We start from the raw sequence: 144,179 nt of genomic DNA on the forward strand, positions 1-144,179 counted from the left end.
GTCCTGGTCATTAGCAGGAGAAAAGGAAACCTGGAGACACAATGGACTTTGGGAGGAACATGAGGCAACCTATTCTGACATGGGCAGGGAATGACTAAGAACTACCTTCCTTCTCTCATTAACATGCTGCAGCCTCTAGTCTGGGAACGCTCTGCAGCGGAGCACCACCCAGCTGTATGCTGTTACACTAATTTGTGCTGACCAGACACTTAATCTGCAGTGTTGTTATGAGCCTAACATAGCCTGACTCTGATGCAGTGACTGTAAAACACACATTGGCACAGCTCCCAGGCTCGAGCTCTATCCTCTGCTTGACAGGGTCAGACTCTGTGTAGAGAGGTGGGAGAGGGAATTAATAGGTGTGAACAGTTATTTTCTCAGCCTGCCTCTTTCAGGAATAATTGACTTGACTGAGGTCCTCACAAACCCTCCCTGCTTCTCAGTACCTCTGGCACCACTTAACACAGAGTCCTAAGAACGAATGAAGCCGCCTGACCCTCCTGCCCAAGGGGATTGGGTGGCTAGTCTTTGCCCTGAAGAAGCTGTAGAATGGGGAGATGTAGGCATGCACAGGATTCCCATGGAAACATCACCAGCCCACACTTATACACAACCTTGTTACTTGCTTCTCATAGACAACCCCGAAGTTGGTCAATAACTTGGGTGTTTTCATTTGTTAATTTTTAAAAATTCCACTAGTATTCATTGGTATCATTTAAATTTGCAAACTGTTCTACAGTCTTTATCATGTCCCTCATCACAAGAAAATCTGAGAGGTTGACCACTATCACCCCCTCCCCTTTTTTTACAAATGAGGTGAAGAGACAGGTGGCTTGCCCAAGACCACACAATGAGTATATTGCAGAGATAAATTTTGCAGCCAAGTATCCAAAGTCTAAGTGGAATGTTCTGCCCTTGAAACACAGTGATTAGTCCTTGTGGTTATCCCTAAAAGAACTATAACACAGCCTGAGGGCTACAAGAGGAAAAGAAATGGAGAACAGAACGGTTATTATCTAGCAAACATTATGATCCTTAAAATTCTCAGACTGTGCTGCAGGTACCACCCTGCAAGTGGACAAAATCAACAACTGTCCACAGTCAGGCATTCTCTGTTGTGGCCCCCACCTTGCCCAAAAACGTCAGGAAGGCCTTCCAGTCTCCTAGTGTTCTGCAAACTAGGCAAAACTGAATTATTTAGGTCTTGGTTGTTGGGGGTTTTCCGGGCTGTATTGCCGTGGTCTTGGCATTGTAGTTCCTGACGTTTCACCAGCAGCTGTGGCTGGCATCTTCAGAGGTGTAGCACCAAAAGACAGAGATCTCTCAGTGTCACAGTGTGGAAAAGATGTAGGTCATTTGTATCTACTCAGGAGGGGTGGGGTTGAGCTGAGTCATTCTGTAAGAGTTTCCCAGGGTGTGGAATGCTAATGGCGGGAGGCTTCACTGTATCCTGAGGAGGTTCTTTTGCATATGGATTGGTGCTTGATGTGCTAATCTTCTCTGCAGGGCTATTGTCGGGTGTGGAGTGTTTTGTTGGCCTGGTGTTTTTCAGAACTGGAGCCCATGCTCTGTTCATTCTTAAGGTTTCTTCTTTCCTGTTGAAGTTTTGCTTATGCTTGTGAATTTCAATGGCTTCCCTGTGCAGTCTGACAAAGTAGTTGGAAGTGTTGTCCAGTATTTTGGTGTCCTGGAATAAGATACTGTGCCCTGTTTGAGTTAGGCTATGTTCAGCCACTGCTGATTTTTCAGGCTGTCCAAGTCTGCAGTGTCTTTCATGTTCTTTTATTTTTTGCCATATATCAAAGGAATTACTGATCAGATGGGAAAGCTTATGAAAAAGCATAACCTTCAAGCAGTATTCAGACCCACCCGAAAAATACAACAGATGCTACGATCAGCAAAAGACAGCAGAGACCCCCTCACCTCTGCAGGAGTATACCGTATACCCTGCAGCTGTGGACAAGTTTACATCGGGACCACAAAGCGTAGCATCCAGACAAGAATAAAAGAACATAACTCAGGATTTTCTTCCATATGATTAACGGGTACTGATGAAGAATTTAAGTTTAGAAAAATGAAGTTCCCAGTCTTTGGCAGGAATACAGAAGGGAGTTGTTATTTTAGTGCTAAAGGCAGGTGTTACCAATGAACAAAATTCCTTAGGGTCATTACTCCTAGAGGCAGAGATCACTCTTCTAACACTGCCTTATGTTTTTTTTATCCTAATCGTGGTGCTAAAATCATGCTTTAAAGGAAGTAATGCATCAAGGGCCTGTGGGTCATAACACTTTCTAAACTTCCTATGTTGATACTGAATAAGCTTTTTCAAATGTCTACATCCATAGATTTCTTCAAAGGCACACAGAAGTAAAATCCAGAGCTCACTCCCATAAGAAACCTCAGAGGCTACCTACATGTTACAAAGATTTCTGGGAGAGCCGTGATGCTGTTTTTAAATTTAAAAGCTGCTTAGCAAAGAAGAATCCAGAGCAAAGAGGAGCAGGAGCTTGGGCTTAACTCCATGTGCTGTCTTTGGTCTGAGTCATTTCCTCAATGGTTTTCTGCAGGTCCTGTTGCAAATTCTAGCTTAGCCTTTTCACTGACATGCTGGTTTTCTGTGTGTAAGGATATTTTTTATTTTGTGGGGAACATTCCATCTTGTGGAACCCCATCTGCAATCTGAAGTTGCGTGATCACAGATAGTTGACATAATTGTTGGAATCACTAGTCAACCAGAGACTTGTCACCATATGGAACTTTGTTCAAGAGTTCCTGTATGAAATCTACATTTATAAAAATATATGTTCACATGAAGCTTCCTTATATCAAGTTAGACCCTATTACGGTTAGTACTATCTACTCTGACTGGCAGAAGCACTCCAGGGTCTCAGGCAGAGGTCTTTCACACCACCTGTTATCTGATTCTTTTAACTGGAGATGAACCCGGCCGGGACATTCTGCATACAAAACAGATACTTTCCTACTGAGCCATGATGACCCCTCTCTGAATTGTATTATGTTGTATTATGAAACAAAGCCGTAACAGTGTGGTTTGAACCTCTGGCTTCTTTGGAAGAAATGCTAAAATCGAATACACTGAAGACAGCTTTTATTTCACAATACTTGGGGGGTGGGGGTTGAGAGATTGCCGGCTCATATGTGTTGAGTCATGAGCTAGAGACACATATACAGGTATGCTACAGTAATTACATCACTCCTACTGCAAAAAATCCATTCAATTCTGTGTAGATCCATTCAACTTGCACGCTCCATTTCCCAGTTAGCTAATGTGGATCAGTCTTCCAGTTTGTTCACAAAACTGACACAAGGACCTAAGAAGGGATTTTTAGGGGAAGGTCCCTGTCATTTTCTGCATATCCTGTAGGAACAATAGAGGGAAATGAGGCTCTGCATAGACATGCTTTATACAAGTCTTCTATGTACCTCACAACTCTGAAGTGGAAACAATCCATTGGGAGAAGTTGCCAAAACTGAAACTAATGCCATTTTCTTTGTAATATGCAACCTCTTTAAATTTCTTTCCTTCTAATTTCTAATTACCTTTGCTTTTTATTTTCTCACATACTTAACACAATTTGGACTGCATTGTATTTTTGGGGTTTATAAAATCCTACCCAAACATTTCTCTCTCAATATTTGAAACTCTGTATTTGCATAAATCACCTTTTCCTTATATGTTTCTCATCCAAATGTCCAAGGAATACAGTGACAGACACATCACCAGTGATGCCAAGGAAAATTCTAGTTGTTATTGGTGAATCTCAGTATGATTTGGAAGAAGTAATAAAAAGGAACAAACCCCTGGCGTGTGAGTGTGTGTGTGAAATCAGAATTGATCAGAATTAGTGCCAAAGTGCCTCCCCCCCTCCCCTCAGTCAACAAGTAAAGTTGCATGCTTTGGAAGAGTAGCTGTAATGTGGAACAAAGTGCTGGTTGGAGTAAAGGAATCATAGTCAAGTAAAGCAGTTAGTGGGAACACAGATGAAAGCAAATTGACTGAGGAAAGATATGGGGTGAAATGGGCTGAAAATGTCCCAGTACAGTCAAAAGCATCTTCAAGATTTGCCTTTAGCAGTAAGGAAGTTCTAGTTTGCCTGAGCAAATAGAGCATGCTGTATGTGAGCATGGCAAAGTAGCTAGCCTTTGGAACCCAAAACACTCCAAGGATTCATCCAGGTGTAAACAAAGGAAGCCCACCAGAGCCACCAGAACAGACAATTGCAATCAGGACTGCAGAAAAGCCACCATTTCAGAGTGGTCTGATTTCTTCAGTGGGGGTATTAATTAGATAATTCCAGAGTGAAGCAGACCATTAGCAATCAATTACAACAAAGCACTGGCAATAAATGTAGATGATTAGGCTCCCAAAAAGTAATTACGTTTGTTCCACTCCACTGAACTTTTTATTTTAATAGTAATTAACTTAGGGTGAAGAGAGAAAGTTTGAGTGACCTGCTGTGCTCAGCCCAGTCTGCATGAAAAATGGAAGGATGCCCCATTTTAGCTGTTAGCTCCTTTAAAAAAAAAATTATCTTGTGGATGAAAGTGAGGCATTCAAAATGGATCTTATTTCTAAAAAGGGCTAAACTAGACGGAATTGCTTGGAAGTAAAAACAGGGTTTCTCACCTGTAACTGTTGATCGTCGAGTCTCTTCTGTGCAGGCACACATTGGGACTGCGCAGGCGCAGGCCAGCTGCAGAAAAGATTTTTGTAGCTTTTAGAGATGTGAAGGGGACGTTCGGATCCACCACGCATGCACGCCGGTGTTCCCGCCAATTTTGAATGTATATATATCCGAACGTCCCTGCCATTCCCTCAGTTCACCTGTGTCAGGATCAGAATGCTCTTTTGTATACCTATGCTTAACCGACTCCATATTTAATCCTTTCAGTGTTCAGTGCTTTCTTCCCCAGGTGCAGAGGTTCCCAGGCAGCTATCTCACAGACCAGTATTGTTTTGGCTACCGACGTTCCACCAAGAACCGGCCTTGGGGAAGCTTTCGCTTTTGCAGCTTCAAAGGGAATATTTTGAGAACTGTGGGGGGAGGATGGGTCAGCTATGATATTTAATATGTATCTCTTGCTTTGCCTGGCATTGGTAACAATGCATATGTACCAACCTGGATATTGCATTCAGGCCAGTGGACTATAATAATCTTTTTCTTCATTAAATGCTTTTTGGAAACAATGGACTTTTGTCTAATTGCAGAAGGCAGACTGGAGTAAGGATTTTATCTAGCCACAGTTCTGACAACCTGAGCCGCCGGAGAACCAACTTAGATAACCAAGCACTCACAGCGGGATAGGTGGGAGGAAATGTGTGTCTGCACAGAAGAGACTCGACAATCAACAGTTACAGGTGAGAAACCCTGTTTATCGTCGTCGTCCTTCTGTGCAGCCCCATATTGGGAGAATAACTAGCATCTCACCAATGGGGGCGGGTGTGAGTGTCTACTTGAACAAAGAATGCAGGACAGCCGTGCCAACAGCTGATTCACGCCGTGCATTCACGTCCACAGAATAATGTTTGATGAAAGTGTCTGCAGTGGACCACGTTGCAGCTTGACAGACGTCCCGGAGTGGCACTCCTCGCAGGAAGGCAGCAGAAGCAGCTTGCGCTCGAGTAGAGTGAGCGGTAACCAACAAAGGACACTGGACTCCAGCTTGTTGATAACAAAGTTTAACTGTAGACACAATCCAACGAGAGATGGATTGGGCAGAAGCAGGCAAGCCCTTGCGAGGGCCAGAGTAACACAAAAACAGGGCAGATTTCCTAAAACACTTTGTGCGATGTAAATAAAACAATAAAGCATGTTTCACATCCAATGTGTGTAGCGCCTGTTCCCCTGGGGACAAGGGTGTCGGGAAAAGGGAGGACCACCTTTTGCTGTAGGTGAAATTTGGAGACCACCTTGGGCAGAAATTCCATGCTAGTGTGGAGCATAACCGTACCAGGGAAAAACTGCAGGAAGGGAGGGTCACACCTCAGAGCAGACAGCTCCCCTACCCGTCTAGATGACATGACTGCCACCAGAAAAGCTACCTTTTGCGTGAGTAAAGGCAAGGGACAGGTGGACAGGGGCTCAAAGGGCCGGAGCATCAGTTGGCTAAGTACCAGGGACAGACTCCACTGAGGAATTGGAGGGGTCCTAGGAGGGAAGGTCTTGAACAGGCCCTTCAGGAATTGCTTGGAAGGCCAGTGTGTAAAAACGGTGTTCCCATCAATCTGCTCATGGAAAGCAGAGATCGCAGCCATGTGTACCTTAATGCTTGAGAAGGCAAGACCCTGCGAGCACAAGTCCAGGAGGTAGTCCAGAATGATAGGTAAGGGACAATCAAAGGGAGAAGTCCCCTTGGGGGCCAACCACCCGGAAAAACATGACCACTTCCTCTGGTAGGACAGCCTGGTGGATAGTTTCCAGGCATTCAGAATAACCTTAAGAACCTTTGAGGAGAGGCCTACTCCGGGGCGCACAGGAGCCAGGCAGCCAGGCTCAAAACAGCCACATTGTGGTGCCTGACCCCGTCCCTGATCAATAGGTCCGGGGCAGGTGGTAGCGCTAGGCATCGTCCCTGTGAAAGGGAGAGTAAGAGAGGGAACCAATCTTGGCGAGGCCACCGAGGGGCAATCAGGATACTGTGGGCGTTGAAGGCCCTGACCCTGGAGAGGACCTTGTGCATGAGCAGGAAGGGCGGGGAGGCATAAAAGAGCCCTGGGGACCAGGGTATCTGAAAGGCATCCCCTAGCGAGCGACGGCCAATCCTGGCCCGGGAGCAGAACAGTGGAGTCTGCTTGTTGTGGGCCATGGCGAAGAGGTCGATGAGTGGAGTACCCCATGTGTGGAAGACTTGGTGGAGGTAAGCCCTGTTGAGCGACCACTCGTGCTGAGGCAAAAACACCCTGCTCAGCGTGTCTGCTGCGGTGTTGAGCTCCCCGGCAATGTGAACGGCCCTGGGAAGGACGTTGTTGACAATGGCCCATTTCCAGAGAGTCGCAGCTTCCCTGCAAAGCTTGAGCAAGACTGTTCCTCCCTGCTTGTTGAGGTAATAGCACGCCGTGGTATTGTCCGACAGGACCTGAACCCTCTTGTTCCGAATGACATCTGCAAAAGAAGCAAGGGAGTAACGGATCGCTCTAAGAGGTTAATGTGCATGTTTGCTTCAGTCGGGGACCAGATGCCCTGGGCTGACAGCTGCCCACAGCGCCCTCCCCATCCCAAGTTGGAGGCGTCAGTAAAAACGGTGACCTCTGCCAGGAAGGGGCCAAAAGGACAACCTTTGGACAAGTTCTCAGGGACAGTCCACCAGGCCAAGGACCGCTGTATCACCCTGGGGATGGAGAACTTCTGATGCTGGCCCATAGTGAGGGGGTTGAACCTCCGGATGAACCAGTTTTGCAGAGGCCTCATGCGCAGGCGTGCGAAAAAAAACACCCCTGTGGAGGAGGCCATAAGGCCTAGCAATGTTTGAATTAAGAGGGCAGTTTGGAACCGGTTGTGCATGAAATGATGGGCTAGGGAAGAAAGCCTGTTCAACCGATCCGGGGGTAAGTAGGCCCTTCCCCGTGGCGAGTCAAAATGGACCCCTATATATCTAATGGCTGAGCCTGGAGATAAGACAGACTTGTCCCAGTTAACCACCAACCCCAACCTAGCTAGTACGGACAAGGTGAGGGCAATATGGTCCCGGAGAGAGTCAGCTGAGGGTCCCACCAGGAGCCAGTCATCCAAGTAGGGGTAGATAAAGCATCCCCTGGATCAAAGATACGCCACCACAGTGGCCATGCACTTTGTGAAAACCCTGGGTGCCGAGGCCAGCCCAAAAGGCAACACTGTATATTCATATACAGAATCCCCATAGACAAACCGCAGATACCTTCTGTGGCCCTCAAAGATGGAGATGTGGAAGTAAGTGTCTTTCAAGTCTAAAACAGCCAGCCAGACGCCCGCTTCCAAGAGCTCTATGACCCTTGTTAGGGTCAGCATCCGAAATTTCTCAACCTTTAAATAACTGTTAAGGCCCCTAAGGTCTAAAATGGGCCGAGACCCTCCATCTTTCTTATCTACTAGAAAGTATCTCAAATAGAATCCCCAAGGGGAAGTAGTGACATTGACCACCCGGACAGCACCTTTGTTCACCAACTCCATAACATTATTGTGTAAAACAACATTCCAACATGAAGAACTACGGGGAGGGGCAAAAGAGGAGGTGCATCAGAAAACGACAATTTGTAACCATAGGCCACAATAGACAGGACCCAAGCGTCAGAGGTAACAAGTTGCCAACAGGGCAAAAAAGGCCGAAGCCTGTCCAAGAAATGGACAGTAACAACAGTGTCCTTGGAGGCCAACTGGGGAGCGTCTAGGCCTAGTCAGAAGACAGAAGGCTTCTGCACGGATGTCGAGGGTTTAGGCGAGGGGGGCTGCTGCCTCCCCTTGGACCGGCCGGAGCGCCTGGAAGAATGACGCTGCTGGTTCGGGTAGGATCGGTGGCCATAGGACTGGCTTGAGTGTCAGACCTGTGGCTAAATAACAACTGTAATCCAGACTACCTTCTGCAATCAGACAAGAGACCATTGTTTCCAAAAGGGATTTACTGAAAAAACAATCATTATAGTCCAGTAGCCCAGATGCAATATCTGGGTTGGTACACATGTATTGTTACGAATGACAGGCAAAGCATGAGGTACAAAGTATCAGATCCCAGCAGACCCAACCTCCCCCCATAGTTCTCAAAACAATCTCTTTGAAGCTGAGAAAGCGAAAGTTTCCCAAGGCTGGAAAAGCGATAGCCAAAACAATCCTCTTCTGTGAGATAGCTGCTTGGAATGTCTTGGCACCTGTGAACAAAGCACTTAGAATACTGAAAGATTTAATATGGAGTCTATTTGGTTACATACTCAGGAATAACATTCTAACCCTGACCTGCCCCCTCTAAGATGCCCCTCCCCCAGGTTTATGCGGATAACGATTATGAAATGCCTTGATTAACCTAGGAGCATGAACATGTACAGAGTGCACCCATTCATCAAACCCAGAGTCAAAGTCTTTCCATCTGATAAGATAAAACAGATTATTTCTTTTAAGCTTAGAGTCCAAGATTTGTTGTACTTCATAATGGGTTTGATCATTGATCAAGGTTGGTATAGGAGGGGCTCGAGTGTGCCATTGGTCTGCTGGTGGAGCCTTCTTTAAAAGGCTGACATGGAAAGTATCATGAACATGGCGCAAGTTCTTTGGCAAATCTAAGGCAACAGTCACTTTGTTGATTACTTTACGAACAGGAAAGGGTCCTAGAAATTTCAAAGCTAGTTTGCGGCTGGTTTGAGTTACTTTCAAGTTTTTTGTCGAGAGATAAACAAGATCTCCTGGTTGTAATTCCCAATCGGCCACACTATGGCGGTCGGCGCATTTCTTGTAATCCTGTTCGGCTTTGTCTAGATGCTTTTTAATTAGAGTCCATTGTTGAGCAGCTTCCCCCCACCAGTCTGAAATGTCTTTGGTCGCTGAAGTAGGAGGGGGGAGCGCTTCAAACGGGAAGGGTTTGAAGTGGAAGCCATAAACGACTTTAAAGGGAGTTTCTCCAGTGGAGGCATGTACACTGTTATTATACGAGAATTCTGCTAGGGGAAGCAAATCAACCCAATTGTCCTGTTGAAAATTAATATAACAGCGGAGGAATTGTTCCAATATTTGATTAGTTTTTTCGGACTGTCCATCAGTTTGAGGATGATGGCTTGAACTTAAACCTTGCTCAATTCCCATAATTTGTAGAAGCTCCCGCCAGAAGTTGGCAACGAATTGCCCGCCGCGATCCGATATCACCTTTGATGGAAAAGAATACAGTTTTACTATGTGTTTTAGAAAGATATCCGCTAGTTTTCGAGCCGAAGGTGCAAGGTATAAAATGAGCTTGTTTGGAGAATAAATCCACTACGACCAAAATACAATTGTGACCCTTGGAGGGGGGTAGGTCGGTAATAAAATCCATGGATATTGTTTCCCATGGCCTGTTTGGCGTTTCTAAAGATTGTAACAGTCCTGGCGGTTTGCCCTTGCGGGATTTGGCACTAAGACAAATGGGGCATGACGCTACATACTGAGAAATGTCTTTGCGCATGCCCGGCCACCAAAATTGCCGTTGCACTAAATGGAGTGTTTTTAGGTACCCATAGTGTCCAGCCGTAGGGGCGTCGTGACAGCGTTGTAATACTTCTTTCCTTAAACTGCTGGGTACATAGAAGCAGTCTTCCCAAAGCCATTCTCCTTGTTCTGATTGTTGCAATTTTTCTTTGGGTACGTTCCCCCCCTCCTTTTCCACTTCAGCTTTCAGTTTTAGTCTCCACCCTTGATCGGGTTGGGGAGGTTGGGTTGCGCGGCTGCGCGTTGTCACCACTCCCCCCAATTGCATAGGCGAAAAGACGGTGTCTATCGTCTCCTCTCTCTTGCTCTTGTGTTGGGGCATGCGCGATAGAGCATCGGCAAGAAAGTTAGTTTTGCCAGGCAAAAAATTTAAAGTTAAATTGAATTTAGAGAAATATTCCGCCCAACGCAGTTGTTTAGCATTAATCTTCTGGGACTGCGTAAGGCTTCTAAATTTTTGTGGTCTGTCCGCACTTCAAAAGGATGACAGGCTCCTTCCAGCCAGTGCCGCCAGGCAGCGAGTGCTGCTTTTACAGCGAAAGCCTCCTTCTCCCAAACATTCCAATTTCTTTCGGCTTCAGAAAATTTCCGAGATAGGAAGGCACAGGGCTTAAGTTTACCGTCCTCCCCCCTCTGCAAGAGGACGTCTCCAATCGCAGTGTCGCTGGCATCAACCTGTACTACGAAGGGGCGATTTTCATCGGGGTGTTGTAGGACGGGTTCAGAAATGAACTGAGTTTTAAGGTGATTGAACGTCGCTTGGCACTCCAGCGTCCAGGACAATTTGGCACTTGGTTTTTTGGCTTGGTCCCTCTTGTCTTTGGTTTTTAACAGTTCGGTTAGGGGGAGTGCTATTTGAGCAAAGTTCGCTATAAATTCTCTATAGAAGTTGGCAAAACCCAAGAAGGATTGTAATTCTTTGCGGGTAGTGGGTGTTTGCCAATTTTGTACGGCTTGTACTTTGCCCGGGTCCATTTTCAGACCATCTTTAGAGATACAATATCCCAGATAAGTGAGTTCTGTTTTGTGAAATTCACATTTAGACAGTTTAATGGGTAATTTGTTACACATTAGAGTAGTCAGAACTCTCTTCATGAGCTCTACATGTTCTTCTTCCGATTCTGAATAAATTAAGACATCATCTAGGTACACTACTACTCCTTTGTATAAGAATTCATGCAATACTTCATTGATCATGGACATGAAAACCGAAGGGGCCCCGGCCAGGCCAAATGGCATAACCAAATACTCATACTGGCCGAGGGGCGTATTAAAAGCGGTTTTCCATTCATCGCCTGCTCTGATACGAACGTGGAAGTAAGCATCTTTTAAATCCAATTTTGTAAAGATCTTACCTTGCGCCACGACGTTGAGTAAATCTCGGATGAGCGGGATGGGGTAGGCGTTGCTGGAGGATACTGCATTTAGTCCTCTGAAGTCTGTGCAAAGTCTTAGTCCCCCATCTTTCTTCTTAACGAAAAATACTGGGGTAGCATGCGGGCTATTAGCGGGTCGGATGAATCCTCTTTGAAGACTGGTGTCAATGAATTTATGGAGTTCTTCACATTCGTTAGGGCTCATGGGATACAGTCTGCCTTTGGGCAAAGATGCACCCGGTAATATCTCCACGGCACAATCCGTCCTCCTGTGGGGAGGTAAAGAGTTGGCTTCTTCTTCAGTGAAAGCTTGGGTGTAAGCCCTGTACTGTTTGGGTATTCGGTTGATTTCTTCTTGAGTTAGAAGGGCTTGCTCAATGAGGGTAGGGTTGTTACCCCAATTCTGGTTCCAACGGTGATTTTTACAAGTATCATGGGAAAAAGTGATACTCCCAACTGCCCAGTCTATGTAGGGGTTGTGATCCCACAACCATCTACTTCCCAGAATCAACGGATATTTGGCAGTGGCACTAATTACGAACGATCTTGTCTCCCAATGCTGTCCCATGCCTGTGATGACTGGCACGGTTTCAGTAGTGACAGGATTCATATTAGTGCCATCCATTTGTTCAAAAATAACTGGAGTTTCCAGCTCTTTAATGGGGAGTACTAATCCATTTACTAGGGCCAGAGCAATAATGTCTCTAGAGCAGCCCGAGTCTATGAGAGCTTGAACGCGGACATGCGTTTTTCTTTCTGGATTAACCAATGTTACTGGTATGAAGAGTATGGACCCATGAGGTCTGTTCAGAGTAGGAACTGACTGATCTTTGATCTGCCGTTTGGGTCCTTTTACGACAGATCCATTTCGTTTCCCGAGGCAGGACTCTCTGGGTTTTCCTCCCCGATTAGAGCTGTTGAATCAGAGTCCATAATTTCTTCTAACTCTAACCCTCTCTTGGGAGGATTTCTACGAGATGTCCCTCTGCCTCTTGTTGCTCTTGGAGCTGGTGTCGGGCGAGTTGGCGCAGGTAGAGCGGCAGGGGCGGGACGCCTTAGTTGGAACGGAGTTCTTTGCACAGGCCGGTACGGATATTGCGCCGCAAAGTGACCGCTTTGGCCACACTGCAGGCACAGTCCTTGTTGCCATCTAGCATCTCTCACTCCTCTGGTAGCATACCCAGCACCCCTACTCCCTCTCACCAGTACTGAAGTGCGCCTTTGTCCAGTGTTTTGCTGTTGCTCGACTAAGCGCACTTTGTGCATGTGATTTTCTACTTCACAAGTTAACTGAATCCACCCCAAGAGGGTGGGGGGATTATCTTGCATGAGGGCTCGGTCTAACAATTTGGGATTCATGCCTTGTTTGAACAGAATTATTTTGGTGGACTCCTCACACCTTGGGCATTTGGCGGCCAGCTGTTGGAATTTTGTAACATAGTCTCTAGCCGACATGTTGCCTTGCCTAATGGACTGCAATTCAGTCCTAGCTCTCATTTCCTCTAAAGGATCTTCGTATTGGGCTCGTAGTGCATCTACTAGCCCTTGAAGAGTATTTAACTCGGGGGCCCCTACATCATAGAGGGCTACATACCAATCTGCAGCCTTTCCTTGAAGACGGGATCCCAAGTGTTCGATTTTGCTGGCTTCATCTCCAAACAAATGTCCCCATCGATTAAAGAATTGTAAGGCTTGCACAAGGAAAAATCCTAACTTGGAAGGATCTCCATCAAACATAGCTTCCAGTTTTACCCAACCCATCGGTAACTCCTGCGGTCTAGTACCCGGCGCTGGCACCGGATAGTAATTGAATGGTACTGGTTGTGGCGGTGGTTGAAACGGAGGTTGTTGGGGTCTCGGTTGTGGAAGCCTCGGAGGACGGCCCCCCGGAATTGGTTGTGTTGGCGGTCCTCTCAGAATAGGCTGGAGAGGTGGAGGGGGTCCTCTTGGTATGAGTAGCACTGGGGGGGTACCTCTCGGCACTGGCTGTAGCGGTGGAGGGGGCCCCGGAGTTAGATGTGGTCGTGGTGTAGTTCCCCAAGGCACAAGTCCTGGCAACGGAGTCTGTCTGGGCGTGGTGCCTCTTGGTATCGGTGCCACGAGCCTCGGCAAAAACGGTTGACCTCCCGTTTGAGTTATGGTTATCGGCACTATTTGTAGCGGAACTGTTGTCGGCGTGACAAGAGGTGGCCCCTGAGGTTGACTCGTGGTTGGTATGACTGTCGGAGTCCCCCCTGGCGGAAGCTGAGGAGTGCCCCCCAATTGAGTAGTCGGGGTGGCTGGAGGCTCCGTTGGTTGTCCCCCTCCTCTATCCTCCTCGGAATCTTCCTCCTCAGAATCGGACGACTCCTCATCTTCTTGTTGCGGAACCGGGTTAGACGGTTGCTCAACCGGGTCGTCAGAAATTGGGGGGGGGGGGTTGGCTCAGGCCCGCCGTCTGTCTGAGGAACGATTTTCTGTAGATGTGCCAGGCTTTGACTGATAGTCTGCAAACCTGCGGGGGCTGTTTGATTTCCTTCTGTTCCCCCAACCACTAGCACAGAGAGTAGATGAACTGCATGGGCCAAACTTTCTTCCATGCTAGTCAGTCTCTATTCTAAAACCTGAACTCGACTCGAGTCCGCTGCGGTGGCTTCGGTCCCCGCACCCTGATAGGGGGGTTCACCGGGTCCCTGCAGGGCCTCTCCGTATTCGGTATAGGATTCCGCACAGGTTGCTCCGGGCCAAGGTCTTATTTCTCCCATGCCTTGGGTTCCCATACCTTGCTCATCTTGCGATCTCCCCGCCAGGATTCCTTTCGCTAATCCTGTGACCGCAGAAATTCCAGCATCTACAGCTATGGTTTGACTTTGTAATTGTATCCACGAGTGTTCATTCGGATCTTGGTGTCCCGCCCACGGAACGACCTCCGCATAGTCCCAACTCATCACATCGCGGTGTGACGTTTCCCAGGTGTGGATGCTTTCCGAGGCCCTGCGATCCCACTCCAACTGGTCAGCCTCTTGATTCCAGTAATACCAGGGTTGACTACTGGAATGCTCTGCAATCACCTCCAGGCTCCGACGGCCTTCCATCGGAGCTTGCATGAACACCGTACTTGCTCTCCTCTCCCTCGCGTCCCGTGGCCTTGACCCCCACTGTGTTGGCGTCGGCAAGGAAATCAGCGGGTCAGCGGCTGCTGTAGGCCGGGTATCTGTCCTACTGGGCGCGAGGGTGTAGATTGTAGTAAAAGAGGACCCTGTTCCTCTTTGAACGGGTCCTTGAGATTCCAGTCCTTGAGAGCCGGGGGAGGCATATGGATCGAACAAAGGGTCCCTGTCAGGTACAACTTTGGAATCCGTCTTCTCCAGCTTAGGCATTGGAAAAATGGGATTCGTAACAAAATGTCAGACCTGTGGCTAAATAACAACTGTAATTCAGACTACCTTCTGCAATCAGACAAGAGTCCGTTGTTTCCAAAAGGGATTTACTGAAAAAACAATCATTATAGTCCACTGGCCCAGATGCGATATCTGGGTTGTTACACGTGTATTGTTACGAATGACAGGCAAAGCATGAGGTACAAAGTATCAGATCCCAGCAGACCCAACCTCCCCCCATAGTTCTCAAAACAATCTCTTTGAAGCTGAGAAAGCGAAAGTTTCCCAAGGCTGGAAAAGCGATAGCCAAAACAATCCTCTTCTGTGAGATAGCTGCTTGGAACGTCTTGGCACCTGTGAACAAAGCACTTAGAATACTGAAAGATTTAATATGGAGTCTATTTGGTTACATACTCAGGAATAACATTCTAACCCTGACGCCCTTGACGCTGTTGGTATGGCTGGTATGGGGTCTGGTAGGATCGGAACCGACCGTAATGATACCTCGGGCCGACGGCTGTGCTGAAGGAGCAATTCCCAGGGACTTGGCCGTTTGCTGATTCTTCTTCATCAGTGAGAGGGACTCATCCGTCTTTTCTGAGAAGAGCTGGGGCCCCTCAAACGGGAAATCCTCCACCTTCGCCTTTTTCTCTGGTGGCAGGGCCGTGGACCGGAGCCAGGCGTGCCGACGCAAGACCACCGAAGTCGCCATTGCTCGCGCTGCAGTCGGCGGCGTCCTTGCCCGCTGTCATCTGCTGCTTCGACAGCTTCATAGCCTCAGCCTGGAGGGCCTTGGCCAGGTGGCAACGATCCTCCGGGAGGTCGGAAAGATAAGAGGACAGCCTTTTCCACAAGAACAAATTGTAGGACCCCATTATAGCTTTAAAATTTGCTATGCGGAATCCCAAGGAAGCAGATGAGTAAAGCTTCCTGCCCATGCCATCCAGTTTCCTGCCCTCCCGGTCTGCCGGAGCCAAAGAGGAACCGTATTGAAACCGAGCCTGACCTTCCTCCGCCACGATGGAAGAGGGCTTAGGGTGAGTGTAAAGGTACGGACAGCCCTCCTGTTTCAGGCGATAGTACCTTTCGACCTTCTTTGCCGTTGGTGGCAGGGATGCTGGGGTCTGCCAGAGCGCAAGAGCATTATCTACAAAGTCCTCCACAGGAGGGAATGCCACTGAGGCGGGGGATCCCGAATACAACGCCTCCAGCAGCTTGCTTTTAGGCTTGGAGGTCGTGGAGGCAACATCTATCTCCAGCGCCATGGCCATCCAGACCATCTGCTCTGCAAACATTCTGTAGTCGTCATTTGGGGACGACGAACGGAGCTCCCCTACGGTGTCATCTGGGGAAGGATCAGAAGCCACATCCGAGGAGTAATCGGAAGGGGATGCTAGGCCTTCTTCATCCTTGGAGTCTGAAAATTCCGCCGGGGTCTGCGTCGGAACCGAAGCCGGGTGTCCGGCTGGAGCCAATGGGCAAGGCCCGGGAACCGAGGGATGCAGTTGCACTCTAGCCGCAGGAGGAGCAGGTACAGGTTGCATGGCTGACTGAGCCAGGGCGGAAGATAGTGGAGCCGATGGATGTTGCAGGAAGGGAACTGATTGCTGAAACCAAGCCACAAAATCCTGCCAGGAGGTCATGTTTCCTAGTCCAGGGACAGGCTGCGAAGGAGGTAGAGGAGTGGGTATCTGAGCAGGCCAGTGGAACGGCGCCGGAACCGATGGGGTAGGCTGCATTGGAACGGAGACCTCAGACGGCTCTGGAGCGGATGGCAGGGAACGCTCAAACGACTGATACGGCTCCGAGAGTGGTGGGAACGGAACGTAGTCCTCCGATAGTGCCGGAGGAGGCGTACAAGGAGGTGACGGGGTATGGAGACTCACCACGTCGTCGTCAATCAGAACCGGCCTGGATGGTGAACCGGGTCGCACAGTCAGGGTCGGAGATGGGACACGACCCTTGGTCTTCGACTTGGACTTGGCCTTTTTAGATGGGGGCTCCGAAGAAGCCTCAGCGGCCAAAGTCTTTGACGATGGCTTCGAAGACAATTTCGACAAGGAGCACTTCTTAGCCTTCTGGCTAGGTCGGTCCACGGAACCAGAGTCAGATCGGCCTTCTGGAACGGGTTGCCCTGTCGGTTCCGAGGGGAGCAGCTCCGGCGATTTCCGAGACAGTGCCGGCGAAGGAGCGGCGGAGCGGGGCTTGTCTCCCGATGAACCCAATGGCTTGGGGGGGGGGGAAAGGTTGGCATCCCACAGGAAAGCCCGTAGCCTGGCCTTCCGATCACTCCTCGCTTTTGGGGTAAAGACCATACACACCGCACAACACTCCACAATATGCCCCTCGCCCAGGCAGATGAGACAGAGCTCATGGCCATCTGAATGGGTCATCTTCGTGCTGCACTTCAGACATTTCTTAAATAAAGCTGTCTGAGACATCCCGAATAATATTTTCCACAAGATGGAACACAGGAAAACACCGTACAGCACAACCCACGATGAACAAACTCCGAAGAGACACTGAGAGAAACAAGTAACGCTGGAATAAGAACCTTTTCGAACAGCGGCGAAAAAGGAACTGAGGGAATGGCGGGGACGTTCGGATATATATACATTCAAAATTGGCGGGAACACCAACGTGCATGCGCGGTGGATCCGAACGTCCCCTTCACATCTCTAAAAGCTAGAAAAATCTTTTCCGCAGCTGGCCTGCGCCTGCGCAGTCCCAATGTGGGGCTGCACAGGACGACGATGATCAATCTGTTTTAGGTGTCTTAGTCAGTTACATCATATATTATGTCATCTCTGTCTGTGAATGAGAACAATTAGAGCAGCCCGCCTCAGCCATGAAACCCCCCATCAAACAAACATATCAAGCAAGAGCTGCAAGTGCCAATTTTTTTAATGTCATATTCATTTCTCATGCCTGCCTGAGGAGCCACTTGGCCTTTTGCTGTTGCACATTACTGAAACAACTAGGCTTGGGTCCAGAGAGTTTGACAAGACCAAGCAGCCCCAGGCAGTAAGAACTGATATTCAAATGGCCATCTTGTTGCCGCTGTCTGTTCTGACCAATGAAAAGATATAAACTAGTTCTCTAAGGAAATCATCATCCTTTCCCAAATCATTCTGATGATGCAGCAGAGAATTTGCATTTTTACCTTTTTCTTCTTCTCTAGTCACCAGATGACAGAACTTTAACTTCCTTGAAGTTACTGGAACCTCTATCTAGACCCTGCTTTTAGCATATCCCAAGCACAGATTTTAGCCCCAAAAGAACATGACCCTCTGAGAATGGTCCTTGTCATCTGTGGTTGAAAGGAGTCCTGCAGAATGAGTTAATCTTCCCACTTAGGCAGCTCTATGCAAAGTACTTTGCTAGTTATTCCTTTATGTGAGAGAAAGCCCCAACCAGTACCCGGACATAGGCCAGGAAAAACTTTCTGGAAAGTTATGTTAATTTCAACAATATATGAAGAAAATGGCCTTGAATAGCTGAATAGGCACGTGTGCATGTGCACGCACACACACAGTTTGTGCCTTGGTCACATACATACACTTGACAAGGCAGCAGACAAATCACAGCCCAAGACCTCTTGTATAGTGAGCCAGTTCAGGTGAGTCAGGTCAACTTCAAACCACCAATGAGAGGGATCAGTTACACTAGGTCCAACGCTCTTTTCTCCATCTGTGGCAGAAGCTATCCTGTGGAATGGAATGTTCAAAAGCAGTGACTGTATCTCAGGTGGGAAAATCTCACTGTAGCAAGAAAGCCTGAAGTGGAAGAACAGGCTGCCAAGCCTTGTTGGTCCTCTGCCAAGTTGCTGCCTTAGTGCCTAAGGAAGTTGGCTTTGCTAAAGCTGTTGATGCAATGGTAAGCACTGCACCTATGCTATTCCTCGCTCATCTGAGTCTGAGTGGAAATAATGAAAGGGTTTAAAAAAAAAAAAACAGAAAACAGGCACGGTGCTTATGGAGGCTGAACATACACAGATAAGAGAAAAAAAGTTTGAAGTAAAGCTGAAAAGACTCAACAAAGAATTAGAGTTGGAACAGGCAGGAACTGAGAGGGGCCTCCTCCCACAGCAAGGGACAGCTGTTAATTTGCTTAGCTCTAGAGCAAGTTGGAAGGTTAACCCCTTCTTCAGGACATCCTCTGCCACTGAAGAAGTGATTATTCTGAAGGATGGTATTTCTGATTATTGGTATAGAACACGCCGGAGGATTCTTGCTTGAAATTCTAGGACTGGACTGGTACTTCTGAAAAAGAAAGTGCTGTGGAAGTAAAGCTACCTAGGATTGGAGTCTGCTATGCTTTAAATTTGGGAAAAAGAGGAAGGTTCTCAACAATTTCGGTGCTTGAGAAAAAACCCAAGGCACACACCAATAATAAAAGATGAGCAACACAGATGTTTTTCTCTTTTAATTAGTCATGTTAAACTAATGACCACCAAGTCGCTGTCTCAGAGGAAACAACAAAAGGCACACACACAAAAGAAAATCAAGTCAGAATGCCTGAGAAAACAACTCAAGGTTAGGAAAGCAACGTGAGACACTGCTTGGTCTTTGATTGGCAACAAGGCTCCCACCTCCTGGTGCATCCAGTCTCCCCTGGTACCATAACTGAAGGGAAAGCTACTCAGTTGCTTTTCTTTTGTGGCCCAAAGAGGGAAAAACAAAACAAGCTGGGTGCAGTTTGAAGCCTGATGAAATGCGCGGAGGTCAGCCCAGTGCAAACTGAGGAGCTCAGCTGCATGGGAACAAATCTGCCCCGAGAGGTCAAGACTTGGCACTAATGAGACTACACCTGATAGCTGCAGTAAAATATTAAATTAAAAACATGCTCCTGTGTTTGTTGAAATTCACACGGAGGCAACTGGGGGAGGGGAAGGGAAGAGGGGCTATAACAGATGATGGAAGCCCCCTCCTCCTCTTTCCCCAGATAGTTCAGAGTCTTGTACCGACTCAATCCACACTCCCCATTACCTGGAGAGAGGACTGGGGGAGTTCAATGAAGGGGTTCTGAGGCGATAGAAAAGCAAGGAGATGCAGACTGGGACTCATTACTCTTCAAAAGAAACTGCTACAGCAATGTACATGAATGGTCGAAGCCACCACTGCAATGCTTGAGGGGAAAAGAGTGCTGAGGTGTTTTCCAAAGAGTATGTGCCATGCAGATGAGGAGAGCAGGCATTCTTCAGGTCAGATCCCAGTGAGTTCAATGTGCCCCATTCCAGCAGCAAGTTTTATAAACTTACAACATCCTTGGTGCTGCAGGTCATACAATTTTGCTCTGGATTCAAGTTTCCCTGATAGAAAAGAAATGCTTGTATCTGAAAAATGAGCTAGTGCAGATGCGCCAACAGCTCTGGAACCCCAACGACCAGGGGAGGCAGGAGGCCCACTGTTATTTGTAACCTAGGCAGCCTTTACACGCTAGAGACGCACATTATAAATATAAAATCATATCTGCTACAAACAGAAGACTTGTAATGTACATCTTTTACCCATATACACAAGAACACAATATACACATAATGCATTGGAGGAGTGTCACTGTCAAGGAAAGGAAATTCTTAGAAACACAGCTCCCCACACCCTCCAGTTCAATGCACACAGGTCAGCCAGCCAGCCAGCCAGTCAGTCAGTCACAGGAGGAGTCCTGTCTTGTTTAGTTGTGTCATTTTGAACTGTGTGTGGACAATACAGCGTTTTCAGCATGTGTGTGCACCATCCTATGCAGAGACATGCTGCAGGATAGTATGTGTAGATAAGAGAGGAGAGTATGTCTCTTGTTAACCACTGAAATGTTGCACTTCAGACACATGGAGCAAAGCTAAGCCCTGAGAGCTTCTTGTGTCCAACGGCACTGCCATCCCCAGGGCAGGACTCTTTATAAGGCATCTTCATTAGGGAGTTTGATTGAACAGCATCTGGAGGAAAAGAAAATATAGACCCAGCTGGGAGTACACAAGAGTGCCTGTGCTTAGACAGGTTAACAAGAGGCTGCAAGGCTTAGATGACCCAGGCTGGGCATTCAGAGGCTCAGTTTATGCTTACAGGCCCCAGCCAAGCTCAGGCCACCATCACAGTATGGAACACTAATGGTACTTTGAGTGGCACATCCACACACAGAGTGGCAAGCGGGCACACCAAAAGTTAAGACAGAAGTCTGATGTGAGCTTTTTACAGCAAATCATGGATCCTGTTTGGAGTGTCCAAGGACATGGGTGATGAAATGCCACAGTGATTGAGATTGGGCCAGCATGGTGGGATGTAGAGGCAGATCCCTGGCACCTATCGGCGGTAGTGATTGGGGGCATCTGCAAACATGTACTTGAGTCTGTAAGCTTCGGCAAGGAGGAGTCCAATTTCTTCATTGCCCCAGTGTATCGTCGGTAAGTTTTGTAGCAACATTAGAAGGCCCTGAGGTAAAGAAAAGGGTGTGTCATTGAGGAAGCAGTGAGAGGTAGTTCTAATATTACATAAACAAAAATCCCTTCTCATCTTTTATGGCCTCAGGAGTCCAGATGACCACAGCTATGCAGAAGCTGTGCAATGGGGATGGTGGTCTTGCTTCAGTTAACTGAAAACTGTAGCCACTCTCTCATCATAACAGATTACATAACAACAGAAATAAAATATTTTGGAGCCCTAGCTTTGATAGAAAGATATGATAATAATATTTTAAATAAATAAACAAATAAAATTAGCTAACTGATTTTTACCATTTATGGGGAAATGGAATGGTAGAGACCCTGACTGACAGGTGGGGAAACTGGGCATGGATGCCTACTAAAATCATACATGAAAAGCTGGAATCAGAACCAAAGCTCTGGAATATAGGGTCTGGTCTGAGGGCACATGATATGGCAACCTTGCTGAAACTAAAGAGGTTGGACTTGGTCAGTGCCCAAAAGGGAGAGCTCGTGGGAACCCTACACATGCCACCATGAAAAGAAAGACAGACATGCAATAAATAAAATATATTTGATTTTTGGCTTAACAGGCAACATGTGCCTGGATCACTGGATATAGTCACTGCAGTGCCTAATCACATGCCAAAGGTATTGCTGCTCCTGCTGCCATCTGCTGTTTTACCCTAGGCAGAAAAATGCCTCAAGCAGGATAATTATGCTGCATTCTTTGGTAAAGGTAGCTGTTTTCTGAAGATTTACCTGGAAGTCCTCTTCATCCAAGATCTCTTTCCGCCACTTAATCAAGAATGCAGCACAGACATATAAATGGAAATGAGAGAATCCCTCTGGCTCAGACTGGGAAAAAACACAAAACTTCAGGTTAGAAAAAAAACAATCAGCAGACTTATTTCCTACTGTTTTTCCTCTATGGGGTTTGTATGAGAATATCCTTCTCATAGAGTTCTTTTACATCTTTACATGGACATGACAGGCACATGAATACTGACTGTACTGCTTCCTCCCTTGTAAGATGTCTGTTGGGAGAATGCAGATTTTTTAAATTCATACCCGCTTTTCTTTCCAATGGGGACCCAAAACAGTCCATAACATCAATTCCCTTCCATGTTATCCTCACAACAATCCTTTGAGGGAGATTAGGATGAGAAAGAGTGTTTGGCCCCAAGTCACCCAGTGAGCTTTCAAGATAGAGTGGGGATTCAGATCTGGATCTCCCAGCTCCTAGTCTGACACTCTAATCACTGCACCACATTATAAGATCCTAGATCTAGAAAAGCTGATAAATTGCAGCAATATGCATAAGATGAACAGCTATATCCAGACAGACCCCCAAGAGCAGCAAACTAGCCCCCCCATACCTGGTATGTATCCCAAAGGCGAATAGTACAGCGAAGAGGAAGCTCCCTCATCAGTAAATTGTTCATCCAGCGAAAGGCAAACTGCAGGTATTCCACTTCATACTTCCTAAAGTGATTGTGTACCTGCTCTGAAACAGCACATTCCATTTACACAGCTGAAGATGGACTCTCTCCCACTGTTGTATCTTATAAGCTACCTCCATGCACACCTACTCCTACCAACCACTGCTTTTGTTCCATATAGCCAAGCCCTTCCCACCCAAACCTGCATATCAAATGCCTCCAACAAGCACAATTTGGACAATGTAGTTCTTTCTCCGCTAAATCACACACTCTTTTGCCTGCCTATCAGTTAATCCTCTTCCCGCATTCCCTTCTCCCAGCAGTTTCCAATATTGCTTAATGGTATCAACTAGGTTAACAGCTTTAGCATCTTGCTCTGTCTTTTTGCCCAGACAACTGGCTAAGGAAGCCTTTAGAAGCTTGTATCCTACCTTTTGGAAGCTTTGTAAAATCCACACCCACTGTCTTTCTCTCCACATGAACCCACAGCTGCTGCAATTCAGCTGGGGATGTGAACAATAAGAACTCAGCAAGCTCTTCTTCCTCTGCAGTTTGAATCTCCTCTCACCTACCATCGATTCGGCTGACGAGTTCCTCCAGTGCTTTGACTTTCTTTTGGATCCCTGGCTGTGCAAATGTGTAGTTATCCTGTAGAACAATCACATTGTGGGTGTGAGAAGAAGCAAGTCCACTGAACATTTCTACACTGTTTCAGTTAGACTAATGGTTCATCTAGCTAGTACTGTCTATTCTGGTGGCACTTCCCCAAAGACTGAAGTAGATCTTTTCCATAAATGTAGCATGCAACATGCTCCAGCACTGAGCTATGATCCAGGATGGCCGGAGGATATTTAGATAAATTTACTTTTACAGCTTGCCCTATTATTGGCTGTCTCTGAATGCTGGGGGTGCAGTTTTTCCATTTGTCCTAACAGGCCCTATTATTCTCCTTACCGTAACAATCCTATTTTTGTGAGAACTCACAAAAAGTGATGAAGAATGCACACAGCAGTATTTCATTTTAATAAAACCATACGTAGACAGAAGAAGCTAGAGTATTTAAGGCTGTAACCAGAAGCACACTGTGGAAGTGTACTGATTTGCTCTTGCAGCATATGTACCATCTGGACTTAGCTTAGGGGGCAACTAGTTTTCCAGTCCAAGAGCAAACTGGATTGACACAATACCAACTCAACAGCCTTTGGCACTCTGAAGCTACCTTATCCCTTTTCAGAGCTGGGTTGTGCACAGCACTGATCTTTGCCCTCTATGTTAGTTAGGAAGACATCTTCCCTTTCCTACATTCTAGAAGTGATTTTCAAAGTGCAAAAAAAGAAGAGAGCAAATCCCTTAAAAATGAAAAAGCTTAAGTAGACAACTATGTAGATATGCAAAACAAAAGAGAGCAAAAAACAAAGCACAGAGTTTGCCTGAAGCATTGTGGGGGGATGGGGACAGGAGTCAGAGATGATAGTTTTCCAATCTCAAGATTGAACATATGGCAGTACAGGAGAGAAGGGAGGAGAGAAACAGGCCTCCTTCCACAGCAAACCCTCCTCACTTGTTCCTGTTTCAAGGTTTGTCTGAATGCAGCCCTATGTGCAGTGCACTAGGAAGGTTGATACTGAAAGGATAGAAAGGTCAGAAACATCTGGGACACTAAGAGTGATATCTTGTGCTTCTGGAGAGCCACAAAAGATCAGGTTCAGAGGCTGCAAAAGTACAGGGGAAAATTAAAGCATGGCTCTTCACCATCAAGACAGCCCAAACAGGACAAAGAAATGGTTGGATGTCACTTTAGCCCAGCCCTTTCTGTTATTCTTGTATCTTATCCATGGTGGTTTCTGACCCCTACAAATACAGGGCCTCTCCTACTTTTTTGGTTGGATGCAATTCATAGGGTCACCTACATTTGCATGCCATGGTGTTTCTTCCTAATTTGCACAGCCACAGATTTCAAATTTGGTGACAGCTCTCTCTGATGACATTCCAAGATTATAAGCATGAGAGAAATCAACCATGTGAACAAGACAAACAAGGCTCTCTGTCTGAAAGCCAAAACTGGGGCATGTACATTTGTCATTGCCAAAAATGGTAGGATGCCATCCACATCCTTCTGTATGGGCCAGAAACACAGGGTTGTATGGAAAGAAAAAACTACATAACCAGAGCAGTATGTACGCTGGATTCTGTAAAACACAGAAAAAATGTAGCATGTAGTAATGGGTGCAAAATCCAACTTTCTAAGGAGTCCAGCTGTCATTTAAGAAAACAACACAAGTTTCTAGTCCTTTTGGCTATAGAAATATGCTTGAAAGTAGGAAGAATGCCCGAAGAAGTGCCAGAAGCCAGAGGGCTGTATGAATGAATAGTAGGGGGTTAGGGAAGAGGGGTTTCAGTAGCCTTCAAAGCATCATGCTTCTCCTCAAGGGTAAAAAAAATTATGAAAATATGCTGAATTTGCATAATCCATATAAATTGCAGAACTTTGTACTGTATTTCAATTGGCTAAGTACAGAATTGTTATTTTTTCTTTTGTATGGAGCACGCACAACACTCCACATAACTTGAGACAGCAAGAATCAAAGGGAATGCAGTAACCATTAAAAACAACCTTTTTTTGTGTTCTGGAAGTGTCCAAGATATGAATAGGAATGCAATCTGACTTGTGGGACTGGCAAGTGTTAAGTTGTCAAAAAGAAAAAGGAGTTGCAAAGGACTGAGGGATGGCCATCACAGGAAAATGAACATAGTAAAACAGCTTCTTACCTGTATCCCATCCAGTAGTTTGCTCATACACCAAAAGCTGTCAGCTTCAATGCTCCGTAGCACATCCTGAGAGAGGTTTGTAACATCAAAGTTCTCCACATCTTCTTCTAAAAAATAAAGCACAACAGAAATCCAGGAGGAGATGGATATAAATTGATGCCAAATTGTCCAACTGCCTCGCTATGGGTCTGTTTTTCTTCTCTAGGGTCAATTACATTGCCTGTTATCATAGCTATGCGCAGGTCCACAACAGCCAGAGGTAATCTTTTCCTGGGGCAGGATGTTTGATGAATGCACTATTTCAGTACTACTGGGAGCTGAGAAATATGGGGGTGGGGTTCTCCAAAGCTGGCCAGTATTTGGCAAGGATGCCCACTACCCATCTAATCTCCATAGCATCCTGATGCAAGGACTCCCCTTTTCCTTGATAACTGTGCAATGCCATATCAGTGAGACATGAAACTGGTTGCCTCTCCAGGATGTTACAGCCACAGCCGCAGTACTTTTCTTGCTGTTTGCAAATGGCAAGAAAAGTGCTGCTTTGATCTTCAGTGTGCTCTGAATAGCTACGGAGCATACCGAAGTGGTTCAAATACTCAAATCCAAAGTGGCTTGCTGCTTCGGGATTCAGGTTATTCCGGATTGTTTTCTCACTTCTGGTAAACCTGAAGTGGGAAATCCAAATCTTTTTCGGGTGCATACTCCTACTGACAACCTTTGGGTCTCTCTCAAATAGTGGCAGGCCCTATGCATGAAAGAGGTCTCAGCTTGGACTTAATATTTTGCACTGAGTCTTTAAGGGAAAGTCTTGTTTCAGCATTAGAGATTCAGCCTGAATCACGGTCAGACCATCATCTGCTGAAGGCAAAAGTGAATATAGCCCCAACACCCTGCAAAAATAAGTTTAAATGATTCACCCACAAAGGCTCACGATACTTCTAGATTCCAAAATGCCTTGGGGGGTTTTAGAATTCCAGACACATGTTTTACTGAGGCTGCTGTAGGAGTTTGGAACATGAAGCTCCTTAAAGCCATTGACAACACTGCTCCTTGCCAGCTCCTCCAGCCCTTGGGACGGTAGCCAACCCTGAGGTTTACCACAGAGCTGAGAGAATTAAAGGGGGTTGAAAGATGCCTAGAAAGATGCTGGTGGAAGACTCGTACTGAAACTGATAGAGCAGGCTACAGGACCCACTGGAGGGCCTACGAAGCAGAAATGAAAGCGGCAAAGAAACGTTACTTCTCAATAACCATTGTGTCAACTAGTTCATGACCATCCCAATTGTTCAAAGTATCTCAACATCTCCTAACCCCTCAAGAAGAGACAATTAGCTGTGAGGCCTTTGCTGTTTTTTGCCAATAAAATAGTACAAATACACTCTGATCTGGATACTAGCTGTAATACATATAAGATGCTTAATACACTGTCTGGCTCACTTTGAACCAGTTAAAGATCTTAACAGAATCTTGGTAACTGAGAAACCCACTACTTGTGCACTGTATCCTTGCCCATCTTGGCTGTTAAAATCAAGTAAGGACCACATGAATGAACCACTGAAGTCTATTGTAAATCAATCACTAACTCAGGTACCTTCCCCCAGCTGCTCAAACAGGCGGTATCTGTCTGCTAATTAAAGAATCACTCCTAGACAAAAATGACATGGCCAATTATCACCCAGTCTCTAATCTGTCCTTTCTGGGCAAAGTGATTGAGAGCAGTAGCTGACGAACTCCAGGTCTTCTTGGATAACTCTAGTGCTCTAGTCTCTTTTGAGTCCGGATTCAGACCGGGTTATGGGACAGAGACAGCTCTAGTAGCTTTAGTGGATGATTTCCATCTGAATACAGACAAAAGCCATGTCTCATTATTGCTCCTCCTGGATCTATCTGCAGACTTTGACACAGTAGACCATGCTATCCTGTTAAGGCAGTTGGAGACAGAAGTGGGCATCAAAGGATGTGCCTTGGACTGGTTTAAATTGTTTCTCAAGGAACAGACTCAAAGGTTTGCCATCAGAGATCGGCTATCTCCAGAATGGGAATTACCTTGTGAGCTTCCAGAGGATGCAATCTTATCGCCCATGTTATTCAACCTCTATGTAAAGCCTTTAGGAGAACTCATTTGCAGCTACGGAGTGGGATGTCATCAATATGCAGATAATACCCAACTCTATATCTCACTATCCAAATCACCACAGGATGCAGTAGAAATCTTGGGACGCTGCCTGACAGCTGTGGACAAATAGCTGAAAATGAACAAATGGAAATTGAACCCAGACAAGATGGAAGTGTTGGACGTTGGGCAGGAAGAGCTCTTCATGGACATTGTACTTCCCACTTTCAGTGGAGTTTCTTTGACCCTTGCAAACTCAGTTAAGAGCCTAGGAGTTATACTGGATTCAACACTACTGCCAGAAAAGCAAGTTAAAGCAGCTGTAAAAAATGCTTTCTACAGTATCACTCTAGCCCGGAAGATGGCTTTCTACCTTGACATGTCCGATCTGGCCACCTTGATCCACGCTATAGTAACATAAAGACTTGACTATTATAATACATAGGTCTCCCCTCTAAGTTAACTCTGTGATTCCAGTTGGTGCAGAACTCTGCAGCTTGGTTATTATTGGGAGCAAGCAGGAGCATGAATGTTACTCCCATTCTGCAGTCACTCCACTAGCTACCTATCAGTTACCAGGTTCAATTCAAAGTATTGGCTATCACATACAAAGCTCTTCATGGCCTTGGTACAGCATAACTATGAGACTGCCTCTCTCTCTATGTTCCTCCATGATAGCTTCACTCATCTGAACAGGTTCTCCTGCAGGTGCCACCCTGTATATGGAGGAAATCAACTGCTGCCCACACGTGTTGCAGTGGCCCCCACCCTATGGAACAACCTACCTGAGGAGACCAGGAAAGCCCCCACTCTCTTGGCTTTCTGCAAATGCTGCAAAACTGAATTATTCAAGAGAGCTTTACTCATATAGGAGGGCTGTACTGTAAAGAGGTGGTCTCAAAGAAATGCTTCAGTAAAGAGATAGGGACTATAGACTTCACTACTACGTGCTATCTGTTGCCTTATATCCTATCTGTTGCTTTAAGTATGATCCTACTGGGTAGTTCTATGTTGTTTAATGTCAGTCTTAGAATTGCTTATGCTCTGTTTCACCACTTTTTCAACTCTGTATTGGATTTGTGCTGATGTTATGTGCTTGCAAAGTGCACTTATATACCCTAGGGCATTGCTTATTGTAATGTCCTTGATACTGACAGTATTAATCTCACACTATGCAATCCACCTTGAGTCTTAAATGAGAGAGGTGGACTATAAATGGCTTAAAGATATATAAACAAACAAGTCCAGAGTAGGATGACAAGGCTGGGGAGAGGGGTGTCAATATATTTTAATAATTAACTAAATATGTTTGGACAAGATTCTATTATTAATTCTTGAATACATTGTGCATATGTTCAGAAGTCTTCTATTTTTGAAAGTTAGTACTATACATATTCTAGGATCATACTATGGTTTTGGGGTTCTATAGTTACATAGAAAACTTGACATTTTTTCAATGTCACTGAAGAACCAACTGAAGATACTATCTAAGTTGTGCAAGTGCCTGGGAATATGGAAAAATAATGTGTGATAAGAGTAAAGAAATTGTGTATTTAACCCAAGTACATAATTCAAAAGTTTATTCCCAAGGTTACAAAATTGGGATTGTTTTCAAAATACAGATTATCAGGTGCCTCCTTATTAAAAGGCAAGATTCAAGCAGAAATTGATACCTCCTTTCAAAAGCTCATCACTCCCCCCCCCACTCCAGGCTTTCATCTCTACAAGTGTTCCTTAGTTTCTCTGAAGCTAGGATGAAACTGACAAATCCATTAAAAGCAGGCAAAGGAATACAAATTTGGCCACTCTCTCTGCCCTAATGGATATCACAGAGTGTCCCTACTAAAGGATGCTTTGGCTGAGAGTATTGAACAGGAGGCTATGCTTCTCCCATGCTTCTTTTACAGAGCCAAGAACAGGCTATTCAAACCACCCACAGAGCTGAGAGCTACTGCTGAGCAACTGGCCTAGTTCTCTGGTTCAAGGGATTGAGGGCTCCACGCCCAGAAATGGCAGCTGCTCTGTGATACAGACAAGCAGGCACCACACTACAACTAAACAGGCAGGCACCAAACTAAATTCAGAAAACAGGACTGAAGAAATCTCCTCTGCCCGAGCCTAGATCACAGAGAGGCATTCCTAGCTGCAAAGTGCTGGCCATCACATGAGGAAAGCCAATCTGAAATGTGTGTGTGTGTTTGGTTGATTTTTGTTTTGTTTTTTTGCAGGAACACTTGGTATGACATGGCAATCAAGTTTAGCAGATGTCAAGGAAAATATGCAAATCAATGTTAACACTCCAAGCCACTAGAGTTGATAGTTATTCTGAAGAAGTGAGGTACTCAGGGGTAGAGCTGCTAAATCAGCTGCAAACGTAGGATGTTTTCCCCTGAGCTGAAGGTTACATAATAAAGCCAAAGCTGCCTGTAGTGTGAGCAGAGCACACTCATCTCGTTACAATCTCTGTTCACAGGTTTTTCAGTTTCTGCAGTGCTGCAAAAGTCTGCAAAACTTATCTGACCAGAAACAACACAAAAGATCTGAGTATGTAAAAACCTCAAACTGCCTCAAACTGCATTATCTCCATTTCAAAACAAAGAGCCTAACAAATTCACTGATATCTTTAGATAAGCTGATCTCCCTAAAGACTACCACTTCAACTTAAAAGATACATTTGGATGAAACATTTTGAGAAAACCTATTTCAATGTCTTAAGAATTTTCTTTGTTTTATTGCATGAATTGCACTTTTCTTGCATAAAATTCAAAACAGCATACATTGGGTTTTCTGGACACTCTCCCACCAGACACTGATCAGTCAACCTTGCTTAGTATCAGTAAGGTTAACATCACTCAAAGAAAGGGGCTCCCCGGGAACCCAAACAGTTACTGGAAAAAGACGAACCACCCGGGGAACAACACAATAAAGCAACCAATCAATATGATAAAGCTAATAAATATAATCAAAGTGCAACAGTGCTTAAACTGCCTAATATATAGTTCAATACATACAATTGATGGTACAAGTTACAAAATCACATCAATAAATGTACATATAAATATAAATATGAATTTCTTCCAGACCAACCAGTAAGTATGTAACTGCTCTTGTTCGATATAATAGTCCATTTCACTATTACTTTAAGAGATTCTGGATGCAGAGCAAATCAACATGAAGGTAAGTGTGTAAGAATACACTGTCCAAAATGATTCACCACTTCTCCTTTCTATTTTGACAGGTACTTGGCTTCTAAAGAAGTGGACATATATCCGAATTGGAATCCAGGACAAACTAAAAGCCCAACGGGTTTGCCATTGTGTTTGTAATCCTGTTTCAATACACACTTCATCAAGGGCAGAAAATACATTTCAACAGTAGTCCAGTTCTGCAGTCACACTCTATTACCTAAACAAGTTGGCTGAACAGCTGATGGTCATGGATTACTGTTGAAAAGTATTTTCTGCCCTTGGCGAAGTGTGTATCGAAATGGGATTACAAACACAATGACAAACCCATGGTTTGAGAGAGCAGCAGCTGACCAACTCCAGGCCTTATTGGAAAAGACTTGTACTCTGGATCCTTTTCAGTCTGGTTTTAGACTAGGCTGTGGAATGGAAACAGCTCTAGCAGTTCTAGTGGATGATCTCTGCCTGAACGTAGATGAAAGCTATGATTCATTGTTGCTCCTCCTGGATTTATCTGAAGCCTTTGATACAATAAGCCATGCCACCCTGTTGAGGTGTTTGAGGGCAGGAGTAAGTATTGGGATGTACTTTGGACTGCTTTAAATTGTTCCTTATAGGATGAACTCAAAGGATTGCTGTTGAAGATCAGCTATCCACAGTACAAGAATGATCTTGTGGGGTTTCACAAGGCACAATCTTCTCCCCCATGTTATTCAACCTCTACATAAAGCCTTTAGTAGAAATAATTTGTAGCTATAGAATTGTATGCCATCAATATGCAGATGATACCCAATTCTATAACCCACTATCCAAATCCCCTGATGATGCTGTAGAGGTACTGAGGCATTGTTTGAGTGCTGTTGTCAATTAGCTGAAAGCAAGCAAACTGAAACTGAACCCAGACAAGATGGAAGTGACGCTGAGTGGAAAAGCAGAGCTCTTGAAGGGCATTGTGCTTCCAATCTTTGATGGGGTCCAGTTCACACTGGCTGACTCAGTGAAATTCCTAGGTGTTATATTGGATCCAGTGCTGCTGTGAGAGAAACAAGTAAATGTAGCAGCAAAAAAGGCGTTCTTCCAACTTAGACTAGCCTGGAAGATGGCCCCCTACCTCAACATGGCTGCTCTGGCCACCTGGATTCATGTCATAGTAACATCAAGACTACTCATATTCACTCTACGTAGATCTCCCCACAAAGTCAACTCAGAGACTCCAGTTGGTGCAAAACACTGCATCTTGTTTACTCTCAGGAGCTAGAATGAGCACGCATATCACTCCCATTCTGCAGTCATTCCACTGGCTACCCATCAGTTACCAGGCTCAATTCAAGGCCATGACTATGGCATTCAAAGCCCTTCATGGCCTACACCACTCATATCTGCAAAATCGCCACTCTCCCTATTTTTCACCAAGGCAGCTTTGCTCATTTGAACAGGGCCTTCTGCAGTTACCACCCTGCAGCTGGACTAAAACAACAACTGCCCATACATGCGCATTCTCTGTGGTATCCCTCACCTGCCTGAGGTCAAAAAAGCTCCCACTCTCCTAGCTTTTCACAAACAATGCAAGAATGAATTATTCTGGATGGTTTTCTACTCAAGATTATAGGGCTGCGTCATAAGTAACAGCTCAGAGAAATACCTTGGTAAGGGACAGGGACTATAGACCAGGCTATTGGGTACTGTCTGCTGATGAAGATACTTTCCTACTGGATAGCTCAACATTGATAAAGATGTCATGTTAATTATTTATGCTTAAATTCAGAAAGATTTCATCTGCGTGTTCAGTTTTCTACTAGTTTTTCATATTTGTGGCTACCATATCCTATTGTATCTGTTTTTGTTGAATGTCCTAACTTTTGATCATGTTGTATTTTGCTCTGCGAATGCCCTAGTTATTGATTATACTGTGTTCACTTGCAGTATTGTAATCCACTTTGGATGTCAGTGAAAAAGGCGGACTATAAACAAACAACAACAATAAACATCTGTTTTGCATGCACAAGATCTCAGGTTCACATCCTAAGAGGATCAGGTAGTAAGTGATAGGATCTCTACCTGAGACCAATGATCTGACTCATGTTCAAATAGCAGGTCCAGAACCTGCATTCCTATTTTAACAGTCTCAAAGAGTAATCGTGGCACACAACTCTCCAAGATGCTTGCAGCAGTCAAGATGTTAAAGGATTTTTAATATATCTATAGCTGAGTTAAACTTTTAGACTAGCAATATTCAAACAGACTTTGGTTTCTCCAGTGCATGCTGGGGTGAATCTTAGCTGCCTCTCTTGCCCTTCTCTTCACCTATACGTAATGGACTTGCTGAATTTGCAATTCACTGTAATAGTGAGAGATGGGGATGTTCTGGAGAGTCATGATTTACAAGAGCAGATGGCCTCAAGACTGTGCAGATGTTGAGACTCTGATTCCCCAGCAATCCCCGTATTGTCTCTTGAATCAAGATGGGTAGCAAATGATAATGAAGCACAAGATAATGCATCCACCTGGATTGTATCGAGACCTAGGCCTCCTGTCTTGTTACCAATGCTGATTTCTCCACACCCACTACCCCTCTGCATACCCCACCCTATCCAATCACACCTGCTATTGTCATTCACCAGCAACTGTCATTCATCAACTGAAATCACTCCACTCTCCAAGTTATGACAGATAGACTCACATTCTAGCTGTATCTGAAGAAGTGAGCTGTGGCTTAGGAAAGCTCATACCCTATCACAAATTTTGTTGGTCTTATAGGTGCTTCTGGACTCTTGCTCGTTTCTACTGTCTCTTGAATGTACCCCTGTTGGTATGCAAGATAATGAGAGGTGCCATAACAGTGTCAAATGTAACAAATAGCAGATCCTTGCTGTCTGTCAATCTTTGGATTGTTCTGAATATAGATGTTTTGCATTCCTGTAGAAGTAACTCGATAGTTTTATTTTCTGATTGTTTATTTGTAAGAAGGTATTTAAGTTAGTGAACTTGACCTGTGTGAAATGCCTCTGTGGTGCATCTGTTTATTTGGGTCCTCTACTGTAATAAACTTATTGTTTGTCAACATTACTTGCTTTGGTCAATTCTGGGGTGCCACTTTCTGCTGCGGAGGCATCCCAGTATCAGGGACACAGATGAGTCCCCTTTCACAAGGATTTAAGCTGCCTCATTGGGTGCTGTCTGGTTTTTAAAGCAGGTCCTTAATAGCTGAAACACTTTAGGTCAACAAGCCACACTTGGCAGCACTATGGTGATTCAGTGAATGTGAGTAGAGTTGCCAGCTGGCTGCATGGTGAAGCAATCACACAACTGCTCCTTCATAACATCAAACTCAGTTCTGTTTCATTCATGCCAATCTGGTTGTGAAAAGCAGCTTTAAACAGCTACCTCAGATGCCAATTCATAATCCTGGTGATTCAGAGATCGCAACGTGAACCTTCTTGAGTATTATTTATAACTGAAGGATAGGGTATAAGTCTTTAAAATAATCCATGTTTTACTTTTGTAAACTCAGGCACAAAGAGTACTCCATTTCAAATACTTGCGCAGTGCCATCAATTGTGAATGGTGCATGGCTGCTCATATGGCCAGATTGCTGGAGTTCACTTCTTCCATGTTTATCACTGCAAAACTTGACTGTGTGAATGCAGAAGCATCACTCCTCGTTGATAGCACTGCACCTTTATTGGTCAAGTGAAATCTGGATATTTTCGAAACCAAGATTTTAAAAAATGTGAACTGGGTCTCAGCGATGGTACTAATGGCTAGTTCCCCCAACCACATTAGCAAATTGGGAGAAACTGACTTGAGTTTGGTATGCCATAAAGCAGCATTTTTGTTACTGCTTAAAAAGAAAAAAGAGTGGCCACTCTTGCATTTTGTTAATTGGACTCCGAAGTATTTGCTTGCTGTAGGTGGAAGTCCACAAATGTTGTCTTTATCATAAAACTGATCCCTCTCCCAACCACCAACACTCAGAAGGCAAGAGATCACAGCACAGCAGGAAGGCACCAATGCTATGGCAGCACGGCAGCCAAGAAGAGACGAGGAGTATTAGGGTAATAGAGCTGGCAGCAGGGGACTAAAAGGCAACAGCAGCCAGGGAGGGGAGATGTAAGTTGCTCCCAGGCAGCCCCCCTGAATCTTTGAAACACACAGTCATCAACACTAATTGCGGTCCATGAAAAGACTCCACACAGTCACAAAAGTATAACAGCTCTTAAACAGTTTCTTCCCCTGCCAAGGTCTAAAAGTTAAATCTAGCTCAAAGCAATTAGTGTCTGCAGTAATGATGAACTGAAGGCAGAGTGTTCACATGGAGAGACCTCTTAGCTTAGCAAGCACCCCCTCACCCCCACCATGAAACCTGAAAGAGAAACATTTACTGTCATCAGCCTAGGGCATTAGAGGAATCTAAGGAAAACAACCTCTTTGAGAGAGATTCCAGTTCACTTCCCAGGTTTTCCAAATCTAGTTAATTTGGATTACAGCAGGACGGGAAGGCCCTCTTCTCAAATTCCAAGGATGTGCTGCAAGCTCAAAAGACAAGTGGTTGTTAGTAGGGAAAGTTCACCATTTTGGTTATCCACTAATTCAACTGATCAACCGGCTGCATTTTAAACCTTAACATACAGTGCTTTCTGAGATTTAAAGGATGTGTAAGATAACTTGTTATCTAATAACAGAAGCTAAGTGTGGTATTGCTCAAGGTGTATTGGCCAAATAAGCAGTATCATTAAAGAAAAGTAACAAAAGCCACCACTCCTTGATAGAAAGGGCCATCTTTAATAATTTTCTTCACCTATTGCAGTCACACATCAGAATCAAAGAAGCTTCAATACACAAGGAGTGCCCTTCCCTCTAAACTCTTACCAACTAAAATCTGTCCTGATTAAAATTGGCTCTCTCCAAATCAAATAATCATCTAAACCCTTTGTTGATCAATTTGCTGATTAAAAATAGCTGCTTTATTTAAATTAAAATTATATAGCAGGACAAGGTGTCAACTAACATATGGGCCTCTAATTTTGTTTGTGCCCCATGAGCACTATTGGAATTTTGAGAACTGGTGTCACCAGAAAATGTCTCCTACGGGACAGGTTCCAAGCCAAGCATCCTCCTATGTTGGAAGCATCTATTTCTGAATGGGTGCTCCCCACAGTCATAAAAGGCTGGACTCTTCTGAAGCACTTCCTGCTCTAATGGGATGGAGGAAAGCCCGTACTAGCTCTTCGCTTTGGGGAAAGATGAAGTGGGCTCCAGGAAACACAACAGCAGGCTTTATGATGCCATGGGCACCATGTTAGGTAGAAATACAAGGACTAACATGGTTTCCCACCTGGAACCAGAATCGAAAGCTCACTTGTATTAGGAGGGATGATCCAGGTGTTCAGATTGCAAAGCTCTTTTTAAAGGCAGCAAACAACAAATAAAATTGGGTGATATGTTCAGCACCCAAACAACCCATGCAACTTTTAAAAGTCTCAGTTCCCTTTCATAATGCTGTAACATAAACACTTTGAAAATTTTATTTATTTATTTAATTCGATTTATACCCTGCCCTCCCCACAAATGGGCTCAGGGTGGCTAGAGAAAAGCCTAGAGAAGGGGACTACACACCTCCCTAAGAATTTTTAAGTGCTGAAACTGTTTTTTATAGTTATAATGCAGTCCTAAGCATTCCATCCCTTTTACTTTAAATTTAAACTCGCTTCTTGGCAAGTTGGCAGTATATACTTTCTCTCTTGTATTTCATTGCTCTTTGTAAGCATATTGCTAATATATCTTTCAAAACATTTATCATATGATGCTATCAGTCTGTCTAGGCCAGACGCTTTGCTTATCTTTAGTTTTTTGATGGCATAGTTAATCTCTTGTATTGTTATCGCTTGATTCCGAATTCTTCTAGTTTCAGATGTAAATTCTTAAGGAGAATCTCTGGGTTTTTTAACTTTTGTTATTAGGGTTTTTGATGCCTAATACATGTCTATTCTGGAATATGATTGGTGTCTGAGAAATACTTTGTCTCTTTCATTTGTGTGCAATAGTCTCCCAGTATCTTCGAGCTCTAAGATATGCATAAAACAAAATACACATTTTGGGAGTTTCCCTCTATGATTTTTTGATCTATCTTTTTTAGAATCGGACACTCCATATCTCCAAAAATTAAGATTTCTCCTTCTTGAAAGTCTAATAATACTTGATAGAAATTTTCAAAAAAATCATTTTTAATATTATTTGGGGCATATATTGACACCAATGTTCATAATCTTTAAAATCAAATATCTTCCATCGTGATATTTAAATTTTTCAAGGACTTCCAAACTTTGTTATTTATACCGCTATACCTATTTTCTTCATTTGTGCTGATGCTGTGTAAAACCTTGCTCAATCTTTTACAATTGAATAAATATTCTTGATCTTTTAAAATATGAGTCTCTTGAATATATAATATACCTGCTTTTAATTTCTCCAATTAATTAAAGATTCTTGATCATTTTAGCAGGTGAATTTAAACTATTCAAATTCACTGAAATTATTTTAAGTCCATTCATTTCTCCCCTTCTATTTTTCTCCTTTTTTTTGCTGGTTCCTCTTTCCTCTTCACTGGTTGAAAGGCCCACATCTTCTGAGCTCAAGCTTTCATCACTGTCCTTTGCTTTCAAGCTCTTGTAAAAGTGCTTCTGCTTGTTCATCTGCTATTATTATTTTCCAGCCCTTTGTCAGAAATATTTCTAGGGCGAAGGGAATTTTCCAACGGTACCTTATTTGCTTCTACTGCAGCACTTGCTTCAAATTTCTGAATTCTTTTTGTTTCTTTATTGTATTTGGTGGTAGGTCTTGAAATATTTGTATTTCTTTTCCTTTAACAGTTCTTTTCTATGTTGTAATAAGATTATATCCTTCAATTTTTTATGGGTAAAAGTAACTAATCTGTCTCGAGGTACCTTTTTCTGACTTGTGTACTTTGAATTGATTCTAAAAATTTGTTCAATTTCCAGAAAATCACCTTGCACTCGTTCTCTAAATCCAAACCACCCAAAGTTCCTGGAATTCCACAGAACCTTGTTGCTCCTAAGTTTTGTTTCTAATATTTCTATTCTTTGGTCTGCTTCTGTTAAGGAGCTTCCTTGCTGTTCTTGTATTTATTTACTTTTTCTAGTAGCCCTCTGAATTCCTTTTCTGGTTCTTAATTTCTTGGCTGTCTTGTTGATTTTCTTGGATTTTTGACTTATTTCTTGTAATCCAGAAGATAACTCAGTCCTTAATTTTTGTATATCTTCCCTTATTCCAGTGAAAGTCTCTTGCGTAGTCTAGTCTGTTTGCTGTTGTTGGATTAAGAGTTCCTTGTTTTGTCTTATTTCCTTAGCAACTTTCTGGGTCTTCTTATCAATTTGCTGCTGTTGAGTTGAAATATTTTTATTTTCTTGCCTCGATTCTGTTGAGAGGGTTTTAATTTGTTGCAAAAGAGATGACATCTTCTCAGTTATTATGTCTATGTCCTCTTCTGAGTTTAGCTTTGCTTTTGCTTTTCTGGTACTTGTCACCATTTTCTTCAAATTTAGCTAATTTCCTTCTTAAACACCCCATAAAGCTAATCCATATGACAACATAATCACATATGATCACAGAGGAATACAATCTTAGTCCTAATCTTAAACAATCTTAATCTTAAACAATATCACCATATAGTTGGTACTATATAGAGATTAGCTAATATTTTATAACAATTTTTTGTTAATTTTCTATAACCAATCACAACAGTTAGTAAGCACTAATATTTGATATAGGTATCAATATGAACTATTTTGTAATTAAGAAACAAGGAAAGAAAATTAAAAATTAATTCCACCTTGAAACAAAAAAAGGAGGCAAAGAATTAAAACAAAGAAAGATAAATATCCAGTTTGGGCAGTCTTCTAGGATTTATTTGGACAGTATTTATAAAATATGTTTATATTCTGTTAATAGTCAGTTAGGCTGCCGGAATAAAATGGCATCTTATCTCCATGTTATAGGCTGTGTCCATTAAACTCTTGTAAACACAAAGTTTGCAAATTAAAACACAGTTCAGATGATTTTGAAGCCAGGTATCAAAATAAAAAGTAAGTAATTGCATTTAATGGAGATCTGAAAATCCTGTTCGCTCTCTCCATTCATACGGAAAGAAGCCAGAAAAGACACCACTTGTAGCTTATAGTTATTGATTGAAGTTTTTTAAAGTGAGAAAAAAGAGAAAGAATAGTCTAAAAACAGTTTAAGCAAATTCCATTTAGTATATAAACACGTGCTTAAATTGGCAGACTTACACAGCCCTTTGTCTCACCTCACTCTGCAACTGCATTGATCATAACTGTATTATCAGGAGACAGAAGATCTTGAAGTCCTCTAATTAAAAACAGCCCCAAATCCTCTGATTGTCCCCTCACACGGCAGCTAGAGCACCTCTTGGTTGTAAAGAGGTGGGCTAAGGTTGTTTTCCCAACCCTGCCTGGCAGTTAAACCCAAAAATGCAGAGGAGGCAGAAGCCATCTTCTTGCCTGGGAGGAAAGTAATTGTACCATCATATTAAGGGTCACCATCCTATATCCACAGACCCCAATACATTTGTTTAAGTTTCTTAAATCTAATATGGAACTGAAGCCCCAATCCTTTTCCTTGACCAGGAAAAACCCCATTGGAAAATCCCCATTGGAATTCTTTAATAATGCTCTTTGTTCTACAGCTAGAGCAGATGAAGAGTACTGTGTAGACTTTGGAGGAAAACTCAGACATAGTAAACAGTCAAACTCAACTTTATAACCATTTTCAATAATCTCCAGCACCCATAAATCTGAGATGGTAAGACCCCATGCTGAATGAAAAAAGATGAGTCTGTTACCAAATACTACACACAGTTTCCATTCTAGTCAGAACTGCTTTGGGTTTTGAGTCTGATCTTTGTAAGAGGACAGGTGGGTACCCTGCCTCAGTTTGTGTTGGCCACCGTCTATGATATTGCCCCTGGTTAACGGGTTGAGCAGCCCCGAGGATGCTGATACAGTTGGTATCTGTAACAACGCCCTCTGTATGATTGATGTTGCTTGTGGAAAAACCTTGAACACGACTGCTGATTTTGTAAAAGGATCCCATAAGACCTTGCAATCTGTCGAGCCTTTCACTTCTGCGAGTGGTAGTCATCAGTTTTTGCAGAGAAAAGCATTTAGCCCTTGAACGGTAAGTCCTCCACTCTTCTCCGTGTTTCTACTGATAAAGATGTTGAACAAAGCTACACATGTATCCTAAGCACTAAAGCTGATGCCAACACTCTAGTGGATGAATTGGCCATGTTCCTGCCTGCATTGATCTACCATTAGGACAGTTTCAATGCCTCTTCCTGGATCACTTTTACCAGCATTCTCTGGTCCTCTGATCATTGTATGATGACATCTTGCTCCAGAGGAAAATTTGATAACCCTCCATGATTACGTAATTTGTGATTTTTACGTTAAGGGCTGCTGAGGTATAAATTTTCTTTCCAAGTTCGTCAAGTTTCTTCCCCTCTCTATCGGCAGGTGTGGAATGTGAGGTCTGTTATATCATGGCAAGTTGTGAATTTGGTGATGTTCCCTTATTGAACTGTTTTCCCTTATTGAACTGTTTAGTATTTTCCCCCTGATCCCTTTAGGCCAAAAAGCCTATGTAGTAGTTTAGTTTCATTTTCCCTTCATGTTGTGGGCTGTTTGTTCTCTATCAAACAGAGGCCAGGGAAGGCCCTGCTTTTGTTAAATAAAACTTTCAAACCTTTAGACATGGTGTGCTGATGGAATTATTACACTGACGACGAGGATAAACCTACAGTGACCATGGCGATGTATGGTGTGATGCTGGAGTTTGATGGAGTCAGTGACTGGTCTGAGTATGTTGAGAGGCTAGAACACTATTTTCTGGCAAACAAGATTGAAGATGCAGTCCAGCAGCGATCTATCTTTTTGACTGTTTTGGATAAAAGACCTATTTCCTGCTGAGGAAGTTGCTGGCCCCTCAAAAGCCAGGTGAGAAAACTTTAAAAGAATTATGCAGTTTGGTACAGCAGCATGTAAGCCCACAGCCTTCACCAGTGGTACAGTCCCTTCGGTTCCATAGTCGCCAACAGAGTCCTGGTGAAACAATTGCTGACTTTGTGGCAGAACTGTCTTCTGGCAGAATTCTGTGAGTTTGGAGATGCCCTTGATCGCATGCTACATGATCGTCTTGTGGCAGGAGTACGTGATCCAGCCATACAACTACGCCTCTTAGAGAAAAAAGATCTTGATTTTAAGACAGCAGTGGACATTGCTTTGGCCATGGAAATGGCAGCCCACCGAGCCCAGGAGTTACAGAAGGATGGAAAGGAGGATACAGCCGGCCTGCATAGAGTAATGCAATCAACGAATGGCTGCTTCCTTAGAAATTGGCAAGAATGTTGGGACTAACCCACGGGAAGCATTCAACAATATCAATCATCCACTTAAATAAATTTTTATAAATTTTCAGTTTTTAAAGTGCAAGTGCTATAAACAAGGTTAGTGCAATACATTAAGTGTAATAAATATAATAAGTAGCTAACTCTTCATAAAAGCAATATAGCAGCAACGATTCATGTACAGTTTAAATACATTCTACTGGACTAGATGAACTTTCATATGATCAGATAATACTTGCAGGAGACATCAATGGAGTTACGAATTTGGAACAGGACAAGAAATCAGCCACTACACAAAAGAAAAGAGGACTATTACCAAAGACTTTTTTTGGATTAATGCAACAGGAAGCGTTGGAAGATGTGTGGAGAACGCAGAATCCCACAAGCAGACAGTATACCTTTTTCTCTGCAAGACATTCTACCTTATCGCGTATTGATATGATCTGGGCCTCAAAGGACTTAGTACTTTGGACTAAGGAAGTAGAAATAATGCCTATGGTAGGCTCAGATCATAACCCAATTATGTGGAAATTTGGAAAAAGAACTAAGAGAAAAGGATGGAGAATAAATGAGGATTTGTTGCAAGAGGGAGAAAATATGGAAATGTTGAGAAGGGAGACTAAATTCTTCATACAGTACAACATGAATCAAGAAGTACCAACCAACAAGGTATGGGACACGTACAAAGCAGTAATCAGAGGTGTATTAATGGACTTAAATGGAAGACTTCGAAGGAAAAAAGAGGAGAAGAGACAGGAGATTATGGAAAAAATAAAAGCCAAAGAAATCCAGTTGAAGAAAAGACCAGGGAAAAAGAAAATATATCAGGACATTAAAATCCTTCAGGAGCAGTTGACGGCCATGAATAATAAAGAACTGGAATGGAATCTTAAAAGACTGAATCAAAAGTCGTTTGAAGGGGCGAACAAACCTGGGAAATTTTTGGCATGGCAATTGAAGAAAAGAAAGGAGAAAAAGATAATAAATAAAATATGGGATGACAATAAAGTACACCTGGAACAGGTCGCTATTAGCAGAGCCTTTTATAAATTTTACGCTAAATTGTATGATAAGAAAGAAGTGAATAAAGATGCGATAGCCGCATATTTGGAGAAAATGAAGCTGCCAGTAATGTCCGAGGAGTGGAGAGTTAAACTAAACAGTGAAGTAACAGAAGAAGAGATAAGGAAGGCAATACAGTCAACAAACTTGGGAAAAGCGCCAGGGCCTGATGGACTCACAGCTAAGTTTTACAAGGCAATGGCCAATGAACTGGTACCGTTTTTAAAAGAGGTGATCAATGGTGTTATGAGGGACCAAAGGATCCCAGATACCTGGAGTGAAGCAAATATATCATTGATCCCCAAAGAAGGACAGGACTTGACCAATGTTAAAAACTACAGACCTATCTCTTTACTTAATAATGACTACAAGATTTTTGCAAAGATCTTGGCGGAGAGAATAAAGGGGTGGCTAGCCGAAGTTATCGGAGAAGAACAAGCAGGCTTTTTACCAAATAGACAAATTAGAGACAACCTAAGGACAGTCATAAACGCTACAGAATACTATGACAGGCGATGTGATAAGGAGGTTGGTTTCTTCTTTGTAGACGCTGAAAAAGCATTTGACAATTTGAACTGGGACTTTATGTTTGCCACCATGGAACAGCTACAAATGGGGGAAAGGTTCATAAGAGCAGTGAGAGAAATTTATAGAGACCAGAGTGCAGCAATTGTGGTGAATGACGAGCTGACTAAAAAACTGATTATTGGAAAGGGTACAAGACAAGGTTGCCCGCTATCCCCATTGTTGTTTATTTTGGTTCTTGAAATTTTGATGATGCAGATTAGAGAAGATAATGCAATCCGTGGTATAAAGATAAAAGACTTTTCCTATAAGGTCAGAGCGTTTGCAGATGATATAATGTTAATTGTGGAAGATCCAATTGAAAACATGCCTAAGGTAATAGAAAAAATAAAAGAGTTTGGAGACTTGGCAGGTTTCTATGTAAACAAAAAGAAATCAAAGATTTTATGTAAGAATATGATTAAACAAAAACAACAGTTATTAACGGAAATAACAGATTGTGAGGTAACAAGTAAGGTGAAGTACTTGGGAATTGAATTGACTGCAAAAAATATAGATCTATTTAAGAATAATTATGAGAAATTATGGACTCAAATAGAGCATGATTTGATCAAATGGAATAGGCTGAACTTGTCATGGTTGGGAAGAATTGCAGTAATCAAGATGAACGTGTTACCAAGAGTTATGTTTCTGTTACAGACGATACCAATCATTAGGGACTCCAAGCAATTTGATAAATGGCAGAGGAAAATATCAGAGTTTGTGTGGGCAGGCAGGAAGCCTCGAGTGAAAATGAAAGTGTTACAGGATGCAAAAGAAAGAGGGGGAATGCAACTGCCCAACTTGAGACTTTATTATGATGCAATCTGTCTGGTATGGTTGAAGGATTGGATCATGTTGAAAAATCGCAAACTGCTGGCCTTAGAGGGATACAAAAAATTATTTGGATGGCATGCATACCTATGGTATGATAAAGTAAAAGCAGATTCTATGTTTCTGCATCACTATATTCGGAGAAGCCTCTTCACAATTTGGAAGAAGTACAAAGAATACCTACAAGAAGGAATTCCCTCCTGGGTGGTTCCATATGAAGTAATAGATCCAAGAACGGTCAATAATGAACAACAGTGTTTAACGTATAAGGAGATAACTCAAATAGAATCCTTTAAAATAAGAATAAGAACGCAACAAGAGATGTCTCCAAACTACGACTGGTTTCAATATAGACAAGTTAGAGATCTTTATTACTCAGACTGTGCGAAGGGAGGGATAAGGATGGAAGACTCAGAATTAGAGAAAGTAATTTTACAAGAAGACCAAAAGGAAATTTCTAAGGTTTACAAAGTGTTGTTAAAATGGTATACTGAAGATGAGACAGTCAAAGTGCAAATGGTGAAGTGAGCTATAAACTTTAACAAAGAAATAACAATGGAGGCGTGGGAATACTTGTGGAAACATACATTGAAAATCACGACATGTACCAATATTAAAGAGAATATTTATAAAATGATTTACCGTTGGTATCTGACGCCAAAGAAGATTGCGCTAGGGAACTCGAATGTGTCTAATAAATGCTGGAAATGTAAAAAACATGAGGGATCAATGTATCACATGTGGTGGACTTGTGAGGTAGCTAGGCAGTACTGGGGGGAAATAATAAGAGTAATGAGTGAGATTTTACAATTTCAAGTTAATAAGAACCCAGAACTCCTGCTACTGAACTTGGGAATGGAAGACATCCCAGCACAACATAGGACATTGATATTCTATATGACGGCAGCAGCCAGACTTTTGTATGCGCAGAAGTGGAAAGTACAAGAAGTGCCAACTACTGAGGACTGGATTTACAAATTGCTGTACATGGCGGAGATGGACAAAATGACAAGAAAACTGAGAGACCTTGATCAAGGGCAGTTTAACACGGACTGGGGAAAGCTGAAACAATATCTGGTGAAAAAATGGGAGGTGGGAGGAGAACTGTGGCAGTTTGAAAATTATTGAGGTACACAGGAGGAGAGAAGTGACTATACCGAGGGGGTGGAGAGTTAATGGAAAAATTCTAAGCAACTTTATATGATTTTTAAGTATTATATTAAGTAGCAATAGCGTTGATACTATGAGAATTATTGGGATAGAAATTAACTAATCTATATTTTTTGGAAAGATAACCGTATAATATAGAGTGAATATATACATACATACGTAAATTCAAAGATAGGTCTAATTGTTAGACTTATGGTATATGTATAAATAAAGAACAATATATAGAACAGAAGCCTAAGTAAATGACAATAAGTGTGTATAATAAGTATGTGTATAGAAGTATTGGAATTGATGTATAAAGGGGGGCAAATTGTTTGTCCCATATTGAAGAGAATAGAAGGAGTAAGATAAAACACAGGTTATCAAAATGAATATTATTAGTAGTTTTAATGAAGAAGATAGATTAAGAGGATTTTATTTATATGACAATTTATATGACAATCTATATGTGAAAGGAAGTGGAAATAGTGCTTAGAAGAATCTGAAAGTATATTATAATAAACAAATAAAATAAATATGAAGGAGTAGAGGGAAAGTGGATAGGGGGTTGGAAAACTGTTGGAAGTCAACAAAAAGGGGGGGGAAAGGGAGGGGGTTAGAATTAGAAAAAATTAAAGAATGTGATTATAATTGTTATTATATGTTTCTAATCCAATAAAAATTCTTTTAAGGGTAAATACATTCTACTGGAACAACCGGGAACTATAAGGTTAATGTCCATGTCCTGTCTCCGTTGTCGTTTCTTCCAACAGTTATCTTAAGGTGTCTCCTCCAGATGGTAGAAAAGCCGCAAGGTTGAGACTAGCAAGGCGAACCTTTTCACCCTATCTGAGGCCGGCTGAAGCACAGATTTCACAAAAGCTTCCTCAGGAGTAACTGCTCTATTAAAACACATGCATACACTCTAAAACCATCTCAAAATACAATAGGTTTACCCCAAAAATCCTTCCTCCCATTGCAAGCATACTCATACGGCAAAACCACGGGGAAAACATTGATTCGGAGACCCGGTCTGGGCGGCAGTAAATTCTAACGCGCGTTTATTGTTTATTAAAATTTATTTAAGTGGATGATTGATATTGTTGAATGCTTCCCGTGGGCCTGCATAGAGTGGCTGCACACGGCTCCAAACTTTCGCCAAAATCACGGCTTCACTTCCCAGCTAGGGGCCAGCACCAGGAAGTTTCTACACCAAACACTACAGAGCGCTGTTTCCGTTGTGGTGCCCTGCATAATCCTGACCATTGTACGTTTCGGGACACAATTTGCTGGCACTGCCATCGCAGAGAGCATTTGGCACATTGCTGCACCACTCAGCTGTGGCCCCATAGCCTACCAAGGCGACAGAATTTTCAACAGAGGACTGCCAACCTTTTGGAACTATGCCAAGAGGAAGGTGAGGAAGACAATGATGGAATTTATGCTGTGTATACCTTGGGGGCTGGTCGCTCACCACCAATACGGGTCCAAATAACCACTGCAGGTCGTACTCTGGACATGGAAGTGGACAATGGGGCAGCATTCTCCATAATTGGGCAGGATGCCTTTGCTAGCTTGCCAGCCACTCCACCACCTTTACAACCAGCAGGAGTGAGGCTCTAAACATATACAGGAGAGGCTATTCCACTGGCTGGCAAGGTGCTTCTGCCAGTGACGTACAAGGGACAGCATAAGGATTTGTTTTTGTGGGTGGTGCAAGGTAGAGGCCCAACTTTGATGGGATGGAATTGGCTTCAGGAACTGAAACTGGATTGGCAGAATATTTTGTTGCTTCGGTCATGTTCACTGGAGGATGTGTTGGAGCAGGCTAAAGACATTTTTACTCCAGAGCTGGGAACCCTGACTGGGATGGCAGCAAAGATTCATGTGGAACCAAATGCACAGCCTCTTTTTTTCAGGCCCCGCTCTGTGCCATATGCTTTGCGTAGTAAGGTGGACATAGAACTCCAACGTCTACAGAAGGAAGGTATCCTGGAACCTGTCCAGTTTTCTCACTGGGCCACCCCAATTGTGCCAGTGGTTAAGGCAGATCTGTGAGAATTTGTGGGGATTATAAAGTCACTGTCAACAAGGCTGCTAGGCTGGATCCCTATCCACTACCTCGCATTGAAGATTTATTTGCATCCTTGGCTGGGGGGTCTGTGTTTTCCAAGCTTGATCTCAGTCATGCTTATCAGTAGCTACTTCTCAATGATGAATCCAAAGAACTGCTAACTATCAACACTCATTGAGGGCTATTTAGGTACACTCGCCTCCCTTTCGGTGTTTCCTCTGCTCCTGGGATTTTTCAAAGGGCCATGGAGGGAGTGTTACAGGGGATTCCCAATGTTTTGGTTTATTTGGATGATATACTGATCTCTGGGGTAGATCAGGAAGCCCATTTAGATATGCTGCACGTAGTGTTGCAAAGGCTCAGAAACGTGGGACTTAAACTACATAGAAGTGTTCTTTTATGGTCTCTGTACAGTACTTGGGACATATTATTGATGCAGAAGGCCTCCACCCAGTCAGTGATAAGGTACAGGCCATTGCAGAGGCCCCCAAACCAACATCTGTTTCAGAGCGGAAAGCATTTTGGGGCCTTTTAAACTATTATCATAGATTTTTGCCCAACTTGTCCACAGTTTTGGCCCCATTGCATGAGTTGTTAAAGAAGAATGTCCCACGGAAGTGGGCAAGGGCTCAAGATACAGCATTTCAAACGTCAAAGACTTTGTTACAATCCTCCAGAGTTCTAACACATTTTGACCCTAGATTACCCATCGTGTTGGCTTGTGATGCCTCCCAGTATGGGGTAGGGGCAGTTTTGTCCCATGTATACCCAAGATGGCACAGAGAGACCAATTGGATTTGCATCCCGCACCATGTCTCCAGCAGAAAAAAATTATTCTCAGCTCGACAAAGAGGCTTTAGGAGTGGTTTTTGGAGTCAAAAAGTTCCACCACTATTTGTATGGCTGGGCATTCATCATCCTTACAGACCATAAACCATTACTCACACTTTTGGGTGAATACAAACCAATCCCTGCCATGGCCTCCAGCAGGATGCAGCGGTGGGCTCTAACCTTATTGAGCTAACAGTATGAGATTCGATTTCGGCAGGGTGGACAACATTCTAATGCTGATGCATGCAGTAGGCTTCCCTTACCTGATTACCACAACTGGGGTCTCCCCTGCAGAGCTTGTTCGGTCGGTTCCTCCGCTCACATTTAGATTTTTTGCGGCCGACAGTAGGTACTAAAGTGCGTCAGGGCCAAGCGGCTATGCATCATGAATGGCCCCCTCGACCTCTTCCCCGTGCTTTTCAGCTGGGGGACCATGTCTGGGTATTGGCTTTTGGGAGTGGGAGATGATGGGAGTCAGGAGTGACAAGGGGGCAAACAGGGCAAGTATCTTTTCAGATAGAGCTGTCTTCAGGACAGATAATTAAAAGACACCTGGATCAGATCCGCAGGATGTCATCACAGCATCAGGAACACCAGGGGATGGCAGTAGCAATGCAGGATGGGCCAACATTGAGGGGCGGTGGGGAGGTCTCAGATGTAACAGGGGAAGGGGACAGTTCCACCCAGGGCTTTTTTTCTGGGAAAAGAGGTGGTGGAACTCAGTGGGTTGCCCCCCGAGAAAATGGCCACATGGCTGGTGGCCCCGCCACCTGATCTCCAGACAGAGGGAAGTTTGGATTGCCCTCTGCACCACCGGGAAGCGCGGAGGGCAATCTAAACTCCCCTCTGTCTGGAGATCAGGAGGCGGGGCCACCAGCCATGTGACCATTTTCAAGAGGTTCTGGAACTCCGTTCCACCGCATTCCTGCTGGAAAAAAGCCCTGGTTCCACCACAGGGGATTATTAACAATCACCAGCAGTTGCAGAAGAGCCTCAGACATCAGGAGTGACTGAGGCTCAGCCCCTCCAAGGTGATAGAGGTCAAGAACTGCCACAGACAAACTCTGAGATGACTGGCCCCAGGAGGTCCAGGAGATTACGAAGAAAATCAGATAGATTAACATTCTAGATTGAGTCTTAAAGGAAAAGGGGTGTTATATCGTGGCAAGTGTTTTCCCTTATTGAACTGTTTAGTATTTTTCCCTGATCCCTTTAGGCCGAAAAGCCTGTGTAGTAGTTTAGTTTCATTTTCCCTTATTTGTATAGCTGGGCGTTTCAACATTGTGTCAGCTCTGTATCAGATTTCTGCAATCTATACCTAATGAATACTCCAGCTGTTGATCATATTGCATTGTGTAATCTGCCTTGAGTCTTGGTAAGAAAGGCAGACTGTAAATAAATAAACATAAGAAAAACACAGTAGGCAAGACACTATCTTCTATGATACCAGCTTAAATTAGTGCAAGACATGCAAGCTTTTGAAAGGATTCTGTCTTGTCATAGAGCAACATCACTATACTCCATTTGACTGCTTTGTTGGACTCCATTCTGACTTCCTAGTATTGTACTATACTACATCTTATGCTTTCACACACAAAAAGACAATGCAACATCCCTCTCTTCTCAAGTCAATGACTTCTGCTTTCATTCTGTAGACTGGTCTCCAATGGTTTGTAAGAGTGTTATGCACAAACTTGTGCCTTAGGTGTCCCTCTCACCAATCACAATAAGAGACACACACCACGGAGTCCTGTAGAATGAAGCAATATATGATTGTTTAATTTAAACAATGGAGGAGCCCATTTTCACAGGAGTAGGTGGTCTCCTTGTGTCCAGAGCTCATCAAAATTACAATAGAAGCACAGGAAATTAATACTTTCAGATAATCATAACAATATTACAATATTCTAATATTTGATATCTTACTGGCTCTTAACATACCTAGGGTCAGTTCTGATTTGAAGATGCAATTCTGGGCTGGCCCCTCTATTTGGGGGAATTCCAGTCTTCACAGTTTTTTTCTCTGCCCTCATTTTGGAAGGACACTGTCTAACCTTTTACCTACTTTCTTCTGGGCATAATACTTTCAAGGGTGCCAATGAGTCTCAATCTGGTGGATAGGAAGGGATGTTTTCCTATTCGTGCCCTTTTCCCCAGTTTCTTCTCAGCTTTAAGGAAGGTAATACCACAGGTGGCCAAAACCAGCTTGCTGTGTCAAAGCAGTTTTCTACAAAAGGCTCTCTGGTACTGATTTCTATTGGAATCTATAGAATAATATAACATATAATATAAGTGCAGCCCTAAAAGCAGTATATCAGTTCTTACAGAGTTTCAAGTCTTCTTGTTTCAAGTGTCAAATTCTTACAGGTTACATTACAAGTACTACGTTGGCTCCCGAGCATAGAAAAAGTGCAAAGCATGTAATACTGAAAAAGCATAGGTTTAGTATATAAAAATAAGTATATAAAAACCCTCCAAATCTATATCCATCAAGAGTGAGAAAATCCAATTAACCCACCACCAACTCCAGAAAGGAGGCTTCATTGCATCCATCTGCCTACTGTAACTTTTTAAAAGAAATGTGGTGTTATTCAATGTTATTCCATTCAAAGAGAAAGTGAAACGTGAGCAGTCAGTACAAGAAGCTATCCAGGAAAGATGAAGACAGTAAATGGCTCTGCTACATCCATCTTGCAGTGAAGCTTATGAAAGAGAGACAAATGGCACAGTACATGCAGTTTAGTCCCATCCACTTTCTCCTCTGGCCCCCAACAGACTACTCAACACAAACTGAAAAACTGAGCCAGGAGCAAAGAAGAGCTTTGGAAAACACTCTCTCGAGCATATTGTGCCACACAAACATCTGTTCTGCAAGAACCTGAGACAGGTCCCTCATAAAGAACCTGGATATTCAACATATGGCTCTGACAGGAACTGAAAGGCAGCCAACAGCTTTGAAGCAGTCACTTGAGGCTGGCATGAAGACAACTCTAATGTGGCTATGATTGACACCACATTGCAGGGCACTCTGGGGCCAGGCTAGGAAAGAATTAGTATGTACAGTTCCAGCTGACTAGACATATGGCTGTTGGGAAGAGCAGAATTCTTTGGAGTAGGATTCCACCAATAAGCCTGGAGACCGCACTGGTAACTAGCAGGTGGAATTAATTTAATTCAGAAACAGAGCTGAGCTCATGGCTGTGAATGCAAGTGTTGGCTAATACACTCAGGACACTGCCAAAAAGAAAGACTGTATTTTTTTCTGTCTTACTGGGCATCCACTGTCTGTGCTATAATTGCAAAAAAAGAAAAGAAAAAGGGGAGAGGAGAAATCCTGCATTTTTAAGATAACCACTTTGCTGGCTTCCTTTATTTCACACATATGCCAGTTTGCTATGCCATTCCACTTGTTTGTCATCTGGCCATGACTCAAGAGAAAGATACTGTTATAAGTATCAAAACTTAAAACTAGGAGGCTGACAAACTAGTCAGTGTGACTTATGATAAGGGCTTGGCAAACAAATTAAGAAAAACCTGTTTCTAGAATGCATGCACACTGATGTGGTTAATTTAACACTGGAAGGTAAAAATGCACAGTTAAAAGTAATGTTGAAAGACTAGAATCCCTCATCCATCAAAGTTGAGACTAATTCAAAATATTATTCTCCTCCCAAGATAACTTTGTGTGAGATCTTCTAGATTGCTTTTTAGATCAGCAATAGTATTCTTACTTATAGTTTTTATTGTACAGAGTGCTTACCATTTTTTCCCTTTCCTACTCTCATTCACACCTTATACGGTCAGCTATTAACATTTTATAAAGGTAGATCTAGTGCAAACGAGGAAATTTACAGAAATTGGTGACTAGATCATCAAGATCCATACACCAGTGTTGTCCACAAGATACACCAATTAAGTACTATGTTTCACAACTGCATTTGTCATTTCCAATTCTGAAAGTGCTTTCAAATTCTGGCTTTGAAAAAAAACACCCTAGACAATACCTGCTGTCTCATCAAAAACAGTAAGATTGAACTGAATGTATCTTAGGCTAAGATACATTTTAAGAGGTGCTTTGAAATCCTTCCTGTCCCCCCTCAAAATACATACTGCCTGCTTTTCATGAGAGTAAAAATCTGTACTTGAGACCCCCACTTGAACATGCTACTTTAATGCACCACTTTAAAATCTCTTCTAATTGACCCCTCACCAGATGTGCCATTTTAGGATGTCTGACAGCCTGTCCATACTCCACCTGTAGGACATTGAACATTAGCTGCATATATAGCCCTGACAACTCCTATAAACTGTTCTGTCAGATGCTACCCAATAAAAAAGCAGTCCTCAGCAATGTTAAGTTGAAATCATTCATCTGATCAATATACATGTATCTGTCAGTGGAAGAGTCCCAGAAGTGCTCACATGCTTTGCCAACTCAAGAAGGCAGCTGAGTCTAAGCGGCCAGCCAGCACTGAACATCCTGAGAAATGGGGAGAGGACAGAATTTATACAAGAGACCTCACTGAGAATCTAGCAGAGATGTATTCAAACAGGTGGGATCAACTGTAAGCAATAGTTTATAGAAGTAACAAAAGAAAAAAGGTGCTAAATCAACTGCTGGGGATGCGTGAACCAACTTTTGCAATTGGGGGATCAGGGAGAATGGTTCAGTTGCCTAATTCTATACCTCTTTCAACTCTTCAATATCAATCTGAGATAACATATCCACCCAGTCATTCAAATTTCAATGTGAAATGTATAATTTATATAATGGTATGGTCCCCAATGTCTATGAACAGTTAAAAACCCACACCTCTTTGGCAACTGAAACTCTTTGCTATGTTTTCCAATTGCCAACTGCTCCAAACCCTCATACAGTCCCTGAAGAAGTCTCATACAAGCCTTGATTGGACAGATATACGCACAGAGCAGTTGCCCGCTTTGTGAGCTGTTTCTCAGTTGACCTTGAAATATGCCAAGAACACTAGCTGGAAATGCAAAACTTGTGCTTACCAAAGAGGGGTTAATGAATGGCAGTGATCTTGCAGACCAAGGTTAATCTATCACTGAGCAGGGATGCTAAGGGAGAGACCAGTAAATCCAATATTAAGAGGCACAGGTGTCAGCACTAATGCATGAGCAAGAGTTTATTTGGAGATAACTGTGTAAGAACTCCTACTGTGAAACAAAGGAGTCCTTTCACATACAAATGCTTCCCTTGAGAGCCTCTGCAGGCTTGCTGACTCAGTTATTTATGCTGCAGAATGTGCTATTAGGGGACAGATCTGTACAGAAAAAGCTCAAACGACTGATAACAAGCAGCTATTTAAGGAAGTTTGAAATGGGATACAGTAGCTCCAGCTCCTGATGTTCCACAGCCCAGAAGAGGGATATCATCCTTTAGTACCTGTAATCTGTAACACTGCAGCATTCTCGGCAAAAGGCAGCAGAGAAAAACTGAAACAAGCTCAGACTTTTAAAGTTAGATGCTTCTTGCCTGGAAGAGTGAAGAGAAGAGCTACTTTCCAGTACTAAGGAGACTAGTATTTTGAATTTCAACTCACATGCTTAGTTCTAATGAAACATCATCACAAGTCTAGGCATGCATTCTCTTGTACTTAGATTCTCTTCACCCATGTTGTATACAACCACACATACGATTACATCAACATAAGCATGAATCACCAGCATATCCTGAGGAGTTAGTCATGTTCGTCTGTAGTGGCAAAATAGTAAAGCTCTCTTCAGATGATGAAGAGAGCTGTAGTTCTCGAAAGCTTATGCTACAATAAAGTTGGTTAGTCTTAAAGGTGCTCTTTACTATTTCGCAACATATCCTGCTATTGTTGCCTGAAGGATCAAATGCAAATCCAAAGCCATAAAACTGACGATAATCTCAAATATTATTTGGTCAACAAATATGACAATCCTCTTTCACCTGATTTATGCTCAGACATCTCCACAATGTATGCAATGTGTACAATTATTCTGCAAGTCTTAAGTATAGTAGAGTTACCTTGCTCCAGTTACCAAGGAAGATAGGTACAATGGTAACTACAGCAGCAAATGAACAGAGACAGACATATATAGGGGGACTTAATAATGAACAAGGTATTGGTACAGTCAGGCTTGGCTGTCTTAATAACTCTTAGACAGCTCACTTCTTGCAAACACACAATACAATTTGCAGTTCCCATTCTAAGCCTCTAGAGCGAAAAAAAGTTTTTTGCTCCCCCAAGTCAGATCATGGTAACTGACTTATCACTCAAGGCTGTTGTATTGAGATAACCCCTATGTGTTCCATAACGTAAAACTGTTCCCAACATATATGTGATAAATAATCTTAGCCATTACCGCATGAAAAGTTACTGGAGATGGCCAGGGCTTTCCATAGATAGAAGAAATGACCATGTGATTTGCATAATGCACTTTGATAGTAAAACATTTAAGTCTCCTTGGCACAGAATTTAAATATTTTGACAGAATCCTAGTCATGACTATTGACTTTTAGTCTCTAATGGCTTGTTTTGCACAGCTAAATATGCATTCAAAACCATACCTACTTGCGCTATTATGTACTGTATGCAACTGACAAAAGCTAGTCCAGGAGACAAGTGGAAATAGATTAATATGCAGTTCTAGCTTCTTACAACAGCCAACAGAAAAACATTTCTGGCATGATAAAGCTTATCTGATGATGACAATCTGAGCATTCAACAGCAAGGGTAATAGTACACTGCAGCCATCAAACATCGCTTACCAACATATTCAGAGAGGAACACGACAAAGAATGGAGTGACCAGGTCATTAATCCCCTGTACGTAGCCGCTGGCTGGGTGTCGGATGGCCCAAATAAACAGGATTCGTTCAAAGATCTAGAGAGGAAGAAGGAAAGCCAGGTGCTTAAGTTAGCCATGCCCAGAGGAGAGCCAGAGTGGAAAGTCTGGTGAGTGCTGGGGAATGGAGAAAGGGCACAAGAGGCCCAGCTGTCCCAAGAAAAGCACGCCAACAGCAGAAATACACACAGCCCAAGAATACAAACAGAGCTGGGGCTCTCAACAGTGCAGGAAAATGCAGCATGAAATGAACACAGAGCTTCAGACAAGACCCAGCATGGAATCCTAGACACCGAAGGAAAGGCTACATTATCAGACATGCCTGATACCAGCTCTCTCTAACGAACACAAATGCACAAAGATGATTTTGTCTATATATTCTACATGCCTAGGCACGAAAAACAAGAGGTAACTTAGGGAAACAACATGCCATTTAGGGACCCTTGAAGCATTTTCACTGTCTTCATAGTAAGAGACAGATAATATAGGTTCTTTCACTTCCCTGTTTCTGCAGAGAATTGTACCCTTAAAGCAATGGCGCGCACACGCACGGCACACACACACAGGCAGTATTTTGCCCAGCTGTTAAGTGAGAAACAATCCTCTATTCTTCCAGTAACAACTAAGGTACTAGAACAGCTGACAAGAACTTACCACTTAATTGCATCAATATTAAAACTGAGTAACTTAAATTTAATCATTATAGATTATCTGCATTTATGTTTTTGTTCTCTTACACTGACTCTTCATATGGAGGAGGAGGTATCTTAGATGACATGATCACAAAATTTCAGGCCACGGTTTTGTCCCTAAATGTGTTTGTGTCTGCCATTTATTTGACTTTTCTTGAAATCTCTTTCTACTTTTGATCTTTATTGAAAGGAACAAAAATGGAATTGAGCAAGATTGACTCAAATAAAAGCCTATTCAGGATACCATTTACCAAACTGGTGTGTGCATGTGTACATGTGAGTGTGTGAGTGAGAGAGAGAGGTGAAACTTTTCCCCCCAAGTATTTTCTGTAAAATGGCATGTACATATCTCATTTCAAATTATAGCACTGTTCTTGGTCTCCAATTATGACAGCTTTCAGTTACCACACCTCTTGGATAATTGGCTTGGTAGTATGCTTTGCATTCTGCAGAAAGAAGTGAAGAATGCTGGGATGATGCCATATACAAAGCTGGGACTGGAGGCTTGTTTTTAGATTTTTTGCAGATTTCCCTAAGCATTAATGAACCCCCTTTTCTACAATTTAAACATTTTTTTAAAAGAATATATTTATTTATTATTTATTTATTTATTTACGTCATTTATAATCTGCCTTTCTCACTGAGACTCAAGGCAGATTACACAGTATGAGATTAGTACAATCAGTATCAAGGACATTTCCATAAACAATGCCCTAAGGTAAATAGATACAAGTTTAAAAGACACAGTAATAGCAAGAATCCAATACAGAGTAGAAAAAATACTGAAGCAGAAAATAATCAGTTCTAGGACTGACATTAGACAACATGGAGCACAGGTGGTACATAGGAGTACATATTTAAAGCAGCAGATAATATGTAAGGCAATATAGTGATGAAGTCTAGAAAGTTTTCAAGGCAAGGCAATCTTACATGGTACCTTTAAGAGAACATGGAAGCAACTGCAGATAGAACTACCCTATTAAAATCATATCCAAGGTCCCCTGTCTACACTGATCAATCTCTACCACATCCCCAAACAACCTTTTTAAGTGTTTCCTAAAATCCTGGTTCACACTTTGAGAATTCCCCACCCTCTGCATGCAAAACAACACTGTTGCCACAGCCTTGCAATGGGGAACTAACACAAACTGCCTTTTCGTGCTGCTGCTTGTTGGTAATTAATGTGAAGTTAGCATGGCTACAATTCTCCCTTAAATCACTCCTGGAATAGTGGCATGACTTCTGAATATATGCTGCTTCCTGCACATGCTTTATTTTGAACTTAGTATTTGTGCTGTAGTACCACAGAAGAATGTTCCACGGTAACTGAAGGAGAGGCATGTCTATGTAACAGGCAGTAATGGTTATGGGTAACAATATAATAAAAGCAGAGAGGTAGCTACATCAGTCTGTGGAGCCAAACTAAATGGAAGTCCAGTGTCATCTTAAAGACTAGCAACATTTTTACTATCATAAGATTTTATGAGTCAGAGTTCACTTCATCAGATGTACTGTATTTACCCAAAAGGAAAATAACATTTATATCCTTTTTTGGCTTTCTAAAGAAGGGGGGCATCTTACACTTGGGTATATATATCCACTGAGTATACAGACCCACTGTTGGAAAGATGAGACTTCTTAGCCTATAAAAAGCATTGTGAATGCAGGGTTTGACAGAGTACTCCTAAGGAGCATTACACCTGAATCCATTGATTTCAACCGATTTAGAACCAAAAAAATAAATAAGTGGGTACTAGATAAAATCAAGCCTCCCTAGAAGTTAAAATGACAAAACTGAGGCTATCGTACTTTGGTCACCTCACGAGAAGTCAAAATTCTCTGGAAAAGTCAATAATGCTAGGAAAAGTATAAGGCAGTAGGAAAAGAGGAAGACCTAAAACGAGATGACTTGACTCAATAAAGCTACATCCTCCAATTTGCAGGATCTGAGCAAGAACGATAGGATGTTTTGGAGATCTTTCATTCATAGGGGAGCCATAGGTCGGAGGCGACTTGATGGCACATAACACACACACAATTCTCTTTAGGATTGCTCTGTCAGCTGGTCAATTTATCTGAGCCTAACAGTTCAACTCTTGAACTCGTGTTAACTCTTTGTGTTAAAAAGCCAGCCTCTTGCATGTTAAAATTTGAAATAGCATGATCCAATATTTCATGTGAACAGTTACACTGCAACGAGGTGCAAAAAAGTTAAAGTAATTATTTTCTTCTGTAGTCTATATTATTTATTGTATGTTGATTACTATGAAAAAAGTTTATAATGCTACCTTTTAAAAAGAAGGTATCATTTTTGATGCTTTTATGTATAACCTCTTTTTTAAGGAGAGTTGTTTCACATTCAGGGTAATCTTTTTGAGTAAATATGGTATGAAGTGTACATCTACAGCAGATCTATTTATGCTTAAGTATATTTCTGGATTTCTGTTTAATATATTAAGAAGCTACAGTGAGGAACAGGCAACCACACAAGGCAAACTCTAATCTAAATTCTGGAAGGTTTTTTTCGTAGCTTTATCTGTTTTTGAAATATCATCTCAACATGGAGCGCCAGATACCTGCTGCAGGTGGAGGCTTTTAAGTGAAAGTAAAAATTCTCAGGAATCCAAATCACATTTGGTTTTTTGTTTGTTAGAAACACTAAGTGATGATTGGTCTTATCTAACTCTCAGAACAGTCATGGGCTTTTTATTGCTAAGGGTGACAACACAGGTCTTTTGTAAGCCTTTATTTATGGATCTTACTGGATCTGGATCTAACTTTCATGGCTGCAAGACTTTAGGAATCCTTGTACTACTTATAATAAATTCCAACACTCAGTCAACGACTGACTCTTAGATACAGTAAACCTCCTCTTTGCTACTCATACAAGCTGTGGAATGAATTAAGTCCATTCAGACTTGACTGAAAATGCATTATCTGCAGGCATCAATAAATATTCAAGAGGATGATACTCACAGATTTTGAGCTATACAGCAAAACCAACCTTTTGTAATTATTTTTTTTCTGTTAATTGCACAGTTCTATCTGGTCTAGCCAGAAGTTCTCTCATATGCTTGGCTCTGCCATTAACAAGCTATGAACAGGTAGACTGCCATGGTGAAAATATATCCACTACTGTGATGCACAGAACACTAGCAGTATTTGGGACACGGATGATTTCTTGCCATATGTGCACAGAGAAATCAACCCAACGGATTACTAATTTTTAGTAATGGTACCATTCCAGATCACTCCTCAAGCACAACTTCTACTATACTTATGATGTCAAAGTTTTGATATTTTGCAAGTAGCTAAATGCAACAGAGTGAAACAGGAATACCAATACCTAACATATTCTAAATAGAAAGAATGAGATAACCGGACCTAGCTGTCCATTGCCTTGGCCATTCATTTTTTTAAAAATACATGGAAGAATTTCTATTCTTATGAAACTTCAGCCACATCCAGATTTGAGGAAGGGTACATGGCTGCTGCCCAAAATAGCTGCCTGTGCATTTTCCTGTTTTTCCCCTCATAATTATATAGGAGTCTAGTAGCACACTAAAGACTAACAACATTTATTTCAGTATAAGCTTTTGTGAAATATTAGCACCTATAGTGTATTATAGCAGTCATAATAGCCCAAATTAGCCTGATCTTGGAAGCTATGTAGAATCAGAACTTGGAAACCAAGCAAGGTTGATATCAGGGGAAGGCAATGGCAAACCATCTCTGATCATTTCTTGTCTTGAAAACTCCATGAGGAGGAACTTCATAGGGTCACCATAAGCCAGCTGCAACTCGCTGCCATTTTGACTTTTAATAGTAATTTACAGAAGTTAAGAATCCAAGATCATTTAAAAAAACCCACTCTGCCACCCTCCCCGTACATTGTCTTGAATTTGTGAATGTATTCAGTACTTGTATGCTGGATCCTACATAAATTCAAGGTCTGTGAAATAAATGTATCATTATTCAGAACCGGTTACAAGTCATTGATGACATACTGTACTGTTTTAAATAGTAAGCTGTAGGGCACAACCATTGGTGTCACCTCATTTGGGACTGTTTTGTAGCAAGCTAAGTTGGGTGGCAGACCTTTTCTTGCCTACAGCCAGCTTCCCAACCCAATACATTTCCCCACCAATAAAAATGGATCATCTAACAGCGAAAAACCCAGGAACCAAACCCTACAAAAAAACCTTGATGTTAATTTTGTCCCCACATATACTCAAAACGATATTCTTACAGGACCAAATAATCAATCATACCATCTTGGACTCACTTACTTGCTCACCCTCCAATTTAATAAATGCTGTCCTATTCTCTGCATTGGACAAAGAAGACAATCCCTATGGATTATAGTTTGACAATCACAATGATCAATAACCAGTGGGGAATATTTCAATTTACCAAGACATACTATAGCTAAACTATTGTTTACCTTCAAAAGAACTTTACTGTTAGATCCAAGGCATCAGCGCCAATTTAAAATTCATCCACAAATGCAAGACAATGTAACTACCCCACCATAGGCTTTATTTTTAACATTCAATTTATATAGTGCCCTTCAGGGCAACTTAATGCCCACTCAGAGCAGGTTAACAAAGTATGTTGTTATCTCCAGAACAATCACTCTGTGAGATTGGTAGGGCTGAGAGAGCTCTAGAAGAACTGTGACTGACTCGGGGTCACCCAGCAGGCTTCAAGTGGAAGAGTGGGGAATCAAACCTGGTTCTCCAGATTAGAGTTCTGCCGCTCTTAACCACACCACCAAACTGGCTTCACAGGGACCTTTCCTTCTTAATTCACTATAGGTGCCAATATCTTATATATTCCACCCCTTAGATGGAAATTTATTCCACATTTCATCCTGTATCAAATTTTATGTTTGTTCTACTTGTTGTTGTTGGTTAGGAATATCTCTCAACTGATCTGGGTGAACTGATTTCTCCTTTGATTGAATTTTGTTTCATGACAGCCTCTTTTTGCAAAATTCTCCTCCTCCTCCTGCTGGGTAACTAAGCCTAATGGACATATCCTTCTATGCATCTGAAGAAGTGAGCTCTGATCCACAAAAGCTTATGCTAAAATAAGTGCTGTTAGCTTTTAAGATACTTCTGTTCACTTGTATACTTAATTATCCTACAACAGACTAACATGACTACCCCTCTGGAATTATTTTCTTTCCCATACTATCTACCATTACAAAATATGATTATCAGCACTCCTTCAAATGATAACAAATAAAACGAGGGGGCTTGGGAAATGGAGCTGTTATACTCTATCATGTATTTTATATTATCAGATATCAGTAGGAGGAATGGGAAACAGCAGGCTATTTCTGGCAACAATAGCACATTGTCCAATATCTAGTTCTGGTCTTACGGCCTTTCCAGATGGCACGGGCTTTGGAAGGGAAATGTGAAGTGATCACTCTCTCCTACTGCTACTATAGCAGAATAAAGTTTGCAAACTGCTCCAAAATAAACCTATGTGCATACACCTGATTTAATAATTTAGTCTGTACATGGGATCTGCATTTTCCTGGGGCAGAAAGCCAAAGTACACAGCACGCTGTCACTTGGGTGCAAGCAGAAATATGGCTGGCCACATTTACATCATGAAGCTTTTCTAGGCTATTGGAGCCCCTGCATATCACAGAACACAACAGCCCCTAGGATGACAAAACATTAGATTTACTGTGAGGCTTTCTTTACATTGGTGGATTGCATTCCAAACACATCCTTGTGAGGATTACTCCTTCCACCTTGCTTCACAGGGAGGTCTGTGCTGAAGATCTGTACAGTAGTTGCATTTCTGGTGGAAGACAGATCCTAATCCTAACTGGTTACCAATTAGTTTCAGGGTTCAATTCAAGGCACTGGTTATCACCTACAAAACCTTTAATAGCCTTGAACCCACATATCTACACGACTGCCTCTCCTGATATGCTCATTTGAGTAAAGCCTTTTGAAGATGCCATGCTGCAAATGGGTAAGACCAACAGTGGCCTGTAGTGAGGCACTCTCTGTTGTGGCTCCCACTTTGTGGAATGGTCTGCCTGACAAGGTCAGGCAAGCTCCCATGAATTTATCATTCCACAGAAGTATAAAATAAAATTATTCAGTAAGGCATTTTCATAAAGGGAATAGGGTAATAGAAAATGTCTTTGAAAGTTTCTGTGGCCTTTATTCCTTTGTTCATTGTATGTATTATACTGTTTCATTACATTGTTCTCTATCTTTGCAATCCAATTTTATTGCATTGTTGGTTGTACATATTATATTTCCTGTATTGCATTTTTAAATGTGCATAATCCACCTTTAGTCTCAGTGAAAAGGGCAGACTATGAAGGATGATGCCTCAACTATATACAAGGTAGCAGAGTCTATCCTCACATTACACAAACAAGTTCCATTTCCCAATAAGGTCCTGGCTACAATGGAGGAAACCCTTCAGTGAAAAGAACCCCTCATGTTAAGTCCAGTTTTGATTTTCCATCAATGGTGGAGTATGTCCTTGAGATGAACGTTGAAAAGCTATGCCATTTGGATGGGAGATGTCCACACAGTTTATGGGGGAAGAACTTACTGAAGCACCCATATTCTGAATGGCTGAGGTTTAAATATTCAGCTTGTAGTATCTGGCAAATGTGTAGATGGTGATCCTGGTTGCTGCCTTTTAAATTTCCAAAGAGGTGCACTTATGGAAAAGGCTGCCAAGATTGCTGCACCCCTGACAGCATGGGTGGCAACCTTGGTAAGAATATATGCTGTCTTTCATTACAGGAAAACACAGGCTTTTTAATCCTCCCAGCAATCATAGTTCTAAACACCTTCCTTCACATGAATGAGGGATGAAATGAAACAAGGAAGGTGTGTGAGGATCAGAAGATCACTGTGTGATTAATGTATATTTAAAGGCTCTGCACCTTTCACAGGGGCAATTTGGATGAGGGCTGATTGAAGTCACCACTAGCTTTTGGCTTCTATGAAATAGGGAATTCACACTAGTATTGTGAACCAACTAACCTCGCCTTCATCCCCAGAGTACCTGTGGAAATGCATAGCTTCTCTCTTAGGGACAGAGTTCTGAGTTCTTACACTCTTCTGGAAGCAACCAAGAAAGCAACCCAAACCTGGAGGGAGTTTGTTTGATGGGTTCCAGAAGATCTTTGGACAAAGTCACGAGGAACTTGTTACGTCCCATGCAGAAAAGCCTTGTACCCATAGAAAGGCTGAGGAGGGATGCACTATTCAGGAAACTTCAGATATGAGGATGAGTGGAGAGGGGGAGGCCTTCTCTGGTCTTTTTGATGGCAGTGAGGGCAGCAACCTATCTTTTGAGAATATCTGGATAAAGTCATTGCTAAAGGCAGTGAAGGAGGATGTCTAATACTTCCATTACTTTTGCTGTTGAGAAATCCACACTGTCTCATAGAACACATTTGTAAAGTCTTCAGGAGGCTAGTAGTGTTCTGGAAACTGGTATTTAATAGCAGAAGCATTCTAGGTGCCCCCTTTCAGTCTCCAGGCAGAGAAACAGAAGGAGTCTCAATTAAGCTGTTGCTAGAATCCTAAGAGGATGCTGCCTGTTATTGGAAAGATCTGTGGAAGCTAAATTGTCATGGCTCCCAGTTCTGAGAACTCTCTCTCCTTGGCCAACAGAGATCTATGAATACCAATTTTGCCCTCTCTCAGTTGGCCTTACTGAGGACTCTTGCAGTTGGAGGGTGGAGTTGGGAGGTGGTAGGCAGACAGCCAGCATTTGAGCCAAGGATGACTGCACGTGCCTGCACCCACCATTCAGAACCTTAAGAAAAAATTAGGAGCTTGATCTTTGCAGGCAAGGCAAAGATGTCCAGGACTGGCAGCTGTAGTAATTCCTTTAAAAGCCTTTGGGGTCAGGGACCAATGTCTCAAATCTACATGCTAGTGGCTCAAGCAGTTGGCTTTGGTATTGCATTCACTACTCTTGGGATGAGATGGCTGTGATGTGGGGTTACAGCCAATGCAATAGCAGCCACTGCCACTGCTAGCATTCCTGTTCAAAAGACTGGGACCTGCCCTTCCCTGGAGACTGACAGCCACTTTTGCTTCTGTGTCATTTAATAATATGAGAACATATCTTCTCTCCACGAGAAGTTTCAAGACACAGAAGTCTAGTCTGATAATCCTGAGTTTCCGCCTATGTATACTATGATCCATTTCAGTCAGTGAATTTAGCAGTGAGCATGCCATGTGGTTAGGCTGGCATCTATTGTGATTTCAGTTGGTACTGAATCCCTGAGCGGTCTTGCCCTTTTGAATGTTCTGAATGTGAAACCTCCAACAGAAAACAATGAATCTCTGAAGCTACTGGGACTTGGATTCAGGGCTGCTAGGCTATGTTGTCCAGAAACAGAAAAAGCACTCACTCGCTATAGTGATGTAAGTGATCACGGGGTCCTGGATTTTTGCCAGAGCCATCAGATCCAGTATGGCCTTTTGATGTATTTGCAAGATGACATCATATAACTTGCTTATCCTATCTGGCAGAAGATACACTCTGGCTGTTCTGGTGTATATACGGTGCAATGATGTGTTAAGGTTTGAAATGGGATGAGATAATTCTACTTGTTATTGACTACTGTCATATAAGTTTGCAGATAATGGATGTTTGTCCTTACATCCCTTGCAGGCTGGAGGGGGACCATAGGTGATTTTCTCCGAGGTATGAGTAGATGTTTATTGTGTGTAGTGAGGGCATGCAACCAAGGCAGATTTGAGCACTAAATATGTTGTAAACCACCTTGAAGACTAAATATGTTGGAGATGCAGTATAATGATGATTGTGGGGCTGAGAGTCTGAATAGGAGCACCTTGTACTGGCAGTGCAGCTGGTTGTGTGAGAACCTGCAGTACTGCTTGTGCTGTTGATGGATGGGAATGGAAATGTAGGTTTCATGTAAAAACCAAGTAAGCTCAGTGGAAGTTAATGGGATTTACTCCCAAGTAAAATTGTCTTACCTTCAATAACAGACTAGATTGGGGTGGGGAGTGAAACAGAGGGAAATCCATAAACAGCCTCTAGCAAAACAGGTACAAAGGAGCAGTGGCAAAGGGCCATGACAAGGCATGGGGGCATTGCAGCAGTTCCTGCAAGCAAGCAACTGGGAATGCAGGCACTCAGCAGTCGAAAGAAAGAAATCCAGAGCATCTCCCTCCCTGTATGAGGGAGGGAAAACGCAGTATGAGAACACAGAATACTGCTGTAGTCACTCTCTCATTTTCAGCAAACACAAACATTCCTGCTATATATCCTTCACTTCTCCATGAAAAGAGGAGAGAGCAACTGGGAACAGGTGATGCACTTAGGTGGTTGTTTGAACATTTACAAGAATGTATAAACAGTAAGCAGACATCATTAAATGTTTAATATTTTACAGTCTTAGAAACAGAAAGGGCACAGGCCTGCCTGCAGAGGAAGATAAGAGGAAAAACCCAAAGAAACCCCCTTTCCCTGCAGAAAGCATCCATGGAACCTCCAGGAAGTGACCCTTCACTAGCAGCCTAGGCTAGTAAGTAAAATGAGAGAAAGCTAAAAAAAAAAGAAACCTCTTCTCACCTCCTGAACTAGCGGCTGCTGAAATAGAGGAATCAGGGGATTCGTCCGTGGAATGTCTATATGTATCTGAAAGGGGTGGAAAAACACAAAGACGTTATACAGCATTTGGGATTGTTGAGCTCATTTGCCAGATGGTAATAAAAAGGGGAAATATGTCCAAGACCCAAATCAGAGCAGTACTTTTAATAAAGATGTACAAGATACATTGATTCAATCAAGGGTTTATTCAAACAGTCTCACATTAATACCTGCTTGCTAACCCTTCAGTGAAAGACAGCAGACACTTCAATATGGAGTTCAGCATGCACATGTCAACTTATCAGCTATGACACCCACAAAACAGCATGCTTTTAGAAACTAAGGGGGGGGTGACACCTGACATGGAAATGAGACCTTTGGGGGAAAAGCTTTATGGTAAATTCAAGTACCAGGGCAATACCTGCATTTAGAATTGCTATCGAGATCAAGTGCTCTATTAGCGCACTTCCCGCAATAAATTATCACATTTAGCCACAACACTGCTGGATAGTCTTACCACAATAATGGATAAAGCTACAGGGGAAAATTCAGAGGGTCACTCTTAAGTCACATCTCATGAAATCACCAAACCCTTCAGGATGCTGCACAATGACGGCAAGCTGTATGAAGTAGAAGTTTGGATACCTGCCGGTATGTATCTTGATGGTGTTCCTCATTTCTAGAGTCATAATACTGCTCAATAAAGCCAAAATACTCCTCTCGTTTGCGCTGCAAGGTCAGTTTCCTCCGCTCCATGTTGGCAGGGAGATAACCCTATAGCAGAACAAGAACTTGTCAAGCCAAAATCCATCCTCTCTGTTGTTGTGCTCCAAGTTCACCTATCTCACCTAGCTAACAGTAAGCTTCAGGAGAAGTATTCTAATTTGGGCCATAAGACTTGGTAAGAGATGAGGCTCCAAGGAGAACATAATTTCTTTCAAGCTAGAACTGCTGTGGTGGGAGAAACTGCATTGCTAAAGTTTCCACACACAACTTTTAAAAGCAACAAGCCTTGCATCGGATCTAGCAATCCTAATTTGATGAACATGCAGAGACTTCAAATTGGAAAAAGCTTTCCTGAGCCCAAACATGCATAGTTACATATTTGTCCTTACTTTCTGTAAAGGCCATCTTTGAGAGTCTAGCTATACAGAAGTTGCAGGCTTTCACTAAGCATAACTAGCACAGTACACTACCCTTATTTCTGAATCTCAGCTGCCTTTAAAACCAACCACAAATCAATGGAAGAGTACATGTTTTGCATGTTCTTCCCCAGCTAAAGAATTTCATCAGCAAGGATGAGAAAAACCTGCAGGATGTAACCAGAAGCACAGAAAACTGCAAAAGCATCCAGTTATACCACTCTCACACATTTTTTTCTGTGTATGATGTATGCAAGTCACCCTCGCCCAGGTATGCAGCGTGAGCACTCACCGATAAAAGTCGCCATGTCACAGGCCGAACTTCTCTGGGGACACCAGGCCAGCTGCATTTCCTCAGTTCATCTGTAAATGGACAGAAGCTAGTTCCCTCACACAAAGTAAACTAAATTTACCAAATTTAATTACCTCGCGTTTCCTATTTCTCCAGTACAATTTCAACTTAGGTCAGCCAAGAAATCATCAACTGAAATTGATACAGAACTAAATAAACTCTAGCAATTCCTCCAGAATAAGCAGAGCCCCATGATGCACAATTTTCTTTATGCACCCGGCTCACCTAGGTCTGTGTTGTGGCTGGATAGTAGCTGCCGGAATTTCTCTAGGCGAGTTTTCTCACGCACAGTCATGGGAGGAGCCCCTGAAGCATTTTGGTCAGAGATGCGAGCAACAAGTGGAATGATGGGCCGGAGTGGGAGGGATTGTTGTTTGTGGAGTGGATTGCGCATACAGGCATCCTCTAAAAGAAAACAGAGAGGGTCATCAGACTGTGAGCACATTGGACAGAAGCAAGCATGGAAGTAAGGGAGCTCCACAATCCACCTCCTTCATTTATCCAAGGTTGTGAATGTTAGATCAAACACAGTGCTTGGGTCTTTAATACACGCATGGCAGGAAGAGATACTACAGTTGTAATTTTTCTACTCCATCAATGGCAAAAGCTTCACCTGTCATGCCATTATGGAATGTGCAAACACAACCTCAAAAACAGACAATATTAACCTCCAAACTTACTCGCTGTCTGGGCAAATTACAGAAGTGCTCTGTTTTCATTGCATGTTCTACAGAACAGTAAGAATCCCTGCTTAAGCAAATGCTATAGCTGAAGCAATGTTTTAAGACTCATACACAAACAAGCAAGAAATAAATCCTCATCCCTTTTGTCTTAGACACCACATTGATTAGCATAATAAAATTCCACACTGCCAGCAAAAGGAACTGTTCTATGAGAGGGATGGGTGTAAAAAAATTCTATTGCAAAATTACTGAACGTGACTTAGATCACCTGGCCTGCCCTTCACTTAACATGGCCAGCTTCTCACTGCTCTCCTAGCCTTCTCTTCCTATTCAATCTTTTCCCTTGTTCTAGTCTTCATGCTCTCTTTCCCCATTTCTGTCTCTAGTGTGCTAAACAGCAAAATTGACAGCAGACTAGAGAAGTAAGGAAGCAGGGAACCTCATGGTAATTTAAAGCGGAAGTTCCCCAAATAACACCTGCATCCCAAGCCAGTTACCAAAACACACACAGTGGTGTGATGTGGCCTAAGATGCCATCTGGTGGTGCCAGCATGAAAGGAGGCTAATTCCTAAAATAATTATAGAGTAGCTGTTTTAGTCTATTGTAGCAAAACAAAGCAGAATAATAACATTTATTCCAGAATGAGTTCTTGTGAGTTAGTGATCACTGAAGAATCTGAAGATTTTTTAAATTAATATGAGGAAAATGTTTTTCTATTGCATCTGAAGAAGTGAGCTCTGATTCAAAAGCTCATGCTGGAATAAATGTTGATGAACATGAATTTTTTAATTGTATTTTAATATGTTGTTATCCGCCCTGAGCCCACTCACGGGGTGGGTGGGTAGACAGACAGACAGACAGAGACAGTCTTTGAGGAACCACCATTTTGTTTAATTTCTTAAAGCCAGTCATAGGTTTGTATGCTTCACTTACTGCCCTAGCACCTATACAAAAAGATAGGCTATATCTAAACTATTTACAACATGCCTAAATATCTTCTGAATAATCTCTACTCAAGGTTCCATTGGCTTCTCCAAAGCCTCCAATTTGATGGTTGTTGTAGGTTTTCCAGGCTGTATTGCCGTGGTCTTGGCATTGTAGTTCCTGACGTTTCGCCAGCAGCTGTGGCTGGCATCTTCAGAGGTGTAGCACCAAAAGACTGAGAGATCTCTGTCTTTTGGTGCTACACCTCTGAAGATGCCAGCCACAGCTGCTGGCGAAACATCAGGAACTATAATGCCAAGACCACGGCAATACAGCCCGGAAAACCCACAACAACCATCGTTCTCCGGCCGTGAAAGCCTTCGACAATACATCCTCCAATTTGACCTCAAGAATCCTATTCATATTGGTTTGTGCCACTAACCGAAAGGCCTTTATTCACATAAGTTTCACACAATCAATACAAAAGGTTCGCGAAAAGTTACTGACGAGCTCAAGAAATTAACTCTGTAAATATATGGTGTCATTTTTAAATATAACAAATGAATCTCAATTCTGTATCTAGAAAAGCTGAATTTCACAAGATAAAAAAATTCTGAATGAAACCAGGGTACACTTAGTCAATCATTCTATTTCCAATACCAACCAAGCATTATAACAAGGAATTGTACAGGGCACTGAAGCCTTGCCTTCTAAGAACCCCCACTCAACTCTCCACACTAGTTTTCAACAGGGATAGCCAAAACAATTTTTTTTTTTATTTATTCCCCACCTTTCTCCCCAATCCAAAGCAGTTTACATTATTCTCTTCTCTTCCACTGTATCCTCACAAGAACTCTGTGAGGTAAGTTAGACTGAAAGAGTATGACTTGGCCCAAGTGAGCTTCCATGGCAGAGTGGGGATTTGAACCTGGGTCTCTCAGATCCTAGTTCAACACTCTAACCACTATAATACATTGGTACACTCTGGCACAATAAAGCCTTGTTTTGCAGTCACTGGAAAAAGAAGCCTGCATTTGTTGACAAAGATCCAAGAGGTTCCATTCTGTACTCAACTGAAAGTACAATATTTGTGCAGAATCTATACATGCACTGCAATAATGGCAAAAGCACGCACTGCAATAATGCCAGAACAGGAGCAAAAGCAACAGGGTTCTTACCAGGCATTCTGGACAGCTGGACTTCACTATTAGACTTGATAACTTTGCAGTTGGTTGGTACTTCACTCAGAGCTGCCTGAGGTCGCTCAGGTTTCACACGCAGTCTGCTGTGGTTCTCAAGCACCTGCGCTGCTGTGGCCCTGGCCACCTTAGAGTTCAAGGTCTGGAAAGATGAGAAGTCCTCATCTTCATCATCCCCAATGTCCCAAGCATCACTGGTGTCACGGGCAAACTCATGAAAACTGCTGGCCTTCTTATTCTTCATGGGCAGCGCATTAACCTTGGAACGTTCTTTAATGAAGCTACAAAATGCAAGAGAATCTGTGTTGTTGCCATCACTGCACAGTCAACCACTGCCTCTGCTGTTCCCCAGTCCATGGTATCATCTGCTCCATTTAACTGCATTGCCGTTTCACATGAAGGATCACTTCTCCATCACATTATACAAACCTGCCTCCTCCAATGAGTGTGAGAATAAGGAATGCAAAAGCCTTCCATGAAATCCACACCAAGTACAAAGTTCAGAAGAATAGCGCTTTATAATCTTGACACATGAAACACCAAACACTCCTGCCAAGTGCCTTAACAAAGAAAGCTTGCTGTCTGCCTTCTGTGTGGCAAGCAAGCAAAGCAAAGGAGGAAGAGATTATATTCAGCCTCAGTGAGTATCTAAAGAATCATGGCTAGCCCAGCACCCTTTAAAACATCATAAGCCTCCAACCTGAGAGTAAGCACAAAGAGAACACCCCTTAGTGATCAGGTCAACATATATATGGAATACAGAGTGATCAGTCCAGATCATTTTTCTAAACTGTTCATTTTTAGCTAAGTGTGTCAAAACCTTTTTGCCAGAGAACTTTCAAAAATTCATCACCTAACAAGAAATACAGAAAATATTTAACTACTAGAAGGTGAATAAGACTGTAAGGGAATTTGAGAACAAAGAGGAGCTTTGGAAATGTCTAAATATCAGAAAGCCCTACTAGAAAGAGCATATGAAAAGACAGGAAAACTACCCCCAAAAAACTAATGCAAAACAGATATCGAAAAGATACCTTTTTTAGACCATCACATTGCCATAAAGTGACAAATCTGGAGATGGGATTTTCAGTCAACAGGAAGAGGCATAAGAAACTGCAATCATGGATTCCAGGATCCATTGACCCAACATGAAAATAGCCTTGCTTCTTACTGACAACCAAACATCAGAAAGTTGTTGGTAGCAGGAACAGATTTAGTGACTCATTGCAAAGGTAGGGGTGGAGGGGAGAAATAAGGGGAATTGAGCATACCATAAACACAAACATACGTTTAGTTCATCTAGCATTGCTTTTTCCAAACCCAGAACCGGGAGGATACTCCAGAGGGTCCCTGATTCATTTATAAGGACTAGAGATGTGACTAGCTGGAAAGAACCAAAAAAAAAATTGGGGAAAGGGTTTTTTTCCCCTGAGGACTTTTTTCAATTGAAAATTTGGGGGGGGGGGGAGCAATCAAAAACTCCTCCTATGAAATATTTTCTCTTTTAGAATGAGTAAAATGTTTAAGGCAAGGGCTTTCACATTCAAAATGTATAGTATGAAAAAGTCTGAGGACCTTCTGAATTTTCCCAATGGAAAACTAGAGAAATTTGGGTGAGTACTGAGAAAAACCACCTATATTTTCTCTGAGTGAGAAAAACCTTTATCTTGTGTAAAAAAGCATTTCACTCTTCCCAAATGTAGAGCATGAAAGAAGCCTGAGGACTTTCACAATTTTTCCCGGGGAAAAATTGGGAAATTTGGGGGAGTGCTGGGGGGGGGGGACCTCTTACACTGTGTGAGGAATGTAGACATGTACAATATTTTCAAGAATGTTTTTGTTGTTGTTTAAATATAAATAATTTTGGCAACATTTATATGCTATAATGTGTTTAATGATAATAATTATTTAAGAGATCAGCATTTTCAATGTTATAAAGTTTAGCTTAATATCCAAATATGATGGCAGTCCTACCTACCGTAAAAGAGAGTCTGTTCAAATAATATACTTACTTTAATTTAATACAGTATCTTTTCTACCTTCAACTTTTATTTTCTCTACTTCTTGGGGCTAAACTAGACATGATGGTGTCCTCAGCCACAGTGGACTGAGGTGCGCTTGTCCCCTCCACGCCACCGCACCTTATTAAGTGCCTAAATGGCTGCATATATACTCACAACCATTTTGGCACTTGATAATGTGCTGGAGAGAAATAAGAGTAATGTATTGCGGGCACAATCAGGATTGGTTTCTCATTTGAAAAAGACTTCATGTCTACTTTGACTCTCAGGTGACAAAAATTAAAGATTTGCTATGGTGGCCTATGGTACAACAATTTCCAGCACTCGCTCGTTCACTCATTCACACACTCTCAAGTATTGGGTTTACCTGCAATTTTTCTTATAGAAAATGAAGATGTAAACTTTTTAATTCCATAAATATGCCAAAGAGTACAATGATATATGCTAAATTATAAATGATGTATTTTATGTTGTTAAATTGGTAAAGGATGTTTACATTTGATGATAAAGTATTGCATGTATTTCAAATTTCTATTCCTCTGCTGAAAAAAACTGGGACCCCCTCCCCCACATCGCTTCAAAATTTCCAGAATTTTTAAATCTCTAATAAAGTAAGAAGGCAAGCCTTCCTTATGCCCATTTTCTCACAATGGAGGTACAGGCTCTCCACCTCTAAGGAAGAGGACAGAATCAGCTTTTCCCTCTTTCAAAGGTGATCAGCTAGCTTCCAGTGTACAAACTAGATGTTGGAAACCAATTACTCAGCCATAGGAACTCTTAATTGGATGAGAGGCACCAAGGAGGTACAGTCCTTATTTTTATTTACACCACATCACACACCATCCACAGACAATAACAGCCAACAGAAGTTTTCAATCCACCCAGTTGGTGCGGAGTTTTGGACTTGGTTGTCATCAATACGCAGATGACACCCAGTTGTATCTGTTGATGGGAGGCTGACCTGATTCTGCCCCTAACACCCTGTTGAGAGCCGTGGAGGCCATGTCTGGGTGGGTAGAACAGAGCAGGCTGAAGTTGAATCCTGCGAAGACGGAGGTCCTGTACTTGGGCCGTGGACTGTTGTAGGTAGGGATCCTTCTCCCGACCTTTGAGGGGGCACCACTTGTGCCCGTACCATCGGTTAGGAGTTTGGGCGTGATTCTGGATTCCTCCTTGTCTATGGAGGACCAGATCACGGCTGTGGTTCAGCCGGCCTTTTTCCACCTTCGGCAGGCCCAGCAACTGGCACCCTACCTCTTGGCCCAGGACCTAACAACAGTGATCCATGCAACGGTCACCTCCAGGTTAGACTACTGTAACTCGCTCTACGCAGGGCTGCCCTTACAGAGACTTCAACAGGTCCAGAATGCTGTTGTGCGCGTCCTAATTGGAGCTTCGTGTAGGACACACATTACGCCTATCTTGCAGCAGCTTCACGGGCTCCCAGTAGAATTCCGGATCCAGTTCAAGGTGTTGGTTTTGACCTAGAAAGCCCTAAATGGACTGGGACCAGCATACCTAAGGGACCGTCTCTCCCTGTATGTGCCCCAGAGAGCACTTCGTTCAACCAGAAAACATCTACCGGTGGTTCCTGGCCCTAGGAAGGCTCGGCTGGCCTCTACCAGGGCCAGAGCCTTTTCGATCCTGGCCCCAACCTGGTGGAACTCTCTGTCTGAGGACACTTGGGTCCACCAGGATCTTTGTATTACTTAGGCGGGCCTGTAAGACAGAGATGTTCCGCCAGGCATATGGTGGAGGCTAATTTTAGCCCATCATTGCCGAGCCTTCCACCGGTCTCCCTCTACAAGGGGTATGGAGAGTCCACTCATGCTGGTTGCCCAAAAGGGGTACAATACTTTATGTTTTATGATTAATTTTAAGTTGTATTTTAATCAATGTTGTACCTCGCCCTGAGCCTGCTTGCGGGGAGGGTGAGTTAAAAATAAAATAAATAAATAAATGAGTAATTAAATAAATAAATAAATTTGATACTGAAACTGAGGTTCCACTGATCTTCTCTATTTCTATGAGCAGCTGTGAAAGCTTTTCCAGGCCCCTTCCTACCTCTGTTTAAATGATCACTAGCTAGAAGTCATTAACTAATAAGGAAGTTTCTTGCTGTTTCCAGTGCAAATTCCTTTCCAATCAAAGGGTGTGACTGATTAGAACTTGGGTCTATTGAATCAGCTATACTCTGCTATCACAGGCAATGTACAAACACATGCACACATTTTCTTCTGACTTTTAAAATGTAGCTGATACGGGTATCAATGTATTGTTCTGAGGTTGCCAGTGAACAGAAGCCTTCAAGGAGCATATGCAGCTTTCAATACGTATTTTTAAAAGTGACTGTCCAAAATGTGGCATGTGAAGATTGGGGAGGCGGGGCAGTTTTGAGTGGGTTATGAAAACGTTTTCATCAAAATGGTGTCCATGGGTTGCTAAAGTTTGTGAACTGCTGAACTGGCATATTTCTAGCAAAGGTTTATTAGTCTAGACAGTCAGAGAAGTGATCCTTCAACTTCCAATTAGCAGGCACAGAGAAGAATCTGCAGGAGATGGATGACTCTTAATTATCCTATACACATCCTTTATCATCCAATTGGTAGTGGCTGCAATCAGAGAAAAGACACACAGGTACAGAGGGGCATTGATGCTAACGTAACAAAAGAACCAAGATATTATAGATTTACTGTATAAATGGGGTGTATAAACCGTATTTATACTATCTACAGAGATTTGGCATGGTAAGATTGACTCCTATATTAAGCAGTGGAGTAACTGGGATTTTCAACCTTTAAACTGTTACATTGCTTAAATGCACCAAGCAATATACAGGTCAGGGTGGCTACACAGGCTGGACAGTAGCAGTCGGGCCTTTGCCCCACTTGAACCTCACCTTTTGCTTGGAGAAATTCCTTCTACAGATCAGCAAAGACTTTAGACCCTACAACCCATCAAATTTTTAACTTATTAGCTCAGCAAGGGCAATGATTGTGATGGAGATGCCTTCCCAGTGAGGCCACCAGATCATTTCAAGTCCTTCAATAAATGGCCAATAGCATGTGGTGAAAAAAACACAGAAGTCATTTTAAAATTTAATCCTGAATAAGAATGTATTGTTCTAAATACAGCTCCCAACATTACTCTTATGGACAACTATTTCAAAATGTGTTTTATCAGAAGATATAGGAAAACTTATAGTTGTCATCCCTGAGGAAACTGTTTTATCAAAATTCAATAGGACAACATATCTGAAAAAAACATTTTCCCTCAAATAACTCTGTTTGGCCTTTTCTGATTCTCTGGCAATTTTTGGTATTGCTTTCATTTTCTATATTCTTGATGATCTCCAGGTGAAAAGATCTTGAAGGCTGCTATTCCATGGAACCGCAGACAGAAAAAACTCCTCTTACTACAGATGAAGAGGCATCATATGGTAATGACCACTAGCAACCCACCTTCTGGAGGAGAAGGAAAACCACTTACTTCTTGGTGAGCCGGGGATCCAGAGGAGGGTGTTGAGCACCGTAAACAGGCTGAATGCTGCAGAGGAAACAAGAAAGTCGGGTAATTTGTAATTGTTCAAGTCTTTGGGATACATGCAGAAAAATCACCAATAGCTCCAAGTCTTAGGGTAATTCTTCCAAGAGAAGAACAGATACTGCCTTCAGTGACACTGCAGAATAATTGATGCACTACTGAACCAATCCTATAGCAAGGAGGATAGAGCTGAGAATAGCTCAGCTGATAAACTCAGAAGTTTCCAACCCTAGTTACAATACCATGTAATAGGCATTTTAGGGTTTGTAAATCAGCGTCTGCTCCTTACCAAAGAAATGGTAGTTACTTTACCTTGTTTTTCTTCTACTTTTCAAATGGATTCCCTCAAAGCACTTGCTTATCCAGAAGTGCATTTTACAGGGGGAAATTGTAAAAGTTCTTTTGCTGTTATTGAAAACTCTGGTCCATCCCAGTATATGCCTACTCTTAAGAATGAATTAAATGAAGGAAGAGTAGCAGATTTTCTTTCAAACTTCAAACAAATTGCTTGCAGCTACTGAACTACAAAGACATTTCTCAATTAATACTAAATATAGCCTAAAATACATAGTCTAATCTATGCCACTGCCCTATTGTATAATCTTTACAGTAACATTTTCTGTCCATATTTCTTTTCCTTCTTTCTCCAGTCCTCTAGAAAGTCTTGCAAATGGATGTATTATTTTTTACAAGATTTGTATCCTGTCTTAAAAATATACATTTACCAGCACTCAATTTTGTTCAATTTACAACAATAGCCATTTACATACATTGATGTACCACTTAACAAGCACATCCCTCATAATGATAGGTCAACACTATGAAGACACAATATACATAGAACTGCAGGGCTCCAGAGATGCAGAGCTCATCTAGCACAACTGCCTGACGCATGGCAGGATTCTCCCTGGAACAATCAGCTATTATTAACACTTCAGTTTGGTGTAATAGTTAAGGGCGTGGGACTCTAATCTGGAGAACCAGGTTTGATTCCTCACTCCTCCACTTGAAGCCAGACAAGTGACCTTGGGTTAGTCTCAGCTTCTAGCTCTCTCAGCCGCACCCACTTCACAGGGTGTTTTGTTGTGGGGATAATAATAACATACTTTGTAAACTGCTCTGAGTGGGGGTTAAGTCATCCTGAAGGACTGTATGTAAATCAAATATTGTTATTATTATTATTTCACTTTTTGATAATCTACACACACATGGGCCTTGGGCAATTTCATTCTGGAGAGGTGGCATAGAAATAACTAAACCGTTACCTCAGATATTAACATCCTTACAGGTTTATTTGCTCATAATTCACTGGGAGAGAACATGAATGAATGAATGAAAAACCTGCATAGGCATTTTTAAAATACGTTCAGTAAAACACACACTATTTGTTCATATAAGACAGCCAAGCAATCTACCACAAGGATTTTAAAATCTGAGTGATCAACCCAGTGTTAACAATAACACTGACCATTCCTTCTGTCTCAGAATCCCCTCTTTACCCTCCCCTTTGGCAAATCTAGAAAAGACAGGAAAGATTTCCCATTATAAGTAGCTCTTGGAAACTTTTAGCTGCCCTACCAAAATTTCACCTCCTTCCCATTTTGATTTATTAGAGTGAGTCACATTACTTCATACATGGTGAAGTGCTTTTTTCTTCCTAGCTTAGATTATACTGCACATGGAGTAAATGGGTCATCAGAACAGTTTATCCCAAGCACAGACTCTCCTAACATAGGGTAGGCAGTGCTGTACAAAATGACAAACTGAATTATCCATTATGAACAGAGAAATTATTTACAACATGCAAAGCACAATCTATGCTAGGGGAAACAAGACACTGTGCTTGGAGTGGTTGGATGAACTAGCCTGATGTAGGACAATATATATGCTTCACAGAAACAGAAATTCCATGTGGGAAAGGCATGTACTACAGAACGTTTAAAGATATATGCATGCACATACCTGATATTCTTTCCACTACCCTAAGATACCCTAGCAGCATGACTAGAAGATAACTTACACCAAAGTTTATGAAGTTTAAGTTCAGTGGTTGGGCTGAGTCCCAAGTAGGCTCATTTCTTTCCCCCAAACCGGTTTCTCTGGTTTAGCCAACTTCAGTGTTTAAAATAACTATAGATGGAACAGACACGTTGCTTTACATTGGCAGGCACACATATAAACAGGACGTGGCATTACAGTAAGAAACTTAAAAGATACCAAAGTACTAATGTACTTGTAGTGTGCATTTTGTCTTTGCTTCTCAAAAACAGGTGCCGTCACCTGTACCTGCAGTTCTTTCATATATCAGAACTATCTTGAATATCTGTTAGAGTTTGGCCAGAGGAAAGCAAGAATACATTAGAGGTAGAAACAGAAAATGAACTGACCGGGCAAGATTTAAAGCCAGCTAAGCATTCCAGAGGCCATGCAGTGCAGCGCTGCAAGGGAACTGCAGGTTCAAGATGAGGTTATAGGGTTTAGGTTCAGATTGCAGCATCTATATCAATCATACTGTCTTCATCTCAAATATAATAGCAGAGGTACAGAGAGGCAGACAGTCTTTCTCCAAGAGCACATACCCGACTACATTTAACAGGGGTTAGTTTCCTCTTCCAAGCATCATGATAGACACAAACGGAGTGGTCAAGGAATTGCAAGGGGGATAGAACATTTCTGCTCTTCCATAGCACACTTCACAATCAAACTAGGAATTCTAATCCATGTATATGTATTGGCAGTAACGGCCAATATGAATAAGTTATTCCAAATTAATTATTTTTATATTGCGAGTGCAATCATTCACGTGCAGTATGAGAAAACTCTTATCAGTGCAAAGAAGGTTTTTTTCAAGTGCAGACCCTCTCCAACATTAGCCCCTTTTGCACCAGGAACATTTCACTATCCCAGAAATCAAGCCAAAAAGGCATGGAATCAGCTTGTCTGGGCCATTTCATGTTTAGTCAATGTGGTGCTATTCTTTTTAGTTTGCACCATGTCAAAATGAGTTGGGATTGATGAGTGCTGATGCTTTCATCACTGATGCTGTCATTGGTGATGTCACACCGCCAGCCCTTTCCTTTTTCTTGCGCACATAATGAATTGATGCATCGCTGGAATGCTGGATCAATCTATTTCCTGGATTTCTCCCCCTTAGCCCACTGAAGCACCAATCCTACACTGGAGTTTTTTTAAAAAAAACATTAAAACAAGTGGGAAAGGAAAGAGAGGAGGGGGAGTAATGGAAAGGAGAGGGACTGGATGGATAGACAGCAATGGCCAATCACAATGAAGTGGGCTGGCAAAGGGTGGAAAGGGGCCAGAAGAGGGTGGAATGCCAACAGCACAATCCTAAGAAGAGTTACTCTAGTCTAAATCCATTGATTTCAATGGGCTTAGACTGGAGTAACTCTTCTTAGAATTGCTCTGTAAAATAACAACAACAACAACAACAACATTCGATTTATATACCGCCCTTCAGGACAACTTAATGCCCACTCAGAGCAGTTTACAAAGTATGTCATTATTATCCCCACAACAATAATCACCCTGTGAGGTGGGTGGGGCTGAGAGAGCTCCAGAGAGCTGTGACTCTGTGACGGAATAGTGTGCATGGGGAAACAGTTGACTGGAAAATGGATTTTTAAAAAAAGTTTTAAAAAGTTGAGGTATAAGTGCTCCAGGAAAGCTGCAGAAAGCCACATAGTAGCCAGAGTGACTACTTATGGCAGCAAATCAGTGCAGATGGTCACAAAAAATGCTGCAGTATGGGAACTGAACTGGCAAAACTGGCCCATGCAGAAGGGGTTAGTAAGGCACCAAGTTGGTATTTATGCCATCAGCCATGTTCCCAAACAAAACAGTGAAGCAAGGAAGAAAATGAAACCCATATTTAATTCAGAATTCCTTGCTCTGTGAAAACCACACCTTTGTTAAAAAAAGCAAATGTTAGTACTTAAAAAGGATCTCACTAAGGCCCTTGTAGATTTGGGCTTCTGCCTAAAAGTTTCATAACTGGCCTTGGCCTTACCCATAAGATGGTCTGAAAGCTATCTATAACTGGGGGAAAGTCTGGTGGGTGCTTAAAAACTGACACCACTTCATTTCAATATGAACGTTTGTGAGTCGCTTGTATTGTTTTGCTAGGACAATCAGGGCTACTCTTTGCAATGGTTCAAAGTAAGCCTCACAACTTTTGTATTTTTGGCATGACTAGGTTTCTTTGACACCTGCCCATGCATTTTACCCTTGTTAGAACGCTCAGCAATCAGTATGGCATAGTAAGCATATACATACACACAGAATTAACATATGCAAACGAGGAAATGGTTTATCTTTCTGGGCAAAGCAAAAAAACTTGGTGTACCTGCCAGCACCAATGCCTCACTACCGCCTAAACGCACCAATGCTCTCGAATCTGGAGGGGTGCAGTTTTACTACTCCAACTCCCCTCACTGCGGAGGATTCGGACGTGGGAACCAAGGAAGTAGTTGCCCCCCTTCGCCCACCTGGCGAAGTGTCAGCGTCGCCCCCTGCCTGGCAAAGAACTTCAGGCTGCAGGGGCTGCTGACTGAGCCAGTAGCAGCAGGAGAGGAATGGTGTCATGACCCCCTTCGAGAGGGTCACCCCGAGGCAAAGGGAGACCCCACTGCAGCCCCCGCCCTCCTTCAGGGAAGATGATTTATCGCGGCCACTGATACGAATTGCCTTCAGGAATAGGGCCGCGACCTTTCACGCGCGCCTCTCAAGAATGAATGGCGGCGAGGCGCCTCTCGTCGTCATCTACCTCAGCGTGGAACGCCTGCCTAATCAGCATCGATATCGGGTTGGAGCCCGATCCTCACTGACCTGCCCGGCAGCTTCGCGCTCCGTTTCCAGAACTGCTTACTGCCTTCGGCAGCCATGGCTGGGGCCGGAGGCCAAGTCCTCCGCCAGCGCTGTGGGGGAGGGGACGAGCTGAAGCGGTGGGCCCCGGTAGCAGCCGCGGGCCGAAGCCGCCTCACCTCCTCCCTCCAGGGCCTCCGTTGCTAGCACCCTCTGCCGCCATCTTGGTTTCGGGCGGGTGCGGCCAAATGATTGGCCGCCTGGACGAGAATTTCCTGGCTGGCCAATCCTAAACTAGGTTCCTGAAGGAACGTTAGTGGGGGGGGGGGGTGGCGGAGAGGAATCAGGAGCCTGACAGAAGCGTAGAGGCGGGATAATTCGTCTAGGAGGCGGGGCGGGGAGGAAGCGTGTGCGGTTCTTGAACTGGGAAGCGGGAGGCGGTTAAACTGTCAAAGCCGGTGCTTTAGCAAAGGAGCGGGAATAAGAGAGGTCTGTGCACAGGGCGGGAGAGGCCGGGTCAAACAACGCAGTAAAGGTTTCATCTTGAGAGGACACCTATATTATGGCAAACGTTTGTGTTTATAACGAAACTGTTTAATCGTTTTGAAATGTATAAATGTTCGCAACCTTCTCAGCTGAAAACTAGCAAAAACCTCAGACGACTGTTTGGCTGTAAAGACATGCATATCCCTTGCCGTTCTGGAGTTACTCAAGTGGCAGCTGCATTCCTATGCAGGCTTCCGAAGGAGTAAGCCCTCCGCTGATCTTAGTAGGATATTCGAATATGCTTAGGATTGTTCAGTGTTAACCAACCGTTGGGCGTAGGTTGCTGCTTACAATTCAGTGACTGGGGGGCGAGTAGAGAAACACTAACATACAGAGTATAGTTGCCTATATGTTACAGAGACGAGTAGACACAACTGTATTTGAAGGAGGTTTCATTACTATTATTAAATGGCATGTTGTTTTCCATTTATTTCCAGGTTATGTAGAAGAGGCTATGTAGCTGTAGGACATGATTCTTCAAAAACAAATCCCCTAACAAGACAACAAAAAGCAGAGGAAAAACAACTCTGTAAACAAAAGGTAATCAAGGAGGTTGGAACAACAGAAAATAATTGTTTAAAATGATTAAAAATATGAATTTAAAATGCAGGTATAAAGTTTAATTAGAAATACATAAATTAAAAACATCATATGGTTTTACATATATGTACTAAAATCTTGTATATAAATAAAATAAAATCACTAATATACAGGTATGATAGTACAATTCATTGCCATATGTACAGAACTAATAAAACCTGACACATTTCGGCCCAAAGGCCTTCCTCAGTGGTATGAAAATATCACACATGAAATTATGTAGTGTTTCGTTGAAATATATTTGTTTGATACTGGTTTTCCTCTTATTATGCAGGTTTTAATTTTTGTGTATTTTTGTCCCCCTTTTTACTTTTTCTTTTTTTCCTCTCTATTTCAGATTCATTGTGTGCTAGGTCATATATGTTTAATTTATGTATTTTATTGATGGGGTGCTGTCTCTAAAGGTTAGTTTATGTATTTCTAATTAAACTTTGTACCAGTGTTTTTAATTCCTATTTTTAGTCATTTTCATCAATTTTATTTTTTCTGTTGTTCCAGCCTCCTTTGTTACTCTTTGTTTGCAGGGTTTTTGTTTTTCTCCCCTTTTTGTTGTTCTTATTTGAGGCTGTGAAGCTGCCAGAATAAACTAAAGAAAGGACTCAGGTCTCTATTCCTGTTTCTATGTCCCAATGCAGTATGTGTAGCATTCTGATATAACCATTTTCAGTGAAGGTAGTTTCAGATGGGCAGCTGTATTGGTCTGTAGTACAAGAGCAAGATTCAGGTCTAGTAGCACCTTAAAGACCAACTAGATTTCCAGGGTATGAGTTTTCGTCAACACTCTCTTTGGCCAGAAGGAAATTTTGCTCTGGTTTGGTTTAGACTGAAACAGGGTTTTTGGGTGCATTCACATGACATTATCCCCTAATTGTCCACTTTTTATGTTCTATCCTGCTTCTCTGCAGTTTTTCCCAAACCTGAATTGGTTGTGATCCCCTTGCAGTCAAAGTGTTTGTATGCCATGTGGACAGGAAGATGTGGATTTTTTTTTAGGTTCTATCCACATCAACTCTATTTCCCTTGGTCATCTCCCCCATTCAGCTGCCATTTCCCTCTGCTACTGGATGGCTTTTTTTAAAAGTGGCGATTGATCTATTGCTATAGCATCATAACATTATACCTACTAGCCCCTTCGAATTCACAGCTTACATTTTTTAAAAAATAACAGAGGAATCTTAAGATTATAGTTGCCTGAGAAAGGATCACTCTCTTAGTTGCTAGCCCTTTTTGCTGCAGTGATATGCCTTCCCTCTTCTACCTCTGGAAAATCAGAATCTCCAACAGACTATTACAGATTTTAGCAATATGTTATATGCCAGCCTTTTTTTAAAAAAAAAGTCCTCTGGTGGGATGGGAGTGGGGGATGGCAGCGGTAGGGAGCTGAGGAAATGAAAGTAGAGGAGAAATTGCCATGTGGATGCTCCATTGCCACTGTAAATGCAGAAGCTCTGCCATGGAAATTTGTTGGGCCAGTCACACAGTCTCAGCCTAACTTACCTCACAGGGCTGTTGTGAAAATAAAATAGAGGAGAGGAGAATTATGTAAGCTACTTGGGTCCCCATTGGGAAGAAAGGCAGGGTAAAAATAAGGAAATAGAAATAAATAAATTGTAATTTGTTATATCAGATTTATGCTCCTTGATTCTCTCCCACAGGGTCTGACATGTTTGGCAGATGACGGCATATATTAAATAAGATGATGTGCATCCTAATGTTATTAGGTGCATAACAATACTGCCTAAGTATGTCAGGACAAAGTCGACATCTAGGTCTGCTGCAGGGCTTGGTTTCTGGGAGTGTAATTTTGTTGGGTGATCTGCTGTTGTAGGTGAGAATATTTTTTTATCTGAATATAATAAAACTGAAAACTTGCTATGTGAGAAGCCCCATTGCCACTGTGTTGTATTGGCAGCTACAGTAACAGCGCAGAAACTGCACACATCTGTCCCCATGTGGAAAATATCTATAGCTATTATTGCAACCTGGAAATAGTTTTACCTTCTCATCCTTGTGTTCACATATTAGGGCGTTTTCCTCACGAGCCTCAGATTTGGCTTTACATTTATATGTCTGGATTGGAATATTAAAATGAAACCTACAATGGTGAAAACATGCATTCATGTTTTAAAAGATTTTTGTGTTCTGTTTTGCATTAACAATATTCACTTATCCTGAGAGAGACTGAAAAAGACTTTTTAGAGCTAAATGAAACATTTTTTGTTTACAAACAAGTCTACCCATTCATCTACAAAGTGGGGAGGGAGGGGAAAGTTCCAATTTTTAGAGCAAGTGGATTGGGAGCATCCGATGTTCCCCATACCTTTGGCTTCTCCTTGCCATCTCAGCACTGCCATCACCCAGTTGACTGATTTTGCTCATCGCAAGTTCATCCATTCCTTCTCATCTTTTCTAAGCAACTGTAATGTACCTCCCTGATACTACACCAATTGTAGGAATCTTCATTCCCATTCTCTACCACTGAGACCGCACTGCCTTCCTCTCCACTTAAGGATTTGCCTCCTTCTTCAATGATAAAATTGAAACTGTCTGATCTCTGTGCCTCTCACCCACCATTTTCTTTCACTTTCACCACATCCTAGTTGTATACTTCCTTCAATCCTTTCCTTCCCCATCTCACTTGATGAGCTGACTGCCCTGTTGATCTTGTTTAATCCTGATTGCCTCCAAGCTGCTATAGCATGCTGTTTACTACTGCTATCCCAACTTCATCTCCTCCAACACCACTCTTAACCCCACACAACCTAGCTACTGCACTCTGTACTCCACCAAAATTGCCTTCATCATAATCAATGGCAACGTTCTTACTGCCGAATCAAGAAGTCTCCGTTCTCTTTGAGCTCTTTCCCATCTTTGGTACAATTGACAAAATCCCATTACATCTAGAGTTCCTTAACTCTTCCATCTGCCTTTGGTCATGCAGTGTTTCCACATTAGGAAAAAACTTACACTGTTTTCCTTCTCTTTCTTTGTCTTTGTCTTTGGGATTTGTCTTTGGCCTTCTTTTATTCTCTCTCTCTACATCATCCTTGGCTAATGTCATCAAATCCTGTGGCTTTCAGTACCATCTATATATCCAGCTTTACCTCCCTACCTCTTGAACTTTTCCCTTCCCTCTGGTCCTGTATCTTCTATTGCCTGTCTGATATTTCTGCTTGGATGTTTTACTGCTGTCTCTATCTAAGACTGAACTTCTGATGCTTCTTTCAAGCCTTCCTTTCCTAGCATAGGGTTGGATCCCCTCCTAGATTACCAAAGGTGCAGGGAGGAGGGATTTTCAGCAGCCTACCCCAATGGCTATTCCTGAGGATCTTCCAGGAGCAGTATTTCAAGGGACATTTTGGGTTGCCACAGGAAGGATCAGCAAAAAGTGTCCTCTCCTCGGATCAATGGAAATATAGGCGGGATCCAATCCATAGTGTCTATATCCATTGACAGGACAGCATTCATCTCATCAAGAAGAGTTTTTAACTCTTCTCCAAGTTCAATCCATTGCCAAGTCATACTACTACTCTCTTTACAATATTGGAAATTATGGCTCTTTCCCAGTGAAAGCTCTGATCCATGTTCTCTGATTGTCACTTATCTTGACTTTTGCATTCTTCTCAGCTCTGGTCTTTCATTGTAATTGCTCAAGCACCTTATCTCTAAATAGTACTCTACCCCTATTTACCTTTCTCATTGTTCTGTGATACCCCTCCTTAAATCTTTATACTGGCTTCTTCCTATCTGTCCCCAGATTCAGCAGCCACTTCTCATCCTTACTATTGCATACCCCTTATCTCTTTGCTTTTGTACAAGCAGCAGCAACAGGATGTATCAGCTGGACCACTTGGGAGGCAGTAAAGTCTGTAGCACTTGTCCATTTTGCTATCTAGTCCAGTCACTGCCATGCATATGGGAGCCCAGCTGTGCCCATCAGGCTTGGTGAGAAAGTCCTACTGCCTTTGGGACAACAGCATCCAGCTGCATGGCAAGAGCTCCAGAGCTATTTCTGAGTGGCAGTTTTTCCACTAATAGGTCACCCACAAAGAAACAAGTTCCATTAGGATCACCACTTCAAAGTTGGCACAAAGGCAGGATGCTTCACTCACATAATTAAGATACCTGTTAGTGATATTTGAGAAGTATGAATGGATAATATTTGGTAGCTGGTTATTGGCTTGTTTTATCTCCTCTATATTTAAGTAATCTTAGTCTAGTTTTCATTGCTGCATACATGATTATATTTATATTAGAGATTATATCTGGCCTGTTTTATTCTGCTAGTGTCTGTTGTTTTATTTGGTTTTGTGACCAGAGGTGAGATGTATGGGGCGAGGGAGTGTAGGGAACTGGTGGTGTGTGTGTGTGGAATATTTGGGCTGATGGGATGTCTATTGTCTCAGCCCGATTGTCCCCTAGTGATATTTTGGTCGGGATAGATGCCAGTTACAGAGAAGAGAATCAAGACAATTGCCTTCTCCTTCTCCTGATCAACTGTCAGTCGAACAGTTATGTTGAATACCAGGTCAGTGACTTGAAAAACAGCTGCAATCCAAGATGATGTTTCCAATTGTCAGATTTATACAGATATCTTTCAGTTAATTGAACCTGAGGATGCGGACAAAATACTTGGAGAAGTAAAGCCTAAACATGAGAGGAGTCCTGCTGGACTAGACCAGCAGTCCATCTCGTCCAGCATCCTGTTTCACACAGTGGCCAATCAGTTGCCCTGGAGGGCTGTCAAACAGAGTACAGATGCCAACATCTTCCCCTGAAGTTGCCTTCTAGCACTGTAGACAGAGGCTTACTGCTTCTGACTGTGGAGGTTCCATTTAGTCATCATGCTAATAGCCATTGATGAATCTGTCCTCCATAAATCTGTCCAATCTCCTTTTAAAGCTGTCTATGCTAATGACTCCCACTACTCCACTGGCAGTGAATTCTACATTTTAACTACTCTTTGAGTGAAGAAGTACTTCTTTTCTGTCCCTCTCAGATCTGATGCCCTTCATTTGCATCTTTTTAGCAAATGAACATTTGGACAAGGACAATGATTTCTCGTGGCAGTAGATCCATATGCTTTCCATATACTTTTTTGCAATACCATAAAATGAAATATGGAAATTTGCCCCTTCTGTGTTTTAGAGTGGGGTGGGTTTTTTTACAAAATACTAAACTATATCTCTACTAAATTGCCTACCAGTGCTGTCCTAAGAAGAGTTACTCCATTGAAATCAGAAGCCCATTGAAATCAGTAGGCTTAGACTGGAATAACTCTTCTTAGGATGGTACTGTTTGTTGTCAATAAAAGTAGTACAAATGAGAGTCATGTGATGAGAGTGCATGAAGGGCAAAAGCAATGTGCCTCAAACTGACGTTTATGTCAGAAAGCTAGTGCTGACAGTCTCATGTTTTCCATATGGCTAGATTAGGTGCACTGAATGGCAAAATATATACAGCTCAGTGCGTAGACCTTCTTGTTTCATTGCTCCTTCCATCCTCCTTCACAGAAAATGTGTTACAAACACAGTTCTGGTTTTATGATACTACTCTGTTGATTAAACAGAGAACTAAGGGGGGGACATGAACAGAGGAGTTATATTAGAGGAAAGATGAAGTATGGGTTTTAATTTTGGCAGCAATTAACCATAGGAACTTGCAAGATAAGCTACTCAAATCAATATTGACATTTTAATGTGCAGATACAAATTGTAAGAAAGGGGAATTATGATAGTTTGTACGGGTCTAATGTAAGACAAATGAGTCTGATTTACCATCATCCAAAATTAGTGCAGGTAGTACAGTCTGATAGATGATTCAAGAAGAGCAATCAAAGACAAAATAATTCCCAGACTTGAACCCTGTGCAGAGGGTTGTGAGCTTGTAAGCTAGCAAGAACAACAGTGGAACGCATTTACAAACATCCATATCCCTGACTTGACCTTACTAATCTTCTTTAAGATCGGACAGATCCACTATTCTGTCACTTGCTTCCCCTTCCCTGGGCTTCCTCTTTCCTGACAGATCTCCACTTCCAGATTGCATGGCTTCATATAAAGACCTATGTTTAAATTATAGTTATAATGCTAGTGGTATATGTCCAACACTCGGTATAAGATTAGCCTGTAAATACTGCAGGTTACTGTGAAAACAAATTGGAGGCTTACAAAGAATTGCGGTAGGAGAAAGGAACAATTTGAAAATTCCACCTCCTTCAACCTTTCTGTTCAGGAATTATAGCCTCCTATAGTCTTCAGCAGGCCAATTCATTTTTCTTAGTTTTCTTTACCTTTTCCTCAACATTTCAAGGGCAGTGAGCATGCTTAGTCCTGATTAGTCTATTTTGGTGGGCAAGGGTGCTTTTTTTCAATTTACAAGCTAATATAATTCCTCCATATCTAAGGAGTCCTCCAAATTTGCCAAAATCCTAGTTTACAAGTGGAACTGCTTTATTTCCTTTGGAATTGGCTCTTGTCTATGAAGTTTGCTGTTAAAGAAAACAAGCTGAAATCCACAACAAAATATTGTAGTATGCTGTGTAGGCTTGCCCAATATAGCTTCTTTTAAGAGAAGACAGGAGGCTTGTTTTCTACCTCTCCCCACCCCAGATCCTGTAATAAACCAAGATGCCAATTCTGTCCCCATATTTACTCTGACAGCATGATCTGTGGACCTAACAACACCAGTTACATCATCTCAGGTTCATTCATGTGTTCAGCTTCCAATATTATGTTATCAAGTGTCAGCAATTCGACTCGCTATATTGGACAAACTGGTCAGTCCCTATGCAAAAAACTAAATCAACATAAATCTGACATTAGAAATCACAACACTGGGAAAGGATTTTAATCTTCCAGGACATTCCATTGCTGACCTAAAAATAACTGTCCTCAAACAGAGAAACTTCAAGAGGAGATTACAACATGAGATTGCTGAAATGGAGTTCTTTCACAAGTTCAGGACAATTGAACCCACGCACCCACCCCTCAGGGCTGAATAGAATCTTAGGATTCTTATCTCACTACAGATGCTAATTTCTGCTCTAATCAAGTTGCATTGGGCCTTTACATCATGACATCTTCCTTTGCTACACTCTTTCCATTTAATCAAGATGCATTGTACCTTTACATCCTGATGCTCTCACTTATAACACCCACCCACCTTTGGCTGGGATATAAAGGCTCAGGGATCTCCATTTCTACTCTTGTCTGAAGAAGAGAGCTGTAACTCAAAAGCTTACACTCTGAAAATCTTGTTGGTCTCTGAGGTGCCACTGGACTCAAATCCAGCCTTTTGCTTGGAGGAGTAAAATGATTGGCATTAGCGCAGGCCACTTGCACTTCGATTTTCAAGAAGGCAAATTACATTTTTCCCTTAAGATGGACCACAGTCTTGTGCTTATAGTTGGATAGTATACAAGAGCACAATTGTATGGTGCCTGACCCAAAGATCCTATAATTTAACTTAATTATCTAAAGAAACATTCAGCATATTGAAAGAGTAGATTTATATAGTACAGCTACCACTTTGTGACCAAATTATATACACTGCTTAATGTTATGATCCAGGCTGAAATGGAAACTGCGCAGGGTACTTAGGCCATGTACGCACTAGGGATTTGCTTGAGATCAGTTCTGTTTCAGACACTGTGTATCTGATCTGCACTTTACTATGGCCCTACAAGCATTCATTTGTCTAGCTACTATTCCTCTATTTTTCAGCTGAAACAGACGTTTGATACACTGCACAATCACAGGCTTAGGATGGCTTGAGACTGGAAATGCCTTTGGTTCTGAAACCCTCCTGAGAAATCATGCACAAAGTTTTCTATGAACAGAATGGAGGGTTGAACGAGTCTCCGCTAGAGGGCAATATAATTCTGCTGTGGACAGAAACAAGGTAACTTCTTTTGTTGTGGCTGCATTTCTTGCATTGCTACAGTGAATGTAATTTGAAGGCCAGTCAGTTTTTAAATTCAGAAGCAGATTAAAAATGAAGAAAAAGAACCTAATCCTCTGTGCTGCTTTTTCCCCAAGCAGAATGCCCAACCATAAGAACTTAGGACACAGCAAAACTGAAAGATATTTTCATGATTTATGGCAATATACACAGTATCAGTTCTGGCAGTTGTTTTTATTTGTTGTATTTATTTAATCACATTTCTAGACCGCCCTCCCTGTCAGAGGGAGGAACTGAATAGCCTTGAGTTCTTGTTTGCTTCAGAATGTCTTGAACAAGCCTTCATATACAGAGAATGTAAAGGTATTTGCATACATACCATAGCGTTTTGATAGCCTAGGCTAAAATGATCTTTGTTTCTGGTTCATGTTAAGAGTGCAGTGAAATTTCCTGACTCGAGAAATCACAAAGCTGCCTTCTACTAAGTCAGTCCAATTAGCCTATCAAGGGCCATTTCCACAAGTTCAGTGCTGTTATGAAGCAATTTTTTTTCACAGTTCCCCACAGCATTGTGGTGCATTTGTGCACCTCTAGTGGTTTCTCTGGCTTTTCTCCACACTTCTGTGTAATTGCTTTGTTCTGAAGTTTTGTGAAAGATCACAGAAATTGCTGCTGTGCAGGTGGGAAAATTTGTATTTTCTGCCCCACATAGCAGTTGTTTTCCCTGATCCTGCAGCAGCCATTGATAGGACTTTTTATTTTTTAAAAAAATCAACATTAGAATGTCATTATATTGCTGTATAGGTGTAGCAGGTTCTCTCAATTCTCATCTTTCATTTTTTAAAAAGTAGGTCTCTAGCACTTTCCCTTGTGAGATATAAAGGAAAAGGCATATCTTCACAAGGAAAAGGGCTAAAAATTTGCTTTTTTAAATGAAAGGTAGTGCAGATTTTTTTTTTAAAAAAAAAGCCCTAAGTGGCTACTTCTGGGGGACTGATGCAGGGAAACTGGGGAAACATTTCATGTGGAAGCCCCATTGCTGCTGTGCTTTATCTGAAGCTGTACCAGCAATGGGGAAACCACAAAATCATGAACCCATGTGGAAGCTACCAAGGTCCATATTATCTACTCAAACTGGTAGTAGCTCTGCAGGGCCTCAAGCAAGTCATGTCCCATCAAGTCACCTCCTTGCTTGCTTTCTGCTACTAAGAAAAACAGTTTTATTTTGCTGACTGCTGAACCATTAGAATTGCTGCTGTTTTAGAATAAACAATTTTAATGTGACTTAATATGATTATATAGTATTTTGTAAGTTATTTCACAAAGCTTTTACTAACTAATAGGTTTTTAAAAGTCAAGAAGCTAGGGCTTCTACTGGCCCTAGTTGCTCCATCTCATTTCCAAAGACAGCAATGGTTTTAGGTTTCTAAAAGCCTGATCCAAGGCAGATCTCTGTTGAAACCATTGCCTACAAGATGATTTTTAAGAACCATCCTAAGCATACTTGTCTTATATACTAATAGCCAAGTATCATGATCTGATACTTAAATCTGGATATTGGCGTCATGAACAGACAAGACAGCTCTTTCTATACACCTGAAAAATGCCCCAGGTTTGCAGAAAAATCTGAAATCTTAAAAAAATACATTAAAAAAAACTAAAATATAAAAGGAGCACCTGTAGCTTTAACCATATGTCCTTAGTGGCAGTTGCTAGGCGACCATAACAATTCAGCCAGTATTCCAGGCTTGCTTTCCAGGCTTGTCTGTAAAAGGCAGAGGGGCAGGGCCCATTCCAGAGCTGTTTTAGCTTTGAGGGAGAACTCATTTGGGCCAGGCCGAGAAGTAACCACCAGGCAAGCTGCTTGACTTGCATGACGCGCCCAGGCCTGGCTGCTTGCTATAGAAGCCCACACACACACACAAAAGCCAGCATAATATAGTGGTTATAGTTTAAGAACAGGATCTGAGAGAACCAGGTTTGAATCACCATTCTGTTGTGGAAGCTCATTGGGTGATTTTGATTCAGACACACACATTCAGCCTAACTTACTTCTCAGGATTGTTGGGAAGACAATATGGAGGCAAGGAGAATGATGTAAGCTGCTGATATAAATGACATAAATTAAGAAATATAGGTGAAGATGGTGTTACCTGAGTAGTCTACACGTGTCTGCTCCTTCACTATTGGAGTGCCCCCCTTCTCAGTGTGTCAAGTACAGACACATGTAGCTGGGCAAACTATGGGAGCCTGCCTATGTATACCAGGGTCTCAGATCTGGGCAGCACCTCATATCAGGGTGAGGAGATTCCCAGAAACAAACATGTAGAAGACCGAATAAAATTAAAATCTTTATTGAGTGGAATGGTGAGAGGCATACAAGAATCCGAACGTGCACACGTGCACACGCACACACACAAAGTAAACACACAGATACCCAGAGTAAAAATGCTGAATTTAATACCTAATACCTAAACAATAAACAAAAAGGAAGGCAAATAAGAGCATACGACCTGTCCTGTAGAATGTGAAAATCCTGTAGATCCTGTAAGAGCGTGCAATCTGGATCCAGGGAAAAAAACTGGATTTTTGCAGATCTGGCTAAATCCAGCTTTCCCAAATCAAATCTGAGAATCTGATTCCATCCATTCCTTTGCTTCATTTTGGTTCTGTTAGGCTTCCTCTTGCATTTGGGGGTGTGCTTTTGGCCACTGTCAGCCTTACCCCTGTATGTTTCTGCTTGAGACCTTGCTTGGAAATGTTTCCCCTACAGGAAACAATGGAGAGTGGTGGGGCAGCTTATCCAGGGAGGAGTTAGGTTTTGGGGGGACTTCAGTTTGGTCCTATTGGCCTTTCTCTGAGGAGGCTGCATTTGGGAGAATTCCTTTTGCCACTGGCAGTCTTGCCCCTGTGGGTCACTCTAAACATTACTTCTTTCACAAGTTCTCCACAGAACCAACCTGTGCTCCATGCAATCACACAGCAGCTTTTGGGAATGGCTTATATTAAAAAAAGAGAGGCTAAATGGGCTTGGAAAGCTGCCACTGGGAGGGAGAACACCTGCTTTTCTTCCAAGCTTTTTTCCCCTGTGCAAAAAGAGTGGGGAGGGAGAGAGACTTTCCTCATTTTGTCTGGTCCACATAGAGATATTTTGTGGCAGCAGAAATGGGAAAACTCTCCCCCCCTGTACTGTTTTTGCGTGGGGGAAGAAGCTCCTTCCCCCAGCAGCAGCTTTCCAAGCCCATTTAGGCTCTCCCAATATAAGCCGTGCCCCAAAGCTGCTGTGTAACTGCATGGAGCATGAGTTGGCTTTGTGGCAAACTGGTGAAAGAAGTAATGTTTAGAATGACTGTGTGTTTCTGTCTGAGAGCCTGCTTGGAAATGTTTTTCCCATAGGAAACAATGAACAGTGGCTGGAGGCACCTTCAGGGGCCCATAGAGTTGAACACCAGGGCCCAATATTCTTGAAACTTGGTTGTTCTTTAGAGAACAGAGTAGATTAGAGAGTAGGTTACTTGCAACTTTGGTGGAGTTTGCTTGAAAAATGCCACCCCAGCCCCCAGACAGTTTCCCCCATAAGGAATAATGGAGAGTGGCTGAAGGTGTCTTCTTCAGAGGCTCATAGAATTGGACCCCAGGGTCCAATATTCTGAAACTTAGACCTGGCTCAGCCAGCACCACACTACTGGGCCATAGAGGAGAGGTTGCTGGGATGGAGGGGGAAAGGTGAAGATAGGGGCAGACACAGATGAGTGGGAGAGAAGGCAGTAGAAAAAGGAGAGAGACTACGGGAGGCAGTGAAGAAAAAGATGACGTGGGAGGGGAGGGGGAAATGAGATTCCTCCACAAGTCTTTGCGGGTCCCTCCCACTTGTATTTTTCTAAGCTCATTTAAATCAGTGGGCTTAGAAGATAGCACTGTTGGAAACTATCTAGGATTTACAGAATGATGAAGAGAAAACAGTGCAGTTCTCCAGAGGACCATGCTTCAAGCCCTTGTAGAACAGGCCATTTATTCAATAGCCATTAAACCAATTGGTAAACATAAGGGAAGGGGACCTATGTATGTATGTATGTAAAGTGGAGCTAGATAAAATCCTTGAGACACTTGAATCTTCCAAGAAATTCCCATGCTGCCTTAGAGCAGTTCTTCCTTTTATAAAGCAAAGGTTTTAGGTCTCTAAAATCTCAGTCCAATGCAGATCTCTCTCTGTTCTGGAGACTTTTAGGCAACAGGCAGAAGCATTTTCGTGCTAGCTGTAGAAACACAAGATGGTTGGCTTGTGCCAGTAAAACACAATAATGTTTATATCCCCTTTCATTAACTGACTTCTACTATCAGTACTAAGTTTCAGTAGATGCATAAATGATTGTAACATCATTGCCATTCAGAGCTAAATTAGAAGAGATATTACACTCTTTATTAATAAGACCAAATAAAATATAAACTCTAAATCCACAAAATAGATATAAACTATAAATCCACCCATTCTCTTTTCTTCAAACAAAATTATTTAAGCAAATGGAGATAAGCTTAAACAGAAGTAGTGGCATGGAGCATAAGTGTAGGCTGAATCCCAAGATCATTTTCTTTCAATGGAAAGCACTTTTGCAGAACAAAACTCTTTCCTACTGTACCTACCCCAAATGCTGCTCCAGGGGACAGGGAATGCTCAGGAATTACAGAGGGGTAAAACTGGGGGTCTGAAATGGAAGGGGAAACAGGCAAAAATTGTTCCCCCTTCTGCTGCTGGAAACCTGGTTTCCTTCTTTGATCGAGTGACCAGCTTACTGGATCGGGGGAACTCTGTTGACGTGATTTATCTGGATTTCAGTAAAGCTTTTGATAAGGTCCCCCATGACATTCTGATGGGCAAACTGGAAGACTGTGGAATAGACTATAGGACAGTTCGGTGGATAGGGAACTGGTTGGAGGACCGCACTCAAAGAGTGGTGGTCAACAGCATTTCATCAGATTGGAGGGAGGTGTCCAGTGGGGTGCCGCAGGGCTCGGTTTTGGGCCTGGTACTTTTCAATATTTTTTTCAATGATCTGGATGGAGGAGTGGAAGGGCTGCTCATTAAATTTGCTGATGATACCAAATTGGGAGCGGTAGCAAACACCGAAGAAGATAGAATTAAAATTCAACAAGACCTGAATACTCTGGAGAACTGGGCAGCTGTGAATAGGATGCAATTCAACAAAGACAAGTGCACAGTATTACATCTCGGCCACAAAAATGAGAAGCACAAATACTGGATGGGGGATAAGGGCAGTAGTATATGTGAAAGGGATCTTGGGGTAAGAGTGGACTGTAAACTGAATATGAACAGTCAGTGTGATGCGGTGGCAAAAAAGGCTAATTCAATCCTGGGTTGTATCAAAGGGGCCATAGCATCGAAATCGCAGGAGGCCATAGCCCCTCTCTATACTGCCTTGGTCAGGCCACACCTGGAGTATTGTGTGCAGTTCTGGAGGCCTCACTTCAAAAAGGATGTGGACAAAATCGAGAGGGTGCAGAGGAGAGCGACGAGGATGATCAGGGGTCTGGAGACTGAACCCTACGAGGAAAGGCTGAGGGCCTTGGGATGTTTAGTTTGGAGAAGAAGAGGTTGAGGGGGGACATGATTGCTCTCTTTAAATATTTGAAAGGCTGTCATTTGGAGGAGGGCAAAGAGCTGTTCCAGTTGGCAGCAGAGAGTAGGACGCGAAGCAATGGGCCAAAACTACATGCACAAAGGTACCAACTGGATATTAGGAAAAACTTTTTCACGGTCAGAGTAGTTCAAAAGTGGAATCAGCTGCCTAGGGAGGTGGTGAGCTCCCCCTCACTGGCAGTTTTCAAGAAGAGGCTGGATGAATACTTGTCAGAGACGCTTTAGGCTGATTCTGCACTGGGCAGGGGGTTGGACTAGATGGTCTGTATGGCCCCTTCCAACTCTATGATTCTATGATTTTACCCTATGTTTTCTGCCAGTGGAAGAGGAAAGATAGGTGTGGTTTTTTTGCCAGTTCCTGTTCCTACTGCAGACCCCAATTTTTCTCCTAATGTTGTTTCCATGGAACCAACCCCTGGGAACATGATTTCAGGGGAGCACAGCATGTTACAGCAGGAAGGTCAGAAAGTTTACTTCTACAAGCACTTCTCAGCTAGTGATAAACAAGACTGAAGCCAAGGAGTAGTCCTGGATACCAGACAGAAATAAGGAGCAGAGTTCTTTGAGAGGTTTGGTACACTGACTTCATGGAAAGTCACTTTCGTTCATGAAACAGAACTTTCAGAAGCACCCAGCATGAATAAAAATCTTTCTCTTTTAAAGAAATCAGACTATGGTTAAAGAGCCTCCCTGTATACCTGTTTCATTCATTTTCATGCTACAAACCCCTGGCTGAGTTTGGAGTAAGTCAGCACACGCATACATATCTTCACCAGTGCTCCAAACTGCTGATAAAGAGAAGGACTGAAATCAGTTTGGGTGGTGGCAAAATCAAAAATATACAGTGGACTGGGGGCGGGGGGGGAGTAGGAAATGCTCCCTCGGCTCTCAATACACAGCAGGCCTCCTGCTGATTGAAATAGGGTTATCTTTTGATGGGAAGATACTGCCTCCTATATGTGCTCATTCACTGTATGAAACACTTGGGATCCATCCAGTCATGCTATAAAACACAATTTGACTGACAACCCCCTTGGTAAATTGTGGTACTTCTCCTTGAACAGTTCATCTCTTATTCTAAAATATGTTTAAGTTTATTTGGGGGGCTATCTTTGCAGATAAAAACATTTTTCATAACCTGTTGGTCTGAATTAGTTGTCTTTGTTTTACAAGGTACTATTGAAGAAGGCAGAATGATCATCTTCTGTGCAAGTGGCTACTGTGGCATGTTGCCAAAAACAGGGTCTATTGTAGCTGGTATCTACATGATTCTAATGACCAATATGTATATTATCTTCGAGACGGCTCACCTAGATCGTGCGAAGGAGTGCCTGCAAAGTGATGATGACCTAATCATATATTACTATTACGCAGCACTTCTCCTGGCTGGTTTAAGTTATCCTATATGTTTTCTTCTCATCTATTCTGTTTGGAATCGAAACACAAAAGGCATGATAGCCTACATTGTTTGGATAATATTCTATGACCTAGCCAACTTCACTATTTTAATTCTGATTTTCACAACTGCATATAATACCCCCCTTTCTGTACATCCTTTGGAATGGTTTGGGCTGGTCTGCCGGTTGCTTGTAGACTGTTTTTGGCTTTCCTATATTGTAATTTATACACTGATGATTCTTGAAAGCAGAAGCAAAGGGCGAATGTCACTGAAGATAAGGCGTTTGTCTAAGCATGTGCCAGAACCTCCCAAGTATAGGTTGGGGATGAGCAGGAAAATCCAGTGAAAGCTGACAGATTCTGTGCATTGGTGTACATTAGGCTTACACAAGTCATGACCTATCAAACAATACACAGCTCACCAACCATGTTCTGCTGTCCACCCTAGGTATTTAATTGACCTCCTGTTTCTGCCAACTGTGGCTTTGAAGAAAATGGCAGGGGGAGTTAAGCATCTGAAAGACTACAATATATGGCCAACGGGCTAGCATTTGGGTTGGTGAGCCATAAGTTGTACAAACTGGGTACACAGACATGCATCCCAAGAGGTATTTAATGTGGTTTAATTTGCTGTCACTGCTTTATTTTCAGATTGACTACTTGTTCTAAATTAACATAAATCTCTAGTCAGTTTTATTTGCACTTTTTTCCCTCAGGCTCCTGTTTTTCATTAAGTCACAGGGCATGAAAACTAAAATATTAGGGCAGAGGGATGGTTCTGTTTCTAAGCCAACCATATTACCAGATGCAAACATATCACAGTTCCATGCCTCTGATAGAGTGGGATTATATAGTACAGGTGAGATTGGATGCTCATACCTGGATGCTCATATGCATCAAATACCAAGATTTTTTATTACTGGATGCTAATTTGAAAGAGGACATAGCATGTTTTCTCTTTCTTAGGCAGGAACTGTGTGTTATACCAGCAAAACAAATTCCATCTGTGTGAACTGAATAAGATGCATGCGTGAGGGGAACTGGCAGGGGACACGGAGGTGTTAGGAAAGAGATGCTAATCCTTTCAGTTACCCCCCAGTTACTCTTTCTCACATGCTTATTTCATTAGCAGGACTGAAGTGAAGAAAATGGTCTAGGTGAAGGATTTCATGGGAGAAGCAGCACTCCTGTTTCCTCTACTTCCCCCCTATAAATGCCCCCAGTAATTCAAGTTATTTGGCAAACGTGAGGTTGCATGTTTGCTGAATTAACATGTAGTTTCAATAGTTCAAATGCACATTCTTCAACAATGTAATCAGTATATATTTAACTGTGCTGTAGGCCATGGCAATACAATGCAGACCAAATTGCATTTTTACCCATGGGTCTTCTAAATCTAAGAAACGTAAGTATTACATTCCAGAATTCAGATCTTCTCTTACCTATTGTTAAATATTGAGAAATAATACTGGAACCTTCATGCTTCAGAGGACAGAAACTAGTGAAAAAGCAAGGTAACACCTCTCAATTCAACCATCTTAAAACAAGTCAAAGTTTTTGTGACTGGCACAAACCTGGATAATAGTCGGGGTCATATGTTCACTCCCTCCTCTCTTTCTCTTGTGTGGGACACCAAGACTGAAAATTGATTTTTTCAACTAACTCTGATTTGTCAGGATGTCTAAATGTAGGATGGCTTAACTATCTGATGTTAGTTTCATTCTGTGGAATAGGATTCATAGCCACAGTTTAACTTGGTTAAGAATCCCAGTTACCTGGAAAGAAAGTAACCAGTCGCCTCTATTTGGATTTTATGATTAACTAGTAATAACTGAAGAATTCCATCAGTATCTCTACACTGTATGAGGGGGGAGGAGAGTGTGTGTGTAAGCTCAACAATTAACCAGATTTGTACCTATCACATAGGAACTCCGGCTTGTAACATCTGAACTGAGCCAGAGTCCACTGTTCTTTCAGCTGCTAAACCAGATATGGAAACAAGTTTGCAGATGTTGATACTGCATGAATTTGTATCATCAGCTATTCTTGATATATTTGTTTTCAGTGTGGTATGACACTCAGGAGAATGTGTACAAGCCTTGACACAAATTGGCTATAAAATAACCAGTAACTGTGTATTGTGAAATCAAGCTGTGTTTCATGAAAACAATGGAATAAAGTTTCTTCTGTACAAAGTGTCTTACCTGAACTTACCAATCAGCAGAAAGCATCCAACTCGTGGGAACAAGGGATGGATACAAGTATTGGTAATGATAGGTCTTCAGACCCACAGCTACTGCCAGTGTTCTGTCAGCATTTTAGTCCAGGCCTGCGCAATATGACCCAGCAAAATGAAAATAGCTCCCCAGCTATGTTTTGTAGTCTGGCAGACACTCGAAAACACCTCCCTCCCTCACATTTGCACTTTATTGTGATTGACTGCTGACCGTTGCCAAACGGCTACATTCAACATGCTGAGGCACAAATTGTGCAAGCCTGACAAGCACACGATTAGTTTGTTCAGCACAAGGAATTCTCTTAACATTGATGGAGTAGACCCTAGACATGTATGCACGCTTGACTATTGTAGACATTAAGTCAAACTAGCTGTGGTGCCATCAGGACCAGACATAGGGGAAGAAGTCCAGTACCCAGGCTTGGCTAGAAGGGCTCAAAAGCATGCTGAAATAGGCATTACTATCTAAAGACCATTCAGCGCAGACTCTAAAATGACCTAAATGCACCATTGCAAGTCAGGTTAATAGCCGTCCACAACAGCTCTGAATTCAGAGGTAATCACCAGCAACCAGGTAGAAGTATTAATAAATAGGAGAAAATTAGGTGCAAGTCTGCACAAACCAAAGGTCTAGCCTCAACCATTCTATTAATCAAATATTTTTCTGCTTCTGGCACCAACTCTGAACAGTGAGTTAGCCTCATGATGCAGCTACATAAAAATTAAGATATTGCTCACTTTCAATATAAAGTGAATGTTATAACTCCTGGGGTTCTTCTGTAGCTCTGAATCAAGGAAACGTTCCTCCCTTCAGTCCAATCACATACCAGGCTGCCATTGTGTCAATGGCTATCCCAGCACTAGCTCCCCCCACCCCCGCACTTTGGCAGGGGAGAAGGGCTCTCCCCCACTCCCTACTCCATAATACCTATGTTGTAACTTTAGCACTGCAGCTGCCTTGGGGAAATTACCTGTTATCACAGTTCCTGAAATAAAGGCCAAACTAAACACACTTGTTTTTAAAGATTTGAGTTTGGTGGTTGTTGGGGGTTTTCCGGGCTGTATTGCCGTGGTCTTGGCATTGTAGTTCCTGACGTTTCGCCAGCAGCTGTGGCTGGCATCTTCAGAGGTGTAGCACCAAAAGACAGAGATCTCTCAGTGTCACAGTGTGGAAAAGATGTAGGTCATTTGTATCTACTCAGGAGGGGTGGGGTTGAGCTGAGTCATTCTGTAAGAGTTTCCCAGGGTGTGGAATGCTAATGGCGGGAGGCTTCACTGTATCCTGAGGAGGTTCTTTTGCATATGGATTGGTGCTTGATGTGCTAATCTTCTCTGCAGGGCTATTGTCGGGTGTGGAGTGTTTTGTTGGCCTGGTGTTTTTCAGAACTGGAGCCCATGCTCTGTTCATTCTTAAGGTTCATTCTTAAGGTTCATTCTTGTCTGGATGCTACGCTTTGTGGTAGCATCCAGACAAGAATAGCGTAGCATCCAGACAAGAATAAAAGAACATGAAAGACACTGCAGACTTGGACAGCCTGAAAAATCAGCAGTGGCTGAACATAGCCTAACTCAAACAGGGCACAGTATCTTATTCCAGGACACCAAAATACTGGACAACACTTCCAACTACTTTGTCAGACTGCACAGGGAAGCCATTGAAATTCACAAGCATAAGCAAAACTTCAACAGGAAAGAAGAAACCTTAAGAATGAACAGAGCATGGGCTCCAGTTCTGAAAAACACCAGGCCAACAAAACACTCCACACCCGACAATAGCCCTGCAGAGAAGATTAGCACATCAAGCACCAATCCATATGCAAAAGAACCTCCTCAGGATACAGTGAAGCCTCCCGCCATTAGCATTCCACACCCTGGGAAACTCTTACAGAATGACTCAGCTCAACCCCACCCCTCCTGAGTAGATACAAATGACCTACATCTTTTCCACACTGTGACACTGAGAGATCTCTGTCTTTTGGTGCTACACCTCTGAAGATGCCAGCCACAGCTGCTGGCGAAACGTCAGGAACTACAATGCCAAGACCACGGCAATACAGCCCGGAAAACCCCCAACAACCATCGATCTCCGGCCGTGAAAGCCTTCGACAATACATTTGGGTTTGGGTTTCCCAGATCCAAACTGGGTTACTGCAGCCACACAACAGCTGCAGGAAATGGCTATTTAAAAATAAAGTAGAGCTCAGTCGGGCTCAGAATACCACTGGGGTGGGGGAGGGCCCCTATCTCCCAAGCTGGTTTTCTGAAACAAAAGAGTGCTGGGGGGAGTTATTTCCCAATTTTTGCTGCTCCATATGCATATAATATTCCAAAATACTCCACACATGTACACCTTGCACTGTTTTGGTGAGGGAAAGATGTTCAGGGTGGAGGAGGCAGGAGCTCTTCCTCTCCCCACAGCAACATTCAGAGCCCAAATGGGCTCATCTTTATTTTTTTAATAGCCAACTGTTTAAAAACAAGGATGTCTATTTGGCCTCTTTAGCACCATTCCACATGCTAGGCCTGAGATTAGTATCCCTACCATTGCTGCTACCACTGCCATAGTGGAAGAGGAAGAGAGAGAGGAATCCTCTGCCTCTTGAGCTGCAGCTAAGGGAATGGTGGGAAGAGCTCATAGACTGGAACCAGCAATTCCAAGCTAATTTAAAGCTGTAAAAAAAACCCTCTTTCCCCCTAGCCTTCACTTTTAGCCAACAATACAGTGACTGACCGCATGTTTGAAAAAGCCTGGAAGTGCTGTACACACTGCTGCAGGACGATTAAGGGTTAACCCCTTGCAGAATCACAGAGCTTTGAGCGACAGGCTACTCCAAGGCATCTGATTGGGTAGCATGAGCTGGAAAGAGTTGGCTCTGTTTTCAGTTCTAGCAGGGAGAGATCCAGTGAGAAGAGTTCAGGAATGGAGTCCTAACAAAGACAGCAGTTTTAACACTGACAGGAGAACTGGGGAAAGTTGGCAGGAAGTTTGGGAAGTAGGTGCAGGCTCCCAAATAGGCCAAAGGAAGGGAATATATCTTCTAAGGAGAGGAGATTTTCTCTACCTAGTCAAACAGGGAGGTAACTCTGGAAAGTGAAGAGATCCTTGGTTGGGTGTGGTTGGAAACTGTCTGAGGAAACCTTCAGATTCAGTCAAGGACTGAAGGAAAGCACTGGTGTGTGGAGAGAAGAGGAATGGAGCACTAGAATGTGGGTACCAGCATTCCTAACTCCAAAATTTGAAAGAGAATACTAAAAAAAAAAGTATACCAGTGTCGGGAAAAACAAGGGAACAGCTTCAAAACGTAAGCCTTTAAGTATCTGTGAAGATCCTAAGACCTGAAGTCTGTGCATGTTCTGATTTACTATATAACATTAGTGCCAATGCACATGTGCAAAGCAGTGCAAGGGAAATAAGCAAGCCCTAGTATACTTAGCTGATGTACACCTTTTCTTTTTAATATCTAACATAGAAAACTACAAAAAACTACAAAAATACAAGGGAAAGAAAAAGGGGGAAAAAGGGGAGGGGGGCTGGGAAAAGGGGAAGAGCAACATACAAACAATAAACACTACACTACATCTCTTGTATTCCCTTCATGCTGCAATTTTTCTTAAAAGTTAACGTTCTAACATGCGATCAGATTAGTAGATCTTATACAGTACAAGCCATATTCAGGATCAGATCTTCTTCCCCCCACCCCTTGCGTCTCGGTCTCAATTCTCTCTGCGCAGCTGGAGCAGCTGTGCCCGCTCTCTCCTCCCCCCCACCTTCCCCTTCAGACTTTGGACGTTCGTCTTGATGGAACTCCTGATGATTGAACAAAAAGTCTGTCAGCTGGGCTTCCGATGTAATCTTATAAGTTTGATCCTTATAACTAAACAAAACGCCTTCTGGAAACAACCATTTATATTTCACATCACATTTCCTCAAGAAAGCCGCAAGTCCTTTATACTTAAATCTTCTTTTACGAGCCAAAAATGGAACATCCTTCAAAATTTTAACTTTGTTGCCCAAATAATCCAAGTCCACATTATACGAATTATATAAAATGGTGTCCCGAGTCTTCCTAGATGAAAAGTCAATAATAATCTCACGAGGCAGCTGCCGCTTCATTACATACTTTGAAGACGTCCGCCAGACCGCCAAGATGTCGCTTTTTAACTCTTCTTTAGTTGCCTCTGCGAATGTCGCCAAAAGTCCAGACACCACATCTTTTAAATTTTCATTTTCCTCCTCTTTTACATTCTGAAGACGCAGTACCGTTTGGGCACGGTCCACTTGCAATCCTATTAATTGATTCTCCAAAAGCTTCACTTCCTTACTTGTTGCTTTCATGAGTACTGCGTTCTCGTGCGCAGACTGCTCTGCTCCGGTCGCTGTTTCTTTAATGGCTTTCACCTCGCTCTCCACTGAATCAATCTTTTGCCCCATTTCATTCAGTTTTGCTAGAAAGGGCTGCACAGCATCGAAAACTGCTCATCTCACCAACTCTTCCAAAGTTTCCCCCTTCCCCTGTAGCGTCGCCATCACCGATTTACTCATTGCTGGGCTCTGCTTTTTCATCGCCATCTTGGGGGGGGGGGGGGCGCCAACTGAGTTCCGAAACTCGGTAAAGGGGGAAGAAATCTGCGCCTTCTTAGCTTCAGCTCCCACCAATCCTTCGCATACGCTTAAGAATCAGAAGGGATTCGCTTACTTACAGGCTTTCACCTTAAATCTGCTTATTGCCGTTCTCCATGGCCCGGCGGCACACGCGGTGCTGCGCAAGTCTGCCGGCCTCCGTTGGAGCAAGCGGGCAATTTACCCCCTGCATTACTTCCAGAGGGTTCTTCCCGCGGCGCCCCGGATCCAGGCTCCCTCACTGGGAGTCCTGGAGGTTAACCCTCACGGGTCAACTGCCCAGTCAGGCTGCTCAGACAGTCCCCCCCGGACCTGCGGAGAGGAACGTCCGACATGGCCGGGGAAAACGAAAACGAATCCCTGATGTACACCTTTTCAACAAGACTAGTTAGGTCATAGTTCTTTGTTGACGTCAGAAATACAAAAGTAACCCAGATCTGCATTAAATAAGGAAGTAAAATAGTAACTGCAGATAAGGAACTTGGAGCCAGCTTCAGCCCCATCTTCTGTAACCACAAGGATCATTCATGTTAGATGCTGCAAAGAATGCAATTCCTGAGCACAAGATACAGGTTTTGGCAGTTTGAGTATGGTAGATGCTTGCATTGTATAGAAAATATGTTAAAGCCAAGTTTATGTACTGTTATGCCTTTTGCACTGCACCTGGGCCTATTCATACGGCCACTGTGCACATTTTCCTATTAAGATTGCACAGTGATCATAGCAACAGAGTTTTTAGGTGTTCAAAGCAGGTGTTTTGTAGCATGCCACTGAAAACATCCAAATTTGGGTTGAACAAACCTGTGATTTGTGCTCATGATGACTACAAGCCCTCAATCCAGGCAGGAAAAAAACCTAGCTGATTTTGAACACCCAATGGTCATCTTAACTGAAAGCCAAAATAGAAGTTACGGTAAATGTATGACAGCTGCCAAAAACATGCACTACACATCCAGTTCCTGTTTCCTAACAACAACCAGAACTTAACACTGTGCTGTGGTGTCACAGTACATTATGTTTTCCTGATTGCACTGTGCATCATTGGCTGCCAGTAGTAGCAGGAGAGGAAACAGAGTGTCATGATATCACACCACAAGACATTAAGAAAGAGAAGAAAGGGACTGGAAACAGTCTGGCACTTACATAACATCTAATTTGTCCCCAAGTCTGCATGAACCAGGAACAAAACTCTGCTCCCCATTCCCACTTTTTTTATGTATTCCACTTCTTATACACACAAAGTGCTGTAATGTCTAAAGCCTATTGGTGATATTCCCCCTGAACTAGGGCTGAATAAGGGTCTTGTTCTCTAATCTGACATAATTTCCTTTATTCTTATTAATATAGCAAAGAGTGATAGAGAAAACAGGAACAAGCCATGGGTAGGAAGCTACTATCATTGGATCATTCTCTTTGCAGCTTGATAGTCTGGTCACACTTTGTCTCTTGTGGGGAGGCTTTCTTAGAATAACAGTCAATCATCACTTACTGGAAAAAGGGCGGGTCTTTGGCTGTGATGTTAACATATTTGTGGAAACAGCATTGAAATTAATGGGACTTTCTTCCCTGTGTTGTACTGGGAAGCAGACTGTAAACAAGCAGTGCAATAGTGATAGCATAACAAAATTCATGTCCAAGCTATGATCTTGGACCAGTCACACACCTTCAACTGAACCTACCTCACAGGGTTGTTGGGAGGATAAAATTGAGGTGAAGAGAATGATGTAAGACACTTTGGGTCCCCATTGGGGAGAAAAAATGGACTGTAAATAAATTATGTGGGATACCCACAAACACCTCTCTAATAACTTTTAAAACTGAAATGCAGCTGCAGGAGGAGCACCTTATTTATTCAGAGCTGCAACATGTGTGTGTGGTGTGTTTAATCCCTTTTCGCTTACCATATTCTTGAACAAAATCAACCCTAAGCCGTGCCATGAGGAAAATTGTGCAACAAGGAAGGGGTTAAGAACCCCTTGCTCATGTGCCGACAATGCCCTTCTGCTGTTTACATTGAGCAATCAAGACCGTCTCTATACAAGAAAACAGACAAAAATCAGAAGTTAAAATTGGAAAAAACTGATCAATTAGGGAGCACTGCCACAGACATTCAGTAACATACTTAAGCGTTGGCAGACTTTTAAAAAAAATTGAAAAGGAGATTCCAGCATGAAACTGATAAGATGGAATCCACATGCAGATTGGGCACTATTAGATCTAGGGTCAATGAAGAGTGCGAGCAACTTACTCCCCAAAATAATTATCCCTTCTTGGATAATTATGGGGGCTATTCAACTAATTTTGCAAATGTCCATACTTACTCTAATGAGATGGTTTACCCTTTGATGACATCTTGTTTTCATAAGTGATCTGCCTCATAATGTAACATACCTACCTCCTATGTAGCTTGACCTTCTCGTTTTGTAATGATACTTCCCTCACTGACGTTCATTCTTTTTGTGTACTTGTGTGATTTCTGTATATACTTCTGCCAACTGATTGCAAAACTGCGTGGTTCTGACAGGGGGCTCCAGCTCACAAAAGTTTACGCAACAATATTGATAATGTTTAAGGTGCCTTGTTGTTGTTATGAAAAGATTTCCTCAAAATAAAAGGTGATGGAACCTAATTTGGAGCTCCTTGGAGAGCTGAGGACATTGAAAACTCAAAAATCTGTACTTGAAAGCTTGCCGAGCACCTCTATACACATAAAAATACTTGATGGATCTATGTAGAACTGTTGATCCAAGCATACACCTGTTTTCACAATAATTTTAGCCTATACCAACTTCCATTCTCACCTCCAAGGGTTGACTGGTCACATGCATCCCAACAGTCTGCATCAGCTTTTGGTACATCACTGCAATCACTCAAAGTTATTATTTCAGTAGTGTATGAGAAACCAGTAAGGGGAACCATCAAAATGCTCATGATTAATCAGCCCACACACAGTACAGGGTGCTTGACAACTGTGACTCCTATTGCCTGAAACAGTTCTAAGATTTAAGTCTATGACTGAGCTGCAGCCAACGATAACCCATCTCTAATTACAGTAGGAACCAAAGCAGTTTGAAGGAATGAGGCTGCACCAGAGAATGAAAACCTACAGCAGCTGCCATTTTGAGATAAGCACATGGCAGTCAGAATCAGTGTCAACTCAGCAGCAGATGTCACCTGAGGCTACCAGCTGCCCTGCTAGCACCTTTCCCATCCTCTTATCCTTTTCCCAGGGCTGGAGAAATTAAGACTGCTATCCTCCTTGGTCACCAGGATTGGAAACTTGCATGCCTACAAGACTGTCCAGACTTTGTTAGCTGCTCTATACAGGGAACAGGGCGAGAGCATCACAAGGGTAAGACAGTGGTAGGAACTGCTTCATTTCACCTCATTAAAGCTGATCCTGGCAAGAGTTACATGGTGTAGATATTTCACTCTTTGGTCTCCTCTGGCATTGTTTTATAAAGCTTGCAACAGCAAATTTTCATATTAGAAAGGAAGCAAAGTAAAACAATGAAGCAAACAAACAAAAAATGGATCAACTGAGGCTACCAAAAACAGTTGTTAAAAGGTAGAAACACAGATTTGAACTGTAATATAACGGTACACCTTGATTACAATTCCCAAGAAAGACTGAAGGAACAGGATATGTTTAGCCTAGAAAAGACGGAGGAGAGAGATGATCACTCTTCAAATACCTGAAGGACCATCGCAAAGAAGACAACGAAGACTTGTTCTTTACTGCCTTAGAGAAGGAAACTAGATCTAATGGGCTTAAGTTACAGGAGGGTAGATTTTGGTTGAACATGAGGAGGAGAACTTTCCTAAAAAGAGCGAGCTGTTTAAAAAGGAAGCCAATAATTGGCTGAAGGTGTTCTCCAGCACTAGAGGCCTACAAGCAGAGGCTAAACAAGCCAGATGTCAGAAATGTCCTTGCTTTGGGATTTATTTATTTATGTTATTGATAGTACACCTTTCTCACTAAGACTCAAGGCAGATTACACAGTGTAAGTCAATGGGATGGATAGTTGGAACAGTCAATAAACAATGCAACAGGATTTGGATTGCAGAAATCTTCAAACTAGCAGAAATCTGATGCAGAACTAAAACGATGCTGAAACAAAGCATAAGCAATTAAACATGGAATATTAAAAGATGCAGAAGCTACCCAGTAGGAGTATGCTTACAGCAACATAGTACATAGCAGTATAGTCCACTGTTCTTGGCCCTTTATCAAAGCACCTCTCTGAACCATTTCCTTACATTACAGCCCTCCTACTGGTGTAGAAAAGCCCTCCTGAATAATTCAGTTTTCCATAGTTTGCAGAAAGCCAGGAGAATAAGAGCCCTCCTAACCTCATGGGGCAGGCCATCCCATAAGTTGGGTACCACAACAGAGAATGCACATGTATGGACAATTGTTCCATTTGCAGGGTGGCACCCGCAGAAGATCCTGTTCAGATGACCGAAAACTTGTATAATAGCATAGGAAGCATAGGTGTAAATTATGGGGGGAGCTGAGAGGCTCGAGACCCCCCTCAGACTTGGCAGGGGGGCTGAGCCCCCCAGGCAACCAGCGGACTACATGGATTTGGCCGGGGTGGGCAAGCAATGACAAACTCACATGAGGGACTTAGTTACAATGACAGATGAAGCACAGGACTGCCTATCCTTCTTGTTGTATCATATTACAATTTCCATGATTCTTTGGGGCTTTGTTCCTGTTTTTTGCTTATATGTGTGTGTTTATTAAGAATTTATAATTTTAAAAAAGAATTGCGGTTTATATAAACAATTTACAAATAAATGTTACAGAAGAATTAAGAGACTCAGGTGGAAGATACATGATTTTGAAAATCAGACTCCTGGAAGGCAAGATTTAGACACTAGCAACAATATATGCCCCAAACAATGCAAGAGAAAATTTTTATGAAAATGTTTTCCAATCCATTTTTTTTCAAGAAGATAATGATCTTCAGAGACATGAATGGGGTAATAGATCTAAAAAAAAGATAGGTGAAAAAAACCAAAGAAGGCAAACTTCCCAAAAATGTGTTTAATTATATGGAAATGTTCCAATTGGAAAATGCTTAGAATATCAAAAATCTGAATACTGAAGACTATACGTTCTTTTCTGATAGACACCAAACACATTTAAGGATTGATATGTGCTGGATATATTGTTTCTTATATGTTTATTCTTTCTTTTCTTTTTCTTTTGATGTAATTATACTTGTGCTATCATTTTTATTTTATTTTCTCTGTTCTGCTTATATTTATAAAAATAAATTTTATATAAAAAAGAATTTATACACTGCCTTAAAATACCTATGGCTATGGCCCATACTAAGTAGCTTAGTCCTTATCCCTGGCTGGCTCAACCCACTTTCAATGTAGCAACAGTCAGATTGCAAGGTCTCTGTTGGACATAATTGCAACATAATTACTTGGCTCCAATTTACAATTGCTGGAAACGCTCAGTCTACATTACAATTCCCAAAAAGGGGATGCCAAAGAATGCAGCAACTATCGGATTATCACATTAATTTCCCATGCAAGCAAAGTGATGCTCAAAATTCTAAAGCAAAGACTCTTACCATATATGGAACGAGAAATGCAAGATGTTCAAGCTGGATTCAGAAAAGGAAGAGGCACCAGAGATCACATTGCAAATTTACAATGGCTAATGGGAACAAATCAGGGAATTTCAGAAGAAAATCAGCCTGTGTTTTATAAATTACAGCAATGCTTTTGTCTGTGTGGATCATGAAAAACTATAGAGAGTATTAAAAGAAATGGGTGCGCCACAACATCTGATTGTTTTGATGCGCAACCTGTACTCTGGAAACAATGGTTTCCAATAGGCAAAGGTGTCAGACAAAGATGCATATTTTTCCATACCTGTTCAATCTCTATGCAGAGTATATCATAAGGAAAGCTGTATTAGATCTAGATGAATGTGGAGTGAAAATTGGTGGAAGGAACATTAACAATTAGAGATATGCAGATGACACCACATTACTGGCAGAAAATAGTGAAGATTTGAAACGACTACTGATGAAGTTTAAAGGAGAAAGCGCCGAAGTAGGATTACAGCTGAACATCAAGAAGACAAAAGTAATGACTACTGAGGAATTACACAATTTTAAAGTTGAGAATGAGGATATTGAAATTGTACAAGATTTTCTGTTCCTTGGCTCAATCATCAACCAACAGGGAAACTGAAATGAAGAAATCAGAAGAGATTGAGACTTGGAAGAGCAGCTGTGAGGGAGCTATAGAAGATCCTTAAAGATAAAGATGTGTCTCTGGGAACCAAGATCAAGATAATCCAAACTGTGGTATTCCCCTTTACTATGTACGGATGTGAAAGTTGGACAGTGAAAGAAGCTGACGGGAAGAAAATTGATTCATTTGAAATGTGGTGCTGGAGGAGAGTTTTGCGGATACCATGGACAGCCAAAAAGACAAATAAGCGGGTACTAGATCAAATCAAGCCTGAATTCTCCCAAGAAGCTAAAATGACAAAACTGAGGCTATCATACTTTGGTCGCATCATAAGAAGACAAGATTCTCTGGAAAAGACAATAAAGCTAGGAAAAGTGGAAGGTAGTAGGAAAAGAGGAAGACCTAAAACAAGATGGCTTGACTCAATAAAAGAATCCACGTCCTCCAGTTTGCAGGATCTGAACAAGTCTGTTAATGATAGGACGTTTTGGAGGTCTTTCATTCATAGGGTTGCCATAGGTCAGAGGCGACTTGTGTAGCCAGCTACCCCCTTTAAGAACTATGGACTCTGTTACCAGCAATCAGGGATTCTGCCATCTGTGCCAGCCTCCCCATTTTGGACTATGAACTCTGTTGTCTATGCCCGTCTCCTGAACCAGAGACCCTGTCATTTGTGCCTGTTTCCTCACTCTGCCACCCCTGCCTGCCCTACCTTGGGCATGGACCTGGCAGCTAGCAATGATGCACAAGCAAAGAGGATTCTCTGTGAAATGAACTAGGCGCCCTCTGGCCTGCCCTCCACAGGGAAGCCACCGCAGAACAGTCATAGGTCCGCCTTAATGCCCAGAGCAGCCTGCCAGCGAGCCCATGAACACACAGAAGCAAACCAGAGGGCAGCCATGTTCTCAGGCAACAGGCAGTTACTACGGACAGTTCTCCTTGAGTCCACCATTTCCCCACCAGGCTCCTGTCATGTTCTGAGGTCTTGCCTCACCCTGATATGCAGATCACTGGCCACAGCCCTGGGACGGAAGAGATGTGCTGGCTGACAATGGATTCATATTGATGTGCTTATCAAGCACCGACTTTCCAAGCTGATCCCATCAGTACAACCCGGCTTCCTGTCAAATCTAATCAACCTGCCCTGCACTCCTTCCCTTCCTTTTGTCCCATCCCCAGGGTGTTACCGTCTCACAATCAGATCCTAAAGTGGCCCATCAGATTCCTGATATGAGCCCATCATATCTCTTGTTAGCCCATTATATCTTTTGTTGAAAACATCCTGAGAACCAGTCCCAGACCGGCCCTGCAGGCCTCCGCCTCAGGACATATTTCGGCAATTTAAGCAGGCTCTGCCTGACGCTAGGTGTTCGGTGCTGGGCGCCGTGCCCGGTGCCCGGCATTGTGCACGGCCGGGCGCTGCACCCCGTCCCAAACCCAGATGGCACTGTACATCGCGCCCCCCCACCTCACTGCTGGAATCTCTGCTCCTCACTGTGATCAGGTAATGTATTGCCTCTATTCCATCGATCTCAAGTGGGTTCCTGCTAATGCAAATGTCTCTGTAACTCTTTCCAACCTTTATTTCTGAGTTCTTGTATGTCTGCTGTATGTAAGTGCTATGTCAGGCATATGCCACACTTTTAGTAAACGTTATTTATTTGAATATTAGCCTCCTCTATCTTGTCTGAGTAATCTGATAGACTGACTCTGGTATAGTTGGTTAAAGATCTGCGCTAGCTCAAGCCAAACTGCTTGCTAATTTCCCCATAAAATAGCAGTTCCGGTAACACTTGAAGGCACATAAAAACAACAAAAACAAGACTTCACTTCTAACGCTTTCCCTTTCCTCATGTTTCAGAGGGGGAGAAACCAGAGAGTTAGAAAGATAAACAGGCCAGGGCATCTGTTTACTCCTTTACTGCCCTGAACTATCTTTTGATGTGTAGATTGCTAATCTCAGGACTTCCTCCTCAGGAATAGATTGGTAGATAGGAGTCTGTCTCTCCACTTTCCTCTTAAAGTATGGAGTTCCTATAATAAAGAACTCTTACTTCTTTTCTAATACTAAGGCAAGTATAAGTTTGTTATTTTCTCTTTCTCTTTCACACTACACCAGCCAGCACGCTCCAACCACTCATCATCACATTTTCTATTCAATCAATGCTACTCTGTTAAGGATCAGTTTCTGTTCCTTTTAATAGGGAAAAAGTGAGTCTCTATTTTATTTTTCTGTTACGTTATCATTACATTATATTTTGGAAGTAGGACACTGGGAAATGTTTCCTTGTTGAAATAGCTTTGTTTGCTTGCTGGGTTTTTTTTTTTGCTGGGTGTGGGAGAAATTAGTTTTTTCATGGTAGTGGCAGGGGGAGAGGCTGCTTCAGCCACTCCTAAGCTCTTCTTTCAATTTCCATTCCATTTTTAAATGGAAAAGTGGTATCTATTGTAGAAAAAGACAATTCCTAAAATGACAGCCTGAGTGCTGTTTCTCTGAAACAATGAGAAAGTCCCTCTGCATGAACAGGATTGAGGGAGGGATACAAATCAGAGGCCTTTTAAAAGTTTCCTTTTGCCCTGTGTGCAGCCTGGAGAGAACATTGGCAAGAAATGTGCACTTTATTATGTGATTTTGTTAATAATGTGTTCTGAATGTCTGTGTTTTTAAGGTGTTTTTAAGCAGTGTGCTAAGAAAGCAAGGTATATAACATCCTGGGTAGTATAACTGTGAATTGTCTTTGGGGTCATCATGACTAGCACTGTTCTCGATTGCCTCAAAATGTGTTTGTACTCATTTATAGGATATGAACTTGAAATGAGGAGATTTCTACTACTATGAACTCTGTACATTGCTCAGAAATCGAGCGCACAGCAACAGTTTTGTATTCTGCTCTGGTTCAGACTTCAACCACACATTTACAAAATGAAGGTATCTGCGATGCCACAATTTAGTAAATTCAGTACTAAGTCACCCTCATGAATAAGGCAGAATCAAGACTCCCGTAAATGAATGACCAGGAAAACTTTAAAAATGTTCCCCTACAGGCTTTTCTGTGTTGCCTTTCTTAGTGCCAAATTTGTGACCATTAGTTTGTCCTATACACATGGTATGTATATTTGTAGATCTTAAAGTGACTATCCTAAAAGTGAATTTAAAAAACAGGACAAAGCCAGAGATCACTGAGATAGTACTATAATCACTGGCCAACTCCCACTTTTTCCTAGGTTTTGGCCCAGCCCAGGGGCATTATTAGATGTGGTCCACATGGGTGCCCAGGTCCCCCTAAATTTGTGTGGAGCCCCTCCCTAAATCCCCCATGGCCCCACCTCCACAGATGGTGGCAATGGAAGCCCTCCCTATGATGTCATCAGCTCCTCCCTATGATGTCTCTGGGCCCCCGGTTCTTTTAAGGACCTGATATAGCAATGCCTCTGGCCCAGCCCCAGCTTCCCACCCCCAGGAAATTGGAAAGTCTACGCCCCTGATAAGAAGAGAGGCAATCTTGCAGATATGAGGGACCAAGGCCATGAATTTTGACCAATACATTTGGTCAAAATTTGAATGATACTCTTCATCCAGAAGAGATATTACATATGAAAAGCACATTTCCCTACAATTAAGAGTGAAGGAAAGAGGACTAACCCACGCATGACTGGTTTAAAGCTGCTAGCACACACTTGTGAATTGGTGGAGCTATATGACTCATGTGGGTTGTGGCTTTACAAGAGCTTTAGAGACCAGCGTAACCCCAGAATATGTAAGTAGACAAATGTAAGAAAGAGAATGTCACTATGAAGTATTTGAGAGCTTTGGGTGCAGCAGAAAAACAAAGATACACTACAAAACATTTTGTAAAAGCTAGGGCTTCCTGCATCAGAGCAAAGGAAGGCATAACATCAGTGCAAAAAACAGAGGAGGAGCGCCTCAGAGGTGTGCAGATGGCCTGCTGTAAGCACAGCACCAGCCACAGCTTAAATTTCTGTGCAACTCACAGGAATGTCCAGAAAACATAGCTAAATTTAATCATTTTACTAAAATGTGTAAAAACAAAATCTCAAGACAAATATATGATTATTTTGGCTGAAAGAGAAGAAAATCCAAATTATTTTTTCATTGGGTACACTGTATTTTTCAGCTCTGGGTGAAAGTGTGGTGTAGTGTAGTGGCAGAGTGAGAGAGAGACCAAAGTTCGATCTCCAGTTCCACCATGGAAGCTCACTGGGTGACCTTGGACTAGTCACATACCCTACCTCATGGGGTTGTTGTGAGGAAAGGCTGGAGGAGAGGAGAATGATGTAAGCCATTTTGGGTCCCCATTGAGATGAAAGATGAGATATAAATTAGGTAAAAATATATGTAAAGCTCTGGAAAATGGGCAATACGCCAGTATTTTAAGATATATTTAGTCATAACCTTTCAGATGGATCCGCATGTGCAAGGGGGAGAGTGGTCGGTCGGTCGGCCTCTCCCATGACATCCCTTTTTCATGTTGCTGCTGGAGGGTCCTCCTACCCTCCTGGAGCAGCATTTGGGAAGGAACCATTTAAGTCATTCTCTGCAATCAGAAATCCTACTGCCTATAGTTAGTTAGTGTCTTGGATCCCATTGGAAATTGCCAATATTCACCAGGTAGTGAACTTTGAAATGGAATCACTTCTCATTACAGTACAAGTCTGTATTTATAAAGAACAGCATACCCGAAGGGGGCTTCCATTATATAGTGATTAGGTATCAAGACTAAGCCTGAGGGGACTTGGTTCAAGTTCTCAGGAACGGAAGCTTGTTACATGATCTTGGGTCAGTTTCTCTCTGCCTAAACTTCAAAGAGCTGTTGTAAATAACGTGTAATGGACGGTCATGGAAGACAAAAGGGTGAGATGAAAATGTGACAGCAGATATTTTTAGTAATACCTTCAGTTTTGTTCACAAGTTCAAATTGTTGGCAAAAGAATAAGATTTGGGTCATTATTATTTCATTTTAACAGCTTGATAAGAAATGCAATTTTAACAGTGGATTACAAAGAAATCCGATCAAGACAGAGACCTATATGGTGGTGGAAAGTGCCATCAAGTTGCAGCTGACTTAGGGCAACTGTTTTCAATGCAAGAAGTATTCAGAGGTAGTTTATCATTAGCTGCTTCTGTGTAAGAATCCTGGAATTTCTTGGTGGTCTCCCAGTCAAATAGTACCCAGGGCCCACCTTGCTAAGTTAATGAGAACAGGCTAGCTAGGACAGAATTGTGTACCACACAGCTCTGTGATTCTTCTCTCCCTGTCATGACACAGGAATTGGGTTCATACTTCCATCTCCTGTGACAAATTATAGTTTCCAGCAGCAGATATGACCAGAGCCTTCTAACTTTTGCACTAGACACTACATGAAGGCTGCTGCCTCCACTGGTGATGCTTCAGTAGAGCTGGGTCTAGACTGGCTAAGGCACTTGTTAACTTCAGCAAAATAACCAGGAAGGCCAAGAGTGAAGAAACAATGATCACTAAAGTTAAGAGTAAGAGCATTTCAGCTGGGGAGGATGCTAGCCAGAGAGGCACAAAACAAAACTGTGTAAATGAAATCAGGTCCTCTGCTCCCTCTATACAAACTTTGAATGCAAAAAGCAATTTGGAGGCAAACCATGCTAATTTTTGGCTTCCCAATTCCAGTAGTGGTTGTTTTAGCAAGAATCATTGTTGTCAGACAGCATAGGTATATGAGGTCAGCATGACCAAAAACCCTGAGTGAGACAGGTAGCAGGCACACAGAGCACCTGAACACTACAATTTTTATAGCTACTGCTTGTCTCCCTGATCATGATTTAGAATATCATCCCATTCTGTCTTCAAACATCAGTAATCTAAATTCTATGCCAGATTTTACGCTGTAACATAAACATCCATATATAAGGCAATTTATTTATAGCACTATAAATTGTACTGGAAGTTTATTCACCAATTATGAATTGGTTTATCCACCAATTAGTGGAATCAATTGTATTAATCACTTTCCGTGACATATCGAGAATGTTTAATATGTGAACACACAAGAGCAACAGAAGCTGCAGAAAGTCAAAGTCACATCTATTTGTATCTTCATTGAACATAATTTCTGGTTCTCAAACTGAGTAAAAGCATGATGGCTTTTCTAAATCTGAGTGTTAATTGTGGCAGCATTTGACTTCTTGCAATGATTTTAAACAATCAGAACCTCAAGTAAATCAAGTGATTCCATTTTTATTTAAAACTGCATGTATAAAAAAAATAGCATTTCTGAATCCCCTGTACAATATTAGCTATTAACAAAACAAGCAGACTACACATCAAATTACTTATACAAGTTTGACAGTGTTGAAGTCCAGGGTATTTTGCCCCACTTTAAGATGAGCATTATATACACAAGCATGGCACAAGCCCTTCCCCACCAATACTAGTGGAACCGTATTACAAAATTTAAGGAAACTGAACAGCCACACAGAAGGATATATTTACAGACAGCTAAGAGGTGGTCAAGCTGCTCCATATACTGGCAAGACATCAGAGCCAAAAAGGCAGGAGATATAACCAGAGGGAGAGGGGTGGGGAAGGAGTGCTGAGAGGCAATTTAACAAAAAAAACCAGAACAGCAGCTGTAGATGTGAGGTGTAGACTATAAGCCCACATGATTCATAAATAAAATAAATAAAAGTTATCCAAGTTAGGACATTTCATTAAAAACAACCCTGGAAATAAATTATTTTAAAAAATTATAAACTACAATCTTCTGTACACCAAGCTTTGTTCCTGTATTATTCTGTACAAAATTACAGTTCAGTGGGGTTGCATTGTTTGTGCACTTGAGGATGCCCTGGCTTTTGAGAGGCTGTCAAAGCCAATTCAAAGTTCATAATGGACAACCATTAGCTAGGATTTGCCAATGTATCACACAAAGCCTCTTTTGATGAAGTTCTTTTTAAAAGGTAGAATAAAACTAAAATCCAGATGAATCTTGGGACAGCAGCAGTGAAGGAACTTTCAAGTATTTTCCCCCCAACACCGCTCAGTTTGCAACTGAAGGCACTCAGAACATGGTGACACAGTGAAGACAAGCAGCCAACCCAAATCACTACTTTCCCTCCCTGCTCCCATACCTGGATTTCCCAGCTGAAACATCTGCTCTAGCTCTCACTTCCGCCGATTTCATATTCTAAGATTCAGCAGGCTATGGACACGCATTGATTAGTCCCAGTCACCTAGTGGCAAGGAAGCTTGCAAGGTAGGATCCCAGGAGTTCAAGTCCACACCAGTATGAGTTTTCTTCATGCCTGGAAAAGTTTCCACACAGGTTGGGTCTGGAATGAGATGAATGGTGTCCCTGTAAAAATCCCCACTCAGTAGGGCAGAACTCTGTTTTGCACCCAAATAGATGAAATACTCTGCTATTTGTTAGACTCTTGAATTAGACTGTGCAAATGGATCTCAGCTGTTTCCTGAGGCAGAAGGACATCTTGCATCCAAGAATGGTTCAGTATATCTTCAAAGGATGGCCTGTCAGAAGGCCTCAAAGCCAAACACCACTTAATAAGATGCTGGCATTCTGAAAAAGAAAGAACAAAATTAGCAAAATAGAATATGAAAAACTAGAGGAAGCATACTACACATATCTCCAATTTTTTTTTTAAACCTGCTGTTAACTCATATGCCTTCTATGTTCATATGGGTACTTGGGTATGCAAACCCTACAATAGTTATCAAGCAGTGGAACACTGTCTTAAGTCATTGTTAGCTAGCTACCAAGTTCAAATTTTGGAGATCAGCTTGTGCAGTTGGTGTGCTGCTCACATGCTGTGCAGCCTGACCAGTATGCTAGCTTATGGTAGCAGCAGCTGTTTTCCCAAGAGAACAGATAGGCCTCTGCAACAAGTGCTCTTGGGATAACATACTGAACACATGAAATGACAATGCTTCAAGTGTATGCAGCAGTGAACCAATGTGTCATCTAGATCTCATCATCCCTTCTGTTACCCCTTATTAAACAAAGGTAGCAAGCACTTACCTGGAGAAACCCTTTGCCGAAAATAGACCTGACCCCTTACAATCTCCTCATCATGTTCAAACGGGATATCACCGCAGACCATATCATACAGTAATACTCCAAGTGACCAGACAGCTGCAGATCTGCCATGATATCTGTGGTAGCGAATCCATTCTGGGGGACTGTATACCCGAGTCCCTGAAAAAGGAAAATTAAATCTCATCATTAAGAGAATTAAATATCCTACAGTATTCTGGTAGTGATATGCTTAATCCATGCCTTAACTTTTAGCATGACAGCTTGATCAGAATTCAGATAATCCCTTGTAGCTTTAGATGTTGTCTTGCTAGAAAAACAACTGGTTGCACAGTGACATTAGCAGCACTGATGCATAGTGACATTAGCAGCACCAACGTCACTATGCATCAGTAAAATAGTCTTGTCACATTTTCCACTGAAGCAGCTTGCCAGTATAGTATCCGTGCTGGGCAAACCCTTATTTTACCATCAAGGACTCCTTAAGCATTACATTTACCTGTAAATGAATTGTATTATTTGGTGGTAAAGGGGGACGATATGCTCTTTTCAAAGGTGGCTTAATTAAAAAAAAACTCTCTCCCAAAAGCAGAAACTATGCAAACCACAGAGTTACCCTATTCAAGAGGTCAGCACTGATTTATTATGAAGTATTACAGGAGTGGTTTGGTACAGCTGAGCATGTGACAATCATAAGATGCTCAGGTTTCACCCTACTTGCACTTCTGCAAGAAGCTCTTGGCATAGATACACCCTCTGCCTTTGTTGGTAATATCTAATTCCCTTCCACCCCCACCATGGGCAGGAAGCAAGGATACTGAGGTCAGAGCTGTTCAGTCTGGCTTCCAGCCACGTGACTCTTGTTTACAAACTTTGAGTTGTAAAAAAATACTTCATCATCCACCAGAGGGCACCACCAGCTAGGAAAACTGTGCCAGAAAGAGGGCAACATGGGGAGGAGCAAACCCATCCCTGGTCATTAACCGTTAAATTAAAAACAAAACAAAAAATGCAACGCAGCGCTTGTGTCATTTGAGAACACAGATGCAAAAAACCCTCAAGTGCACATAAACTAACCAAAAGCCAGTCATGATTTTTGAAAGCCAATTGTTTTCACAGAAAGTCACTTAGCCATGCAAGCAGCTTAGTTTGTTTTCTGGAAATATTTAGCATGGATCAGCAGCTCATGTTTCTGCCCTGTAACACTTTTAATACTTGAATTACTCCCTCTTCCCACATTAAACAACAACAGACTAGTTGTCTCATCTGTTTGTGTGCTTCTTAGTAGGAAAGTGAGCTGACTGTAAGCAGATCTACTTCAGATTACATTTCACAACATTCATGCCATGACGAAAAGCAACTTTCCAGTTAAGATAAATAATTTAATGAAGTAGCAGAGGCAGCATTTTTTCTGAGCAATCATCACCTCTACCATCCCTTGCACCCAGACATCACTGAGAGGCCAGAATCCAACACTTTCTTTTCCATCTACCAAGTAAAAAAAAAATAGCAACTCATGTTCTCCAGCCTTTCCATTAACTACAAGACTAGACTAATTCTCAAGCAGCATGATTACATATGTCTAGTCTTGCCTTGTCTAGAAGGAAACCCAAGCTCATTTTATAATACCTAGTAGGTGAATGAGTGACCACTACCTCAAATATTTACAACAGACCTACTGTCTAACTTCCTCATTTTTATATCCAATGTTAGAAAACTGCAGATCCAGAGTATAACTGTTAATTTGACAAGTCATTAATGAGCCTTCTCTTCTCCTGTAAAGGTTAGCATAAACAAAAAGGAAACATCCACAGAATGGATAAGTCCTATAGACCAGAGGAAGAGCATGTTTCTCTGCTGGGAAGTTACTGAGCACTCAAATGCAGGGAACATGCTGTTTCAGAAAGGAAATTCCCTGTCTCAGGGGAGCATATGGAAATTGACAAGACTCACCATCAAAGTCAGTGTACACTGTGTCCTTGAGCAGTGCTCCAGATCCAAAGTCTATAAGTTTTAACTCTCCACTGCTCAAATCAATCAGGATATTCTCATCCTTGATATCCCTGTGAAGCACTCCACAGCTATGGCAGTGCCGAACTGCCTCCAAAATCTGACAGAAAAAACTGCGGGCCAAATCCTCAGGCAAAGCACCTCGCTCTGTGATGAAGTCAAAGAGATCCTGCACAGGATCTGGGCGTTCCAAAACCAAGATGAAGCTGTCTGGCCTCTCAAACCAATCCAGAAGCCGTATCACCCCTCGAAATCCTGAGCTGACTTTTTTTAGGAGCAAGATCTCCATGGGTACTCTTGTTCCTCCAGGCTGTGCAGAGAAGAGGTGGGGGGAGAAATGGTCCATGAATACAAGAGCAAACTGATCTGCCCAGCCTGGAACTCAATGCAACAGAGGCTGTGCACAACAACAGAGGATCCCCCCCAGCCATCCTTGCCCCCATATACTCACCAGCTCTCCCCAGTCTGAAACGCGGTCACGGGACACATGCTTGATAGCCACCTGCAAACACAAGAAAGCAGAGTCAGCCAGTTCCAGGAAGGGTAAGTGTAAACGCTGAATAAAAGAGGGGAAGGTATGCGCAGAGGTGCTGTGGATCTGACGGAAACATTGGGCACGAAGGGGAGCAATGAAGGCACACTCCACCAGAAACCCGGAGGGCGATCCAAACACTCACCGGAGCGCCATCTGCTATCCGGGTACCCGAGTAAACGGAGCCGAAGCCGCCGCTGCCCAGCAGCGGGCCCACCTGGTACAGTTTCTCCAGGGGCTCCTTTTCCTTTCCTGCAAAAAGAACGCCGAAGGAGAGGGGTCAGCGTCGGGCACTCCTCAGGCCGCTCTTTGCATCACTCGCCCCTGTCCGCGGCCCCCACCCTCGCCTCACGAAAGCCAACCCGGCTCCTCCCGGCTGCGTCCAGGCCACCCACCGCCCGACTGACCCCCTCCCTCCCTCCCTCCCAGCAGCAGCCTGGCTGACCTGGCAGCGGCTTGACCGGGTGTAGATCCCCGCCGGGCGCCGAGCACAGGTGGGCCAGCGAGTTAATCTTGGACAGCAGCATTCCCGCCCCGTCCGCGTGCTCCAGGCAGACTGGGGCCGGCGGCGGCTGGGCTGAGGCTGCAGGGCTGGAGACTCGGCGCGGGCGGGAGCTGCGGGCGGGGTCGCGTCGGGCCAGGCTGCTCCCTCCCGTGTGGCGCGGCGCCCCGGCTTCAGCCGCCTGTAGTAAGTGGGAGGGAGCAGAGCCAGGGCGGAGCCGGGGAGAGCCGGCGGGCAGGGCGCCAGGACTAGCTAGCCCGCCCACTAGCGCGCCAGCGGCCAATCAGGGCCTCGGCTGGCAGCCCGCGCCGGGCCTCTCCGTCAGAATGGGCTGCTGAGGAGACTCGACGTGGCGGGAAGGAAAAGGCGCCAAAGGGAGAGGGGGGCAGAGAGGAGGGGGCCGAGGGCGCATCGCTGCGGTCCTGGCGGGAAAAGGGGGAAGACAATGGGAGAGACGGGCTCCCGGGAGGGCCGCCCAGGGACTGCAGGCTTCTCGGCTGGGCCGAAGGCGGCCGCTCCTCCTCAGACCGCTCACCGGGGCATTTCTGCTTCTTCACACACGATCGGTCTTTTTCAAACAAACAAGCAAACAAACATCCTCTGCCAGTTCTTAGAGATGCCGCGGCCTCTACCTTGAACCTTTAACAGCTGCGCGCCAAGCAGAAATCCAGCAGGTGTGCTTTCCCCCATCACTGCACCATGAGGCTGGGGGGAGCAACTGCTTCTGTATTGCAGCCTGTATTGTTTCAGGAGGAGCCATAGTATGAGGGGAAGCAACTTTGAGAATCCTGTATATTTCAGGCACTACATTCACTCATACTAGTTTTTGTCCTGATAGTCCCCTAACAGCTGGACAACAGGCAGAAAATAAAAGGTGTAGTTTTCACATTGTTTCAAGTTAGAGAAAAGTTGAATGTTTTATTTTCTGCTTGTCACGTGCTTAAAGCAGAAGACTTCTATCAAGAAAAAGATACCTTCACCTTGCTCTCCTTTGCCTTGGTGGCTTAGGTAAAAGATAGGTACTTAGTATTGGTTTCTTTGATGAGAGCCTTACAGACTCAGGGCTGCCCAGTCCAGTGCTTCTCAGACTTGGTTAGAACCTAAAAGTGTGCCACAACTCTTATATGTGGGTTGCATGACTAGGAGGTGAGGAGGAGGAATAAGAAGAGGAGACTGCATGTATCATGCGGGAAATGACCATGAAATAGAACCTCTGAAATGCTATCTTGATAGATAGCAAATGTGAAAAAGAATATAAACGAGTCCAGTGTTAACTGATACGAGAGCCCTGCTTTTTATGCTGGAGTAAGGGAAAGTATTGTGGACTTGTTTTGCAAATGGGTCCTGAAAAGTCAGTAACAGAACCCTGCTTGGGTCTTTTTAGTCACTCCCAGGAAAGAGTTCTTAGGATTGCACTATTACACTAATTGTATAAAGTGTGTGAAATGGAACTTGCTCTTTTTTGAAGGGTTCTTCACTGTGTGCCTAGATAGCGTCTGACAAGCTACCTCTAGAGTATTGGCCTCTGGTGTAAAACATGCAAAATGGGAGCAGAGATGAAAGAAAAGATTAAAACAAATATGTATGGCAGTCATTTAAGTCATGAGGTCTATGAGAGATTGCAAATCAGACAAGATCTTGATTATTACAATGTAATGATACTGCCTGTACATTCCATAGGATGGGAATGACTTTTTATTTGGAGTAGGAGATCACCCAACAGACAGAAACTCGTGTAATATCTACTTCATCTTTCATTTTTTGGGAACTATCATAGCAACATTCCTAGGTTGCTTTACAAACTCTACATGGTGATGATGCTTGATTTGCACAGGTGAGGTCTGGAAGTCCCATAATTAATGTATTTAAATTGGAATTTAATTGTACACATTGTATTTGCACTAGGCAGAAAACACCATGAAGCTCATTTCATTGCCTCCTTTGAGATGGTGTAATTGCTGATCCTATTTCCAGTAAAGATTTTTTGCAACCTTTGGCCTCTTCTTGTAGCAAGCAATGTGTGTGTGTATTATAGTGCAAAGGTAATAACATGCATTTTGTAATGGGGGCCTGTCATTTTGTCTATCACTTTTAAAAAATTATATAAACAAGCTTGTACAAAGGACAAGGTCATTTTACATTAAAAATAATTTAAACAGGAACAGCTGCTTTAAAACAGTCATTGCTTGTTTGTAAACCACTATTGTAGTGACTGAAAGTGAAACGCTATAAATACAAGTGAAACTAACAGATTTTCACCATGTAAAAGAATAGTGCAATACTGCAAGGCGAACAAAATAACTGCAAAGATTTTAGGCCTTGCACCTTTAGACAGTAGCTAGAAAATGCTGTCCCTCTAGGTTTTCCCACTCAATTTATGCAAATAAAGAGGGTGAGGACAGATCAAAATAATTAGTTTTATGTTCATTCTTTTGTTATTCTGTAGCTGCAAAAAGCATTTCAAAAGTAGTATTCAAGCAACATAAAAGTGGTCCAAAATTTGACAAATCATTCTGATTGTAATATCTGTAAAAGGAACATAGCTGGGACATTTGTTACTTCTTGCTAACTTGTGAATGAACTTTATCAACATCACACCCATGTGAGAAAAGAATGTGAGAGAAAGAGCCAGAGGAAACAATAATTTGACTGTGTTACATAGGCAGTTACCGTCCAAGCATTATTCTGGAGCATGGAAACTTAACATCCTGCAATTTACCCGTGGGTCCAAAAACTTAAAGAAGTTGCTGTCATTCTCTGGCCCCACAAAACTCTGTCTCTTGAACTGCAGGTTTGCTCTGTGACCCCCCAAAGTATTTCAATTGCTGTCCTTATCTCCCACTTCCCACTGATACACATAACTCTACAGAAGCAGTGATACCTGATTTTTTAAAAATTAAAGGTTATTAAACATACGTAACATATACATAGAAAATACATAGCTTATAGATAGAAATATTTTATTTATTTATGTCATTTATAGTCCACCTTTCTCACTGAAACTCATAATTACATAGTGTGAGATTACTACAGTCAATATCAAGGACATTTCAATAAATGTCATAGGGTAAATAAGTTCACATTTAAAAAGACACAACATTAGCAAAAAACCCAATACAGAGTTGAAGAAATGCTGAATCAGAGCATAAGTAATTCTAGGACATTGATTAAAAAGACTCTGAGGCATAATATCATGGTGGAGAGTGCCCTCAAGTCAGAGCTGACATGGTAACCCCTGCTGGGGTTTTCATGGCATGATGCTGACAGAGGTAGTTTGTCATTACCTGGCTCTGCAACCCTGGTCTTTGCTGGAGGTCTCCCATCCAATTACTAACCAAGCTGACCCTGCTTAGCTTCTGAGATCTGATGAGATCAGGCTCACCTGGGCTATTTAGGTCAAGGAGCAAAATGTTGGTTACCTTTCTAGTTGAAAGTAAAGGGTTTTTAAAAAAGAAAAAGTAATGCTACAGCTGGTTAAAGATCTTCAAACCAATCATATTTCTCATTGTATAAAGGTCTAGACATGATTGCTAAATCAGATTATTCCTAAGAATTTCTTCAATGATTGAGTTTCTGGAATAGAAATGAATTCATATAGAACCTGCCCTGGATGGCCCAGGCTAGCTCTCATCAGATCTTAGAAGCTAAGCATGGTTGGTCCTGATTAGTACTTGGATGGGAGACCACCAAAAAGGTCCAGGATTGCTGCTCAGAGGCAGGTAATGGCAAACCACCTCTGAATGTCTCTTGCAGCCAGTTCATATTAATATGTGTAATTGTTAGCTGTCATGTAGCTATTAAAGATATAGTGTGTCTTCCAGGGGGGGAAATAGGAGCTTTACTTGAGGACCAGAATGGCCAGGTTCAGATCTATGCATATTCATTGCACATTTAAGACTGCAATCCTATGAACACTTAGGATTCATAGATTCTAAAGAGTGAACATCCATAGGTTGAGAAACTCAAGTTACATAGGACTGAAAACTGTATGCCTTTTTCCATAACCAAGTGTCAATAAAAAGACAAGCAAAAACAGAAACAGATGAAATTTTGTTTTTCTTATAGCTCTTACAAGAACTCCAGAATCTGAAACTGGCCTAGGTAAATGTAGTTAGCAATAGGAGTGCATAATCATTATTAGCAATTGGGGGAGGGGGTAATGGACATATATGATGGTTAATGAAAAATTAGAAAATTCACCTTATTTCCAAATTTGAAATAAAACAGTTGAATTCTCCCTATTGTTTTGTACAAATGCAAATGGTGCTTCATTGGCACTAATCCAGGCTTAAATACAAAAAGTAAAGTTACTTTCTGTATCACAGGCTTTCTGATAACAACAACAAACGCCTTCGTTGTCATCATAAGTCTGACCTGTTCAGCTGCCAAGGTGAAGTCATTCTTTATTGACCTTTTTCTGCAAATCTTGTCGTTACTCCTTCACTTCCTGAAAACATGCAGACAAAAATTGGCTGCTGAAATTTTACTCTTTTATAAGATTCCAGCTGGGACTTCTTGACCACAGCATCTTTCTACAGCAGTCGCTTGGTGAGATACTTTTCTGAGTTCCAGAGATAAGATAAATAATTTACCAGTATAGGGTTCTGATTACTCAGTCTATTAACATTTAGAGCAAAGAACTCCAGCCATAGCATCTAAATTATTACAGATGAAGCCCATCTGAATTTTTTTCTTCTGTTCTTTCCTTTCTTGGACAATTGAGAGCTCCCAGCATCCCACACATACTTGGGAAGTGAATTGCTTGAATCTAATGGGTTTTACCGGAAATTCTGGTGATTGCTGTTTACTTCTGTTATTTAAATACACATGCACATAGAGAGCAGTTTTGGCTTCTTCCTAAATTGAAACAAAAGTATCTAACTCCCCAAATTAATCCAGAATTAGATCATTCACATGGCATTCTGACCTCCGATACTGTACTGTAGTTGTCCCATGTGATATTTCAGAAGAAAGAGTGAAAACATTTCATTGTCAAGATATATTTTCCTAATACTGTCTTTAGTTTCAAAATCAACATATTATTATGTACACAAGGGAAACAGATGTTAAATCAGACTATCAACTGCAATCCTAAATAGAGCGACACCCTTCTAAATCCTTTGAAGTCAGCATTTTTAGATGGGTGTAACTCTGTTTAGGACTGCACTGTGTATAATTTTGCTAGTGAAGTAAGCAAGGAAAGAAAAGCATCATGCATATAAATCTTTCTGGAATGTTTGCATTTATAAAAGGTGACTCATTGATAGGATAATTCCAGAACACATGGTAGATAGGCACTGGAATAGATTTTCTATTCAATCATGTATAGCTCAGTTCTAAGGGAAGGGGGTGCTCTGGGCGCCAGTTAGTCCTCACAATGGTGTATATGGCTGGCACACCATCGTAAACTCCACTTACATTGGCAAAACATCTAGGCGCCACTCCTGAGTTTCCTGCCAGTGGAAAGCCACAGCAGCCTGACACTGGTAGATATGGAGTGTAAATCCCTGAGCTGGTGGGCCAGGGGGTGGGGATGTAATTAGCTGATTGCCAAGGCTGCTCCAGCCTCAGGAATGCTCCAACAGTAACAGAAAGTTACTCCATGAAAAACAGTGCTGTGGCCCATAGGTGCCCATGTTATGGGGAAAGTCAGCTCCCCCCCCCCTTGCAGGGTCTCATCCAAACAGCTTGGAGGAGCACAGAATGTCAGCTAAAGCTGCAACCAATCTGCTTGCACCCCAGTGCCAGCTGAATCTGCTCCTGGCACCCAATTATGCCCGCCCCCCACATAAACAACTGGGGCACTTACCTGGGTAAGTAGGGGCAAGGCATGAGGCTCTGTCTGACAGCCCTCTACTGTGGGGACTTAGAGCAAGAGGCAGCTTGGTGGTTAAGAGAGAGCACAGAGCAGGCACTTTGCAAAATTGATTGAGAACCTTGTCCTCAAACACCGGGTGGAGAGCTAAGACCAGAATGTCTGAGCAGCATCTCCCATTTCAGACCCCTAGCAGGTAACCTGTCTCCAGAGTCCTGCTCAAAGGGATGAGGATGCACTGACAGGTAAGAAGGAGCAGGAGTGCTGGCTGCCCCAGCTCGCTCGTCCATAGCCTTTTCCGTTGTTCCCCTCACACATGGGCTTGTGCCCAAATGCTGGTTTCTGCAGCTGAGGCTGGCAGCATGTCATGGGGAGGCTGGAACCCATCCATGAGGCACTGTGGCCCATTCCTGACAAAGAGGCAGCTGTCCAGGGAACCATGCTTGACAGAGCTGCCTCAGAGGTGGGGCAGGAGATGCTTACAGCTCATGAGTGCCCTGACTAGATCCCCCACTCCCAAGCAGAGGACAGAGCATGGCTGTGGATCAGGGTACCTGGGCACCAGCTCTCTGAATGCCCGTGGCTGGGCAACCTTTGCTCTTGCTTTCACACAGGATCAGAGCTCTGAGCTACGGCAGAAGCAAAGCAGGCTGACAGAGTCCTCACTATCGAGAAATTGTATATGGAATAGTGTTTTAATATTTATTTATAATATTTTTATTGTTTTTAAACTGTATGTTACAAATTGTATGCTGTTGCACCACCCTGAGCCCGTCTGATGGGGAGGGCGGCCTAGGAATGCAATAAATAAATAAATAAATACATAAATAAATAAATACATAAATAAATAGAGTTGATGAGCATTCCTGGTTGGATGGGTATGAGCCATTTCAATGCTCATTGCTTCTGCAATGATGGGGTCTCCAACTGCCTGCCCCCATGGAGCCATGGATCTTCTTGAGGTGCAGCAGATCTGGCTCTGGCTTGTGTGAGGCCAAGCCCCTCACCTTTGCTGCACATGTCTCTGTTTCCCTTTCAAGCAGGGGGCAACACAATTGGGACACATGAGTGCATAGCTGTCACAGACTGGCAATCATCTCAGACTGCATTTCCAGCCCAGCTCCAGGAGCACTCTTTTTGACCTGTGATTCTGCCTCGCTCCCTATGAAGCAGTGCAAGGGCTGGCTCAGCCTCCTTCCAAAAGTGTCTTGGTAGCAGCACACTCACGCACAGTCACCACCCGGGCAAGGGGAGTTGGCAACCTGTGTCCAGACATCTCTTCACATTTGGCAGTCCAATTAAGTTTGTGTTGTACCACAACTCTCTCCCTATCTATTTGCTTTCATGAAAAGTAGTTCCATGCTCCTCCCTGACCCAACACCTCCCTGCATTTGTCAGTTCCCCATAGGGCTGCCACTTGTTTTGTTCTGACTCAAAGCAGAGCAGCGGTCCAGTGACACCTTGGAGGCTGATGCCATGTTTAGCTTTCCACTCCCCCACTTACCTCTCAGACACACCGTGAGGAGCAAGGTGAAACTTGGAGCGTTGTCCATGTGTGTTTGCCCTTGGGAGGGCCCTAAGGAGATCTCGCATTCTTCCACAGCACTGCTGATGTCTGATAAGCCAGGCTGATGGTTGGCGCACAGGGGTGGTAAGGTTGATGCGAGGATGTGGCGGGAGGGGTGTGTGTGCGTGTGGAGCAACATGCTGGCCAAACGGATGGATCTCTGAGGTGCCTCATTAGCTAGACCAGCCTGCTCTCTCTTTAGCTGTCTGTGCATGGTGAGGGAGAGGAAGAATCTGACCTGGGGCTACAGCCAGCCTCTTGCGCCAAGAGCCCCAAGCATGGTGTCCCAGCATCTTTCTGCAGAGCTTTGCTGATCAGCATGATACTGTCTGCCTAGTCGTATGTAGCTGGTGGTGATGTTAAGAGTTTCAGACAGCTCTTGATTCCTTCCCAGCTTGTCTCTAGGGAGCTGCGTCTTCTGGCTCCAAGGTATGGGGGCTCATCCCGAGTGTCGGGGGGCTGTGAGTGCGATCCTGGCCAAGGTATTCTTCGACTTCCTGCCTTTCTGATTTTACTTTTCCTAGAGAGTGGTGTGTGTGTCTTGGAGCTTTGGTGGCTGGGGGAGGGGTCATTTGCGAGCAAGTGGGATTCGCATCCCCCCAAGCAGGGGAGGTCACCTCTCGAGCCAGGCCCCTCTGTTGGGGCACAGCATGATTGCCTTTTGTGCCTGCTGTTTGTGGGGGACGGGAGTTCCATTGGCAGTGATCACAGCTGTGGATTGGCTCTACCTTTGCCTGCCACTCAGAGCTGTCAATAGCAGTGCTTGTGTGACTGGTGGATGGTGCTGGAGTTTCCAGAGAAACCAGGGAGTATGCTTTGCTGGCCGTGGCTGGCCAGGCTCCCCTACCAGTGTATCTCCCTCCTGAAAGTCCTTAGGGATCAGACTAGTAGTGCTGAAGTCAAACAGTTGGCTACCCACACAAGTCTCAGCAGGGCTTAGGATTGCTTTGCTCGTGTATATATCTCACACAAATTCTCATCTCAACTGTTTCCTGTTGTCAAGAGGAGAATAGTATTGCCAGAATAGGGGGGAGGGAATCAATCATTACTTTTAATTAACTCTTGACTTTAAAAACACACTTCTTTTGTGCTGAAAAGTTTTATCTGGGCTTAGTGAGACTTTTCTTGTATATATTCTAATTATTCAATATGTAGGGAAATATTCTAAAGTTGTGTACAAAAATAATACAAGAATTTAAACCAATCAAAAATATGAAACCATAAAAATCTAGATGAACCAAGAAATAGCAAAACAGCTAAAACAAAAATGTGACTGACCAGGAAAACCTATGACCCCAAAACAGACTAAGGGCAAAACTAAATGTGATTTTTACGCCAGTTCGTTCAAGTGCACAGAATTCTGTGTGAATGTTCAGTATGCTGCGCACTCACTCTGAAACGAATTGAAAATAAAACTTTTATATGAAATATGGAGTTTGGCTCAAACCCTTTGGAAATCCCCCAAAATAAATTATTTAGAGTTTTATTGGATTTGCCAGCACCCAGTAACAAGTCAAAGATTGGGGTAATGCCTGTTATGTCTGTGTTCCTGTATTATTCAAACTTTAACATAGAGGAAGATAAGGAGTCCAAAGAAATATTTTTGTGAAACAGCTAATAGGTTATAATAATAACACTAATGGGCCAAACTAGATGATAACTACATCCCCTGGTCTGCCACAGGGATGCGGTGCCATTTTAGACCTTTTTCAATTTTTATAATTGCCACAGGGACCCAATCCTACTGGGGACCACATCAGGGCAGATGAGGCGCTCCAGTCTTCTTTAGCACTGTTCCAGTCTCCCTCCCTCTACACTCCTAGCTTCTTGGAATTGGGCCTTTAAAAAAATCTGGGTGAACCTAGGATTCACATCAAAAGTCTTTCTTATTATCAGTATTATTCTGCTGCTTGTATACATGTCCTAACATTCCTGTTTATTTTTTAGATATTTATACTGCACTTACCAATGGGATGTGCAAACAGCTTACTACATCATTCTCCTTTTCTCCATTTTATCCTCACAACAAAACTGTTAGGTAGGTTAGGCTAAGAAACTGACTGGCCCAAGTTCATCTAGTGAGCTTCCATGGCAGACTGGAGATTCAAACCTGGGTCGCCAGATCGTAGTCACACACTCTAGTCACCAGAGGTAGACTGGCCATTTAACTTAAGGAAATTTGCCCTAGAGGGCCACTGGTGGTCAGGAGTAAGCAGGGCCGAGCCCCAGCAACTCTGCCCAACCTCAGGGGCTGCTTGGCCCAGAACCCTCATCAGTCATGGCCGTTTGTCTCAGTTCACCAGCTGTCTCCTGCACTGTTTCCAGTTTGGGGGATGATGTAGTTGAGCTAATATCCATTGTCAGCCCCACTGAACTGAGTAGTCCTGCAGTGCTGGCTTGTAGCACAGTAGGGGCCACTCAACATTACTTGCTCCAGGGTTGTTGTCACTTCCCAGTCTGCTCCTGATAACCAGTACACCATGCTGGCTCTCGTAAGTGCCCCATAACACTTTCTCAAGGGTAAATAGAAGAATTAATAAAAATCTATTCCCTCAACTTCATCTTGCCTCTCAGTGACAAATTTCAGAGGTGTGTTGATCTGTTGCTGCAAAAATGAAGAAGAGCCCAGTGATGCCTTAAAGATACACTTTGCTGGTCAAAATTTCTGAGTCATCTTACAGGATGACTCAGCCCAACCCCACCGTCCTGAGTAGATATAAATTACCTGCCAACAACTTTTCCACACTGTGACACTGAGAGATCTCTGTCTTTTGATGCTACACCTCTGAAGATGCCAGCCACAGCTGCTGGCGAAACGTCAGGAACTACAATGCCAAGACCACGGCTATACAGCCCGGAAAATCCACAACAACCAACTTTTCTTCTGCTGTTTATATATGTTGAATCAGGCTGTCTCTAGACAAAAGAATAAATGGACACATCAGACTTTAAAAGTGGTATCACATCAAGTAAGATTATTCTTTAGCAGACTTTGGAGTTTCCATACATCAAGACAAAAGTTTCAAAGGGAGACTCCAGTGTGAAGCTGCTGATTGATTTACAGACTTGACACTTAAGGTTAAATAGAGCCGGGGAGTAGCTTGTTTTCTGCAGAAAGTAATTGTCCCTCTTGAGGTGTTTATGTACTTTCATCATCTCACTTTGACAATTTGTCATCAGCTGGGAGCTGGTCACACCTCCTCTGATTGAATCTTTTACTCTTTTAACTAGACCACCTTTTCAATTGTGCCCTGCAGAGATGTGTCACACCTTTCTCTTTCATTGCTTGACCTTCTAGCCTCACTTTGTAAGGCTAACAATTCATGCATCTGAGGAAGTGAACTCTGGCCCTCAAAAGCTTAGGCCATAGTAAACTGGTTAGCCTTTAAAGTAATACTCTTACTTTTGTGATTGGTTAGGATTGCTGTGCCTTGTAAAGCAGATAACTATTTTCCTGTCCTAGACATAATATGTTGCCTGCTTAATGTCTGAATGTTATAGTACTTTATTATAGTACTTTGTATTTCTGCATGTAACAGTAATTTCTGCATGTAACAGTACTTTATTTTTATGCATGTCCCATTCACATGTCAAGCAAGGGGTGTGTCTATTTTTTTAGCATAAAAAGGAGTATACAGGCAAGAGAAATGGAAACAATGAGCTAATGTGAGAAGGATAGTTAGTTCTCCTCGCCTGTATGTTTCTTTTCATGTAAAAAGAGATGGATCATACTCCTTCTATATGTGGATGTGGCTTGTCATCCACATGTTGCAACTGTCTCAACTAGTTTAGCCCTAGACCATTAAAGATATTGGGGGGGGGGAGCTGGCAACTCCATACACCAATCCAGGCTTAGTTTCCCTCTGGATGCTAACAAAGTAAGTAATCATGTTGATCTGTAGAAAAATCTATAAACAACCATGATACACCTTTTATTAAGACCAACCACAATAATGCCACACAGTATACAGGTGCTGGAGTTCTCCAGAACTTTTCTTCCGGCTGGATGTTAATCTCTGGACCTATAAGTGCAATCTCTTTTGACAGCTATTTCTACTGTGAGTGAATTAGAGAAACAGAAAGTAGGAATGAGTGTCGGCTAAGCAGTGGCACAGAAAGAAGGATATTGTCTTCTCACATTAAGTTTGGAAGAAGTAATCATATCTTTTTTCACTACAAACCATTAAAAGCAGCCAGATTTAGATCAGAGCAGATTTATTATTCTAAAAGTTAAAGCTTTTCAGCTATTATATTTCCCTTACATTAAAAATAAATAAAAAGATACAACTATATAACAGATTAATTAGTGCATGAAGATCTCTCTTAAGTATTTGTCGATTAATATTTATTTCCCGGCATGAACGGTTCAGCTAACTTTGACATTTTCTCTTAGCAGTTAGCTACCCAGTGAGAGTTAGCTTACTTGCCTAGATTGGGATATATTTGTTTTAGCTGTTTTTCTTGATAGATGCTAGTTCTCTGTGTGATGAATGGGTTATGAGAGGTATTCACTACTGGCCCAAATCATAAGTGTTTCCTCTCACTTGCTTTCAGGAGATCTAGACCTCACACTGCTCAGTCACCTCAAGCAAACTGCAGGTCTGCTCTTTGAAATATCCAGCCATGCACCCACTGGCCATGTGAATCAGCCACAAGAAGCCTGCACTCTGTTCAGAGTGGATTATTTCTGAATTCTTTAAACTGATGCTGAAAGATGCCAAATTGGCAGCCCCTAGAACTAATCTCTGTTTACAAACAGTAGACAAAGCTGCACTATTAACATGCATCATCTGACCTGCAGGGATTTACAATCAACAAAAAAACTGTCCAACTGTTTCCGTGATCTATATGTCAAAGCTAATTTGTGTCAACTGGCTGTGGTAGTTCTAGTAGCATACATGATGAGGAATAAATTCTTAGTTAATAGTGTGCTTTGCTATGTTGAAAGGCATGAAGTTAGATTGATTTTGTAGCTGGCAAAGCACAAGTCTGGGTACCCTGGACCTTGTTGCCTCTGGGCATTGCCTCAGCTGCAGCCATTACTTACACGTGTATCTGTTCAGAGGCCTGTTACTAACATACAGTGCTAGTAGGATCTGGGAATCCCAGGCGCAAATCCTGACTCTACTGTGGAAGCTTGGTGGATGAACTTGGGCTAGTCACATACTCTCACCCTAACCTACCTGATAAGGTTATTGTGAGGATTTACAGCCCAATCCTAACCCCCCAGGCAGCGCTGTCGCTCATGCGCTGGTGTAAATGGGGTGGCGCTGCACGACACCCTACAGACTTTTGCAGGATAGCCCCACTGGTGCCCGAGCGTGTCAAGGCAAGATGCAGTGGCCCCTGGGGGGTCCTGCCCACTGTTCCCCTGACAACCCAGCTCACACCAGCCAATGGCCACACCCTCCCTTGACATTCAGGCGAGGGGCAACCAGCGGTGCAGCCAATGGTGAGGGTCAGACTGGTGGCTGCAGCTCGGTGCACCTGCGAATACCTGCCGCCACTCCCACCAAAAGAAAAAGGTTCCCCCTCCCTAAAAAGTAGGGCCAGATAGTAGGGAGCTGATCTGTGTTGCCTGGAGATCAGTTGTAATTCTGGGAGATCTCCAGCTACCACCTGGAGACTGGCAACCCTAAGTAGTCCCCAGGTTCCAGAGAAGCAGGTGGGGGGGAGGCGGAGCCATTTGGAAATGAGGGGAATGAAAAGCGCACTCAGACTTGCTGCTGCGCAACTTGAACACATCACTGCATCTCTACAAAGTGAGAACAGGGGCCAGACCTTGACAGCCATGTCCCAGTACTGGGGAGATGCCCCCCCCCCAGATTGAACTGACAGACTCTTCCCACGCCAAGTCCATCCCTGCTTCTGCAAACACAGCCCCCACCCCCTGGCAGCGGCTTTCCACCTGCAGCGACCATCTTCCTGGCTTATCAGATGCCAGCAGCTCAGCCTATCAGAGAATGTAAGTCATCAGTGCCTCTCCCACTCCCCTGCAGACATTTATGGGCCACAGTTCAATTCCCACCCCAGATTGAGGGGAAGGAGGAGGCAGGGAGGCTGGATGGGGTGCTGCTTGATACATTTGTGGGGATGTGTGAGTGGGCATGTGTGACAGGGTGTTGAGTGAGGGGCTAATGACAATGTCAGTCAGGCATGCAAACACAGAAGTTTGTTGTTTTTCAACACATTTTATTAAACTGGGAAAAGTGCCACGGTCCCTCGGTAGCCAACACATTTTGAGCAGCCCTCATTCTGTGCTCCCAGGGGTGGGGTGGAGATGCTGACTGCCTTGAGATATCGCTTCCTGGGCTGGATCTGAATGACACTTGCAGAGGATTGGGCGGGGGGGGCTGAAGTAGACATGCTTGGTTGTCTCCCAGACAGTTGCGACGTGCCTGCAAGGGAAAGACACACATGTGCAGCAAGTAACTCAGCCGAGCCAAAGCCCACACTCCAACATCTGAGAAAATGCACATATTAGAGAGCAGCAGCGGGAGTCCACAGGTGCAGCTGATGACCAGCTGATGCAAGACCCTCTGGCGAGGAAGCGCTTTGCCTTGAGGTGATTTTACCTTTAAGGGAGAAAGTAAGCAGGTAGTTACAAACACCTGGTCAAGAGTAGTTTTCTGGGCATCTGCCTCTGGGGCACGCAGGGGCTGCCGCCACCATCCTCTCCCCCGCCAAGGCTAGCAAAGGTGATGGGGCATCTAGCACAAATCAGCGAGCTGGGTTAGCAACCACCCCATCTCCCTCTTACCTGTAAGTGCTTCCTTGCTCCTTACTGAGATGGAACTTCAGAGTCAGATAACCTGCAAGGCAACTTGAGTGGTTATTGTTAGCCAGACAGCCTGGTCTTTGCCCTTCTTCCCTTGAGCGAGTGCAAAGTTCTCCCACTTTTCGCACAAAGTCCCCAAAGTGCACTCAGTGCCTGCCACTGTGGGTACCCTCTCTCCCGCCTCGTGTTCAAAGTACCCATGGCAGAAAGCAAACGGGCAGAGCTTTCAGCCACATGCTAACTTACCTGAGGTCATGGGCAGCGCGGCCAGATGCTTTGTAGGGTGCATCTGCAGGTGATTGGGTGCGAGGAGGGGGGCTTGTCCATGCCAGAAGCGCACGCGGATTGGCCCCCATGATAGTTCCCATCCTATGCTCCTTCAGGCCGTGGGGGTGGGGCGGGGCGCTCAGAGAGGAGGCCGAGTTTTCCCCATTCAATAGATGCCTATGGACTATGCCTTGTTTTTTCGTGGCATAGCTCTTTCGCGCTGCTGTGGGTGTTCCCGCTTCTGGAAGGGCTTAGGGAGCAAACTAACTCCAGCCCTGCCCTCTGCCCCGCCCCCTCCTATGCTGGCACAGGGCCCTGCACCACTTCTCTGCCTCTGTCTGGCTGCCTCTCACTCCCACCGGCAGCGGCCTGACAGTGGTAGTATGCCTTGTGCCACCGCCGGCGGAAAGGTATTTATGCCCACGTAGGAGCCAGTTCCGCCCGCACAAGCCTTAGTTTGGTCCCTATTCACTCCCCCCCCCCCTTAGGATTGCGCTGCCCATGGAGGAAAGGAGAACAATGTAAGCTGCATTGGGAGAAGGGGGGTATAAATGGAGTAAAAAACCCTAAAAATAATGGTATGTTAGCATTTCCCTCTCTCTATAAGTGATTTGCGCTGAAATTAGGAAATCTGAAGCACAGCTATTTAGAAAAGCAAACTGTATATTTGATCCCTGTCATTAAATAAAAGCCAAGTTTTCTATAATTAGCTGTTCATATCAGGGCACTTATGCTGAGATAACAACAATTTCCATGTCCGATTTGTGGACAGGGAAGGGATCAATAAAGAAAGGGAAAGCATTCCTGAATACTTAGGGAGTTTAATTCCATTTGTCTCAATAGGTTAAGTAATCATGTAAATTTCTAGTCTCCTAACAAAAGATAAACTCAGACAGAGTTTTGAGGGTATTACAATTTAAAAATTCTTGCATGTGCCTGGGATTCTGTAACTAATGTGTGATATCCCCTGCTTACATAAATAGCAACTTCTGACAACATTTTGGCTGGTGAATTCCAGTGCTCAACCCTTTCTTCCATTTACTTACCCATCCATCATCTAGCCGCTCAGTCAGCAGAAGATAGGATAATCTTTCTCTCCCTGTGATTCTCACCCATCTCTGGCTCACACTTATCATCTTCTCCCTTGTCTTTTTACCTGCATCCATCTCAGTCTCTCTGTCTCCTTGCCTCCTGTCTCTTTCTTTCCTACCCATCTCTCTTTCTCTCTTGCCACCACAAACACCACACAATAATGAGGTTTCAGGATGTCTCACTTTGGTCATTAAACTGTGGAACACCCTCTTGTCTCCCTGCTTTTGTACACAAACCCTTAAAAATCTGGTGACCATTTTTTTCAAAGATGCTATGCACCAATCAACTAGATTCAAATTTCATTGATCTAGAAGGAGAGCCATTCTGAATAGCTGTCTACAGGTGATCTAGTAGTCTCTATAAAATGGTGAAAGCAAATTGGTTACCAACACTGCAAGAGATCTACAAGGAAAATAAGAAACAAACAATAATATCACTGTTGCTTTGTTCTTAGCCCTACCAGTAAGAAGTATTTCCCACATGGAGTAAATTGTATATAAAAGTCCATTTTCTAGAAATCCAGGCTTACATGATTTCATGGAACAATACTTTTATTTCACTTTGTCTCAAAGCTGCTTGCTCTAAGTAATTAGCATTCACGAGATGTTTTTAAAAAGCACAATAAAGGGGATCCCAGCTTGGTACCTTTTTTGTGCTTGTGTAGAGGATAACCTACTTTCTTGACAGATACCAAACACTCCTCTTCTAGCTATCACCTTCAGTTTCAATTCAAGCTGCCAAGGATATCATTTCCTTCTTACTATTACATTTCACTTTACCAACTTTTCATGGTGCTTCTACGCAGAGATATTTCCAGCTCTCAGCCTCACTCATGTAGTACACTCAAGATCCAGAACCCAGACTTCTCCGATCCCAGGCTGTGGGTGCTTTTTACAGGATGCACACATGAGAAAGTGCAACATTGGTGCAAGAAATACTATAATGTATCCTGGAATTAATACCCATACCTCCAGTTGCCGATTATTGTTTTTTCATTATAGCCTCAAGGATATTTTTCCTGTGCTGTGGATCAACAGCTTAGCTACTCGGAATCCCCTCATCTACTTGTGCCAAATGTTTCTAATCCTTTATCTTCCAGACCCAGACCTGGAAAAAGGATCTGCATCTTTATCAACGAAGGGTAGCTGACCTGTTCCCTTGATGGTGGAGAAAATCTGATCTTTTTTTCTCTCTCTGGAGGCTGGCAGTCAGAAGTTCAGAACACCAACCAGCCTCCAGGTTGGGCTGTGTGTGTGTGTGTAAATTGTTAGGTGTCTCATGAAATAAAAATCTTCATTAGTCAACAACATTATTTCCATGTTCCGATAGGAAAAGATTGCGTTTCTGCAGAATCATATGCATTTGTGTCTAGTTATGGTACCTGTGTGTGCTCCATTGACTGAGAAGCAACTTCCATGCAGACATCAAAGGGTCAGTCCCCAGCACTGCAAACAGTTCAGCAGTCTCTTCAGCAGCATTCCAGTCTTAACAGAGCTGCCTTGCATGATAATCAGGCCTAATTACTGCTTGATCCCTTGATTGGGCCTTTGGAACCCTGGTGTCCCTTTATCGTTTTACATGTATATTTCTTACCCAAGTCTCCCTCACCATATTATTTACATCCTTTAGTCTCTTGAGATTTTACCATTATAATGAACAAATAGATTTTTTAAAAACAAGCTTGCTTTATTCCTGCCCTCTCAGTGGCTGCTGTGTGATCCTTGATATGTTACCCTACCTTCTCATGTTTTTTGTTATGCATATCCTCAATATTGAATGAAACACATTGTGAATATGAGATTTCAAAGAGAGCGGGAAAAGTGGTGCATAGAGTGTGAATACTTAGTCAAGATATACCTATGGATTCTGGAATTGAAAAATGTGCAATGCTGTGAATAAAACAAGGGAAGATTACTGAATCTGATGGAATACCTTTTGTGGATAGAAACAGAATCAAAAGTTCAGACTATGAAGAAAACTACAAATATTTGGGTATATTGCAAGCAAATGATATTCAGCATACAATAGTGAAAAAGAAGACTTATGGTGAATACATAAAAAGGGTTTGAAAAATACTTAAGTGGAAATTAAATGGTGGAAATATAATTTGTGCAGCTAACACCAGGGCCATCTCAGTGGTTTGATACTGTGCTGGAATTGTAGATTGGACACAAGCTGCATTGGATGCAGTAGACTGCATAATGAGAAAAATCATGACAGCAATCATGCTCTATATCCTTAGGGTGACATAGATTGACTCTATTTGCCATGAAGTAATGATGGCCAAGGATTGTTACAAAATAATATAAACAGTAGTAGGAGAAAAAAGGGTGCTAAATGACTTCAAAAGAAAGGGAAGATGCTTGCTGATGTTTACAGAGAAGGAATAATTAAAGTTAGGGGTAAGAAACATCAAAAAACAGCATGGAGACATGGCAAAGTAAGCCACTGCATGGTCAGAATATAAAGAATACTGAGGGTAACATTGACAAGATTAACAACTGGAAATGGCTAACAAAGGATATTGAAAAAGAGACAGAAGTACTTATATTAGCTTCACAAGAACAAGCATTAAGCACAAACTGTATAAAAATGAAAATTGAAAAGAATGACAGCAAGTGTAGACTATTTAACGAAGTGAATGAAACGATTGACCATCTTATCAGCTGGTGCAGTAAGATTGTGCAAACTGACCATAAAAAGCACCATAACAGAATAGCTAGAATGCCACACTGGAATTTATGCAAAGAGTACGAGCTAGAGATCTTAGCAGATTATACACTGAACATGAGTCAGCAGTGTGATGTGGTAGCTAAAAAGGCAAATGCATTTTCCTGCAATGTGCAAGGGGTTGGACTAGATGACCTTGGAAGTCCCTTACAATCCTATGATTTTATGATTCCATGATTCTATACCATCCACAAAATATTGGTTGGAACATAAATATTGGAGAGAAAGTTAAGAACTTGTGGGATTTCAAAATCCAAACCAGTGTCTCTGGGAGAAACATAAAACAGTTATTTCTGTAGTGATAGGAGCTTGATGTGCAATTCCAAAAGGACTAACTAAACATCTAGATTATATCGGCATATACAGGATAACAATTGGACAGTTGCAAACAGCCGCACCACTTGGAACATGCCACATACAATAGATAGAGTCCCAAGTCAGTGAAGGACCAAAAAATTCCAGCCCAATCATCTGACGGACTGTGATGACATCAAACACTACCACCATCACAAGTTGTGTAATGTTTTCAATGTTCAGAGTGCTTCATATACACATTTTCTTGTAACCCTGTAAATTATTAACTTCATATTGCAGATAGGATTTTAAGAGTAAGGGAGATCATCTTCTCTAAAGTTACCTAGAAAGTTTATAGCAGAAACAAGATTTGAACCAGTGAACTTCTCTGTCAGAGTGCAGCTGTCCCAGTCCCTGAGAGAACTGCCAAATTTTTAATCATGGTTACGTTAAAAAAGTTTTATCCAGAGCTTCCCTTGTAAGAAAAAAACCCCAAAAGTTAAGGAATAGAGAGCATTTTTAATATTGCTTCTTCTTTGGAGTTTTGTATGCAACATCCTGACTATCAAAATCTTTATTACAGCAACTGGCCATGCATTGGCAGATGCTGGATGGAACAAAATACACTTCCAGGACCAGGACTCATACCATTGTCTAGTGAACAGCCTGACCGTTGTGGATGCAGGAATTGGCCATTCCTGCCCTAGAACAATTTGCCTTGGTATCTAAAGATGGGAATTCAGAATTTTCATCAGGAACAACATAAAAACATTAGGAATATCACGCAGTCTTCACTGGGCAAACCTGGAGAATGTGGCTAAAGGTGGCCCAAAGGAAGGCCAGGTTTTCCTACCTTGTAGATAAGCTTCCCAGGCTCAACTTTTTATTTTCAATTAGCTCAGTTAATGGATGGGCTATGTATCCAGAATTTCTGTCCACCTCTGGTGTAAAGAAGCGTGCTTCTTGTGAAAGAAAGGCAAGTAGAGTTGCCAACTCCAAGCTGGAAAATTCCTGGAGGTTAGAGGATAGGGCCTGGGGAGGATGGTATTTGGAGAGGGGGAGGACCTCAACAGGGGAGTGATATAACAGATACAATAGAGCCTACCCTCCAAAACTGCTGTTTCCTCCAGGGGAACTGATCTTTGTAGTCTGGAGATAGCTGCAAATCTGGGAGTTCTCCTGGCCCCACCTGGAGGTAGGATTGCCTGTCTCCGCTCCTACCCTCCACCCCCTGCTTCTGCTTATCTGGTTGGTGGGGGGGGATGTACTCCTGGAGCATGCTCGTGGTGGTGCGGCACGCTCCTGTGCGCTACAGCAGCTGGATTTAGGCCCGATTCAGCCGGAATAGGGCCTGATTTGGCTCCTGCAGTGCACTGGAGCCCTCCCAGTGCAACACGTGACCACGGTGTTCCCAGAAGTGACATCATCATGTGGGCTGGGAGCATGCGAGCACGCTGCGCAAGGGAAAGGTAAAAAGGTGCGTGCTGAGCATCCGACCTCCCAACTGGAGAGTCAGGGGACTTGGCAACAGCACCTGGAGGTTGGCAATCCTAAAAGCAAGGGACCCACCACCCGTGGTTATTACAACTTGAGACCTTTTCAGATAATCAAAGAGAGCAGTTTAAGCACAACTAGGTGATAGAATGAGATTATGGCAGCAGACCTGATCCTGTTCTAAGCGCATTGAATGGACAGTCATGCTTGTCCAAATAGTAAACCCTCCTGTGTGTCCAGATAGTATGCACATAGGTTTTCCCTCACCATCGGGAACCCTGGTTTTTTGCACATTTCCCAACCGTGTGTACAAAGCCCGTGTGTGAACAGTTCATATATGCAGTTCATATAGGCCTATTATAGCAGGTTTGTAAGGAGGGAGGGGCTTGATATTGTGTGATCCTGCTTCTTTCACATTCACTTTCATTCTGCACCCATTGATTGTCCACAAAGGATTTAAGTCTATCTTTATGATTTTTAATTGTTTCTCAGTAGTTTAGTTAATCAATCCTACATGTTTTCTTGAAAATAAGACCCCCTGAATTCAACAGGGCAATATTCATAGAACTGTAACCTCAATTAGAGAGGCAAATTTTTAAACTATAGATTTTTTTTAAAGTGTCCAGAAAGTTCAATAGAATAACATGATTTAAGCATCTGTGTTTGTGTGTTTGAGACCCAGAAACCATGCAACTGACTGTTTTTTATGCTGCTGTAGCACTTTGGATACCATTCTCTTGGAGTCATGCATCCTTTAATGTGCTTTGAGATCTTCCAGAAATTTTGGCACCATCACGTTGATTGTCAGTTAGAAGAATTCATACAGCCTTGCCCTCCAAACTTCTTTCAGACCAATGGAATCTCTGTTTAAGAAAACCTGAATGCTATTCACTATGATAAAGATTAAAGAGGGAATCCAATTTAGCTGCAATTTCTTTTACTGGGGGAGGAAGCTGCAATTTCTTTTACTGGGGGAGGAAGGAACACAGAAGAGTTGGACCCTGAAGCTAGAGGAAAAGCACAATATGTACCTGGGAGGGGGATTGCTGATGTTTCTTATTGTGTGCTGGGTGGGGGGAGAATAGAGTTGTGGACTCAATGGAGGCCCTACTGCCATTGCTAATCTGCTTTTTGAATGGAGCCACATGGGGGGCTGGAGAGGGAAAGGAAGCCACATGCCTGGAATTCCTTTCTCTGGGTGGGCGCTTTCTCGCCAGACTATCAGGATGTGGGAAATGGAAGATGAAAGAAACTGCATTTCCAGCCTATCAGGTTACAATGCCTAAATCAGAAAAGGATGAAGAAAGGGGGAAGGGGTGGATTTGCAGAAGGAGAGCCTTGCTTTATTGGAGAATGTCACAGAAAGAAAAAGAAAGGCTGGGGAGGAGAATTTTGCTGGGACTGGAGATGGCAGCGCATGTTTTGTTTCACATCACATCAGAGCTGTGGAATTTCCTCTGTTCTAGGGGTGCCTTGCAGAAAAGGGGCAGGGTTTGAGGTTAGTTTGGGATGAATAATAGTTCAGCAGCAACTGATTAAGAGTGTTACTTTGCTGTTTACAAGCAAAACCTCCTGCAGTGTAGAGTGGTCTGGCTGGATTGGAAGATACATAGTTGTGTGATTTATACATGGAACTCCATGATGACAGTGAGTGGGAGTTATGTATGCACACTTGTGTGCATATATTACTTATATATTGCACAGATCCTGCTGCAATCTTACTGGTCATCTTGATATTTCTGATTACTATGCATTTATGACATGCTTTTAACTTTGTGGGTTAACTGTAATGAAGGTATCTGGAATTGCAGTTGGTGATATGCATTTATTTATGAGAAACCAGTTAATATATTGATTCTACCTGACTTACTTACAGTATCCAGACATTTACCATCAATCTAACACTGTTTAAGGAGTGACCTCGCCAAAGTTAAGCACTTTTTTGTCCTATTGATTTCAAAGGAAAAGAGTGAAACATGTGTGTGACTAATTATCCCATTGAAAATAAATGGGCTTAAAATATATAAACATAAAATATTCCTACTTGAATATTTTCTGGTTTACAGGAAATATTCTGGGGAAACAATGGCAACAGACATCATCATATGGCAAAAGTAAAATGTGTTTTAAAATTCTTTTTTAAATGGGAAGTATTGTTGAGTAGAGGAGGTGTTGTTTTGGTTTATTCTGTTCTATGGAGAATGTGGGATTAAGACTGCATTTGACCTTGTCTGTGGTTCTTGTTATTCAGAATGGGGTAAAAAGGAGAGCCAGGATAAACCCATGCCCATTCCTTTTACTTTACCCATGCTCTTCCTTTACTATGAGATTTTTAATTTATTTGCTTTGCTTATAGTCCATCTTTCTCACTGATACCCATATGGGATTACATTAATATTGGGCCATTATTTATGCTAAATCTATTTTTTTAAATGGGCCAAATTTTATAATTGAACAGTCATCTTAAATTCTCATTCTACTGCTGCATTTGTTTTGAAAACCACTTAAAAAGCTTGCTTCCTCAAGCAACTCTTGCTTATATATCGGAACCTGTTAGCTTGCCACAAGTGTCCCAGTGGGGGGTTGCTAGGTGCTGAAATGTTCAGACAATTTGGTTTATATTTAGGTGTCAGAATGAGCTGAATTTTTGAACACTGCCTGTACAGAATATTTGAGATGCTGATCTATATCATTCATTGATTTTGGAGTACAATAGCCCCCATACATTATTATCAAGACATTGGTTAAGGCAACTAGAATTAGGCTGTCTTAGTAATAACCTATTATTATTTTAATAATTGTCCCTTTTTAAAAATTGCAAATTACTTTATAGACTTCCATTTCACTGTCTCTAAAACAATCTTGTGAACTGGTCTACTGCTTTTCTCATTATATAGGCAATGATAATAGCCTAAGACTGCATGTCATTTCTTCCCTGACATGGGCTGTTTCCACACAGCTTACCTTATTCCGGAAAACAGCGAAATCTCACGAGAAGACGCTGTTATCGCATCTTCTCGCACGATTTTGCACGATAATAGTGTCTTCTTGTGCGATTTTGTGTGAGATTTCACTGTTTTCCAGAACAAAGTAAGCTGTGTGGAAACAGCCATGATTTCTTTCCTCAGCCATTTTTCTTGCAGTTTCTTACAGTCATGGAGTCTCAGTGAGAGAAAAACAGTTGGGGCAAAGCAGTTTTAGGGTGGAAAGTATGAGCAAGGGCAGAATTCAGCTTCCCCAAACTTCTCATACTCTACCCTAAATGGTATTGCCTCACTTTATATGAAGTTTCTGCTGATCCAGCTCTTACACACAGGTCTGCTGCACCTACCTTGGCATTCCTAAGAAATTAGGGAGCACATCCTGAGGTTAGTTATCATAACTCGCATTTTCCATTCCTCACTTACCTCCTTTGTTACAATTGCTTCTCCCTTCCTTCCCATACCACTTTTCTCTCTCAAATATCAAACCGTATATTGTAAGCTCCTGGGGGCAGAGACCAATCTTTTTATTATGTTGTAAAATGTCTCTTTACATTGATAACATCATCGGAAAACTAATATTCTGCCTCCACTAGCCTCAACAAAACAGCAGAGTAGCCTGGAGTTGCATTTGGGAGCATCTACATTGGTAAGAGCTCCTCACTGTCAGCTCACTGATATCTTCTGATAAGGCATTTATCATCTTGCTTTCTAGCTAGACCGGAAACCAGCTGGGCTTGCTGCACCTGTAAGATATAATGGAAAAAAGCACATGGCAGAGAGTCACAGGAATGACTTTCAGTCTGTCAATCTCCAGCATGAGGTCAGCTTAACCAGTCTGAGTTGCCGTGGTCTTTTAACAAGTGTGTATAAAAACTAGAGATGGGCCCGATCTGAATTACAATTTCAACCCCCCCCCCCCATTTTGGCATTTGCGCCATCGTGACTCAGCGAATCGGTTCTGTCCACGGCAACCGATCCAGCAGTCGGGAGTTTGCTTCTTCGGGACTTGATCGGATGGGTCAGTTTCTGTTCGGAATTACAGACACTCTTGCGCCAGTAATTTATTCCTGGGGCAACGGAGTCAGGGGAATGAGCTGTGTTTGCCCTCCTTCTGTCACCCTCGAAACACAAATGGAAACCCAGCTTTCCTTGATTAGCAGGCTTCCTTCCAACCACGGAGCAGCAACCCAGGGGAGGGAGGGGGAAGAGGGTGTTCTGAAGCTATGGGCACAAAGGAAAGGCAAAAGGTAGCGTGGGAGGCTGGGA

General features: G+C 42.7%; 3 protein-coding genes across 6 annotated transcripts; 1 reads left to right on the forward strand and 2 right to left on the reverse strand.

Annotated features, from left to right (window-relative positions):
• Positions 1–19,308: 19,308 nt before the first annotated feature.
• On the reverse strand, positions 19,309–79,884 carry TBC1D22B (TBC1 domain family member 22B). 4 transcript variants are annotated; one of them, XM_054981854.1, is made up of 13 exons: positions 79,801–79,884; positions 74,747–74,803; positions 69,216–69,517; positions 66,655–66,834; positions 66,370–66,440; positions 65,581–65,709; positions 64,918–64,983; positions 54,541–54,655; positions 25,528–25,634; positions 23,331–23,406; positions 22,696–22,823; positions 22,079–22,174; positions 19,309–21,326 (listed from the first exon to the last, which is right to left on the reverse strand). In XM_054981854.1, exons 1-13 carry the CDS (start codon positions 79,842–79,844, stop codon positions 21,198–21,200), a joined length of 1,500 nt encoding a protein of 499 aa, XP_054837829.1. In that variant the 5' UTR covers positions 79,845–79,884; the 3' UTR covers positions 19,309–21,197. The 4 variants fall into 4 exon arrangements, 3 of the variants coding, with proteins under 3 accessions (XP_054837829.1, XP_054837828.1, XP_054837827.1); XM_054981853.1 differs by having other exon boundaries at positions 25,528–25,631; positions 79,646–79,822; XM_054981852.1 differs by having other exon boundaries at positions 79,646–79,822.
• Positions 79,885–95,518: 15,634 nt separating this feature from the next.
• TMEM217 (transmembrane protein 217) lies at positions 95,519–96,070 on the forward strand. The gene has a single exon (XM_054980415.1). The coding sequence runs from the start codon at positions 95,519–95,521 to the stop codon at positions 96,068–96,070; it is 552 nt and encodes a 183-aa protein (XP_054836390.1).
• Positions 96,071–115,038: 18,968 nt separating this feature from the next.
• On the reverse strand, positions 115,039–120,031 carry PIM1 (Pim-1 proto-oncogene, serine/threonine kinase). The gene is made up of 6 exons (XM_054980512.1): positions 119,836–120,031; positions 119,536–119,642; positions 119,310–119,360; positions 118,802–119,168; positions 116,834–117,010; positions 115,039–116,374 (listed from the first exon to the last, which is right to left on the reverse strand). The coding sequence occupies exons 1-6, from the start codon at positions 119,915–119,917 to the stop codon at positions 116,217–116,219; spliced, it is 942 nt and encodes a 313-aa protein (XP_054836487.1). The 5' UTR covers positions 119,918–120,031; the 3' UTR covers positions 115,039–116,216.
• Positions 120,032–144,179: the final 24,148 nt, after the last annotated feature.

This window comes from Eublepharis macularius, chromosome 5 (assembly GCF_028583425.1).
Source record: "Eublepharis macularius isolate TG4126 chromosome 5, MPM_Emac_v1.0, whole genome shotgun sequence".
Lineage (NCBI taxonomy): Eukaryota > Metazoa > Chordata > Lepidosauria > Squamata > Eublepharidae > Eublepharis > Eublepharis macularius.

Excerpts from the sequence above, each read along its gene's own strand:
- TBC1D22B (XM_054981852.1), bottom strand. The coding sequence starts at position 79,701 with ATGGCTGCCGAAGGCAGTAAGCAGTTCTGGAAACGGAGCGCGAAGCTG. Across the intron at positions 64,984-65,580 it reads ATCAAGATACATACCGGCAG|ATACATATAGACATTCCACG; the intron begins GTATCCAAACTT and ends CACCCCTTTCAG. Across the intron at positions 22,175-22,695 it reads GCCTTTGGGATACATACCAG|TCTGAGCCAGAGGGATTCTC; the intron begins GTATGGGGGGGC and ends GTTTTTTCCCAG.
- TMEM217 (XM_054980415.1), top strand. The coding sequence starts at position 95,519 with ATGATCATCTTCTGTGCAAGTGGCTACTGTGGCATGTTGCCAAAAACA.
- PIM1 (XM_054980512.1), bottom strand. The coding sequence starts at position 119,917 with ATGCTGCTGTCCAAGATTAACTCGCTGGCCCACCTGTGCTCGGCGCCC. Across the intron at positions 119,169-119,309 it reads TTTCAGACTGGGGAGAGCTG|CCTGGAGGAACAAGAGTACC; the intron begins GTGAGTATATGG and ends TTCTCTGCACAG. Across the intron at positions 117,011-118,801 it reads AGTGTACACTGACTTTGATG|GGACTCGGGTATACAGTCCC; the intron begins GTGAGTCTTGTC and ends TTCCTTTTTCAG.